Source organism: Chlamydotis macqueenii, chromosome 13, assembly GCF_036417535.1.
Source record: "Chlamydotis macqueenii isolate bChlMac1 chromosome 13, bChlMac1.mat, whole genome shotgun sequence".
In the NCBI taxonomy this organism is placed as follows: domain Eukaryota; kingdom Metazoa; phylum Chordata; class Aves; order Otidiformes; family Otididae; genus Chlamydotis; species Chlamydotis macqueenii.
This window is the reverse complement of record NC_141568.1, coordinates 14,964,859-15,082,101: the sequence shown is the minus strand read 5'-3', so window position 1 is coordinate 15,082,101 and position 117,243 is coordinate 14,964,859. Positions and strand designations below refer to the sequence as shown.

The window sequence follows — 117,243 nt, the reverse complement described above, 5'->3', positions numbered from 1 at the left end:
TCCAGGGGACCACAGAGCCAACTGTGCCAGTGGACTGTGGCTCACAGGGAATTCTCCATCTGTGACCCATTTCTAGGCAGTTTTTTCAGTTGCCTGTGTGTAAAGGAGTAGTTTCTTGCCTGATCGTACAGTTCCCTGGCGTTGTTTGGGAGGTCAGCAGCTGTGCTGAAACTGAGTGTTTTGAAGTTGGTGAGGTTTGTTTTTGGTTCTGGTGTTGCAACTCCAGTTTACTCTTCTTCCTGTACTGGGTTAGGATATGGAGAATTACTAGCAACCGGTTTTTCTTTGTCTAGTCCAGATGCTATGGGAATTTTTTTTCTGCCATTTAACTCTAGCAAACCATATGCAGAGCTTACTGACTTGTCCTAATGACTTAAAGCTCAAAGGTGTCTCTGGTTCTGTGCTAATGCTGCTGTACATGGCTAAGTTCCCTCTAGGCTTTAAGAACTGTTAGACTGGTGTAAAGATGGCGAAAGGTGGACAGGACTGAGCCAGGATCCCAGTAACACAAGCTGGGCTGACAGGATGGAGGCCATCACACTTCATATCCTCTCTTGGTACATAAGGAACCTGCAGCTGGTACTGTTGAAGTAAGTAGAGCTGGTGTCCGCTCCCCAGCAGAGGCCCTGGGTGGAACGCACTTCACATTTAAGAAGTGAAGACTTAACCTTTTGATCCACTGTGTGCCTAGTTTGAAATCTTCTGCTGTAGGAAGAGAAGAGCCAAGATGACAGACTGGACTGAAGACCCACTGCATTACAGCACTGTAAAAGGGAAATTTTAAAAAAGCTACCCTAGGTACTGTTAAACCACCCTGGCCCCCAGCAGTGCAGGCAGGGCTCTAGCTGACCTTTGTATACATGAGTACAGCCTGGGTTCTGCTTGTTTGCTGTTGCAAAGAGTACCCCCATCCCTCCCTTCTCGATGGGGGTTTGCACCCTGTTGAAGTAGACAGCGTTGGCTGGATAAGAAACAGTCTTTATTAAATACAGCTTGTCCTGCAGTCCTCCAGTGTTCTGTAATGGAAAATCTGCTGAGGGGGAGAATACTAATAGAGCTGAATGTGATGCAGGGCAGTGCCTGAGTTCAGGGAAGAACCGTATCGAATGCTTAGCCTACAGCAGCTGCAGAACTGTGACAGTGCTCCTTTATCGTGAGGTCTCAAGCCCACACAAATGCCTTTTAGAAAGGTAAAAGGAAATACCTTGCTGTACTGAGCCTACATGAAAACCAGACGGATGGGCTTGTACTCTTTAAAATGCTCAGTATTAACAAAGTCTAGGTGAAGAGTTTTTAGTTTGTCAGCTTCTCCACCTGCCAGATATTTACTCTCTGTAAGGTAAGAGCTGCCAGCTGGATTTCTGCACTCCTCATCTGGACAAGGAGCTGTTCTGCCTTAAGTTTCTGGTGCTAAATGAGGAAACCCTCTTGCTGTTCTGACGGAGTATGTCTGCCTTCCTAAAGCAGCCGTTAGGAGATCTGGGTATTCTTAAGTCATCTAGAAAAAGACAGTAGTTGCACTCCAGAGCTCTCTCTGTAAGGCCACCCAAACTCACTTCTGTGCTGTGGAAGGCATTTTGTTTATGCAGAGGTAGTTAAAAAGCCACATGCCATTTGAGGGACAAGTGGACCCATTTTTAATCTTGCCATCTGTTCTTGCTGCTGTAGCAGAGACGGCCAGAGGCTGACCTTCCCTTCCTGAGCACCCTTCCAGGCAGTTTGCTGCCAGGTTTCTAGTGCACCAGCTCCAGTAGCTGATGCAGGATCCTTTTCTGTCCATAGCGCACATGCAAAGCTTGCTGCTCCCTTCGACTCAGTTTCTCGTAAGCCTCCTTGTTATTTAGCAAGTCCTGTTCTGCTTTCAAGTCGGACCGGTAGGACTCCAGAGTCAGCAGCACACTGTCATAAAGGAGCTTCTTGCAAGGAGCTTTAAGTCTGGAGAGAGCTTCATTAGAAAGGACGGAGCTTTCCTCTTCTTCACTGTTGTCTTCCCAGCCATCTTGTTCCTTGTACTCCTTGAATTCTTCTTCTGACATGCACAGCACCTGTAATGGCCCAGGCACAGACAAGTCACTGGCAGTGTGGGTACATCAGGCTTGCTTCTCTACTGAAGTGTGGTTTTAGAGCTGCAGGTGAATTATTCCTCACTGCACTAATGGTGAAAGGGTAAAACTGGCTTAGATACCTAATACAAGTAACTTGTGGGTTAGAAGAACATTCAAACAGCAAACCTGGGTGTTGGGAATGGTCTTAAAGGACACCTCAGCTGCTACCTACGAAGATTCAAAGCTTTGCAGAACAGCCACTGCCATGAAGCCGTTTGAGACTGGTGTGCAAGTACGTGTGGGTGGCTAGTTTGGGAAAGGAAGATGACCAGCAGTACCTGAAGCCTGGAGAGTTGGGCAGCCATACCCTCTACTGCTTTTCACACAGGAGTACTAGTACCAAAATGCCTTTACGTGCTTGCTCCCCTTCACTGAACTGTTTTGCACACTGGACTGTGCAGCTGCAGTATGCTTTGCCCGCGCTCCTCCTTGTGTAGCTTTTCCACCCCTTGGCAGTGCTTACCTTCAGGGTCGTGGACAGCTCTTCCTCTGTCAGCACCTCATCCCAGCCAAGCACAAAGGCGCCTTCCTCCCCCACCATCTCCAGCTGGCACAAGAAGTCCCACTGCTCTGAGACCAGCTGCTGCTGTGCTTCGCTTTTGGCACCTGTTTTGAAGACAGCAGAGCTGCAAACCCAACTTGGGTTGCAGCGGAGGAGGTCGTGGTGAATGGAGAAGGGGAAACAGGAGGCAGAAAACCAAGGTGTTGCCCCAGCACCTGCAGTGCTGTGGGACAGGCTTACATTGCATGTCACCCTCAAACCCTGTTTCATTAAATCACTATTTCAGAGAGCTCCCTGCCCCATCCTTTCCCAAAGCGGCTGCAGGTGTCACTCACGCTGCAGTGCTGCCTTGCGTACTGTCACCATCTGGATGTCGGCCGTGTCGTTGGTGTTGCCGGGGTACGGCTCCGCGAAGCCGTACATGTGTAGGAGCTGCCAGTTGGCCATCTGCCCGTAGGTGTTGAAGATCTCTTGTCCTTTGTTGACGGGCTGTGTTGTAACCATGCGTAAACATTGCTGCAAGTGGGGAGAGAAGAGGCCCTCAGAGCTGCAGTGATCCTACCACTCCCAGAAACAAGCTCAGGTGACCCTGAGCTCTTCCTAGCTACAGCCAAGCATGCAGCAGGGGACTACGTTGAGCAAAATAGCTTCATGTTAATGAGATCCCGGCCGGACTCGCTGCCTTGGGTTCAGGGAGCCACCTTGCTGTGCCACCACTCCCAAAGGCCTTGCAGTGAAGAGGAACCAGACCGTGACGACACCTGGCACAGCGGCTTTGCACTCACGGGAGAGTATTCCAGGTTGGCATTGTGCTTGGCCACGTGATTCAAAATATCGGCTACAGGCACCATCACTGGAGGATTGGGCCCCTTCTCATCTTCATCTTCCTCCTCCAAGGGTTCCTGAAAGCTAAGGCAAGGGCGATGAAGACAAGCCAGTTTTACACCGTGCAGCACAGGGCAAGCTTCAGCTTATAGTTAACATTCTTGTGCAACTGCAACCTTCCATGTAACGCAGCCTACGATCATTGCCCTCCGATCCTCCTCCTTGTCGGAGCAAAGCCCTCCCTTCTCACCTGTAGGCCATGACAAAGGCCACCAGCTGCTTGTACAGCTCCAGCGTGTGCAGCTTGGGGTCAAAGACGCTGGGGTGGGACTCCATGAAAGGCAGAATGATGGAGCTGTACTCCACCTGGATGTTGGTCAGGTCCTTGTCCACAGCTTCAGGGATGCCTGTGCCCTGCAGGAGCCTTCTTCGCTCTTCTTCAGGCCTGTTGCAAGAAAACCAGCAGGTTTATCTCCATCTGCCCTGGGCAGAAGAGTCTATAAACTCCTTCCTTCTTCACAATCTCAGCTTCCTTGTGCTCTCCGGATTTAGCTCAGCGTAGAGCCATGCAGTAGGATCACATCCAGTCCTGCACCCAGCTGTCACTGCCTAGCCCTCCTCGGTTTCACCTTACCAGAACATGGGGTGATCCAGGCTCCTGAAGTCCTGCCAGAGGGAGAAGTAAGGCCGCCAGCGCGAGCTGCTGGCCGTGTACTCGTGTAGCAGGGCCAGCAGCAGCGGCACCCAGCCCGACTGGCTCTGCAGGGACTCCTGGGCTGGGGAAGCAGAGACAGTGTAAGTTGAGCTGAGGTTTAGGTCTCTTCCTTTGAGAACAGCTCTTCCACGGCCCAAAGCCTGACCCCGCCACCCTCCCTCTCCGTCTCCGGCCTGGGCCGTTCTGCTTTCACTCCCTTGGGCTGGGCCGGGGCTGAAGCAGAGCTGCGGCTGAGCCTGCACCCCTCTGCCTCGTTCTTTTTCCCTCGAGGGAAGCCCCGGGGCAGGGGTCGCGGTCGCTTAAAGCGGAGAGCTGCTCACCTTCCCGCAGGAGCCCCCGGATGGAGGCGGTGTGCTGGGACAGCAGCGCGCTGCGGGGCACGGTGCACAGCACCTCTCCCGCCTCCAGCTCCTCGGCCGCCAGCATGCCGTACCCTGCCACCGCGCCCTCCCGGCTCAGCCGCACCTGGGGCGAGAGGGGGGGGCCGTGACCGGGGGCGGGGAGCCGGGGAGCCCCGGCCCGCCCCGCCCCGCCTCACCTTGGGGCTGAGCTCCACCCCGGCCCGCCCGCACCACGCCAGGAAACCGGGCAGGGGATCGGCGCTGCTCCCCGCCACCGCCTGCGGAGGAAAACACGGGAGGGAGCCGAGCCCGGAGGGCCGCCTCCACCCAGGGCCGGGGTCAGCTCTCCCCACCTGCCCGGGGGCACCGAGCCCGGCTGGGGGCCGCCCCGTCCCGCTCCCCCGGTACCTTGGGCCGCTTGGGCGCCGAGGCCATGGCGCTGCCAGCACGTGGGGCTCCGCCGCTGCGGTCCCCGCCGGCCGCTTCCGGGTGGGGCGGAGCTGTGTCCCCCCCTCCCCGCCGCCCACCGCGCTGACGGCGGCCGCGCAGGGACAGAAAGGGTGGGGAGGGGGAGTGACGGCGGAAACGCGCCCCTCAGAGGGGCTGGGGGGGCTCGGTGTGCCTCTCTGCGGGGTTTGGAGGGATTGCAGCACCTCTCCGTGGTGCCCCCACCCCGGGTCCTGGGGCCTCCGTGGGTGCTGCCTCTTGGTGACACCAGCAGGGCCAAATGTGGGTAAAAAGCAGCCGGCTCTAATTAATCAGGATAATTAAGCTCAGGGCCTTGCTCAGTCGCTGTCCCCCCACCCCACCAACCGCGCCCACCAAGCTCTGGTTCCCCTTCGCAGGTTTCCTGTGGCCCATGGCCACCCTTCGGCTGATCCATCCGTCCCCAGGCCCCTCCAAAAGGAGCAGAGGGGCCCCCATTTGTGGCTCTTAATGAAGCCAATTAGCACACCGGGGGCTCTCACTGTGGCGCTCTCCCACCTCACGAGCGCTGGCAAAAGCGTTGCTGTGACTCGGATTCGAACCGAGGTTGCTGCGGCCACAACGCAGAGTACTGACCACTATACGATCACAGCCGCAAGTGGGGGGCCCTGCGCTGCCCACCCTCTCCTACAGCTGGGCCCCCCGGGCAGTGGCGGTTTTACAGCTGCCCCCCCGGCACCCTGCTCGCCCTCCTTGCCAGCGCATCTCTACGGCACCCGCACTTTCCCGATGCGCATCCCTGTGCCGGGATCGGAGCCATGCTGGGAGGCTGGCCCGGTCCATGGCCAGAAGCCGGGTGCTGAGCCCAGCATGTGCAGGCAGTGTGGCTGAGCCGGCTGAGGAGCCGGCGCTGGTCCCCAAAAAAGCGAGTTCAAAGCCAACGGCTGCTGGGTTATCATTTTCCCAGGCTGCTGGTTTTGGCCCCCACAGCCCTGGCTGGGCGCTCTTCCTCCTCCTCCTCCTCCGCCTGGTCCCTCTGGCTTTTGGCTGTCCCCAGGAGGAGACACCTGGTGTCTACGCCTCACCTTCCCCCAGTGAGCCCACCCTCGCCCAAGGAAGAGGTGCCAGGGCAGGGCAGAGGTCCTGCTGCTGCCCCTCCTCGTGGGAGGAGGCCCAATGCTGCGGCCAGCCTCCTTGGGCTGGTGCTGGGGCGGAAGAGGTCAAAGCAAGTCCCCAGGGTGTCCCACCAGTGCTGCAGTGAAGTGGGGTCCTTGCTGCCTTTCTTGAACATCCCCCAAAACCCCAAATGTGAGCCTGGATAGCTCAGTTGGGAGAGCATCAGACTTTTAATCTGAGGGTCCAGGGTTCAAGCCCCTGTTCAGGCGAAGACTATCCTTTACCAGCAAAGAAGGGACAGCCGATGGCCAGGAGCAGCACCTCCTCCTGCTGCCTGGGTCCCTCGGGGCCCCTCCTCTGCTTCTTTTCCCACCATCTCCTTTCCAGGGCCACCTCCATCCCATCTGACACCCACACGGCACTGTGCTCTTCTTCCAGCCACCCAGGACCCCAGAGACAGGGATCTCGTGTTGGATGACGGGGACAGGCAAGGGGGTGTTATGGGGACACGAAAGGAGGGAGAAATAGGATGGAGGGAGGAGGGAGAGACACAGCCAAGCTGGAGGGAAGGAAGCCAGGGCTGGAGAAGAACTGCAGGCTCAGGGGTGGCCTGCTTTTTTGCATGGACTCGTTGCCCCTTTGGACGTTCCCCAACCCTGTCCTTACGCCCTGCTCTGTGCCCCCCCGGAGCTCCACTTTGGACCCCATCCAGGTGCATGCTGATGCACCAGAAACTCCGCTCTGCCTGGTGGGACAGTTGCAGACCCACCACGCTCCCCCAAACCTCACCCATCTCCCAGAAGGGGCTGCAACGGCAGCTGCTTGTCCCCTTCTGCAGGGATGGGGAGGTGGCAGTGGCTGGGCCAGGCCAAAACAGCCCTGGGCAGGGAGAGCCCGCGCCTGCTGCACCCCGCACCCGCTGCACAGCCCCTGCTGCCCACCTCGTCTTGGGCAGATGCTCGTGGGCCACCAGCCCTGGTGCCCCGGCCTTTTTGGGGCTGAAGGATGGCGGTGGGGTTTTTATTTGCAACGAGTCACGGCACGCGCATCAACTCACGAGCTTATTTTATTGGCCCGATGAACTTTGCTTCCCAGTGGCTCCGATCCCTTCCACGCGTGTGCCGCACAGCTTGGGCCGAGCTCCGGCCCGCGCCTCGGTCGTCATTCATTTCTTGCCAGCAAGAAAACAAAGAGATAATAAATAGGAAGCTTATTTGCAGGAGAGGCTCGGGGGGAGGCCTGGGGTCACGCGCAGCTGCGGGCAGGGCTGCGCCTGGCCCCTGCCGGGGGGGACGGCGGGGGGGCTGCAGGCAGACAAGCGATTGCCCCACGGCCGCAGGACAGCCTGGTCCTGGGGCCGTGCGCGCTGCGGGGCTGAGGGGGAGCCGCCGGCCCCGAGAGGGGCGGGGGGGATATAGCAATCTCTATTTAATTACATTAAAATAGACTATTTAAAAAATTATTTCTAGTAGTTAAAAAAGAAGTTTTGTGGTCCATCCAACCCCGGCAGGGCCATGGAGCTGCGCCGGCAGCCCCGGGGGGTTTTGGGGACATGTTGTCCAGCACGGGGACAGACCCCAACTCGCCTCACCTCCCCAGCAGTCCCGTCCCGGGGCGTCTGTCCCAGCACAGCCCCGAGGCTCTGCAGCGGGTGCCTGGGTGGGGGTGCTCATGGTGTGGCCACCGTGGGTGACAAAGCAGGGGCACCTTGCCCCCCGCCAGCCCCACGGCCACTGCTCCCCAGGGCATGGGCAGGACCAAAGGCAGGGAAGCGGGCACCCTCCTGGCCCCCACAGCTGGGCCTGACCCTCACCCCCCCAGAGCTTAAATGACGTGGCAGCAGTTGAACTGCCCCAGGGAGAGGATGCTCTCCTTGGGGCCCGGCTGGATTTTGAAGGCCAGGGCTTTCTCGCAGAGCGGGAACTGCAGGAGCCTGTCCCGCAGGCTGCCCCCCTTGCTCTTGCCCGGGTCCAGCTTGATCACGTTCTCCGTGCCCCCCTCGGTGCCCCCCAGGGCCGGGCTGGCGGGTGAGCCGGGCCCTGGGGACTTGTTCGTGGGGCCTGGGAGGGCAGTGGGGGTCGTCTCTGCCCCCAGCGCCTGGGGGACTCCGGCAGAGCTGCTCCGGGACAATGGGATGGCTCCCCCTTCCCTGGCAGGCTCTGTGTCCTCCTCTTTCCTGGGGGGCTCAGCCCCATCCCCCCGCATCACTGGGACACCCCGGCCCCCACTCGCTCCCTTCCCAGCCCAGGCCGCCCCTGGGCGTCCACCCCGTCCCCCCAGCTCAGTCCCAGCCCCCCACACCTCCCCGCGGCCAGGTAGGCGGCAGGTGCGCAGGAAGGCTCGCATCTGCTCCTGGTTCAGCGAGCTGCTCTTCCTCTCCATGACGCTGGGCCTCCCCTCCTCTTCCTCCTCCTCCTCCTCTTCTTCCTCGCAGATCTGCTGCAGGGCCGGGGTGCTCTTAGTGATGGTGGTGTCAACGGCAGGGACCTTCAGCAGGGTCCCAGGGGGCTGCCAGCCACCGATGTCCCCTCCGGTGGGCAGGGGGGACAGCCGGGAGCCCACGGTGAGGCCGCCTGGCACCTCTGTGAAGGGCAAGAGGCCGCTGGCGCTGCCCACGGGGCCGAACGTGTCCGATAAGTTGGTCCTGAGAAGGGAGGGATGGAGGTGTCAGTACCCAGCCAGGCACCGCAAGGGCTGCGGCGAGGAAGGGGACAGGGAAGCGGCTGGGACCCTGCGCTGGGTGGGACACGGGACAGGGGCAGGAGGGAGGCTCACCTCCTCTGCACCTCCTTGGCCAGGTTGTAGACGAGGCTGAGGCCGTGGCCCTGCTTCTCCTGCTTCTCGCGCAGCATCCTCTCGGCCAGCAGGAAATACGTGGCCGTGATGTGGTTGTAGCGGTCGGCCTCCAGCGCCCTGTGCGGGACCGAGGGACCCACGTCAGCGCAGGAGGGACGCGCTCGGAGGGACCCCCAGAGCCCTTCGCAGGGGCTCCCGCCTCGGCGTCCTGCCCCGTCACTCACTCCTGGATGGTGTCCCGATCGGCAATGTTCCCGCACACCATGGCCTGGAGGATGATTTCGTGCTCCTCCTCGGACACGCGCTTGTGGGAGGTGAGGGGCAGGAGGCAGCGGCTGGCGGGGGACGGGTCGACGCCCTGCAGCCACGCGTGGCCCTCGATCTGCTCCAGGGAGGCTCGCTGCTTCGGGTCGCGCTGCAGCATCCTGGAGATGAGACTGACGGGGAAAGCGGTGACACTGCAATCCTGCAGCAGCATGCGAACCCCAAATTCGGTAGCTCTACCCACCCCCCCCTTTCCCACCCCAGCTCTCAGGCATCCCCCAAGGAGGGGGCACCCACCCCTGGGTAAACAAGTTGGGGTCCGGGGGGGTCCGGTCGAGGGAGAGGTGCTTACTCCGCGCACTGTGCCGAGACGTGCGGGGGGACGGTGTAGCGGCAGTCCATGATCATGGTGAGGGTCTCGCTGTCATTGGCCTCCTGGAAGGGGGGGTGGCCACACACCAGCATGTAGAGGATGACCCCCAGGCTCCAGATGTCTGCAAGAAGCAGCAGCAGTTCAGGCTGTGCCCACTATGGCCCAGGAGAACATCCTGACCCCGGGGGAGCACCCCACCAGCCCCCAGTGCCAATCCAGCAGAGACCAGTGCTCACTGGGATGCTCCTTGGAGGTAATGGCTCCCAGGTTCCCCCTCATGAATGGGGGGGCCACAGCCCCACCAAGGCGGGGAAGGACCTTCCCCATCCCCACATCCAAGCAGGTCTCAAGGGGCTTCACCAAAGAAGCTGAGGTCTCATTCCCCTTCCCATGCAGGGACAGGGAGGCCAGCCCCAAGCTCTGTCCCCCTTGGTCACCCACCCACAGCACCACTTCATGTCATCACTCAGCTTCCCAGTTCCCAAACAGACCCTACCACGACCATCCCAGAGGGGACAGCACAGCAACGGGACAGGGCACACAGAGATCCAGGCTCTCCAGTTGCCTACAGCCGCGCAAGCACCAGCTGCAGCAGGATTGCTGCCCTGCCCTGGGGACAGGGACAGAGCCAGCGGCATCTTCACCTGCTCCTCCTGAGGAGCACATAAACTCTCTGCGAAAGCGTGTTTTAGGATGCTAAGCACGCCCCAGGGCTCTCCGTTAATACCTTCAGCTTCTTAAGTCAAGTGCCTGCGTTTGAAAATTTCTCATCTGTGCCGCTTATCTCCCTCCATTTGCCTTCGCAGAGCCATCAGCTTATTTTCCACCACCTCCACAAGCCATCCCCATTTTCAGCTCCGGAGCCACCTTTTCCCTGAGCTGACGCTGGGCTTTTTCCTTTAAGGGCTCGTGTTTTGTTTTGTTAAATCCTCCTGCTCCAAATTCCAGCGGAGCTGGCTTGGGTCTCGCTTCCCTTCCATGTCCCCTCTGTCCCAGCAGAGCCTCTCGGTGCGCCCAGCCTGGCTCCCCACACCCTGGGACAGACTCCCCAGCCCCCCTGCACCCTGGCCAGGGGAGGAAGTGGTTTTCAGGGTGGGGTTAGAGTAAAAGAAACTTTCAGAGCTCCTCCACCCAAATGTCAGCATCCCGAGCAGGTTTCCTTCCGGCAGCACCAGCCCCCAAATAACCGCTAGGGCTGGCTTGCCGGCGGCTGCGCCCTCGCGCTGCTCCTCCTGCGCTCCGGCAGATGCCACACCAGGATCACAGCGTTTCCGCTCCCTAGCGTGAACCATCGCTGTGTGATCTCGGCGAGGAGAAGCTCAGTCTCCACAGGGAGAACCACGCTATGCCAGGGCAGGGCTGGGCAGCCGAGCACCCAAGGGACGGCACTGCTCCCTGCGGGGACAGCAGTGCCACCGAGGCATGGGTGCTTCCAGCCTAAGGGCCCAAAAACGAGGTGGTACCCAGCTGGCAGGACCATGCTCCAGGCAAGGGAGAGGCGGGAGGCACATCCCCAGGGTGAGCGCTAGCCGTGGCTGCGTCCCACCGCCCTTACCGACAGCCGGGGCGTCGTACTCATCCCCGAGCAGGATCTCGGGCGCCGAGTAGGCCAGCGAGCCACAGCTGGTGGTGAGCATCTTGCCGGGTTGGAAGCGGTTGCTGAAGCCGAAGTCAGTGAGCTTGACCACCCCCTGCTCCTGGAAGAAGACCACGTTCTCGGGCTTGAGGTCGCGGTGCACCACATGGAGCTTGTGGCAGTAGGAGATGGCGTGGACGATCTGGGCGAAGTAGTGCTTGGCCCGTGCCTCGGCCAGCCCGCCCTCATGTCGCATGATGTGGTCGAACATGTCCCCGCCGTCGCCCAGCTCCAGGATGAGGTAGAGCTTGGTGTGGGTGTCGATGACCTCGTAGAGGCGCACCACGTTGGGGTGCTGGACCAGCTTCATGCAGCGCACCTCTTGCAGGAGCTGCCCCGCCGCGTCCCCCGCCAGCTTGCTCTTGTCGATCACCTTAACGGCCACCCGCTGCCCGGTGAAGACATGCCGCGCCAGCTTCACCACCGCAAAGTGGCCCTTGCCCAGTGTGCGCTCCAGGTCGTACAGCCCCGCGATCTTCCCCTCGACGCAGCCCTGCGCCCCGGCCATGGTGGTGGCGTCAGGCGGGGGCAGGCATCAGGCGCTGTTGGAGGGGGAGCTGCTGAGAAATGCAGGGTAGGGGACAGGGCACCCTCAAACACCAAGGACCCCCAGCACCCTGGGCACCAGGATCCCCAGGACATCAGAGCCCCCAGTACCCTGGGCACCAGCAGCCTGGTCACCCCCAACACCCCACCTCCGCATCCCCAGCACCCCAATACCCTCACCTTCAATCCTCAGCACCCTGGACACCCCTGTACCGCAACCTACACTCCCCAGCACCCCAGGGCATCCTGATAACCCCACCTCCAAGTGTCCAGTACTGCAGCACCCTGGGCACCCCAATATCCCTACCTCTAGGTCTCCAGCACCCTGGGTACCCCAATACCCTCACTTCCACTCCCCATCGCCCTGGGCACCCCCACACCCCTACCTCCAGGTCTTCAGCACCCTGGTCACCCCCATACTCCCACCTCCAATCCCCAGCACCCCAGTCACCCCCATATTGCCAACCTCCAGATCTCCAGCACCCTGGGTACTCCAATACCCTCACCTTCACCCCCAGCACCCCAGTTACCCCCATACCCCACCTCCAGGTCCCTGGCTCCCTGGGTACCCCAATAGCCTCACCTCCCTGTCCCAGCATCTTGTGCACCCCAATACCCCACCTCAAATCCTCCATCATCCCGGGCATCCCATACCCCACCTCCAGGTCCCCATGACCCCAGCACCCTGGGTACCCCACCACCCTCACTTCCTCTCCCCATCGCCCTGGACACCCCCATACTCCAACCCCCAGCTTCCCAGCACCCTGGTCACCCCCATATTTCCCCCCGAGGACCCCCAAATCGCCGATCTCCAGGTCCTCAGCACCCTGGGTACCCCCGGACCCCCCTCCCGGGGCCCCAGCAGCCCGGTCACCCCCATGCCCCATCTCCGGTCCCCGCGCCCCGCAGCCGCACTCACCGGGGCGGCGGAGCTGGGGCCGCGGGGGCTGCGGCTGCCCGGGCGTGCCCGCCCCGCTGACGTCAGGGCGGCTCCGGGATCGCGCCTTAAAGGGCCCCGTCCGCCGCCCTGAGGGCTGAGGCCGGGGTGATGCTCATCGCACCTCCCGGAGCGGGGGGGCTCGGGCAGCTCTGCCCCCCCGCAGCCCCTGAGCGGGACCCTTAGCCCGGCTCGTTAGTGCCCGTTCGGGGCACTGGGTTGGCATTAGCGGTAATGAGGGCCGGTAATGAGCTAAATGAGCCGTCCGCTTGCCGGACTGCTTCCAGGAAGGGATGAAGAGCCCCCAGCGCGGGTTTGTCTCCCGAGTGTCCCACCATGGGATGGGCTCCCACCCTGCTGCCCGCCTGCCAGGGGCACCCCGTCACAGCCACCTCTGCCGTGTCCCCGCTCCGTCACCCGCTCTCACCCTCGCTCCGAGCCAGGAGCACGGAGCCGGGGCTGGGGAAGCAGCCATTCCCTCCCCATCTCCAAGTCCTCTTTTCCTGGAAGCGGCCCAGCGAGCAGCCGGCTGCCTCGTTTAGCTCGTTACTGGCCGTAGGGATGCTCACAAAGCAGACATCGCTCCCGCAGATTAAAAAAAGCTCTCAGCGCGGCCGCCCTCGCTACCGCTAATGCCTTCCCAGAAACCCTCCGCCGCGGCCCCGCAGGCTGCAAACAAGCCCTAATGAGCCAGGCCGAGGGCCCCCGCTCAGGGGCTGGCGTCAGCCGGGGGCCGGGGGCAGCGTGGAGCAGGGACCCGATCCCCCCGGGGCTGGGGATGGGGGAGCCGGGAGGATCAAGATGGCCAGCAGCTCCTGCCACAGGAATGGGGCTGGATGGGGCACTCGGCAGCCGCCCTGGGCTTTGGAAATGGGATGGGGAATGGGAACGGGGGGACTGCTGAACCTGCCTCTAAGCCAGGATGAGTATCCAAGCACACGGGGTGCAGGATGGGTGCTGTTCAGGGGACCCCTGGCTGGATGCTGTGCATGGGCATCCCATCCGGCTGCCAACTCTTTCCAGCGTTCAACTGGCAACTGAACCCCTCTCTTATCCCCCCCGTTTCCTTGCAGGGCTGAAGCCACCCGAGGACACGGGCATTTCCAAAAGGAGCCGGGCCAAAGTGCTAACGTGGGAGCAGGGGGAGGGAGGTGCTGGCGGGAAGCAGAGGAGTCAGCAGCCCCTGGGACGCTGGGCGCTCGGGCAGTTTGCCACCCTGGGTGTGCTTCCGGGGATTCGAATGGGAAGGCGATTCCTTTCTGGCTTCTGGCACTGAGATTTCCAGAAAACAGCTCTCAGATCTGCCGCTGTCAGCGCAGGAGGGGACCGTGGCGGCCCTGCGAGCAGCATCTCCCACCGCAGCCTCTTTCGGCTGACCCTCCAGCCATGGCTCCTCTTAGCGAAAGGCCCACACGTGTTGGGGATGGGTCCTTCTCCTGACGGGGTGCTGGGTGCTGCGCCCGAGCTGCAGCTCTGTACCCTTTTGGGCAGCTGCCTGTTGTCCATGTGCCAACGCTGCCTTGAAGGCCTCTGTTGAAACGGCATCAACATGGACATGCTGCGCTGGTATGCTGCACCCATAATGCACGTCCCCTGCAGCCCTGCCTCGTGAGAGCCTGCAGAGATGCTGCCTCCCTCAGGGCCCGGCCCCGTGACTGAGGCTGCCTTGGGCTGCCTACAGCTCCCTTTGGGTTTTGGAGCGGCCATCGAAGGTCTTGGCACTGAGAAGCTCAAGGAGCCACATGTGATGGCTGTGAAAGCCAGCAGCGGGGCTGGGGAAAGTGGGACAGCAGGTTCCTTCCTTCCCCAGGAAAGCTGAGCCTGGGATGCACAAGGGAGATCCTCAGAAATCTCCCAGCTCTGGGGAGCTGCAGGTTTTCCCAAGGAGAAATTAATGAGTTAGCACAGGTGGGAGCCTGAAGAATCTGCAGATGGCGAGTGGTCAGGAGTGGAGGACTTCTGGAGGCTCTGGACTATGGCTGGACACCCACAAGGAGCTATGGGTGGGCAATATTCCCTTCGAAAACGGGCAGAGAGCTCAGCCTGTCTTGGGAGACGAGCCTGCAGCCCCGCTATTTCTCTAGCTGGGAACTGGGAGATGTCCTCAGGCTGCCGCCTTGGCGCTGCTCAGGCACGGCTGGAAAACGAAGCGGCCTGGAAGGGCAGTGGCGATCGCTTCCAAGAAATTTGGGAGTTTGGGGCCAGTGGGGATCTGCTGTGCAGGGCGCAGAGAAGGAGTTCTCCCTCCCGCGCATCGCCCCGCTGCCTGCCTCTTTGTCCAGACGAAGCCCGGTTTCCAGAGAAGCCCACCTACCTGGTAGTTAGCAGAGTCATGTGGCTGCAGCACTTAATTAATAAAAAGCCAATATAAATCCCAGTAAGCATGTGGGGAGGACATCAAGGCAGAGAGCGGCAGCAGCACTCCCAGCGAGCGGCAAGACCCCTCTCCGCTCAGAGAGGTCAGTGCTTACAACGGGAAGGGTCTTGGGGGCGTTTGGGGTGCGATACCCACGGCCATGGGGCTCCCCGCGGAGCAGAGGGGTCTCTCCTAGCAAAGAGCCGGGTGGTTTTGCGGGGATGGGGAGGTGAGGAGCGGCCGGCACAGCTCCAGGCTGCTGGAGCCAGGGCTGGAGCCCCAGGGCTGCCAAAGCAGCAGGCGCTGGGTTTCATAGGACACAGCTGCCAGCAGCAACTGGGGGTCCCCTTCCCAGCCCCTTTTTTTTGGGTCCCTAAAAGCCCCCCTACTTTTTACGGCTTTCAGCCCACAGCATCTGCTCTCCCCCAGCTCAGCTCGCCCAGTCCTTCCCCCAGCTCTGCCCAGGGCGCTCCTCCTCCCCACCGAGCCCCTTTCATCCCAGCCTCACCTTCTCAGCATTACGGCTTCAGCATTCCTCCCTTCTGCTGGATTCCCCCACGAGCAGGGAGCAAGCGGCTGAGTGTCGGTGGGTTTTTCAGGTAACCGTGTGGCAGAGAGGGGCTGGAGCCCCCTGTGAAGGTCCTGGCCATGACATCCAGCCCATCACTGCAGCCCTTAAGCAAAACGGCCTCCGTGCCTGCTCTCTCTGCCAGCCTTCACAGTACGCTTTATCTTCTCAAAGCCCCACGTTTTACTGTGCCCAAACCCCATGGTTTTGTTGCAAAAGGAGTTGTAGCAAAGCAGTTTGTAATTTCCCAGGGACTCCTGGGGAGATTTCCGTTGCAGCTGCTCCAGGTGTCTTGTGTTGCAACCACGTAACGTTGCCCATTCCCTGGGCTCCTGCCCACCTTGTCGGAAACGAGCCTGTCAGGCTGCGCACGGAAATGCGGCGTAAGGGCTGGTGGCTGGAGAACAAGGGGAGAAAGTGGGACTGGGAGAGGGAGGCGTTACAGAGAAGCTGGGCAAGAAGCAAGGAGGTGCTGGGCCATGAGCTGGGCTGCCCTCGGCACCGTCACGGAAAAGGGCACGGGATGGAGCTGCCAGTGGGTATGTGGCTGCCTCTGGGGTGGTACTTGGGGACCTCATGAGATCCCAGTGCTGGGTGTTGTCTGCAAGGTCCTTCACGTGCCCAAGCCCAGATGCAGACCAGGCGGAAAATACCAGTTTCTGGTCTTTACAACTAGCAGCATTTCCACACTTTGTGAGCACAAGTGACTGGCAGGAGCCATGCTGGATGTTTTGGCCACAGCCCGTGCACATGCAGGCAGTCAATGCACGGCACTGTGATGGTCTGGCTGCTGCTGAAGACTGTGCATGGGGTAGGGAGACCCTGAGCTGCTGCAAAAAAGGTCAAGCCTCAGTCCATCCTCTGCTGCTGAGCCCCCTCTGTGGTGAGATCACGGGTGTGGGGTGACCCACAGCACATGTGTTAGCTCTGGAGGGTCCACGTGAAGCTCCTGGGTGCGTGGTGGCCTGAGAAAGGCTCTCAAGTTGAAGAGCAAACAGCCTGGCGTGGTGGCTGTGGTGGCACAGGCTGCCCCTCACCGCCGCGGCGCTGCTTGGGGGGTGATGGCAGTGGGATGGCGGTGGGAGCCAGGTCAGGCTGCCTGCGAGCGGGCTGACGCTGGCCGGGACCCCTCTGCGCAGGTTGTCCCCCAGGACCATGCTGAACGTGCTGCTGCTGTGCTGTGGGCTGCTGCAGGGGATCCAGGCCATCCTCACCGCCGACCTCGGCCACGGCCACCTGCAGAAGGCGAGCGGTGGGCTGGAGGGGGCGGACAGAGCCCGCTACTCCAGCGTGCTACGGAAAGTCAAGGAGGTGTCTGCAGAGCCAGCGGGTGAGTCCTGCTGCCCCTCACCAGCTGCTCGCTGGCATGCCTGGGCCTCCCAAAATTGCAGCGGCGTCTGGGTCAGATGCAGAGATTCCCCTTAAAGCAGCGTAGCTTCTCCTTTCGCTGTGAGAGCGGCCTCCTCCCCTCCGCCCTGGAGGCCCGTGGGGAGTGGGGAGCTTTTTTTGGGGGGACACACACGGCCATGGGGAGCAGAATCAGAGCAGACGCGCCAGCAGCCTCCTTGTCCAGCCTCTCTGTATCTCGCAGGAGCTCTCCCCAGGCTGGGGTTTGAGCCGATGGCCCTGGAGGTCCAAGAAGCTGATGGTGACCTCATGCAGAGAGGTGGCGTGCTGGAACCGCAGGTAACGCTCCCCGAGCTTTCCTACAGACACCCCAAAGAGCAGGGCGGCCTCGGGCCACGGCTGCCTCCTCCATGTCCCTGGGGCCAGGGGTGGCTTGGGACAAACGCTCAACATGGCGCTGCTTAGGAAGGGAGTATCGGCTCGTCGCCTGCTGGGGAGCAGCAGCCAGGGCTGGGACAAGCTGCCCAGAGCTGCAAGGGGCTCTCACACTCAAAGGAGGGTGGTCCAAGCCTGCACTCCTGTGTCTGGTTAATTAATGAACATGGAGTGCAACCCAGGAAGCCTCCGCAGAGCAGGAGCTCGCCACCATGTCTTGCCTGGCTCAGGCCCTGGTGTGTCCCTTCACTAAAGTTGAGGCTGTGCTTCAAAATAAATGTGGGCATAAAGGCCTTGAGACATGGTGGAAGAGGCAGTGATGCTCGCAGAGAGCCCACAGGCTCAGTGGTGATTTCCAGCCTCCATGATGGAGCTTTCCACTGCTGGCAGCGGCAGGTTTCAGCAGCTGCTCTTGGCTCTCCAACACAGTTCTTTATGGCTGGTGTGGTGGTGGTCCGCCACCAACCAACCCTTTTCCTCTTCCTCCTCTTCCTCTCTCCATCAGGCATCGTCCACAGAACTGCAAGCCGCGGGCCGAGAAGAGCGTTCCCCCCGCCGTTGCGTCCGCCTCCTGGAGTCCTGCCTCGGGCATCAGGTCCCTTGCTGTGACCCCTGCGCCACGTGCTACTGCCGCTTCTTCAACGCTTTTTGCTACTGCAGGAAAATCAGCACCAACGTCCCCTGCGGCAAGAACTAGCGTCCGTGCTCCGGAGGGTTGCTCGCTCCTTGCCCGCATCCGCCGTACTCCTCCTCCACGGCTCTAATAAACCAGTCATTAGCAAAACCCATCGCTGAGTGGGAATGGTTCCATGCGTCTGCTTGGGATTTTGGGGGAGAGGGGTAGCAGCAAGGCGATGGTACGTGCAGCCAGGTTGGTACTGTGTACACACAGCCAAGTGCACCTCCATGTAGAAAGAAAACAAGATTTTTTTTTTTTTTTTTCACCACAGCAGCTCCTGCAGGGCCCTTTCTTGCTAGATTAGCAGGAAGGATGCCCCAGGAGGTGACATTTAGGCTACACTGGGAGTTTTACTCGGGGTGTTCTACCAGTATGGCTCATGGTGTGCTTTACAACCAGGGACTGTGCGAGCTGTTAAGGTGGGGGTACTCAAGGTATGGATGAAGACAGAGCAGACCACCGCCTCTGCCGGGGACGGCGGTCTCGGGCCACGCAGGGGGAGTAGCGGCCGCGATGGCGGCCGCTACTCCCCCTGCGTGGCCCGAGACCGCCGTCCCCGGCCGCCACCAGCCGCCATCTTCCTGCCATCGCCTCCGGCGTTTTCCCGCCCACTGGGAGAAGAGGGCGGGAAGAGGCTCGCGCCGCGTCACGTGAGGGCGCGCGGGTGGTCACGTGAGGCGGCGGAGTTTCTCCCTTGTCGTCTCCGCCGGCCGCCATGTCGTCTTTCCCCGAGCTGTATTTTAACGTGGATAACGGTTACCTGGAAGGTTTAGTCCGCGGTTTTAAAGCCGGGGTGCTCCGGCAAGGTGATTACGTGAACTTGGTGCAGTGCGAGAGCCTGGAAGGTGAGTTGATCGGCGGGGTTCCTGAGGCGGGTGGGGATGTACTGAGAGGAAAGGCCTGGCCGGTGAGGTGAGGGGAAAACTCGGCTGGTGGGAGAGCGGGGGGGGGGGGTGGTGGTGGTGTCTGTGGGGAGGCGAGAGGCTGCGTTTCAGTGGGGAAAAGAGCCGGCAGCGGCGTTTTTGGATCTCTGTACCCTTTTCACCTCTTGATCCTCCTCCCCGCCACGGCTGCTCTCTCCCAGCTCAGCTGACTCGCTTTCCCGGTCAGCCCGGCCGTGTGATTGCAACAGCTGATACGGCGGTTTGAGGAGCCTTGAGCTGTCAGGGTTTTCTTGAGGTGGCTGTGTTGTCTGTCCTGCGGCTGATGGGAGCCTGGCGGGTTTGTTAGGTTTTGCTGATGCGTCTTGTTTTGTGCTTTCCCTTCCACGCAGCACAGACAACCTTTTTAAGGCTAGAAGTAAGATTATGGGGGTAATCTAACTTAATCCCTGATAACCATGATGACTTTTTGAGGAGATCAGGTTGTCTAGGAAAGTACCTACTATTGCTGAGGCGGAAAAAATCCGGTGCAGATCTTGGTAGATTCACTGGTGAGCTACTCTTTGCCTGTAATCACAGAATGGTTGGGCTGGAAGGGACCTTTCAAGGCCATCCAGTCCAACCCCCCTGCAAGGAGCAGGGACATCTCCAACCAGATCAGGTTGCTCAGAGCCTCATCCAACCTGGCCTTGAATGTTTCCAGGGATGGGGCATCTGCCACATCTCTGGGGAATCTGTGCCAGTGCTCCACCACCCTCAGTGTAATAACTTCTTCCTAATGTCCAGTCTGAATCTACTTCCCTCTATTTTGAAACCATTACTTGTCGTCCTGTCACTACAGGCCCTACTGAGGAGTTCCTCCTTGTCTGTCCTGTAGCCCCCTTGAGGTACTGAAGACCGCTATCAGGTCTCCCTGGAGCCTTCTCTTCTCCAGGCTGAACAGCCCCAACTCGCTCAGCCTGGCCTCACAGCAGAGGTGCTCCAGCCCTCTGACCATCTTTGTGGCCTCCTCTGGACTCTCTCCAATAAGTCCATGTCCTTCTTATGTTGGGGGCTCCAGAGCTGAGCATGGTATTCCAGATGGGGTCTCATGACTAATCTTGAGTTCTCTGTTGAGGCTAATTCTGACTTTCAGCCGTCATATTTTTTTCTAGATCAGTGTGTACAAACCTGAAGAGTTGTGAAGGTTTTGCTCTGTGATACTCATCGCCTGTGGCCAGCTCATCATCTTAATTAGTCAGTGCTAAACTGTTCCTCAGTATCAGTGACCTGCTTAACAGTTTTCGCTCGTTGGTGTCCGGAACCTGTATCACAGAGACTAAAACCAAGTCTCTATTGAAATAGGCTAGAAATGTGTATCCAGAGATGTCAGTTGTCTTGGTCAATGGGACTGTAATTATTGGATCATTCTTTCTTGTAAAAATACTAGTTAAGCGTCAGCTTTATCTTGGCGATCTTGGCTGAGCGATTGAAATCAACTTGGACTATTTAGAGGGATCCTTGTCCAGCTGAACTCTGGATGCAAGTTACCTGGAGCTGCTCACTCAAATGTTAAACAAAGAATGGGAACAGAGTGCTGTGATGTGCCCCAGTCTCCACCTTAAAAATACCTGGGATATTTTTACTTGGGACAGAAGCCACTTCTCAGCCAGACTTTTTTGCAGCTCTTGGCTTGCAGCAGTCTTTGTCGTTCCTGCTATGGAGCCCAGGGCCTGAAAGAAGGCAGTGGGACGTGTTCCTGCTGTCTTGTCAAAAGTCTCAGCATGCCCTGATTTATCGGCTTCCCTGCAGATAACTTCCTCTTTGGAGTCTTTCTGTACTTAGAGCTTCTCTTTTTTTTTCCTCCCTTCCTTGCCTTCTGAACCAAGTTGCGTAAACTTATCTCTCCCTTGGAGCAGTGATTTCTGCATTTGTAGTGAGTCAGTTTGAAGTTCCCTTATGTTTATCTTGGTATGGTTACTGTTCTGTCCCTGACGGCTCTCTGGTGGCAGCTGCTGCTGCTGTGCTCCTTGTCGTGCTTCATTCAGAGCCTGAAGGCTGTTCCAAGTTCACCGCAGATCTCATTCCTCCTCCACTCGGCTTTCTGTGCCCCTGTCTAGTGTACTCTTGTAGAGGGATTTTCCTTCCAAGGAGTGTTGCTCTTGGTCACTTACATGGGTCTGTGGTCGGACTATTTCTTTTGTCTATCCCTTTAGTTTTGATTTTCCCATTTCAGTACCTGTTTTCTGCATTTCACGGGCTTTTAACATGTGTTCTTTCTCTCTCAGATGCTTGTCTGCACTAAATCCAGTCGGTGGCTAGCGTATTAGCAGCCAAAATAAGTACTTGGGTGTAAAATACTCATACATTCTTCTGTAATGTTTCTGTTTTGTCTTCACTGCTGCCTCTTGCGTGCAAGTCTGGCTCTGCAGTTAGTCCCAGTCCTGGAGCCAATGATCACCACGGCCGTGGAGAAATCCTGAAGGACCAAGGCTGTTCTGGGGCTGGCCCTGGGAGTCAGATGTTTGGCTGCTCACTGGTATTGACACTGCTCGGGGGATGTTGTGCTTCCAGGTCTGAAATGCTGCTCCCTCCTCTGTGCTTGGATCGATCTGCAAGGGACTTGGACTGACAGCTCAGTGGTGCCGAAGGAGGAGATCATGCTTTTTTGCATGATCCTCTGTCATCTCTGCTTGTCTGATCACAAAGTAAGCCGATTTGAGCTCTTGCTTCTTGATGAGTCAAATAGAGAACCAAACAGGCTTTCTGTGATCAGGCAGGCTCCTGAGCTGGCTTTAAGAACAGGCAGGAAAACATGACCGGGGTTTGGGGGGGGGTGTGAGAGCTGTTTTGGCTTAAGCTTTGTCTCTAAACGCTTGGCAATATTATGTTTAATCCCTTCTTTCAGCTCCCAAAGTCCTGATGCTTTACTTGTCTCAGCCAGAGGTCCTTGTGTGCTGTACACCTGTACCGGATATCGCTTGGAACCTGCCTGGCCTTCTGTTGTAGGCAATTCCTGATTCTGACACGAGGTGTCAGTGAAGGACTTGGACCTACTTTCTTTTGCTTCAGTGGTGTGAGCGTGGATTTGTTCTCGAGTGCAGTCTGCCTTGGATAACCAAAGTTATGAGTCACACACATTTCTACTGTCAAAAGGATGGTGAGCCATCTCCAGCTCCTGAAAGCCGTGGTAGCCTGTTACAGGTCTGGTGTAATCTCTGGAGAATAAAAAGGTGTTGGTGCAGTTGAATAGCGATGCTGCTTTTAAGAAGCAGAGTTCAGTCAGGGACTGGAATGCAGCTTATCGGCAGGCTTTACTGTCGGTCTGCAGTGCTCCGTACTACAAAAAGTATATGGAGCCTGGGAAGTGCGGAAAAGCATCTTCTTTAGAAACAGGAATTTCTTTACCTTCAAGTCAGTGTTCACGAGCCACCTATTGCTAATGTTCCTCTTGCTTCCACAGCAATAGTGTAGGAAGCTGATATCTTTCTGACCTGCCAGTGTGATGAAGGTGATTGGTACGCTGAAATCCAGCAGCAGGACGTGTCACCTTCTAGCTGGATAATGAGGCTGTGAAATGGCCAGCGGAGAACTGGCAGGTAGTTAGCTCAGCCTTGGTATTGTGAGTCCGTGTTGGGAGAGGCTTTCCAGAGGCCGTGTGCTTCCACCACCTCTCTGTGGGTGCCTGTGCTTCTGTCCTTGCAGTCAACTCAGCTGGGGACTTGTGTGCCTTGTGGAAATAGTGGTGTGCACGTGGAGGGATGGGATCTGTCCTGTCTTTCACTTAAGCTGTGTGTGGAGCTAGTATCATGCCCCCGCAGGGGTCTGTCGTGTTTTATTTGTGCATCTCGGCCCTCAGTTTCAGTCTGCTGTGGACTTGTCCCGTGAACACTCCTGGGTCCTCATAACCCCAAGGTAGTGGTGTCCTGTCACATCAGCTTGGGGAAGGGCAGAGTAACCATCTGAGCCTCAAAGGTGTGTTTGGGAGGCGAAGGGTGGCTAGGGGAAGCAAATAAATATGATTTTTCTAGAAAGAAAGGATTTCCAAGGCAACGGTTCTCTCTCATGTCCTTGGTTTGGTCCACAGGCCTTCATTTCTAGGATGCGTGCAAATCAACAGGGAACTTGGAGAGCCTGAAGCAAGTAGGTCACACCTGTCCTAGACTGCCTGGCTCCAAGCCAGCTGGAGGGCACGGTGTTCTGCCTGAATGGTACCCTCATACACACGGGAGCCTTGTTTTCTGTCCATCTGTAGCGATACATAGTGAGCACCAAACTCTTGATACAGATCTGGATGGTGTGGAATAAACCAAGACTGGACGGGTTGGTTGGTTGTTTTTGAAGAGTATTTCCAGGGTTGCTCTGCGTGGGCTTTGCTGCCCAGAAGGGGAGCGCTGCTTTCTGTCAGCTCAGGAGCAGATTGCTAAAGGCTTGCTGTCCTACATGCCTCTCAGTGTAAAAACCATCCACTTCTCCCCTACTCTCTCCTCTTCCCTCTCTCCATGCAGAGGAGAGGTGATGAAATATTTTGAGGTGCACTGAGCACACGATTGAGCCGCTGTGGGCTGACATGTGTCTGTCTGCCCGTTGCCTAACTACAGGGCAGCTAGATGCACCGAAACAAAGGCCTGCCTGAGCAGATCTGTGGGCTCTTGCCTCCAACACATGGATTTTGGGAAATGCATCCTCTGTGTACCAGGCTTCCACTGAGTGCAGTGTGTGCTTTTATTTTCATAGTTCCAAGGATCATTTTTTCTCCTTCAGAGGCTGCCTTTACTCTATGGTGTTAGGTACTGAGTGCTCTCCATGTTTCCTTTTGCTGGAAGAAGAGTGGGAGAGGCTGTGCTACCCTTCTTTCTTCCATTTTATTACTGTGGTCCTGGAATTTGGGCCCGAAAGGCTGGAGCTGGGCTTCTTTTTCAGCTTAACTGTACAGCTAGTGTGTTATCTCTTGTGCAGAGAAGTTGCATTGCTGCCAGAGCTACAGACTACCTCTGACAGCGCACTTGGTCTGTGATGGAGTTCATGATGTTCTCCTGGGTGCGGGGAGAATGGGATAGATCCTTTCCTATGCAGCTCCTTTGCTGTAGATCCATCTTGAACTCTGAGAATGGTTCAGTCTGAACCCTGAACTCGGTGGGTGTAGGAGCCAAGCCATAATTTGTTAGGGACCTTTCGAAACACGGTGACTACGCTCTCTGTCTCCTGACATCGAGGAGCCCTTTGTGAAAAGCTGACCCTTGCTTGCTGGGACTGTGCAGGAGAAGCGACCCTGTCCCTAGAAGAGGCAGGGCATATGGGAATGGTGAGACCGGAGGGGGATATAGACCATTCCTATGCTGTGAATGCTGGCTGCTCGTGCAGGAGCTGTCCTGCTAATCTCAGGGCTTTGTCCTGTGTCCTCTTGTGCAACCAGCTGTCCTGTTAAAACAAGCTCAAGGAAAACATTATTTATTGGAAGAAAGATGGCACCTCTATGGCCTGCTAATCATGGTGGCAAACAAACACTGTGGTCTCTGGCTTCCTGCAGGGTTCAGCAGAGGCCTTTTGCTGTTTGTTCTGGCCTCCTTTACTGGGCAGAGACCTGCTTCATAACTTCTCCTAGCTAAACTTCAAGCAGCAGCTGAGGTCAGCTTCTCAGCACTGGTGCAGTTTCAGCCCTTGTTTGGGTCCTGCCCCTCGTTAGAAGATGATCGTGTCTGGGTTTCCTGGCAAGTATTACTGCTCAACGGCCTCTGGGTGCTTTCATCTTGTTGTTTGTCCTCTGCTGTCAGCTCCTGCAAGTGTGAGACTGCTTTCTGCCCTCTTTCTCTTAGCTTCTGGATGATTTGTTGCCTCTCCCTTAAACCGCTGCACTAGGTGCCGGGCCAATGTCCTGGACCTTTGAGATTACAGCCGTGACTTAGTCCAGTGTGCCTTTAGAAAGGAGGGGAAAAGGGTGAGTAGGGTTCAAGCTTTCTGGAATTGCAGGCAGATTAGGAGGGGCTGCATCGCCTTTTGGAAGGATCAGAAGAGGGCTACCTGGCTGAGGGGCTCTGAAGGAAACAAGACCTGGCCATGATGGGTTTGGAGCTCTGAGAGCAGTGAGTTCAACCCCAGGAAGGGCTAGAAAGACAGGCTTCTGTCTGGTGCTGAGGACATCTCAAACAGAGCTGAAGAGCTAGAGGTGAGATGCTGGTGGGGGAAAGGGCCAGAGAAGACACTTCTCTGTGTCCAACTGTGACCCAGAGGAATTTGCTGACTAACAGCAGGGGAGAGGTGGCATTTCACTGCTGGTGCTGTGCAAACACGGAAAAGGTCTTAAATTCTGTGGGGAATTAAGGGTCTCTGGGTGTTTCTCAGGTGAAGTTTCAGAGGAACAGCTTCAGGAGTGTCTGAGGTGGCTATAAACAGACCAGATAGACAGCAACAAGCCAAATGGTAAGGACTGTAGTCTTCTGGAAGGAGACATGGGCAGTGTAGCTGATCTGCTGACTGTGTAATCCCTCAGCTCCTGCCTCAGGCCCGGAAGATGGCAAATGATATTTTAATTTTTATCTGTGCAGTGATGGCTCCGGGTGCTTTGGAGTGAGATGTTGGGGTTACAGCAGATAATTGTGTGAGAACATCAGTTCAGCTTGGAAGTTGCGAAAGCTAATTCCACGCCTGTGTGTGAGAAGACATATCAGTCCTTGCCTGGAAGTGCTTGAGCCCTTAACTTCGCTCAGGGCCCTGCAATGCAGTTAAGGGAGGATGCTGAAGAAGGAGGGGGTGGAAGTATGAGCTGAGTAGGGCTTGCAGGACAGGTTTTGATGAACGACAGATGTCTGAAAGACTGAATAATGGCTTCATTCCTTGTTATGACAAAGCAAACTTGCAGGGGAGGATAGTAGTATTACTGTGGATCTGAAGCCTCTCAAGAAAATGTCACCTGAAGTGTTGATGTGTGGTGTTGGCACAGTGGTGTGTTGAATGAACCTTCAGTCGTGTTTATGCCTGATGTACAGCCAGCTGCATCGAAATCAGAGGGCCTGACTGAGGGCTGAAAGGAGGTGGCTGTAAGTACATGTCCTGGTAATCTCGAGCACTACTCTACTTGAGTACTCATCTAAAAAAGGCTGTTGTTCTGACAGGCTGTTGCGCTCTTGCACGAGACAGCTTTCTGGGAACTGTGACTGCGCCATAATTTACCAGCTTTTGCGGGGGAGGATAGAGGGCAGAAGTGCTGTGGTAGTTCAAGCGCTCCCTTGCCAAATCCTTGCTCAGTCTGTTTCTTAAAGTGCATGAACTGCTTGGGGAAAAGGCCGAAACAGGCAAACATACCTCTCAAAAGCAACTGCTGGGTGGAAGCTGTGTGCGCTGTTAGTCAGCATCTGGAGGAGCTCACCGGGAGCGGCTGGGCTCTAGGTGCAGGTCTCTCTCCCTTTCGGCAGGCAGCTGGGGAGGAGGCACGGCAGAAGGCTCGCAGCCAGCATCTTGTTGACATGCAGTGTGTGGGATCTCTGGCAGCTGCCCCTGCCGAGGTGCTGCTGTTGCTGCCAGAGGCAGACTCCAGCTCGGTCTGAACTTGTGTTAGGAAATAGGAACTTGAGCTTTTGGAGAGCTCGAGGCTTGCTCAGCAGTGGGTCCACTTACTAGTCACCATGCTACTGGGACAGCTCTTCTGGCAGGGGATTTGTAAAACCACGGGATTAGTCTACTCTTAACTGAGAAGCCTGACATGTGAATAGTCCTTCTAAAAACTCCCAGCCTCCCTGGTTGAGGCTCGGTGACTGGCCCAGTGGCTGGAGGAAGACAGGGTCGTGTGAGGCACTGGTATGCCGTGGGATGCGTTGAGTCAGGGTTTATAAATCCAGTCCAGTTTTTGGAAAATATGTTCTGTCTGCTTGGATGCTGGGAGATTGAGAAGAGTTTAGTTCCTGCAGTTTGTGGCTGGCCTTCCGTGTAAAAAGTAATTCCAAGTGTTATATAAACATGGCCCATATTCCAGTTGCAACATAGTGTTATGCTGGCTCTTGTGCTGTGGAGCTGGGGGGGCAATCCCCTCATCGAGCAGGACAAAACGCTCTGGCCAAGCAGCTCATGGGAGCTTGCTCAGAGCTGTTGAGAGAGAGTCTGCAAGGCACAATGCGCAGCTTGTGTGGCTCTGATCTAAATGTGATGCAGCTCTGACCTGGAAGTGGACGATACAGCAAACTCTGCTTCTTGTGTCACTGGTCTCTAGCATCAAGTGACCAGAGAGCAAGGCAACTTCTTGCAGGCTCAGAAATAAGAGTGGTGACACCAAAGGGAACTGATGATTTTGCTGTAGCGGAGTTGGAGTTGAGGAAACAAGCTGAAAGCTTGGGAAGTTTCCCTATGGAAGTAAGACATGGTAGGATATGCAATAGCTGCTTCCTCTCCAAGGTCCTGTATAGCTGCAAAACAACATCACATGCCTTTTTGGGCAGGCTTGGTTTTCATTAGAGCTCTGCACAGTTATAGAGAACTGAAAGTAGGAGGTATGTGAATGTAGCTACTGCAGTCCTTTGTGCCTTCCTTTGCAGCTTGATTTTATGGGTGCAGTGCTCTAACCAGGACCCTTTCTCTCAAATTCATTGAGCAACTGCTGAATTTTGCTCCATACTTTCTCTGGCCTCTACTAAAACCAAACTAGTAAAGCCTTGATCTGACAGAGGAACTGAATTCCACTTGGACTCCAAAGCTCATAATCCAAGAGCTTTCAAAAGAGGGACTGAAACTATTAAGACACAATTCTGGTAGATTTCCCCTCTGTAACTGTATCTTAGCTTTCACAAATCAAGCAATTCTGAAACAAATGGGTGAGAACTCTTTGCATGTAGGGTGCTGCCTGTGAGCTGGGCTTTTTGCAGGGTTTACGAAGTGATTATCGTCAATAACAATCCTATGCAGACTGCATGGAGGTGAGGGACATTCTGAGTTTTGGCATGATCCGCTCTTTGACTTTGACAAGGGTCATGTTGAAAACTCCACTGTCTTGAGTTATCTGGGCCATGTTTTCCCACCTTGAAAGTGTGAGCATAAGTTGATAATGTTCTCGTGGAATAAACCACAGCTGTTTAGCTGCACCATAGTCTGGGGAGCAAAGATCTAGGTTAAGTTTCTGCTTTGCTTCAGCCATTATGTGTCTTGTTGGCCAAATAGGGCTCTTTCCTGCATCCAGAATTCCTTCCTGAGAGTAAGAATATCACCAAACTCTCCTGTAAGCTGCTGAGAAACATGACAGCAACTGAGTGCTATTTAAGTGTCTGGCCTTTTTTTTTTTTTTTTTTTTTTTTTTTTTTTTTTTTCCCCTCCATCTGTAACCAACATCTCTTTCATTTGAGACTTAGCAGTGGTAATGTCTTTGTAACTAAAAAGTGCTGGATCACAAACATCTTTACTAGACCCCCTTGGAAATACCCGGAAGAGTTAAAGTCAACTTGAAAGCCCTTTGACCCTTCCACCCCTGGGCTGAGGACAGTGTCACACTCTGTAGTACAAGCTCAAGTTTGGAGCCCGTTGCAAGGATGCTCTCCAGCTCGTGCCTGTAGCTGGGTGTAATGCTGAAAGATCAAACTTCTCAAGCTAGGCTGAGTCCTGGCTCTGACCTCAGTGCCGTGGATACTTGTGCCATAATGCTGAGGACTCGTATAGTTCAGTGGAAGGAAAAGGCAATATCAGTCCTCCTGCTTCAGAGAAAGCAGAGAGAAATGTCGGGGTTTTTTTTGTGTTTGTTTTCTCTGGATGGTGTGTTCACATCTGGTTTGATTAAACTCTTCCAACTACTCTCCTTTCCCCATAAAGGTCTTGAATCCCTGGAAGGGTGCTTGCCTAACCGGCTCTCTAAGGTGAAGCTGAAGGGAGATGAACATTATGTACCAAGTGTAACTAGCAGAGCTTTGAGGAGTAGGATTATATGACGTTCCTCAGTTCTGGATTCAGTTTTTCCATAGAGACACTTAAATGTTTTTGGCTTAAATAGGGCTTTTATCTTGACAGAGCTCAGCATGTTGTGGTTGCTTGTTGGCCAGGACTGCAGCTTGGTTGGGCACCTGACCTGCAGCAGGGGTTACAGAGGAAACAAAGGTTTCCTCTGCTTGAAACTGGAGGAGAGGAAGGCTTCTGAGCATGTTCCTCCATCCTGGGCAGGGGTTGCCTACCATATGAGACAGATTTAAATGGCCTTTCTCTTCACTGGCCCCTCTCTACCTCTTAATGCCTGACTTCGCTTTACCAGTGCAATTAACTGGACTGACTTGATAATGTAATACCTAGCCACTTTATAATTTCAAGGTTGCTGTTTGTGTCTTTATGGCTTTGAAACCTTTTCAGATGCTTCCACATCACTAGTATCTGAGGAAACCTGCTTATGGGTGCAGGTAGGTTCTTGGTCATGGTTGCTTCAGAGAAGCCTGCAACCAGAGCCTTTTTGGCTAGAGAGGGTGCTTAAGTTGGTTGGGTTTTTTCCCTAGGTAAATACTTCCTAGAAAATCAGGAACCTTCCACCTTGATCAAGTACAGTGGACAGCTGGCACAGGTCTGTGCTCACTTACACAGACAGTGTCACAATTTTGTCTTTAAAATGAGGCGAGACTGGTATGGTGAAACACCAATCTCTTCCTCCATTTGGATTGTCCATGATAAAAGTGAGCACAAATACAGGTGTGTGACTTAACACATGGGTTTTGTCTGGGTGATCTTTCAGAGAAGAGAATGCCCAGAGAAGTGCTGAGCAACAGCTTTCTTGACCCACTCAAACTCAACACAAACTCTGTAGAGTGGATTTATTCTTTCTTTTTCAGACTTGAAACTGCACCTCCAGAGCACAGACTATGGGAACTTCCTGGCCAATGAAGCTTCCCCGCTCACCGTCTCCGTCATAGACGACAAGCTGAAGGAGAAGATGGTGGCAGAGTTCCGTCACATGAGGAACCACGCATATGAGCCCTTAGCAAGTTTTCTGGACTTCATTACGTGAGTACCAGCTGTTTGTGAACAGCATTTAAAATGCTGGTGTTCTTCCACACTTTGGGGCTCTTGGACCAGCTTTCCACATTCAGCCCTGTAGCTGTTTTCTGCAGCTTTTTGAATGGAACTGTTTTGGTTGTATCTGGAGGTCTCAAACCAGCAGCACAGTATCCCTATGTTGTTAAAAGCTTCTGCTCACAGGATGTGCGTGCTTCATTGGCATTCCGTTGGTTCAGTCTCTGCTAGAGCAGTCGTTTACCTTTGTCCCTTGTGTTAAATGTTCCTGGGATTTTTAAAATCTGATCCTGCTGCAAAACATGTGCATGCCATGCATGTGCATGACAGCAGTTGCCTCCTAGTTGTGACCTACCAAGGTCAATCAGCCTTCATCAGGGCTACTGGGATCCTGTCATCCCACCCCAGGGGCTGTAGGCCTTCCTCTGACTCTGCCACAAACTGATTCAGGGAGTTGAATTGGCTAAAAATTGAACAACTTTTTTCCCTTTTGGGGTTAATCTTGACTGATTTGTTTTTCTCAGCTAGCTCAATGGGATCTGACAAACGCCAGCACTAGGGGAAGGGAGGGTCTAGCATATGCAGCAGGGAAAGACGGGGCTGCAGCAGCCTGAGCATGTTTCTGTCAGCACGTGAAAAGACGTGAGGCGTGTGCAGTGCCCTAGCAGGTTCAGCTGATGTGAAAAGCTTGAAATAGCATAGTGTTTTCAGAAGTATCTTTTCCTAGTGCTTTTGCACAACCCTTTGCTTCCCTGTGTGCTGCTCTTATTTTAGCGGGTAATAAAATGAAATTGCTGGGCTCGGTGAGATACCAGTTGTGCTAGTTTGCATCTGAAACATGGAAGTGAAATTGCCTTTTTTACTTTCCTCAGTCTACGTTCCTGTAAGCTCTAGTTTAGCTTGCAAACTGCATGGCCAGTGGCCTTCTCTAACCAGTAAGGAGATACCTCATGGACAAAAGTGAATTTCTCATTCAGTAGAACATGACTTTAACTTGCATCTCTGAGAAGGAGATTGTACTCTGTTCTTGAGCAGGATAGTTAATACGTTAGCATTAATTTATTTGATACAGTGAGCTTGGACACATTGCAGGTACTCTAGCTAGTGATGTTTAATCTTGCATTTTTGGCAGTGGCGGGGGGTGTGTGCGCTATCTTGCTTACTACCTAGAGATTTTTGAATGGTGCAGGCTTATGTAGAAAGGCCTCTGTGGTCGATTCAAAAGATTTTGAATTTTGGTTTCTCTCTGGCATCTCCTGCATGTGCAAATATTGATTAAAGATCTGTCTCTCTGCCACATATCTTCCTGTTCTGTCCTTTCTGTGTCTGAACGGTACCACTATTTAATTTTTCTAACCCCATGGCTTGTATCTCTTATTTTCTGGGTCACTGTGCTAAAGCTACTTGTCTTCTAAGCCTTTCCTATTTTCTAAGTAGTAGTATTTTTATATGCCTGTCTCTAACACTCGTGGAGTTTTCGCATTTGGCTCCAAATACAGAGCAGGACGTGGCAAGTCAGCAGCAAGACATTACGAAGCTCCTATTTTGCGGCAGTGTTTGCAATGGGTGAAGCAGTTCCTAGCTCCTCATCTTAGTTTTATGGAGCAATCTCTTCTATTCTCTCAAACTTAAGTTAACTTTTGAAACATCTCCTTGCCTGTCTTGAATTTGCTGTGAAGACACCAATACTGTTTGAGCCTGGCAATATTAGGTGGTTTGTCCTCCACTGATGCTTTTCCTTAGCTGCCCTACAGGTTTATGGAAATGTCTAGTCTGTGTGGAGGTATCATAGTAATCACTAACAGTCTCTTCTTTTAGCTTCTGTCGTGTCTGTTTAAAGGCAATAGTTTGGGCAAGACACATAAGTATCTTGCAGACTTTAAAACTTTGCTATTCCCTAACAGTCTCACTCTGAAAATTGGTGTGTGAAAAACATGAACTGAAAGGTCTCAGACCATGCTTGCCCTCATTGAGCACCGCATGACTTGGTAGGAAGACTGCGAATGACTGTGGAAATCCAGTTTCCTTTTACACCAGTCCTGTTGACCTTTATCCAGCACCTACATCCAGCTCAAGTTGTGCAGATGACCTTAAACATCTCGTGTAATCTGATAGGCTGGTTCTTGACAGAATGGAATGACTTAATTTTAAAACTGGTGTTTTTCCCTCAACTTGATTTGCTTTGATCTTGTTCTACTTCTGTCTTTCTGATTTTGATGAGTTCTCTATAGCAAAACACAATTTCGTGCAGATTCCTTTATCTCTTGCCCTCTATGTAATCTCTTCTTGAATATATTGGTCCCATTCAGCACAGGGTGTTTCTTCTTTGAGTCGTCTTCACTCTCATCTCTTGTTTTCCTTTTTACCCACAAGGTTTGTTTTAATGCCACTGTCTGCAGTGCTGCCTTGAGGAAGGCAGAAGATGAAGCAGGAGAAAAGCTGATTTCCTACATGAAGCGTTTGTACTCTCTTGAGTGCCCTTTTGTGCATGGAGTCCAAGTGTTCAGTTCTGTTGTGGTGTGGTTCTGCTGCACCCCTGATGGAGGAGTCTCCTCTGGGTCTGTTCATCACACCAATGGAGTAGTGATGAAATAGAGAAGGTGTTACCAGCTTCAGCTGGCCCAAGGTGGGAGTCGCTATCAGCATATTAGAAGCTCTAATAACGTCTGATGACACCACAGACAAGTTAAAACAGAAGAATGAGGACAGTGAAATACAAAGAGTTTGGAGAGGCCCAGTGGGTCTTCATATGTTCTGTTGATAATCCTAATGTTTTTAGTGACTGGGCTAGTAGAAAAGAGGGCAGACTAGATGTGACTTCTTGGGCTGCCTTTCAGACTGTGTTTTGTTCCCTGAAACTGTCCCGTGGGTTGTAGTAGCTCTTGGTTTGGGCCAGCGGGCAGAAATTTCAGAGATTCTGTCTGCTGATGGTGTGAAGCTTCCCATACACGTCCCAAATAGTTGGAATGGAGAACGGCTCTGTTCGGAGGCTGGCAGTGCCAGCTGGCTACTTGTGCCAGTAGCCTTCGTTTACGCCAGGCTTGTACGCAGGCAGCATCATAGAAATGTTCGGCCAAAGGATGGGCCAGTGCTGGGCATGTGCCTGTGTACACAGAGGTACTGTCTCAGTCTGCCAACCAGGGTGACACTAGGACAAGCCTGTGCCACTTGATCTTCCACTCTGGCTAGACACGCAGGTAGGTGTAATGAGGTGATTTTTCTTTGCCTTTTGAACACGACTATTTCCCACTCCTTTGTTTTAGGATGGTTAATGAAACTTGAGCAGGAAATGGTAAAGACCGTTGCTGGTAGACAGCTCAGGGCAAGCGAGGCACCAGCTGGTCAGAAGAAGAAATTGTACGCAGCTGAATGTGTCTGTGTGCTAAAAATGTACAGGCTGAATTGAAATAGAAAATGGTAGAAAGATGTGGAAAGTTTGAGCAGGGCTGGCTTCTGTAGGAGGAAATTCACTGGGACTCTTGAGAGAGAGGCATTGGGTTGTAAACTGAGATTTATTTTATTTTTATTTTTTTTTTTTAAATCAAGTGGGATTGTAGGAGGTGTGTCTGGCTTAAAATGGAAGGAAATGTTTTGTAGCATGTCCAGTTCAGCTCTGAAACTCGCTGCTGCTGGATGCCTTTGTGTGTACTTACATTTTTGGCCTTCTTAGAAACACTGGATAACCTCGCACAAGATGGGCCCGTTGAGGCCTGTTAAACGCTTGGGTACCATCTCGCTGAGAGTGGCCAGGGTGTAGACGGCTGGTGCCAGGAGGTGGATCAAGCATTTGAAAAACAGTCAGGCTTTCTCCTTCATGAATGTCCTGCTGGAGCTCTGGGGTGGTTTTGAGTTGATCAACAGGTCACTGTCTTTGGAGGGTGCTCAGATTTTGACCCAGGGCACATTACTGAGAGGATCTGGGGAACTGTCTGATCTTAGGAGCGATTGTCGTCCTTGTCCCCTCCGATTGCTCCAGAGCCAGCCTGCCAAAAGCAGTGCCGCTCATCCCCGCATGGGATTATGCTGTGTCATTTCTCTTGCCTCTTCTAAGCTGCCTATGAACTAGGTGAGGACACGGGAAGGAGGAGCAGCAACGGGGAGGGCGTGGGAGCACGAAGGATGTGTGTTCCTGCTGTGCTCTTCTTGTCCAGCCCCAGGGAGGTGAGGCAGCGGTGCCTGTGACTTGCCGGAAGGTGGCACTCCAGCCCCACGGCTGCCTGTCCCCAGGTGCACACCGGGCCGTAGGTAAGGATGGTCACCTATGCAGGTGGGCAGGAGTTAACTTGTCACCTGAGCTTAGGGGAAAGGACAGTGTTTAAAGGCACACAAACAAAACTGACCCAAGAATGCAGCAAGGCAGCAACCCCAAAGCAAGGTCTTCATTCCCTAAGTCACTTGCTGACACTGTTTTTTATCCTGTTGTGCTTCTCTCCTGGCACCATGCTGACTCTTTCCTGGCTTCAGTCCTCTCCAGGAACTCTTCTGTGGCAAGTGTTGCACTGTTAGTACCAAAATATTGAGGAAGTTGGCTGATCTCCCTTTTGTTTTTTTTTCAAGTGGTGGCTGTAGCTGCATGTAGTGGCAAGGAAAAGCTTAACTTACTGAGCCTGCCATGATCTCTATAAAACACCTGCTAGCTCTGCGTTTTGCTAGGCAACTCCTTGCTAGAAGACTGCTGGTGCTTCCCTCTGTCTTTCAGCTGACCATCTTGGGTTCTGACTGATAGGCACAAGTTGGCTGTTAACATCTCTGCTCCAACACAAACAATTGACTGTTTGGCTGAGGGAATGCAGCGGCGTTCTGTAGGGCAGCGACAAACAGGTATTAAGTGTACTTGAAACAGCAAAACCCACTTCCTGAATTCAACAAGCACATATTGACTTGTGGGATGGAAGTGGGTTTTAGGTTCTTCTCAGTGATGTGCTGCCCTGCCTTTCTGTAAAGGCTTTGTTCTTTGTGTTAGCCTGACACAGCGCCACGTTCCATCTTTACTTCCTTCCAGTGTTCCTGTATACGGTTTAAATGGAATTCATGGTGTTGCTCCTGACTCTAGCCTGCTGTAGCCTGATTGGGTTGTCAGCTTTAGTATTTTTCCAGGAGGGTTGGCAGGGGGAAGGGTTTTGGGTTGGTGGGGTTTTTTGCACAGTCTCTTCCCTGCTCTGGAAAGTCTAGTTTCACAGCAGCCTGATATGCAGGGCTCTGGCAGCTGTTGGGCTCCTTTAAGCCCTTGCAGCGAGCTGATGGGCAGAGAAGGGTTCGATCCTGTGCTCAGGTGGGGGAGCTGATGGTGACTGTGCGGAAACTGAGTCTGCTGTAGGAGTGAGGTCTGCGAGGGAGCTGAGTCCAAACATGTTTTTCAAATGTGTAGTCAAGCCCGTTGTCAGAAGACAGACTAGGTCGTCTTTTGTCTTTACCTTACCCGTCTGCTGGGGCTGGGAACCGGATTCTTTGTTGCCCTGAGGATGCAGCTAGGAACTTGGCTTTTGGTATGTTTTTGTGGTCACAAGATGTGGTTTTGATGAGGTTGCATGTACCTTTTCCCCTCGCGCATGCCTTTTCTTAGCTGACACTTCCCTCTATTACCTTCTCCCTGACCCAGTCCTGCTCTGCCTCTCCCCTGTGCTGGGTAGATCTAGTTTCTACTGCACAACTTGGAGTTCAAACTTAATCTTGCAGCAGTGGTTTTTCTGGAGCCAAGTTATTTCAATTGCTACTTGAGCTGAAGAGCAATAATCCTCTTCTCTGGAGTAGGAAGTTCCCTGACTTTATTCTAAATATACTGGAGTGTGCATCCTGGAATAACTGCAGAGGTTACAGAATAGGACTACGTCCTTTTGAAGTCCTTTCTTGCAGAAGAAGATACTCCAAATGCTGTACGTTACAGACGTAACGTTTATTTAGGCAAATGCAACAATCTGAAGGGTATTTCCTAATGCTGCTGTGGTTAAAACTGCGCTATACTATTTTCAATTAGTTGTTGACTCCTTGGTGGCAGTGGGATAGAGAAACAAAAATTACTGTAGTGGCTGGGGATCCTGCAATAAAAGCTTTATGAGCCTTTTCTGGCAGAGACAGTTTTGGCAGAGAAGCACAGGTTTCTGACAAACAGCTTCCCTGTTTGCAGGGAGTGCAAAGTTGAACTGATAAGCCAAGTTCTTGGAGGGATTATGCAATATTCAAAATAAGAGGGCATGTAACTAATGGTCTGGAAATGATCACAGACTTGCGTCCTGTGAACGGTAGCATCAGAACTGCATCCTGTTTACCCAAAAGATACAGATCTTACACCAATTTCCCACAAACAAAGTCCATGAGAATGGACTGGATTGCATGCCAGAGGGGTGGCCGTGGAAGTCATCTTTCAAAGTGGTGTGACTGAGGTTGTCCTCATTGGAAAGGGACTCTTTGAAAGGTGGATTTCACTGTGTATTATGTTGAAGGGATGCTCCCCCTTCCTCCCCCCCCAAAACCAAACCAAAACAAAACCTCTAGTGCCTGGAGAACGCTTCATTTAGCCAGTGGATTTGAACTGGAACAGCATAACCCTCCTTCTACTAACCAGTGCTGTTCTGCTCTTGGAAGGTGTTAGCATGGTGCCTAGCAAGCGCAGCAAGCCTTGGTAATGATTGGAAAAGCTAGCAAAATGTTATTGGTGGCAGTAAAGATGCAGCAAAATACTACTGCTGGGCTCCAGACATAGGCCTGTGTTTCACTAAGAAAGAGAACTCTTTAAGGAAACTTGGCAGCATTGGGAAGGGGCTCTAGCATGCAAGCTGTGGGTGTTCAGATGAGAGTGCATCGTCCCTGCATAACACCCCTGTCCAGGCTGAAGCTGTTTCATCCAGAGGCAGGGTGTGGACTTAGCTATCTTTTTGACCTTTGTTTAGCTTTAAAACTGAATCCTTCTGATGATCCTGCATCAGAACAGTCCTTCCACTTCCCTTGTGTTCCTCCTTGCAATCTTTCCCTCTACAGGCTGAACAGTATGTCTGTTAGAGGCATAAAATAGGGAGGGAAGGAGTGTGTTAGGTTATCAGTGCTCCTCTGATCAATTTGTGTGTAGTTGCAACTTTTCCAGAGAACGACCTGTGTGCGGTACCTTCAGTTGGATCAACTTTCTCTGAGCACTTCTGTTCAAGTAACGTGCTTCGCTCCTTGATTGAAACCATTCTTAAGGTCTTCTGGTGCTGGACCTTAGCAGCCTTCATTTTAATTTTGTTTTTCCATTGATTTGTCTCACCCGGTGCTCTAGGCTCACAAGTTCAGCCCACAGAACACCTGAGAGTCAAGGGCAGTGCTTCTGAAGACGTCTTGAGGGCATCTTGGATCTTAGGCCCCTTTTCCAGATCCGTTCTGTATGCTAGTTTGATGTCTGGCAAACACTTATATAGAGATTTGCTTAAGTACTGCAAAGTACTGCAGTATTTAGAGGCAAAGCAAAATCTTGTGTCTACCCCACATAGTTTACTGCATGTCAAGTGGGATTATGATTTCTCTTGTCTTCTGCAGGCGATAGGTCTGTATGCACTGTAACGCTCTGCATGTTGTCTAAGCCCAGACCACACATTCATGGAAAATCTAGTAAGGGCACTTAGCCCGTTAAACTCTCTCAGCTTTGGGGACAATCTGAGTTTGCACGGTGCAGCCTTTAATCTTATTTTATGTCCTTGGAATATTTGGGTTTTTTAGTGCTTTATATATAAGGAAGGTAAGAAGGCAGTATATTCGCATTTGGCTTTTGCAGCTGGTCTGTGTGAAAGCAGCGTGATTAAATGTTTCTGGTCAATATTTAAAATGTAATTAGTGCTGAAGTCTGCTCAGCACAGTGCACAGTGCCAGGACTCAGCCTTGCATGCCAGCCTAGTGTTTCTCAAGCTTTGAGGCATCAAGTTTAAGCAACCAGAAACTCTTGCGTGAAGCTACAAGGTGTTCAAAACATTCCCTGGTGTTTCAGGGGGTTTGCATGCATCTAGAACACAACATCATAAAGCCTCAAAATTAAAAGTACTTCTTATTAGCCTGTAATATAGCTAACACTGTGTGACTGCTTCTAAGTTACCGGATGATACCACTGGAAAACTGAGGTCAGTATCCCAAGAGAGCTAGACTCACTAGAAGATGGTAAAAATCATGTGGAGATGCAGCTAAATATAGATTAATGCTGAGAACGTTCCTGGACACTGGGATTTGAAAGGCTGCCACAGCCTCTGTAGTGCTGTAAAGTGTGTCCTTGCTGTGAAATGGTCTCGCTGATCTAAGTTTAGCAGGGCACCCGCTTACTGCCAGAGTGCCCTTGGTTTGTGGTGGCAACCATGAAATCCTCAGCTTTCTCTCTGGCAGGTTCATGAACCTACCACTTAGGTGTGGGTTTTATTGGTGTGACTGTAGAAAAGACAGTGTGCAAAGATAGGAGGAGATCAGCACGCTTTGAGTGGAGACCATCACATGCTGCATGTACTCTCCCTGTTCCCTGGACTGCCTGAGCTTCAGCTGCAGAAGCGGGGTAAAGCTGCTCCTGGCTGCAAGGTGCTGCTCTGACTTGTTCTAATCTGAGCTGAAAAACTGATTTAAGGGTTTGACTCAGTTCATCCACTGTCTAGTACTTGAACAAGACTGAGGTCTTCCTGATGTGCAGCATCCCTGTCCTTTCCAGTTCAGAACAGCTGTACAGTTATTTTCTAGTGATCTTAAAATGACGCCCCAGATAGAAGCATCTCAGCTGTGGGAACTATTCTTAGTGTCAGCTACTGCTCTTTTGTGCTCTGAAGTCTCTGCGTTGCTTTCCCCCATGACTGCTTACATCTGGAGCTTGAGAGAGGTGTGACAAGTGACTCTACTACCAGCACCTTCACTCAGGTCTCCAACGCAGTGGGACAGAGAGATGGGTCTGTGTACTTGCGCACAAACCCAAGGAAGCTGCAGAACAACGAGCCCGAAACTTTTTCCTTGGGTTACTTCCCCCCACCCCCAGCCCCTGAGTACATGAACCAGATGAGCTGTGAGAGGGGAGCACTAGACGTTGAAGTGACTATAGTCAAAACAACTTCATCATTACTTAAAGTTGTCTCTAGAATTCATGCTAAGTTCAGAGCACTGCTCTGATCCCACTGGAGATTTCCCTTTTTCATCCCAAAATAAACACGTGCTTCTACAGTAAGCTGAGTAGCTGCCCAGTGCAGTCACATAGGGACTTTTGCCTTGCTAGCATTAGTCTGCATTAAAGCCTAATGCTGGTTTTGGAAAGCATTAAAGTTGCCTGAGCAATGCGATACCTTCACCCATCCCGGCATAACCCCCGAGCCGCAGCCCGGTTCTTCCCTGCTGTGCACTTCTGCATCAGCCTGCTGCGCTGTGCCTTTGCTGTTGACACAGAGGGCTGTCCTCATGACCCCTTGCAGAGCAGCTGTTAAGCTACAGTTTGGCAAGGCTTTCGGAGGATCCCTGAGAAACGCAGGTCGTGCAGTGTTCCGTCATTAGTCATGCTTTGTGACCACTTGCAGTATTGTTTATGGTTCCTTTAGTATCCTGGAGCAGAAACCAATAAAAATCCAGCCTATCTGCTGTAGGACAATGATTGTTTATTATTAGATTAGATTAGTAAGTGGAGGAGGGAGAAGCCCTAACTGTCTTGGGGTCGCTGCCTTGCAGGGCCATGCCCGAGTGCCTTCAGGCCGAGTTGTAAATGCCCCATGTTATGAGTTTTCATGCACTTTATGTGCTCCCTGCTAAAAAGCCTTTCCCTAGTCAGTGGGCCATTGCAGTCTTTCTTGCATGTCTCATTTTTCTGTGGCTGGACTTAGGTAAAAGGAGGAAGACATACATTGTCAAAGTCCCTGTACATGGCTTTTGCATGTGTGCTTTCCTCCTCCTGGATTCTACTTGGAAGTTATCCATAGATCACTATCCCAGAATTTAGCTTCTGGGGCCTGGCTCTCTGTTTTCTCAGAGAGGTCTCTTCTGTGCCTGTCTGAGACCGTACCTCTCAACCGGCAGTGAGAATGATCTCTCTGACCTGCTGCTGCTGGAAGGAACATTTTCCCCCGCTACCTTTTGGCTTTTCTAGGTGTATCCTAGCCTGTCTTTGTTCTTGTTATGTGAGTGTCACACAGTGCATATTGTGCTGAAGTGGGTGTTGCTGGAGGGGCGAAGATGCCGGCCCCAGTTGTCTCAGACTTCAGGAAGCCGTAAGCCAACATCTCTCTCCTGCTGTGGATGATGTTTCTGTGCTTGCTGACTCTTTCCTGTCCTTTAATAAGAAATTCTGCTCTTCTGTGAGATGTTACTGACACTTCTCAGTATTAAAAAAAATTGTATTTCTGTGAATGTGAATTTCTGGAATATACCACACCTCAATTCAGTGGGTGACAGGAAGAGCGAGGCAGGGCGTAACTGTGCTGAACGTACACTCTTCTTGTGTCCATCTCCCTGTGAGGGCAGATAGCAGCTCAAAGCAGGAGTGTGAAGCACGTTCTTGCCCAAGAGAGTTCTGCTGTGGTCTTTGTGGAGACAAAGTTGGGAGCTTGAGATAAGGTGCCATTAATCATGAAAGCTGAAACATTTGAAGCTAGTAAGAACCTAATAGATGGGGAGGATGATGACAAAAGCAGCTCTATTAAACAAATAGTTGGAGGTTTCTAGGAAAACTGCTGCCACCGTAATAAATCTAATCCTTTGGGCTTGGGAGGAAATGCCAGCGCAGCCAGGACCTCTGCCATGGTCTTAGTACAGCTGTGCTAATGGAGGCAGATGCGTTCTTGTTGGGACCTGGCGCAGGATAGCAAGTGTTGTCCCTTCCACAGATGAAAAGGGGCTTTTCCAGCTGCCCTGGCACTGGAAGACTTGCCTCGTAGTCATAACTGATGAAGCCATGACTATTTTTACTGGGGATGAAGCAGGGGCTGAATGTGAATAAGCGTGGTCTGAGCTTGCTTGAAAGAAACGGGAGCTATCAGGAAGGATTAGGTGGTGATGCTGATGCCTGCCTGGCCTCAGCAGGCACGAGAAGACCTTTGTCCTACTGCAGCTCTCTTGTTATTGTAAAGGTTTGAAATGCTGTTGCAGTGAAATTTGAATGAGAAATTTCCCCTCTGTTTCGCACATGGTAACTCCTCCTCCTGCAGGGATGGATCCTTCTCTACAGCAAGACTTAAGTAGTCTTGATAGGTAAAGTGCTCTCTCAGAAAGCTGCTGCTGGGCCTCCTTAGAGGCCTTGGTGTTTGATCTGTAGACTGTGGATTTCCCCAGACCTCCCTGAAGGATGAGGAAACAAGCAAGGTAAGGGGTATAAATGAAATGAGGAGAGCCATGCTTTGCACTCTGGCAGTGGAAGCCAGCTGGGTTGTCTTTCCTGGGACCATCAGTCTGAAAGCAGGAGCTTCTCACACATGACGAGAGTCAGACTTGGACTGCTCTCTCCCCAGACCTAGCTGTGGCTTTCGTACTGGGCTGGACTGGGTGTGCATGGATGAGCTCAGTGTGACTCCAGTAAGCCAGGAGCTAAGCTGCTCTGGACCTGCGAACAGAAAGGGCTCCAGGCATTTTTCCCTCAGTTCCTCTTGTATGGTTGTCTTTGGCCAGGCTCCTTGCAAGTTGCAGATACCTTGCAGAGAGGAAGATCAGTGGTAAGCTGGGGCTAGGACAGAGGTGTGCTAGCATACTGTGCAATGACCATTGCTTGTTCCTTCACTGTAGGCTCAACTGAAGATACAAGTTTGGTCTGGTCGTATGTTGTTGCCTTGCTTTAGTGAGGGTAATCCTGCTTATGGTCTTTCCTGAGAGCTATTGTGTTGCACTAAATAAACTTGCATGTTTGAAGGCAGATGGTGGAGCTGGGAAATGATCCGCTGTATCCTTGGTCTGGTACACCTCATGGAGGTGCATCTATGTGAGGGTGCAGATGCTTGTATTTACCAGGAACCAGCCGCTTAGCCCAAGAGACTTACCCTCCGTTCTCGTAAACAGGCCCTTCTTGCTATCCTGGAGATTGCAATGATCTCCATGGTGAGAGTTGCACAAACAGAAGGCAGGATAACGACCCTGCGGATTAAAGGGCAAAAGGAGGTTTCCTAGTACATGAAGTTTGTGTCAATTGCCCTTGTTCTAGATCCAACATCCCTGGAAAGGTAGGCTGCAAACACAGAAAGGCCCTCTGCAAAAATAGTGGGGCCAGGAGGTGCGTTGCTCAGCCCTGCAGTGCGGAGGAAAAGGCAGCACCTGTTTGAGGAACTAAGGTGTGGATTTGTTCATGGACGTGCCCTTTGAGCATATTTGAGAGGCAGTAAGCCCATCTAGTAAAAACTGCCGAAATCTGCCTTTAACTGGTTTTGCTTACCTGCCTTTGATGTGGCTCAAAAGGAAACAGAGCTGCACTATGTCCTCTTTGTTAGCTCGGAAATGTAAAGACCAGCAGCATCCTAACGCCTGTCTGATAAACATGTGCAGAGCCTTGCCCTTGCCCCAGTCCCAATGTGCTGGCCTTAAGTTCCCTTTCTTTGGTACCCGAGTATATGAGGAAAGCCTCAACCTCAGCAGAGCTCTAGCTCCATATGGCACGGCTCCTTCTGCTCTTCTAGTTCAGGCCTGATCCCATTTACAGCAGCTCCTGCCAACGAGCTTCCTCAGATCTTTTCCATCATCTAGCTTTTTAGAGTTAGAGCTCTACCAGTGAGAGCAAGAGAGTGCAAAATCCCAAATATCCTGCTCTTCCAGCATCTCTCCCCCTTACCTGTGCTCCTGAGAGACATTTGCAAGGCATCTTACACTGACTAAAAAAAACCAATGCCTTTTCTCACTTGATGTTTTTCAAATTCTCAGCTTGGTTGGCTTATGGCTCAGCTTGTGGAGAAGATGTCCTCTAGACATCTGTTCTTGCTGGGGGTCCTGGGGATGCTTTTCTTCTCGGCTCCTTCTATTCACATAACTCCTTGATCCCTTGCATGGATCTTCTACTTGGACAAGGTTGCCAGCCTTTCTTGTATTCCCAGTCTTCAGGCCAGCTGTGTCTCCCTTCTCTGGCATAACTGGGAGGTGATCTTTCCTCTCGGCACTGGTGAAGGCCTCACCTGGAGTGCTGTGCCCAGTTCTGGGCTCCTCTGTGCAAGAGAGATACGGACATACTGGAGAGAAGGGCCGTGAAGGGCTTGTGCTGGTGGAACTTGTGCTGAATGCTGGTTCCAGACTGAACATCCCATTATTGCGGTTCCAAAAACTGAATCTGCTAATCCTGTGTGGTGTAAGCGGAGAACTTGGTTAGAGACATTGTAATGTGGGCTAATGTGAAAAAGCATGTAGCTTTTGATGGTAGAGGTGTGAAAAAGCTCGTGTGTAGTTCTGTGAGGGTGTGAATGAAGGTCATGCCGAAGCTGCCAACCCTGTTGTTTTTGGAGTGAGCAGGAGTGCAGAAACATGACCCTTTCTCCATAGTCTTGGCAAGATGGAGCAGTGCTGCTGGCAATGAAGATGAGCTCGAGTCAGGCTGTCTGCAGGTTCCCTTTAGCTGGTGTCCTACCACGTACGCTTTTGCACATGCTCTCTACAGAGCATGGCAATGTGAGGAGAGCCGTGGGAATGCTGAAAGGACAGTGTTCCCAGCGACCTTGTGGGAGGGTGTGGGGAAGCTGGAGTCAGGCTCCTCTTGGAGGTGCATGGGGTTTGGATGAGAGACTTTTAGGAAAAGACTTTTCATTGTGAATGTGGTCAGACACTGAAGCAGAGCTCCAAAGAGGTTGTGAGAAATACGTCCTTGCAAATAATTCAAAGTTCAGCTGGACAAAGCCCTGAGTGGCCTGAGCTGGCCATGCTTGGAGCAGGATATTGGGCTAGAGACCTCCAGAAGTCCCTTCCAGTCTAATACTCTTCAGTGGTAAGTAGGAGACACCCACGTGGTGTGACTGAGCTGTAACACAAGTCACAGCCTGGGACTATGCTTGACTCCCTTTTCTAGGCTGGTGTCGTAAGGAGACATTAAGGAGGCACCTTACTAGTTCTTCGTGGGAGAGATGTGTCTTTCTGGAGATGTTCCCAGGGACTGAAGATGTGTGCCCATCTGGTGCCAGGTGCTGGTTTTTATATTATTTGTATTTGTATTGTGACAGGCTTCCTGTTGCATTCCTCCAGGTACAGCTACATGATTGACAACGTCATTCTGCTGATCACTGGGACCCTGCACCAGCGTTCGATCTCTGAACTGGTGCCCAAGTGTCATCCTCTGGGAAGTTTTGAACAGATGGAAGCCGTGAACATTGCTCAGACGCCTGCGGAACTCTACAATGCAATCCTGGTGGACACTCCCTTGGGTGAGTGGAGCCTTTCAAAATACCTCTCAGCTGTGTGTGAAGCAGATTCCCCTCTCTCCTTCAGTCTTATGAGGTCCAACTAAGTCTAAGTTGTGCTTCAGGAAGACAAAGAGGTGGGTAGTGCGCAACTGTGGCCGTCCTTCCTGTGGTGGCTGGGCTGAAGTCCAGGTTTATGCCTGTCCTTTGCCAGCTTTTCCTTTGCAGGACAAGGTAGCGCTCCGTATGCTTCAACAACCGTCCAAACCAGCACACTGGTAGTACAGACTGCTGAGGAATTTCGTGTGTGTGAGCCAGGCCTTGAGCTGTCATGGCAGTCCAGGTGTAGTTAGATCTGATCTGCTAGATATTTACCAGCTCTTCTGGGAATTATGACCTGAAACTAGGGTGGAAGGAGAAAGCTTGAGAGTTCTTTGACAATGTGATTTTTTTTTTTTTTTTTTTTTTTTTTTTTTAAATAATTGGCATGGATCATGTGGCACATGTGCTTCCTTAGTGAAGGACTATCAGGTCTGTTGCTGGAATGAGGCACTGAATTTCCAGCACTTTTAGTTGGACCATTAAGCAATTTTTAAAGATAATATAGAGATCTGCACATTCGTAATCTTTTTCTGAGACTGATAAAATTAGCTCTAGAGCAAGGAAAGCTCTTTACATACAAAACACCCTCAAGCAACAACAGAAAAAAAAAAAAAAAAACACAAACCCAAACTGAATCTCCAGAAGCCTTTTGAAACTGATTTTATATCAGGATCCTGCAGTGGGTTGTACTGTCTCAAGGCTACAGGCCTTGACCAGGAGACACGTAACACTACACCCAAGTGTCTTATGAACAGCTAGTCAGACAGATACATTCTTTAAAGAAAAAAAAGGTGTAATAAGTGGTTCTGGAGAAAATATGGAAGACTTTTCCAGTAGTAGGAGAGGTAGTCACAGGGAACTTTTCCTTTGTGGGCAAAAATGTAATGAGGTACACCTGAGTCAGTGATTAATCATTCTTTTGGGGTTGCTAGAAAGAACAAAACACTCTAAGTCATCATATTGTCTTTGATAGAAATAGTTGGTTTTGGAACTGAAAGTGCTTTTGCAAATGCTCTGTGTAATAATGGGGCAAATGAAGTAGCTGTCATGGAAAAATGACTTGCCAGATAGATCCCAGCAAAGGAGGGAAAACATGTCTCAAGAGATCTGGGCTGCTAGGTAGGGCAACAACGCAGCGGGAGAACCGAGGCTCTACATACAGCTCAGTTGAGCCCGCTCTAGGGATGATGTGAGAGATGAAAATCTTCTTCACAAGTAAGCAGGAACCTTCCCATTTGGGGAATAAGATAGAACCAAGTATTTCAAAGACATTAGTTCTCAGAGAGCTTAAAACTTCCAGCTGTGTGTGACGTGAAAACGCCCTGTTACACTGGTGAGGTGGTTCTGGACAAGGCTGCCACTTGAGGGTCTTTGTCTCTTGCATTCCTGCACTTGTATGTGAGTGAGCTTAGCCTGCTTCTGCCCTGGCTAGGCTGAGATCTTCAGACCCTTGCCCTGGCCGTGCCCTTGAGGCTGTATACCATCTAGTGTGGCACTGCTTCAGCAGAACAACGTGGGGAGTAGCTGTGTTGCCTAAACAAGCAGGCGTGCAGGCTGCAGTTGTTTAACTTGCACTCTTTCCAGTGACCACACGCAAAGAAACAGCAGCTCTATCTCCTAAAAGTACTTGAGTAGCTACGTGGCTTGGTAGGAATGCTTAACCCCAAATGGCTCTCATAGGTTAGCAGGGCAAAATAAGACTTGCTGTTAGCCTAATTGGGGATATTGGAGGGCCAAAAACTGAAATAGCTGTGTTCTCATTCCTCTGCTACTCTGAAGTAGCCACTGCTTAGCTATCTAGGCTAGCCAGTGAGTCCTGCAGTGAAAACCAGTCCTGGCGCACTCTGTTTTCATTTTTGCCAACTGTAGGGAGCAGTGCTCCTCCAGCTACGTGGCATTAGTCTCTGATGCTGTTGCAAAGAAACCTCCGGGGGGCTTAAGCCCTGTTCAGGACTTCCTAGACCCACAGTGTGGCTGCTCTCCGTGCCAGAGAGCTCTTGCTATAAAAGTGATGCACGCCAGAGGTGTGAACCTGCATTGTACATGGTTTGTCACGCAAAGCAGAGCACTGGTCAGTTCTCGGCATGAGTGCAGTGTCCTTTACCCACAGCTCGACTGCGTAAGCTGGGAGAGATCATATTTCTCTTTGTAGCAAATTCAGCAAAGTTGGTTGCTGAATGAGAGTTGTAGAAATCATAAAAGTCCTCTCAATGGGTTTTATTGTGCTCTTGCTAACAAGTGAGCGATACTAAGAGCCTTATATTACTCTAGATGTACAAGACTCATCTTTATCTGCAGCTTGCAGTACCCTGTGTAAGGTCTGAAATCTCTGCTCTTTCAGTGGCAACAACTTCTCAAACTCCCTCTCAGAGATACTCTGGCAGAGCACGTAGGGCTGAGCTTTCTACCAGAGTACACTAGTTCATCCTGCCTCCTGTTGCTTACCTCCAGCTGGAGAAATAAAAGGCCTGGGAAGAAGTGGAGAACGGGAGTGATAGACCTGACCAGGGGAAACAGCTCCTGACTCCAAACATGAGTATCGTGGGCTGCAGGAGCTGTGGCATCCCCATGCTCCCTTAATCCAGCTAAGATACTGGAGAAGGAGGAAGAAGCACCAGCTTCCTCAGGGCTAGCTGCTGTTTTGCAAGCCCTGAGCCCTGCTGCCATGCAGTAGCAGGTAATTCAGAAGCTGTCTTGTCACCTCTGAGTGCCTGGTGCTGGGAACAGTTTGGGGTTTGCTTATTTTTAAATGCAGGCTGCTCTGGCACTGATGCTGGGGGCTAGAGCTGAGAATTTCTGCTGAGAATAGGCTGGTAACCAAATCATAGAACTAAGGGGTGAAGAAAGACTTTCATGTGAGAGCCCCCAAAATGATTGTGGCCTGGGGAGCCATGGTGGAGCCTGAGGTTTTGAGTCATGGCAATTTGGTGGCTGCTGAAGATAAGGGCCAGACCTAGGAGGGACAAGCTCAACATAGGGTGTGCTTCTGCCTGGTGTTGTTGAGGACTCTGGAAAATGCTGGGCATCTGCTAACTCTGTCTGTGGCTCTTTTTCAGCTGCTTTCTTCCAAGACTGCATATCTGAACAGGACCTGGATGAAATGAACATTGAAATAATTCGAAACACGCTGTATAAGGTAAATGGGAAGGGAAGGGGAAGAGATGTTAATTTCCTTGTTTATTCCTGGTGTGACTACAGCTCTGTCTTGGGTCAGGAGCTCCAACCTAGCCTGGCTTTCTTCAACCAAAGACTAGGGAGTATTTTCCTCTTGGAGTAGACTTAAAGATAATTTTGCTTTCTCTCTCTTTTTCTTCCCTGGAGTGGTGATAGAGTAAACGTGACCAAGAGCTAGTTGCATCCATTGGAAAGTAAAGATAGTGCTCTTGGAAGAGCCTGACATCTGACCACCCAGCTCTGCAGAGTCAGGGCACCAGAGCTAGGCAGAGTCGGGGGTTCTTTTTGAGCTATCAGGCTGTCAAAAGTCTGTGCAAGAGATTTTGCACAGGTTATGCCTGTGAATAAATTTCCTCAGGCCCCAGGCAGGCAGGAGAAGGCTGCTCCTTAACCGCACGAGTTTAGATGTGTAGTTAACTGCATTCAAAGGGCTAAAGTGGCTTGATCTTAAACTTGGCTGAAGGACTTCCATGGGCTTGGCTCTCTTTCTGGAGCTGTTTCAGAAGAGCCTGCAGCAGACTGCTCAAGCCTTCAGTGGCCGTGATTGGGATTAGATGCTCTTGGTAGAGCAGTGTGAAGGGTACAGCGGGGGTGGAGGAGTCCTGCAGGCACAGGGATGTGGAGGGGCTAAGGATCTCCTTGACCTGAGCCTGCACAGGGAGCTGTTGCCTCCTCTGCAGGCCCTGTCTGGTTTTAGCTGACAAAAGCATGTGTTTATGTGCAGGCTGTGGCTATCGCTCCATCTCCACTCTCTGGATGAAGGGTGGGATGCAGATCGTATCTGCCAACCTTGTTTCGGCTGGTCGCAGCCAGCCTACAGTCAGTGTGACCTCCACTTCCCAAGGAAGCCGGGGCCTGTTTGGAGAGGCAGAGAACAGATCAGGCGTGAAGGGAAGAAGGCAAAGGGAGGGGAGAAGGAGCTGCGTGTCGGCAGTCATGCCCAGCTGCGTGTGGCCTCTGGCATGTACTGGTCTTTTGCTGTAATGGGGGGAGGTATGCCTGTACGCATAAATACCTGCACTTTTGCAGGGTGCAGATCTCTGTGTTGAGATGAAGCAGATGGGGGAAGGCAGGGAGTGGAGTGAGCATAGGGCAAACAGGTTGTGGGAGGGGTTTCTCCTTGGGTCCCAGCTGCCATGTCCTTTTCAGCCTCCTTTTTGAGGCCTGATACTTCTTTGCATTCTGCTCTTCCTACCCCCAAATTGAAGCGTAGATGCCTGATATACCTTGGTGTGTGCTGGGACTGGTTCTTGCTAAAGAGCATCCCCCAGGGAGCATAGGGGCTCTGTCAGTAAGAAATCACGGTGATGCAAGGATGAAAGAGGTAATTGCTGCTCACAGACTCCCACTTGAAGCTACCTCTCTCCCCAAGGACTGGAAAATGTATAATACAATGCAAAAGGTCTTCCTAGGCACATGAGGGAAATCAAATTGGTCTGAAATCTGAACAGAGCTGCTCTGAGGAACAGAGCAGACAGATGCCTGGGATGGCTGCCTGCGTCTCAGAACTACTTGAGGTTTTTTGAAGGAGTCTGCGAGCATATAGATAGAAGGTTTGAGCAGGATTCATAGGTGGAAAGCAGTTACAAGGCTTCTTGTTGGCAATGACAAGTGAGAAGGTTCTCAAGTGGAAATATGGTTAAAATTGGGAGCAGAGGTTAAGAGTAAGTGGTCAGCTCTTAGCGTAGGGGACAGTCAGCAGTGGAGTCCTGCAATGGAGATGTGCTGGCATTTTTATCTTCATTGCTTACTCTTTTTTCCACCTCTTTAGTGGATGTGTTGAAGTGAAGCCGATTGACTGCTGGCCTTTGCTGGCAACCTTCTTGTAGGAGCCAGCTGAAGGAGCTTTGTGGCTGGGCAATAAAATGTAGCAGGCAGATAAATGTGGAGTGGTGTATGGGAGAGGCAAGGAGGTAATCCTAGCTCTGCTTGTACAGCGAGAGTCTCCTTGTTCCTTTCTGCTACTAAATGGAGTCTTGGGTTATGTTTGACCTAAGCAAGCATGTCTCTACAAGGCAATCTGTTTCCAACAGCAGGAAAGCAGAGAACTGCACAAATATTACTGTGCTGCTGTGTACATCTGTAGTGCATTTGTCCTGAACACTATCTCTTTCCTCTCCTCGTTCATCTCGGAATATGAACAGGAAAAACTGCTAAGGAGGAGACATTTAAAGGCTTGGGTTCAATGACTTCTGTATGGGAAATGACAAAAACGGTTGGGACTCCTCACCTGGAAGAGGAGTGAATCCAAGCTGTGGCAGTAACCACAAATAGTGTTGGAGAAGTCAACATGGATGGACAGGCCACAGGTCTCCCTTTAGGCTGGATGTGACAGACAAATGAGACTAGCAGGAGGCAGAGGGTAAATGTGTGGGTTTGTGGAAGTAAAAGTCCATTAAGGATTATTAAATGTGAAGAGACTACTATTTCTGGGATAAGCGTTTCGGGATGCTGGAGAGTTTCTGTAAATTGCTGTCATCTGCAGAGGGGTCCATAGGGTACGGCACCCAGTGCAGGTGCTTTACAGTCTCTGTTTCCATGGTGTTTGTGACACTGGATCCTCATTCCGTCCTGGATATTTGAGTTTGCCTATTTTTACTTCTAAAGCTTTCGATTTGTGTGTGTTATCTGCGTCCTTGTTCCTGCGGTGACTCTACAGACAGATGCTCTGCGCTCTCCTGCACTTGAGCAGTGGTGAGTGCTGGAGATGATGTTTCTTTGAAGTGTGATGCTCACCCAGCAGCGTCCTCTTGAGCTGTGCAGTAACAAATATTTACAGAACGCAGTAATCCAGGTGCTTCCCTAGTGCAGAGGCTGAGGATGTCCAACACCTGCATTCTTGGTCCATCTTCAGTCCTGGAGTAGTTGTGACAAAGCAGAGATTTGTGGTATCTTGGCATCGTTTTATTCCATCCCTTTTAAGTGGTCCTGGTTGCAGCTCTCTGTCCAGGGAGGTATTTTATCACATGATGGCTTCTGCTAAGAAAGTTTTTGCTGAACAGCACTTTTAGCCATGCGCTGCCTTCATGGGCTTCCCCTGGGAGATACAGTCATCTTCCAGCTGGATTACGGTACATCTCCACAAAGGATTACGTTTCCTGGAGGCAGCGTAGCTGTGCCTAGCCTTATGTGTTTTCTGCAGTGCTCCAGTTGGGATGGAGACCAAGCGTCTGCAGTGTGAAAAAGAGAATTACAGAGAATGGCTAGTTTCCTTCACAGATGTCCTGTCTCATCTCTTGACTCTGCTTACACAGCAGTACTTTCTGAGCGTAGGTCTTGCAGCTACAGTTGTGTGGCTTGGCATGTTTATGGGGGCCAGAGTGAGGTCAGGAAGACCATGTGAGACTTCAGCAAATGCTTTGGAGTTAGACAACTCAAAGAAGCAAAATAGGCTTTAACCTTGCTGCCTGGGGATCTTGCCTGCAGTAGGCTCATGCAGTCACTTCCACAAACTCAACCACAACACTTCGTGTCTCCAGCCCCTGGGGGAAGCCCTGACCCTCGTCTGGGCTTGGCATCCGAGTTCACGTGGGGTGAGAGTGCCCGTGCTGTGTTATAAAGCATGTGGTAGCATCGCTGTGTGCTGTTTGCCCCTGCTGAATGGCCCCATGGGGCAGTAGGTGAAACTGTGTAGAAGAGTGCTCATCTACCCTCTCTCTTCCAGGCTTACCTGGAGTCCTTCTACAAGTTCTGCAAGGTGTTGGGAGGTACTACAGCAGATGCCATGTGCCCGATCCTGGAGGTAGGTCTGGAAACCCCTGTGGCTGGACGGTATTGCCATTTGTTGCTCTGTGCTCAGACCCAGCTTGCCTGCCAGCATTAAGGATGCTAAAGATGTTCTTCAGCATCCCCATGCACATTCTGCTGGTATACTGGGAGACCTAGGAAAACACTGCCTGCACATGACTCTGGAGAGGTTTGGTTCCCCAGTCCTGATCTTGACCTCTCCCATGGCTAACAAGCAGGAGAACAACCAGAGCTGTTCAGTGCGTGGCCTGTCTCTGTGCCAAGGCTCGCTGTGGGATGTGCAGGGCTCAGGAGCAGTAGGTGAGAGAGACTCCTTGACCTGGGCAGGGTTCTGCTCAGTGGTTTGACTTGTGCTTGGAGTGGGGATTTCCTCACCTAACTACTCCCCAGGCATCAGCTACTGGGCATACTGGGAGCCTGCACATGTAGCCTGCCCTGGCTGGACACCAGATAGCTCTGTGTGTCCCAGGCAACTTGCTTACGCTGCCCGCTGATGTGGCTCTGTTCAGAGCAGCGTCGGTATCTGCTGGCCTCTGACAAAGGTGCTGCATCCCAAAGTTAATCACTCTTCTCCCACAGTTTGAAGCTGACCGGAGGGCCTTCATTATCACCATTAACTCATTTGGTACCGAGCTGTCCAAGGAGGACCGAGCAAAGCTGTTCCCACACTGCGGCAAGCTCTACCCTGAGGGCCTGGCTCAGCTGGCCAGAGCAGATGACTACGAACAAGTCAAAAATGTTGCTGACTACTACCCTGTGAGTGCTGTAGGGTGAGGGCTGTGGGGACTGGTGCAAGGACTTGCTCTGGAGCAGAGCTTCTTGGGGATGGGAGGAACTTGTGGATTGGCAGCCTGGGGTGGGGGGCCGTGTTTTCTGCTGCTATAGTTGGCCCTGTGTTCTTCTTGGCCAAGGTGGAGTTGACTTTTGGAGCTCTTGCGCCAAGGATGCTGTTGGCTTGTTAGTGGTGGCTGTCGCTGCAGTGGTGATAGGGAAACCAGGCGTGCCGTGAGCGCCTGTTCTGGTTGTGAGAAGTGGTCTGCCACATCTCCAGCCCTAGTGGGTCACACTGAGCTCTGGTTCAGTCGCAGAGGAGATGGCTGTCCTGGGAGGACAGACTGGGATCCTTAAGCTGCTCTTGTGCATGGCTGGGGGCCTCTTTAGAGTCGGAGAGCTCGGTGTCCCCTTGCAGAAGCAGCTGGGGCGTGAGCCAGTGTTTGTGGGCGCAGGGACCTTACCAAGACACTCTGGTCTGTACGTGGAGGGGTCTGTACTTGGTGCATCCTCCCTGCACACTCCAAGCGATGATGCAGCTTTGAGAATTGCACATTTCAGAGAGTGGGTAGGGTATCTGGCCGGACAAGCTCACAGATGAAATAAAAGCTTTCTTTGCCTTTCAGCCAGGGTGTGTGCAGTGCAGCCTCAGCAGCATCCCCTTGCCAATGCTCCTGTGTGCACGGGGCAGACTGTTGGCCTCTGTGTCCTCTGCTGACCTGGCATGGCAGCTGCGGTGTCTGTGTGGTGTATGGGGCCCAGGAACGCTGCGGAGCTTGGAGGGCTTTGGGGTTTGGGTATATCCTCTTGTGATGTCTTCCTGCAGGAGTACAAGCTGCTGTTTGAAGGGGCTGGCAGCAACCCTGGAGACAAGACCCTTGAAGACAGGTTCTTTGAGCATGAGGTGAGTCAGCCCTGAGACACTTGCCTCCCTGTGCCATTCGCAAAGCTTAAGGTAGCCGCGAGCTTGTCTGCTGCCGTGTCAGCAGTGATGTGGATGAACAGATTTTGGGGAGGAGGATTTTCACAGTACATGAGGGTATAAATATTTCCCCCTTCAACTGTCAGAGCCTGTCCTGAGCCACGTGCTGTAGGTTAGAGCCACCCTGAGGACCTAGAGAGGTGCAGAGCAGGACACCTGTGCTGAGACCCCGGCCTGCTGGGAAAGTCGTGGGACCTCCCAAGCTGCTGCACACTTGCCTTGACCAGCCTCTCACATCTGAGGTGGGCAAGTGACGTGTCCTCCTCTGGGCTTTCCCCAGGTGAAGCTAAACAAGCTGGCCTTCCTCAACCAGTTCCACTTTGGAGTCTTCTACGCCTTCGTGAAGCTGAAGGAGCAGGAGTGCCGCAACATTGTGTGGATCGCAGAGTGCATCGCTCAGCGGCACAGGACCAAGATCGACAACTACATTCCCATCTTCTAACCCTGCTCTGCTCCTGTCCAACCCTCCTGCCCCTGGAGTCTGGAGGGATCCCTGTCTAACTCCCTGAGTTATCCCTTGCCCAGACTCCAGGGATGTCCCATCTGTGGAACTGGCTCAGATGAGGAAACTGTATAGTCGCTAGTTAAATTATTCACAAGCTGAAGTTTGAGTTGTGTGTGTCGTGAGGGGTCCGCAGGGACCAGTGGCACAGGCTTGGCCCTGTGTAGCAGGAGGGACGCCTCCTGTTGTGTATCTCAGTCCCCGTGTTGCTGTACTAATCTGCTGTATGCGCTTGTGCTCGTGGAGCAAGCACCAGCCGGGGAGTTGCTGCCTCCAAGGGGTTCCCACTGCTGCAGAGGAGCACGTCAGGTCTGCGATGGCTGGAGGTGCTCTCTGTCAGCGCTCTGCACGCCTCCTAGTCAGTGTTGTTCCCATGAGATTTAGTTTGAGCGTCATTTGTAGCGTAGCTGATGCTGCTGTGCAATCCCTGCATCCCCCTGTAGCTAACCCTGACCTGGGAGAGACTGGGCAGCCCTGGCCAGGACTGGGAGGGAGCCTGTGGAAATGTGAGGGCAGAACCAGAGCGCTTGCAGAGCACGCTCCAGCAGCTTTTGCACTAGTGCAGCCTCACTGTGTCCTTGGCCTGCAGCTCCCTCCATGGCTGAGCTCCTTCCTCCCGTGGAGCCCCTCAGCTTGGCGCTGACTCTCACCACCATGCAAGAGTCGAGGCTCCTTTGGCTCTGCAGCTGGTGCTGACCCCTGCGCTGCCTCAGGGTGTAAATCCAGGCAGGCACAGCTTCCTCCCTGGTGCGGGGCATCCAGACTGGCACTGCCGTGGAGCCGTGTGGGCAGAGCAGCCCTTGGTTACTGGCTCCACTGGGTGTCCCCCAACTGCAGAGAGCAGCTGTTGGCAGAGATGTCCTACACTCTGCCAGGTTATGGCCAGGGGGTGGGAGCCAAGCCCTAGGTGTGGCGCGGCAGCCGCGCTCCTTGCTGCTCTGTGTCCCAGCTAGCTCTTGCTTGTGCTCACGGTCTGGGAGAGGCCCTGTGGTGGTGTGACAGCAGAGAAGCCTCGCTGGTGGGAAATGGCGCTCGGTGCTGCTGCTGGGAGGAATTGATGGAGAGCGGCTCTCCCCCAGCTTGTGCTGTGGTCACCTCTGAGGTGTTTTTGTTATCCTGTGACCCCCTCCTGTCTACACCAATAAATATCTGCCTACTGCACTGCACTTTCCTGATTACTTGGGTGCCTGCTCCCACAGCCCCAAGAGGAGTCTGTGTCAGCCACGGGACCTCTTACCCGGGGAATTTGATATTGCACCATGGAAGAAGACTGCCAGAGCCCAGTGGCATATCAAGAACAGATTTATTTAAAAAGTGACAATCACGTAGTTCATCTTGTGAAGAGCTGTGCAGCCCAGCCTCAGCCCCTGCGCTTGCCGGGAGCGTGTGGAGTGTGTAAGGAATGGCGGGAAGGCAGGGGCCGGCACGGCAGTGGCCACAGGATCCTGGGCCTGACCCTGCCAGGAGGTGACGGACGCAAATGCTTGCAGTTCCGAGAGCAGTGAGGAAGATGTCAGATAGCTGAGAAACACCCAAGGTACATCCCAGCCCGTGGTGCAGAGCCGCAGAGGCAGGCAGGGGCGGCCCCTTTGGAGGATGCATGGTTAGAAAAAATACAAAACCAAGGTCTCTAGAAAACGTTGATTCGCACACAATAGAAAATAGATCTGCGTTTGCCTGATTTTGGAAAGCAATTTGGTTTTTAACGTCTAGTGCTGATTGGTCCCCCGCAGTGCAGGAGGGCGGCGCCCATGGCTGCGCGCACGCTTGGGGGCTGGTGTGCTTGGAAATCCTGGGAGAAGGCTCGCTCCTGCCCTGTGACCCCATGCAGGCTGAGATCAGGCCTTCTTCGTATCGTTGTGCTCTTGCCGCAGCGCTCGGGGCAGCTTGGGGTTGATGAAGAATCCTTTCAAGAACAAATCTCGGACGAAATAGGGCAGGTAGCGGTGTATGAAATACATCAGCCCAAGGCCCTGCCCTGGGTAGTAGCGCACGGCTGGGTTGGGAGCCAGGAGCCCGTCCGTGATGCTGTTCACCACCGCGCTGAGGTCCTCCACTGCCACCTTCATGAACTGGATGAACTGGCGGTTGATCTCCTCCACGTAGTCCTCTCCGTAGGCCTGCAGCAGCTCCTGGGGCAGGCTGGCCACCAGCCGCTGCTTCTGCAGGTTCCAGAAGGCAGGGTTGCACGTCCCTGCGAGGACGCGGCCCCCCTGTAAGCTGCGTGGCTGCCCCCCTCCTCCAACCCCCCTGGCTTGTGTGCCAGCAGCTCCCAGTCCCCTCCCAGCTTCCCGATAAGGAGGATCCTGAGCCTGTCTCTCACCAGCTGGAACCCAAAGGCCACAGGATGGCCACTGTCCCCAGGGAGGTGACTGGGGATGCTCAGAAGCTGCATCCTGACTGCTGGCTCCTGCCATTGCTCCGTCCCCACCTCTCCTGCCTCCCTAGGGTTACCTGCCCCTTACCCGCGGGTGCAGGCAGGAAGCAGGTGCTGACTCTCTTACCTGTTTTGTAGTAGCCGGGCAGGATGAGGCTGACTTTGATGCCCCAGGGCTGGAGCTCACTGCGGAAGGTGTCCATGAGCAGGCTGAGGGCTGCCTTTGAGGCCCCATAGGCTGCCAGGCAGGGGAAGGGCAGGTCACCTTACGGGAGGGAAAGGATGAGTGAGCGGGGTCTTAGGCAGCTGCCTGTGCGGTAGGGCCCAGGCAGGGACCAGGAGGGCTTGTTCAGGGCTGCGCTCCTGGCCCTTGCACGAGGAAAGGGTTTAGGGTGGCAGCTTGACGTGGCTGGCGTGGGAAGCAGAGGAGCGCAGGGGAAACAGGTGCCGCATCGCACCGTGGGGACGCTTGCCCCCCCACCCAAGCTCGGGATGCCAGGAGTCCGACGGGCCGTGCTGAAGGCAGGCTGCTCACCCGCGGGGCTGCTCACGGTGACGATGCGGCCGCTGGTGGAGCGGAGCAGGGGCAGGAGCCCCTTGGTGAGTTCCAGCGAGCCGAAGAAGTTCACTTCCATGCAGGTGCGGAACTTGCCCAGCGGCGAGAGCTCGGCGTCGGCGATGGTGTCGTTGAAGCCAGCGTTGTTCACCAGGCCCCAGAGCCCTGCGGGGATGGGATGCTTGAAGAGGTGACCTGAATGGGGGACCCCCACCCGGGGGATCCCACCTGCTCCCCAGCTCATACATGGGAATTGCAAGATGCCCTGGAACAAGCCGTTAGCAGAGGCTGTCGGCACAGGTGCCCACAGGGATTCAGCTCACGGTGAGGGGCACGTGGAGGCTTGGCACTGCCACGCTGGCCGCAAGCTGGGCTCCTGGGGAGCTGAGTGGGGTCCCGGGAGGTGCCAAGGACTCCTACCTGTGCTGTTGGTGTGAGCCTGGATGTGCTGCAGGACGTGCTGGATGTCCTCCGGCTTGGTCAGGTCCATCTGCAGCAGCGTTAGCCTCGACGAGCAGCTCTTGCGCAGCTCCTGGGCTCCGGGACTCTGCAGGTCCAGCACGCTGGCGAACACCCGGAAGCCCATGGCGTCCAAGTGCTGCGCTGTCGCCTGCCCGAAGCCCGAATCGCAGCCTGCAAGAGATGAGAGGAGCCTTGCAGTGGCCAATGACAGCTGCCAGCTGGCTGTCCCCAGCCCCCAGAGACCCCCCCCCCACCTCTGCCTCTCCATCCCCAGGGACCAAACCCCCCCGGCACTGATCCCCTGCTCAGGACTCACCGCCCTACTCCAGCTCCCCGGCACACCAGGGATGTGACCATGCCCTGGGGCACTCGCAGGTCAAGGAGCTGCTGTTTTCTCTCTATCACACGCACATGGGAGGAAGAAAACACTCCCTTATCTGCAACTCCATCATCCCGAGCGCCTCTGATGCAAGGTGCAGGTAAAACCGCAGGCACAGCGAGGCACCGGGCCAGCTCATCCAGCCCAGAGCCCAGCAGTGATAAGGGCCAGGAGGCATCACCCCCACAAATATTCTCCAAGAGCTCCATCAGGCACCAGCCGGAGCTGGCACAAGGCTCCGTGGGAGATGCTCCCTTTTCCCGAATACTTTTTACTTCTCCAAAACGGTGACCAAGAGGCACAGCACCCCCTCCCCTTTCCTGGGGTGCCAAGGGAATTAAAAAAGGGGAGGACAAAAGAGGGATCTTGGTCTGCTCTTACCACCCTGCATCCTTTAGGGGAGCATCTGACAGGGATGTCCCATGCTGGGGAGCTGCCATGCCCATTCCAACCTCATCTCCTCCACCTCAGGTGGAGCAGGGCCACCGCAGGTGACACTGTCACCCACAAAGCCACCGTTGGGGTGGCTGGGGGACAGCCCAGGCGGGAGCAGGGTGTCACGGGGCGCAGCAGCGGGGCCCGTGGCTGGGGTGGAGCTGCCAGGATGCAAACAAACAGCAGCAGCAAGGTACAGCCTGTTCCCGGGGCCGATGGCAGCGCTGATAGCTCGGGGAGCTCGAGCCACCGCCGCTGCCCGGACACATTAACCATTAACAGGGGAGCGCGGCAGGGGCAGCACCAGGGCTCCTGCGCCCTCCTGCCTGGCACCCTTGGGTGCTCCTTGGGACACCGTTGGGAAAGGGCCCGATCAGGTGCCTGGAGCCACCCCAGGATGGACACAACAGTGGCCCCAGACACCGCCGCCCGCTCTACGGGCCCCCACAAGACCCCAGAGCCCTCCCAGCAGGGTCTGGCCAGCCCTGGGGTGGACATGGGGACCGGCTGCCCTGCGCGGCTCCCTGCTCCCGCACCCCCAGGCTGGAATGGGGGTACTGCGGGCTCCAGCTCTCGGGGCGCCAGCTAAGCCACCCTCGGCTCAGCATCCACGGGCCAGTTCCCAGCTGGGCTTTGCTTTATTGCTGCATCAGAAACCCGCAATAAAGCCTGTGGCCAGCAGCCAGAGCGGTAGCACACCCCGGAGGTGCTCGGCTGGCGGGAAGGGGCTGCAGGAACCCCCCTTTCTCATGCAACACCCAGCATGGTGGCTCGGCATCACCCCGGCATCGCTCCCGGTGCCGCAGGGGATGCAGAAGGTGCCGTGGGCTGCCGACGCGGCACATCCGCCTCTCCCCTCTCCGGGAACAGGCCGTGCTGTCAGCAGCCGGCCAGATAAGGGGCATTTCGCCTTCCCCAGCAGGGCAGGAGAAAACTGCAATAAAGATAAGGCGTAAAAAGAAAAGTGCTCGTGGCCACGGACTCAGCCAGCACGCTGCCCGCCACCGGGACACGGTTACCTGCGCTGCTCCCGCCCCAGCCGGCAAGAAAAGCTTCCAGTCCAAACACGAAGCTCCCCATCACCTCCCAAGCCTCAAAACACCGGGAAACATCCCAAAAACCCGAGCGAGCCAGGCTCGCCGGCTTGTTTCGGGCAAGCCTGGCGAAAGGAGAGCAAACACGGCCGCGTGCCGTCTGAGGCAGGCAGGGTTTGTTTTGCCTTAGAGGAGCAGGATGGTGGGAGGGTTTGTTTCGGAAGTTTGAATTTATTCACACACACATACCAAAAAAAAAAAAAAAAAAGCCTGAGATGCTGGCAGGAGGCCCAGGGCCAGGAGGGCGAGGATGCTCTGGTGTTATTTAAGGTCTCCATTGCTGCTCGGCTTCCTGGCTGCCACGCTCAAACACAGCCAAGAGCACAGGGAGGGACAATTAAACCCCCTGGGACCATAACACGTGGCCACAAAGCGCGGCAGCTCTCCCAGGGCCATGCTCGCTCCCCGTGGCTACCAGCGCACAAACCACTGGCCACACCGGGGCTGGCGTGGGAGCCACTGGGGCTGGCTCAGCTTGGGGAGCGCTGGAGCCGGCCAGTCTGCATGGCCCCGACGAGGCTGGCGCTGGGTGTGCTACATCACGAGGAGATGCCGGCGCCAGCTCCCTCCCGCCCCGGCTCCCAGCTTGCCAACTGGTTTTGCATCCGTGCTGGCGGGAGGAATCATGGTCAGACCAAGCACAGGAGAAACCCGGCACAGGGAGCACGGTGGAAGACGTCAGGCGGCTGGAAGCCCCCCATCGCATCCCCCCACGGGCCCTGGGCCAGCAGCCGGAGAGCAGAGCCTGAGCCTGGGTTGCAAAATCCAGCAGAGCTCCACAGGCAACTGGGGGCAAACGCCTGCTCCGGGGGCCGGCTGGCCTTCTGCCGGAGCAGGGTGTCGGCAGCCATTCCCAGGAACTCCACAGTAGCTCCAGCCACCGCAGCGGCTCCCCCAGGAGCAGAGCATACCAGCCTCCGCTGGGATTTTGGCACGAGCCCTGGCTTTACCCATCTTGAACAAGGAAAAAAAAAAAAACAAACAAACCTCAGCCTCCAGCATCTCCATTGTGGTGCCCACCACCCAGAGATTCCCGTCACCAGCGAAAGCAGAGACACCGGAGGAGCTGAGCTGTGCCGTCCCGGCAACTCCCGGCCAGCCGGCCCGCAGCTTCCGCAGCCACGTGCCGGGAGCTGGGCCGGGTTCCCGTGCCGCCAGCTGAGGCTGCAGTCCAGGTTTGGTGCGGACACATTTCTTTTGGGTGAGTCAGGCACAGCACGGCGCTGGCTTTTTGCTGTCTCAGGTATTCGCCCTGCTCCTGCAGCCGGCACCAAGGCCACCGTGCACAGATACGCGCTCAAAATCAACGTCGCTGTTTGCTGAGCAGAGCTGAGACAGGTGATACCACAGCTACCGCCCAGGAGCTGCCAAACCAAAACCACCTCCCCCTGCTCCCCTGCCCACCACTGGCACTCGTGGAGGGTTGCTGCTACAGATCCGTGGTGCTCACGATGATGCACAGAAGCAGCTTCTCCACTGGAGCTGTGAATCCTCATCCCTGAGTCACAAGCCCTGTATCCTCACCCTGAACCGTGAGCATCCTCATGCCCAAACTGCGTGCTCATCCCCACGCTGCAAGCCATGCATCCTCATCCCTGAGCCAAGCACAATGGGAGAGGACCAGCACAAACCTCAGCAGGGAGAAGCACAGCTTGGCTCAAGAAGCCCCATGCAGCTGCAAAGCCCCCCAGAGCCCGGTGGGTGCCTGGGTGCAGCGGCAGCTCCCCAAGAGCCAGGTCAACGCCTGGGACCCTGGCACGGAAGCTGGAGAGAGGTTGCCCCCGGAGCAGCTCCCCTGGGCCACCCAGGTACCCGGTGAGGATGGGCAGTGGCCGTGGGGCATCCTCTGGGGACACTCCATCTCTTGCCAAGCCCAGAGGCAGGCGGGTGCCTGTCAGCTGGGTTGGACACCCAGAACAGCATCGTCCTCTCCCCAGCTCTGCAGACCTTCGCCTGGATGCAGCCCCTACCAGTGCTGCTACCACTCCCCAAATCCCAGGACATCAATCCCACCTCCTGCACCGAGCTTTTGGGCTGTGCATCCCATCACCCTGTCCAAGCCGCCTCACCAAGACGGGGCTGTCACCACGATCGCCAGCCTCCCAGCCCCGGGACGGCACAGGGCTCAAGGACGCCGTCAGCCAGAGGAAAGCTGGGGCGCCGAGGCCGAGCGGATTGACACGCTGAGCTGCTTGTTTCCATAGGCTCGAGCTCAAATCCTGCCCAGGATGCCAAGCTAAACACGGCTGACATTTTGCTCAGAGGTGTTGCCTTCTGGCCCCGGCAGGATTCACCACCGCCGCCTCAGATCTAGCTCCTTCGGACGCGGGATGGGGTTGATCCCGGCCGCGCCGTGGGGAGGCTCCGCCGGGCACCCGAGTGGGGACTGATCCTGGCTCAGCTCCTTGGGGACAGTCACCTCATCTCCATCCTGGGAACACCACGGGAACCTTGTGGAGGAGAATTCCCAGGGCAAGCTTGCATCAGAGGGGATGGGGCACCCCAAAAGCTACTTGGGGAGAGCATCCCCTGCATGGGGCAGGTCTGGGTGGGAGGAATCACCAGCAAAGGGCCGTGCGGGCAGGGCAGGGCCCTGCGGCCAGCGTCTCCCGGATGCCGCGCACGTTTGGAGTGAGGAGCGATAAAGGGGTGATGTCAGTCCCGGGCGAGAGGGAACAAATTCTTGGCAGGGTGCTGGGGAGGGAGGGGATGGCAGGAGCACCTGCGCCCATGGCAGCTGAGCCGCCCCGGCTGCTCGCCAGCTCTGGCCTCCCCAGCCAGCCATCACCCACCGCCTGCCCACACCCGAGGCCTGGCCGGGGCAGTGGGGCCGGACAGGGGTACCGGTAGCCCCCACCCCACCTCACTGCAGCTGGCGGCACCGCCATCAACATCACCATCAACAGGAAACCGCACCCCAACCAGCGGCTCCTGCGGCAGCATGCTGTGCTGGCAGTGGGGTGTCCCCGCTCCCCACAGAGTCCCCTGGGAGCAGGCAGATGGGCTCAGGGTGGCAGGAGGTGACAGCAGCCCCAGTGCTGGTCCTCAGCGCCCCGTTTTGGGAAGCCATGAGCCTAATTAAATCACATTAAACCCAGGGAGATGCCTTCAGGGGTGACCTAAATCCTACCCCCAAATCCCCAGCAAGGGGACAATGCAGGAGTCCCCCAGCACAGCAGTCTGGGTGGGCACCCCTGCAAAGCCTCAGCCCCCTTCCCCTGAACCAAGGGGGGCACATGCAGCTCCCCGGGGACCCCCCCACAGCAGGGGAGGGAGGTGACCGACCGGGGTGCTGACAGCTCCCACAGCCCAGGGTGAAGTGCCACATCCAGTGGGTCCTACGGGGTGGGGCAGGGGCCAGGCAGCCCCTCAACCCCCCGGAGGACCCATGGACCATGGCAGAAGGCAGAATCAGGGATGTCCATCACTGCAGGGGGGTACACGGGTGACCTGGCCCCCTCCCTGTGCCGGGGACAAGGGCCAGATGGTGTGAATTACAGGGGATTAGCCGGGTGTTTCTGAAGCCTCACACGCCATCACCTCCATACGTTTCACTTAACGAACCAAAGAGAAGGGGAAAATCTGATTTTCTGCCTAGACAACCGGGAGCAGCCGGGCAGAGATGACAAGGAGCCCCGAGGCTGGCACGGAAGCGCTCACGGCTCCTGAATTAAAGCCCATTTCTCAGGAGCAGGCACCGGCTCTGGTGCATCTGTACCAGGGACCCAACGGTGCAAGAGCAGCTGCAAGATAAATCGGTGTCGGGAGCCACAGCCTTCCCCGTCACTGAAAGCACCCAGATGCCTTCGCCCGCCCCCGCCAAAGCTGGGCAGCAGATGCTAACGAAGCAGGGAGCTCATTAGGTTGCATGCGGCCCTGGTGCAGCCAGGACAGAAATGAGCCCGGCCACCTTCCCCCGCACAAGGCCAGTGCCTGGTGAGATCCTGGAGGAGGTCAGGATCCCCTCACAAGCCTGCAGTCACCCTCAGCACAGGCTTTCAGCTCTCGGGAAGGCAGCTTGGCACCCAGACTCGTTAAGCTCAGCCTAAGGCTTGCACCAGTAAGGTCAGCAGATGCAAAAGCACCCGACTCTTCCTCCGTCGCAGGAGGAATGGGCCCAGGACAGCCCGGAACAGCAGTGATGCCGCTGCCAGCGGGGACCGGCCCAGGGCTCGCAAACAAGCGGGGCGGAGGAAGCTCCTCTCCTCCCAGCAGCACTGCGACACATCAGGGTTTTGCAGAGAAAGGGCGCAGGGAATTTCCTAGAAGCGGCCACTCACTGTATCCTGGGTCCAGGCAGGATTTTCCAGCAGATGCCATCTCCACCAAGGGGAGACTGAGTCCCCAAAAGGAGCAGCCAGACGCCAGCAGTCAAGGATTTGAGCTTCTCACAGCAAGGATGAGAAGGAAAAGACAGCAGCAAGGACACTGCCTGGGAAAGGGCACAGCCTGTACATCAGAGCTAATCTAGGATGAATGGATGGATGGATGTTCCCCTGCGAAGAGGAAGCTGTGAAGAACTGCGGCAATAACCCGGTTAATGATCACCTTCAGAGGGAACACGGCGAACCGGGAACATGATGCCGGCAAGACGCGAAACCAATCCATCAGTAAGAGCTGTTGCTGGGAAGGACACCTACAACCCAGGGACAGCTCGATGGGATCGGTGCTGATGCCAAGCTGGTGCTGGTAACACACCCGCCTGGGCTCTTGGAGAGGGAGAAGCCGGGTGGGAGCCAGGCTGGGAAGCTGGAAAGCTCCATCAGCCACCACTGGCATGTGGCACTGAAGATGCTCCTGGGGAATGAGGTGGTGGCAGCAAAGCCATGGCTGGGGCAGCTGCTGGGAGCACCCCTGGGCTGCAGAAGGGCTGCCCAGGGACTCCCAGAAAGCCAGACAAACACCAAGCCGCATATCCATCTCGCATGATGACACACCAGGCCCCAGCAGCCAGTAAGGAGAGGCAGAAGGTCAAACCTAAGGTCTGCTACGAGCAGGGTCTACAAGCAGAAGGGAAGACTAGCTCTTCTACATGGACCACCATGAGCCATCACCACCCAGGACATCTCAGAGAAGGTATTTCTAGCCAGGACAGCAAAGCACCACAGCCACCGCAGGACTAGGAGAACCTCTGGCCACGTGGTGGGTCAAGTCAGCCGTGGAAGAGCCCCGAACTGCCACCCAGGAGGAGGTGCCACCCCACCCTCCACACCATGGAGGCGGACAAGGCACAGGGGAGTGGGACAGGCAGTGCCAGCAGGGACAAAGCCAGGCTGAGGCAGTGCCAACCAAAGCTCCAGAGCAAGCCCAGGGGATCACCACATCAAGCAGCTCAGAGCTCACAGCACCGCAACAAAGCTACGGCAGTTTTAATGGAGTTGTAGAAGTCCAGGGGTACTGTGGTGATCAAATTCTACTTTGCTCATCGCTCCCCTTGTCACGAGAACAGATTCCCACCACATGCCACAAGCCCAGGCAGGCAGGAAAATGGGTGCAAGCCTTGCCCATCCCCACATCACGATGGGCTCCGCAGTTGCACCAACTGTATTTTCTCTTGCAGCTTCCAGATCCATGTGGACCTTGGGTTTGTTTTTTTTTTTTTTTTTCTTTAAAAACCAAGCAAAACACTTGAATGAGCACCAACTGAGCCCCAGCCAAGAGAGTTTCTGGAATACATTGAGCTGTTTAGGCTCCCGTGGCCACATCAGCCCCCTCTGCACCTGATTTAAGTTGTCCCCTCCTCACTCTCCACCTGCAGCTCAGTTTGCATATCACAAGACTATTTTGGTGCATTTTCCCAAATCTCATGAAGATGGCCCTCCAGGCTGATGTGCTTGGACATAGCCCAAACAGAACACACAGGGCAGCACCCACACAGGCTCTTCGGCTGGGGACAGTGCAGGTAGAGCCCAGCACAGCTGCTGAAGGAGGCACAGATGTCACCACAGGTTATACACCTCGTCCCCATCTGGTAACTGAGACCCTGGAGAGGGGCAAGCATTGGTCACAGTGTCATTGGGCAGGGTCATGAGAAGCAGATGTGCACGGCGTGATGTTTATGCCAAACTAGAGTATGACTATCAGAGTGGAGAAACAGAGCAGGGAGGGATCACAAATCTGCTGAAGAGCAGGTCGGGTGGAAGCCGAAAGACCCAGCACAAGATCACCACCATCAGAAGAAACAGAGGCTTGAAAGAAGAGGCCAGACATTTAAAGCATCAGCAGAAGAGATCAGGGCAGGAATCTCCTGCAGGACCTCAGCTCACCAGCCCATCCCTCCTCTCCACCCCCAGCCTGCCTGGGGAGCACCCACCACCTGGCTCCCCAGGGCCAACCACCCAGCAAGAGTCCACGCTGCCGCAAAGCTGAAAACTGCTGTTTGAGATTACAGCCTCAGAGGCAGCAAATCCCAGGACAGCACCACGTGTGACAGGGAAGCCAGCTCCCAACAGGGAAGGCGATAAAGCTCAGGGGCTGGCAGCTCTCCAGGGCAGAAGGAAGCAGAAGTGATGCGCTGCGTGTGGAAGCACGCACAGGCTGGGACAGGAGAACGGGGATGGAGACAGTGGATGTACCAGAGAAGCCAGGCGGAACTGGAGAAGGAGGCAACAGGCATATCCTGGGCAAGGTTAAAAAAGTCCCAAACTATACTGGTAGCAACACACAGCATGAGGGTGACGGCCTTGGCGGCATTTTCCACCTTGCAGGCTGCACAGCAGCATCTCAGATCTGAGATCCAGGCCGGGGGTGGACATTGGGAGGTGAAGAGGCACGAAAGCCCTGCAGCCTTTCCTCCTGCACAGGTCAGCTGGGGCTTTGGACCAGCACCCAGAGAAGGCAACCACACCCCTGCTCGAGCAAAACCCGGGCTGGGCACGTCCACCACCCCTGTGCTACCAGCAGCAAAAGGAGCAGAGCTCCGCCGTAAGCGGATCTTGGCTCCAGGGCAGCGAGGCAGCGGGTAACACAATCCCAGACCTCATTAAAGAGGTGCTGCTCATTGGACTAGAGGGCAGCAACTGCCTACACTTCTCTCCTTCCGAAGCATCCGTTCCCATCTGACAATCTCATTTCTGCAGGGAAGTCTCTGCTTTGTTGCTCTCATGTCCCCGCATAACCCCGAGCGCTAATCAAGCCAGCTTGGGTTTCTCTACCAACTCTGTGCTCCCACAGCGTGCAACTTCCAGGCGCTTACCCTCCTAATTAGCTGTGCTCATCATTTTTGGGTAACGGTGCTAAGAAAACCACCCCAGCAGGTCTGTGTCATTAGCAGGCTTCCAAAGCGCTTATTTAACAGGTAAGTGAGGAAAAGCTGAGTGTATGTATCCAAACATCTGCGGTGAGCAGGGGTAGGTGCCTGCTTCTGAAGGAACATAGCAGGAGAAGGTGAATCCTAAAACCATGGAGGGCTGCTGAGAGAGTGGGGGGAGAGCTTCAGCCCTGCAAAGAGGCAGAAAAAGCAGGTTTTCTGCTCTGCTCCCAGAAACCAGCAGCAAAACCTGTAACTCCAGAGTTAATGTTGCACTTTTTTTTTCTTTAAATATGCCAGGGATTGCTTGTACACCGGGGCTGGAGTTCGGGTGTTTGGTTTTGGTCCTGTCCCCTCACCACCTCAGCTTGCAGGAGTAGTTGCCTCTGCTGTTAATTTTTAATAGATCCTGGAAAAACCAGAGCAGTTCCAGGGAACTAACTGATTTTCAGGCTGCACTTTGCCTGGGGAAGACCCCGGGTGCCTCCCAGCTGGTTCACCGGCTCCAGAGGCAGAGCGGGAGCTGCCGGTGCCGAGCTGCAGTGTCACTGCGTGGAGCATCGCAAGGCTGCTGGCAAGCTCAGCGGCAAACACAGGCTGTGAGCACGCCGTGCTGCTGCTCCAGCTGTGCCCATCCTGGAGCCAGCATGCATTACTCAACAGCCGCAAAGTCTGGACCCCTGACATCTCCCAGTCACCCAATTTAGCCGGAAAACAGGTCTAAGAGACAGCATCAAAGTCCAGACGGGAGCGATGCTGCTCTTTTGCCAAGGAAAGCGATCTACCTTCACAGCAGAACAGCGAGAATCCCAACATCTGGATTGAATCACTCCATCCTGCTGCAGTCACCAGATGCTTCAACATCTGTTGAGTCCATGGGAAACGTTGAAGCTCCGCTTGACTGCGATCAAGTTGCAAAACCTCTGTTAACCTTGAACACGATCTGAAGCACTGACCCATTTCAGATTGTTAATGGGGCATGCGATTGTAACAAGAGAGCCTCACCAGAAAACACAGTTTCCCCGCGGTGCGGAAGGAGAAGAGAGGAGAACATGGCAGGTTTGGGGCTGGAGCAGCCTGACCTGCCAACAGGTTTTGTTTAAACAAAGATGATTTGTTGGAGGGCAGATTGGTCCAGCTGCACAGCTGAGCCCCGTGATGCTCTGCCACCCTAAAACCCCCTCCAGACCCTAAAACCAGTTGTGTTAGGTGGTGTCCATGGAACTGACGAATCTCACAGGCATCCAGTAAGACCGCAGGCACCAAAGGATGATCTAGGCTCACGTCTAAATTGAGCCAAGTCAAAAACCTAACCTCGCATGAAGTGCTGTCAGCCGGGATCTGGAGAGGCCAGGCAACAGCAGCTCATCACCCAGGCTGCTCTCGCAGAGCCCCGCCTTGCACAGCTACAGAGGCCGGAGCGCTTTTATACCGATTCCCAATAGGAAGGGGATGGGGGAGACAAGCAACACATCATGGGCTCGTTCTCGAGGCAGTTTTGGACTGGCTTGGGACAACACATCAAGGGCAGCGTGGGGATGGCTGCTGTCTCCCTCCCAGCTGCCGATCTCTGCTCCTCTCCTCATCCTAGCGATCCTCCCAGGGCTGACCTCTCCCAGCCCACACCACACAGGAGGGCATCCTCCTCCTCACCGCAAACAGCTGTGACCTCCCCAGGAAGGCAGGATTAACACTTTCCTTGCCCCCTGCCAGGCTGCATAAGCCAGAGCCGCGCTCCCAGAAAAGCCGGACAGTTGGGATGCAGAGCAAGAGCCCCAAAGTCGCAGCTGTAGATAAACACAGCACCGCAGGGACTAGTGGCCACCTACTTTGCTAGCCCAGGGGATGCACTATGGGAGACCGCAGCATTTCTCACTCCCCTCTGGCAGAAGCAGCTGCCCATCCCTGCTCCATGTGCAACACCAGAAACGCAAACCCGCAACAGATGGGAAACACCACAACTTCCCAGTCCCTGCTGCTACAGCAGCTCCCCATCTGCCCTGCTACCTTCCCAGCGAGCTGCACGGTTACTTTTCCTTCAGCCCCTTCCATAAACGAGGTTTTGACTAGCCAGTGATGTCCCAGCCAGCACGTGGGGCTGGAGCATCACGCACAGAGCGTGACTTGGGGCTGGTCCCCAGGGGTCTGGGAGAGCATGCAGCTGGAAGGGCTGGGACCCCTTGACAACAGCACCACAGCCACATTGCCTGGCTCCAGGTGAGCGTCACTGAACCTGTGCCACTCCCTGACACAGGACTAAACCACTGGCTGAGAAGTATACACAAGAGGAAACGATGCCCAAAGTGTTTTGAGCTGGGACCTGCGCTGCTCCATGCATCACGAAGGGACTTCATTGCATTTCTTGGTTGATTTGCAAGACCCAGCACGACACCAGTGTGGCAGAAGCCCTGTCCCTGACCTCGCAGACCTTCACCAATGCCCAGCATCCCCAGACACCCAACTCTGTTCTTCTCCCTCTGCTGTGTTGTGCTTCCCACGGGCAAGAGGAGGAAGGCCAGACTGCCTTTCTCTACAAGAAGGCTGCTCCCATGGGAGATGCTCAACACCCAGTTGCCAGGAGGTGTCCAGAGTTAATAGGCTAATTACCACACAAATACTCAATTGAGGGATGCTGTCGTGGGCAGAGCAGCCCTCACATCTGCCCCTCGGCAGGCACCTGCCGGAGCAGCCGCAAGGAAATGCTGATCCCGCACCACGGGCTGCGCCTCGAACCTGTAAAACCACAAGGTATTTACAGCTGAGAGCAAACACACCGGAGCTGCAGAGGTGTCACCTCAACGCACCGGGGCAAGAACACCTTGTTCCAGCCGCTGACTCACTAATTATACAGGCAGTGCCACAGAGCCAGGGCTGGCCTGACCCAGCGTGCCACAGGGCACCTGCGAGTGCACGGCTCTGGGGCACGGCCTCCCCAGGCAGCCCTGCCCCGCTGCTGCTTTGACCTTCACTCGGTTGAATCACTCATTCATCCGCTGTCTTGCTCCTCTGAGCTGCTTCCTCCTCCGCAGAGATCTCCCTCAGCTTCCCATTGGCGCCACGGAGCCCCTCAAGCTGGACAGGGGACACCTCTCCCCCTCAGAGACTCCCCATCTCAAGACCAAGTTTTCTAGGAAACACACAAATCCCTGTTCTCTGACTTGGGAGTCTCCAAGCCCAGCCCAGACATTCCCACCAGGATGCGAGTTCCCATCCTCAGGAGCACCGCCGAGGTCCTGTCCACGGGTTTCCCTCCCCTCCACATCCGTGCTGAGCCGGCAGCACCCTCCCAGCACACTTGGGGCAACAACCACCCTGGCTCCAGCGCTTCCTCCTCACTCCGTGTCTGCTGCCATCGTCTCCCAGCAAAGCACCTGCTGCCTCCAGCTACCTTCATCATCCTCCACTCCCACTGCCAGGAGGACGGAGAGGAGGGAAAAAAAGCACTTGGATGCTGAGATATCCTAAAGAAACACAGCCACCAAGCCAGAGCTGCGCAAAGCCTGGGCTGGGAGCCCAGCACATCCCCACGGGGCAGCATTTTGCCCTTGCAAAGATGTGGAAACAGCCTCGTTTGCCCCCAGCAGCTCCCAGGACAGAGCTCTGGATGCAGTGGCAGCGGGTAGCTGGCTCCGTCGTAGCCTCTAGAGATGCCAGGAGAAGCTTTCTAAGAACAAGCACGGCTCCAGAGGGGAGGAGAGGAGAGCCGAGGTGCTCCCAAACCAGTGGCGCGGCTCTGCGCCAGCCCCACCACGTGTCCCATTCCATCTCCCGGCATCGCGCCGGTGGTCGACGCTCAGAGCCGAGGTGTCCTCGCTTCGGGGCGAGGGCAGGGAGAGCCCGGCCAGTTCTGCTTGGACGTGGAGGAGAAGATGAGCTGGTGGCCGTGCCCAGGGGAGGGGACACCCCGCTCGCAGCACCGGCCCCGGTGCCCGCGGGACGCCCCGCTGCCCCGCCAACCCCGCACCGTCGGGGGAGGGGGCGTCGAGGCCGCGTCCCCGCACTCACCTGTGACGAGGACGGCTCTGCCCGCCACCGGCAGCAGCCGGCGGGGCCCTGCCCGCCACAGCAGCAGCAGGCCGGCGGCGGCGGCCAGGGCCAGCCCCAGGGGCAGCGGCAGGCAGGCGCGGCACAGGCTCTGCAGCCCGGCCACCAGCGCCAGGGCCAGCACCAGCCCCCGGCCCGGCCCCAGGGCCCGCCGAGCCGCCCGCAGCCCCAGGCTACCGGCCAGCGCCGCCCACAGCGCGCCGTACGCCCAGCGCTCCAGCCCCGGCTCCATCCCGGGCCCCGCCGCCACCGCCACCGCCGCGCCCGGCCCCGCCGCGCCCGTTTATAACCGCACGGCGGTGGGAGAGGGGCGGGGCCGCAGCCCACCCCGCCAATGGGAGGCGAGCGGGACCGCGGACGGGGCACCGGGCACCGCCGGCACCCGGCCCGCACCTCTGCCGGGCGGCGGGGAGGGGGCGGGCGGCGCGGGGCACGGCGGGGGAGCGGGCTGTCCTCGGCCCGGCGCGGCCCGGGACATGGCCACCCGGGCGGGCACGGCTCGGGTCGGCTTGGGACATTGCGCCACCCGGGCAGGCACAGCTCAACTCAGTACGGCTCAGCTCAGCTCAGCCCAGCTCGGAACACTGTGCCACCTCGGTAGGCATGGCTCAGCTTGGCATGGCTCAGCTCGGCTCAGCTCAGGACAGCTCAGCTCAGCGTGGCTTGACTCAGCTCAGCCCAGCTCGGGACACTGTGCCACCTGGGCAGGTATGGCTCAGCTCAGTATGGCTCAGCTTGGCACAGGTCAGCTTGGCTCAGCTCAGCCTGGCTTGGGACATTGTGCCAGCTAGGTAGGCTCAGCTCGACATGGCTCAGCTCAGCCTGACTCAGCTCGGCACAGCTCAGGACATTGTGCCACCTAAGTAGGCACAGCTCAGTTCAGCTCGGTTCAGGATGGCTCAGGACATCATGCCATCTACAGCCTGGCTCAGCTCAGCACGGCTTGGAACATTGTGCCACTGAGGTAGGCATGGCTTGGATGGCACAGCTCAGGGCGCTGTGCCACTTAGGTAGGCACAGCTCAGCCTGGCTCAGTTCAGCACAGCTTGGGACATTGTGCAACCTACATAGGCACAGCTTAACTTGGCTGGGCTCGGCTTGGCTCAGCTCAACCCAGCCCAGGTCAGGATGTTGTGCTGCCTAGGCAGGCGCAGCACAGCTTGGCACGGCTCAGCTCAGCTCACTTCAGCGCGGGTCAGGATATCATGCTGCCTAGGTAGGCATGGCTCAGCTCAGCTCGGTTCAATTCAGCTCAGCTCCGTTTGGCACGGCTCGGCACAGCTCCGCTTGGCTCGGTTGGGCCAGGCGCAGCTTGGCTCAGCTCCCGTGCCGGGCAGAGCTTCCCGGCAGGAAGCAGCAGCGTGAGCCGTGCTGCAAGCTCAGCTGCTGGCTTGCCCAGGCTGGTGCCGCGCGGCTCGAGGGCAGCCCTGCCGCGCAGCGCCGTGTGCCAGGTCCCTGCCACCTCCGCCGAGCGCTGGCAGGAGCTCCCTGCACCGCCCCAGCCAGGGGGACAAAGTCCTCTCCTTTCCAGGTTTATTACACAGGGTAATTGCTGCCGCTGGGCTCGCTTTATTAAGCGCCTGCTTTAATATTTCACTGAGTCTCCATACTTGGTGATCCTTCGTGCGTCCCTGTTGCGTAGTGCCACCGGCTCTTGCCGCAGGGCTGACCCTCGGTGCCCTCCGCCTGCAGGGTGAGATGCTTTTCCATGTCAGGATCAACATTTGTCTCCCATCCCAGCGGAGCCAGGCTGTGCCAGCTGGGCTGCCGTCGTTGCCAGCGAGCCCTGGCCATCCTTCTTGGAAACAACCCCGGTGGTACTGGCGGAAAAACGCATTTCATCAGTGTCGACGGTGGCAGCTCTGCAAAACTGCAGCGTCAAACAGGCCGGGGTGGTTTTGCCGGGGTGTGGTGGTGGGACCCGGTTGGGTTCGCAGCCCTGCTCATCCAGGCAGGGGAATGCCAGGAATGCCGGTGAGGTAGAGGAGGAGGAGGAGGGATGTTTCCAGCAGCATGGCTGTGGGCTCTCCTGCAGGAGTCTGCTCACTTGTGGCACTAGGCTACTGAACTCAGTGGAGGTGGCCACCAGGCAGAGCCTCAGGGGACTTGGGCTCTGAAGAGCACCCTGTTAAACTTCCTCATCCCATCCCTTCACCAGGGCTTGGAAAATCCCCTTGGAGAGAGGTTTTTTTTTTCAAAGATGCGGTCTCCAGAGAGAGCATCCCTCACCACACTGGCCGAGCCAGAGATGCCGGGATGTGCGAGGGAGCAGCGTGAGGGATTCGGTGTTTTACAGAGACAGCCAGAACGTAGGGTCCTTACCAATGATGGTGCATCACCAGGGGCTGATGTAGCCGTTGCCAGACTGCAACCTGAATTCATGCATCTCCTCGAGAGCTGGGTTGGCTATCTGTTCATCCATCCCTTCCAGAACTCCTCACACATGGTATCGGGGTGCCCTTCTCATGGGACACCTCGAGATGAGTTGTAAGTAGCCATGGTGTGCCATGTTGGCTGCAGTCAGGACTTTCCCTGGATGCTCTCACCAAGAGGTCCGCTGGACCACCAGCACACTTTGCCAGCTTTGGCTGTTCCCCAGCTCTCCCCAAAAAGGCCAGTGTGCCGTTAGGGTGACCTAGGTGGCTCTCCCCTTGAAGCCAATCCTTGGCCTTCGTCATCTTCCCATTGCTCAACAGTGGAGGGTGCCTCCCAGCCATGCTGTGCTGTTAGGAAACACTTAGAGATAACTCCATTACCTTTTGACCTACTAGAGCTCTTCCGTACCCGTTCTGCTAATTACAGCTCACCCTTCTCAGGGGAAGCGGGGCTGGTTTGACCGCAGCCGCCTCCCACACCCTTCCTAGGGCTGCTCGCCCAGGTCCCCAGGCGGGGAGACGGACACTGCATCTTCTTCCTAGTGCTCCCCTTGCCCTAGGCTGTTCCTCCAGCTCGCTAGAGCCTCCCATGACTAACAGGTTTTGAGATAATTGTTCCACTCCCTAATCTCATCTGCAGAAGATTCATGACATTGTTTTCAAGGTGCCATAAGCCATTTCCAAGGGCTCTAAGCCCATGAGGGATGTGATTCATCCAGGCTGCTCCCATAGGTACTTAATCTTCTCCAAAACAGCAAGTCCTTCTTCCACAGCTATTATCTCCTTAGGAAACTCCACCCAGGCAAGTGCCTAACAGGGCACTTTTGTCTGTTTGGCATTGATGGAGACTTGTTCCAGCACTTGCTTCCTTGCACAGACCACAAGGTACGGTTCTTCCCCGGAAGGAATTGTCTCAGGAGAGGGAACCATGGGGCTGAGACCTCCTTGGCCGTCACTTGTGGGCTACCGTGCACCACCAAGCCTACAGGAAAGGAGATGCTGCAAGTGTCCCTTGCTAATTAAAGCAGATGGAGCTCCTATTCTCCCACACCATGTCCTCAGAGTCCTTAGGATGGATGTGGGTCCATTCTTCTTCATGGGGAAGATGTGGGACACTGGAGCCCGTTGGCGTCTGGGGCCAGAGACAGTTCAGGATTGACAAAGGCCATTGCACTACCTGGAATTAACTCTCGTTTTGACCCAAAGCATCTCGCAGAGGACAGTGATTCATCACCCCCAGCACCAAATATTTGTGTCCTACCACTGAACTTGCACTGTTTTACTGGTTCTGGTTGGATTTTGCTGCCGGAGTGGGAGCTGTCTGTTGTGGCTTTCTTCTCCGGGGAGGGCAGATCCTCGGATGCCTGTGATTCAGCTAAACCAGGCTCAGCTCCAAAGCTTTTTGCACCCTTTCCTGCACCCTGCGCTTTAATGTCCCCATGGTCCTTTCTGAAGCCCAGGGCATGGAAAGTGGGTCTATCAAAGCCCAGCCTTGGAGGCATTTCCCATGGCATGGCCAACCTGAGCCACAGCCGCCCAAGGAGTCACCTTAACTCCCTGTGCTGGGACCTTCTCCCCCTTCTCCCGCAGGATTTTCCATCGCTTGTTTCCGACTTCAGGCCATGACTGAGGAGTTTTTGGGGCATTTTCCTTATGTTTTGCTGCTGTAAAGCACAGGCAACTGTTCATGCCCATCATCCCATGCATCAGATGCCGTGTTGGTGGGATCAGCCTGAGTCCCAGGCTTTGATCCTCCATTTGTGGGGGCTTTCCACGCACCTCGGCTGGACGGTGGGCAGAGCCCAAACCCCTCTCCAACCCCTGGCAGGACCTCTCTGCTCCCAGGGTGCTGCGGCTGGAGCAGCTCCTTTGAGGAATACCAGGGCTGCTCCCCAGGACAGCATTGCTCCAGCATGGAGCATCCAGCCATGTGCTGACCCTGGAGCCAGCTCTTTGCAAATCCCTTGGTCTTCAGAAAATTCCTGCCTCTGACTTGTTTTTTTCAGGTTGCACAGGATCCCCAGGTATTTACAAAACACAGCTCCGCTTCCAGCTGCATTCATGGCTTCGGGAGAGGTTTCACCTTCTGGGAAGCCGCTCCCCAGCCTGACCTCTGGCTATTCTGGCCCAATGAGGACCCCATGTCGCCGTGCCCCGCTTGCCCACGTCACCCTGGCAGCCCCTTTGCCAGCTGGGCTTTCTGCACCACGGTTCTCCGAACAAGAGCTGCTTTTGGGCTGCAGGGACCTTGCTCCTGCAGCGTGGCTGGGAAGCGTAGCTGACATTCGGCAGTGCTCCCAGTTTTGCTAATGCCTGGTACTCCACATCCCACATCCCCCAGAGCACATGTGGTACCCGTGCCAGGCTTGCTTTGCATCACCCTCCCATCTCCTGCCTCTTCCGTGCTCATCACAGGGCTTCTACCTTGATATTGGGGCAATGGGGACAGGGGAACCATGGCTCCCCCTTGGCCGCGAGAAGGATCCCAAGGGAATCTGGTTGGGCCGTGCTCTGGGTGACATCCTGCCGCCTCTGCCCCCAGGGCAGTAGGTCATGGCAGCTGTGACCTGCTTCCCATCCCACTCCTCCGTCCAGCGGTTGAGGAGTGGAGCGTGTCACCAGCCTGGGGTTTCTCAAGATAGTTGGGGCCAGGAGGTAGAGGAGCTGAGACAGCAGGAGAAATTTGGATCATGGCAGGGGAGGAAGGTTGGCAGATGATCATGATGCTCCTGGAAGGTGGCTGGGGCACTCCGGCGCTTGCAAGAAGCCCTCTGGATGGCTCCAACCCATGAACAGAAGCCAGGTTGTGCTGTCTCTGGTGGGAACGGTGCTCCTCACGCAAGGTAGTGGGGCTTCATGGCAACCGCCAGCCCAGGACCGCAGGGGTCCCCCTCTGAGCTCAGGGACAGTGGTGGGGATGTGCCCACATGGCACGAGGCGGGACCCTGTGCTGGGACAGTCCTGCGGAAAGAGCTGTCAGGGTGGGATGGAGGAGGCAGGGGACATCTTTCAGCACTGTCTCTGTAAGGGGTGGGAGCAGGTCTCTGCCACCAAACCACTGCAGAAGCAGGCGAATGTGATTGCAAGTGGAGCTGGGCTGGTCCCCGCTGTCCCCTGCTCGTCCCCCCCAGCCTGGAAGGGGGCCAGGGCGAGGTGGGGGCCAGGGCCAAGCGCTGTCGAGACGTCTGAGCGCAGCAGGACAACAGCCTGTCCCCGCCAGCCAGACGGATGGCCGAGCCCAAGGACGCAGCTGTCATCCCACCGGGGACATGGAAGCAGCAGGACATCTCGCTGGGGTGGGGTGGGGGTTGGGGAGCGGGGTGCAGCCCCTCTGGGTGCCGGGGAGAGGGGGAGCCGAAGGCCAGCGGGCGAGTGCTCGAAAGGTGGCGGGACGCGAGGCATCGCTTTTGGGTGGCCTCGCCGTGCCCCCTCGTGGCAGCAGGACACAGATGGTGGCCCCGGGCTGGCGCGGGCGAGGGCCCACGCAGGGCTGAGCCCGGGTGCAAGCAGGGATGGAGGCAGGGATGGGATGGAGGGGCCGGGTACCACGAGGTGCCCCAGCAGGGCCACCTCGTCCCCCCGGAGCATCCTCCTAGGGATGCAGCAACCCAAACCCGGCACTGCCGATGCTGCCGTGCATGCCCTGGGGTCCCCACCAAGCCTCATGCGTGGCAGCCCCCCAACCTGCCTCGGCTCGAAGAGGAGCCCCCAGCATCCCTCTCCCTCCCGGGGCGGGGAAGCTGCCCCTGCACCCGGTGTATTTTTGGCATAAACCGCTTGCGCCACGGCCAAGCCAGGAACTTCAGGCGCCGCTCAAGGGCAGCACGCATGTACCCGGGGCCAGGAATCCTGAAAATATCACCAAGGCTGAAAAAAAAAAACCAACAACAACAAAACAAAACAAAACAAAAAAACCCAGCTGGAAAAAAATAAGCAGGGGTTGGAGGAGGCCTTCGCTGAGGACACAGCTGCCCCAAGTGCCGCCAAACTGCTCAGGAGTGGGCATTCCCTGGCACCCTGCCTCAGTTTCCCCCAGTGAGCCCTCGGGAGCAACAGTCCGGGGGTTGTCACTTGTATGATGTCACTTTGGGTACCTGGGGCAGGTGCAGTGGAGCGGGCAGATGCTTTTCTACTCCTGCTGTGTACCTGAGCTGCTCACTATCGCCTGTTGTGACCTCTCCGTCCTCTCTTTTCCCAAATCAAGCACCCAGAGAGGAAGAGAGCCAGATCATGTCCTGGGGCACCTCTGGGACACCTGTGGCTCTTGGCAAGCCATCCCACTGTCCCCAAAGCCACCTGGGAACACTGCAGGCACCACGAGAGCTGGGTGGGCTGGCACAGGTTGCTCCTCCAAGGCTGCCGGTGCATCCAGCCTCGCGGGAGAGGGACAACCCTGGGCAGAGGTTAGCCGGGAGGAAGCTGCTGCCCTGCCCAGTGGAGTTTTTCTTCATTCCTTGAAAGCCGCAGAGACCTGCTGCGCGGGATTCAGGGCTGGAGGCAGCGCCGAGGTGGAGCTGCCGTGATGGATGAGGCGACATCGTTCCCAAATGCCTCTGCCAGGGGTGACGGTGCCCAAAGTGCTGCAGCTGGCAGAGGGGGACGCTCGGGAATGGTACTCACGCACCCGCTAGCACCCGCGGGCAGCATCACCACCATCACCCAGCTTGGGTTTTAATCCATGCCGGAGCGGTGCTGGAGGTGACATGTTCCTGCCTGGACATCTCCCAGGCCCCATGGGGACGGGCAGACGCTATCCTGGCTGCATTGACATCACAAGGCAGCCCATCTCTGCCAAGCACGGGGAGACGTTTCCAAGGCTTCCAGCTTGGCCAGGTTTGCTGGGGACAAGGTGGCCGCTATGCCCCAGACCTGCTCCAGGAGGGGACCAACCCCACCTCAGAGCCAGGTCCTGGTCTGGCTAAAATCCCCCAGGAAAGGTTTGTAAGGGAGAAGTGAGGTTTGAGATGAGGCCCACAGCCTTGATTTTACAGTGCCGTGGCCTTGTGCTCGAGCCGCCGCTCCTGCCCTTGAGCGTGCAGCTTTGAAGCTGGCAGCCGTCCTCGCTCCTTCTGGTGGGGTCCCCTCGGGTGTCCCGGGACAGGGGGGATCACGCTGTCCCTGGGGGAGATGACGGTGCCCGCAAGCCACAGGGCTGGCTGCTGTGGGCTGAGTGCTTGTCCCAGGCAGCAGCGCCAGGGATGCAGTGGGAGGGATGCTGGCTCAGCCCAAAGGGGAGTACAACATCACCTCGGCCCCTCGGGGCTCTGGAAGGGGATGGGGACACTGGGGTCCCCAGGCAGGGCCAACCCTGGGGCATCTCCAGCAGCACTTGGGTCCTGTTCAGGACCATGGCATCGAGAGTCTCCAGCACGCCAGCCCAGCGGCGGGGTGACCCAGGCGCAGGCACAAGGGACGCTGGCAGCACGTTAGATCACTTTATTGCCACAGCAGCCACGGGCCAGACCCAGTTCCCAGAGGAGGGTCTGGGCCCAGCCCCTCGACCCCTCTAATACTGTTGAGAAGACAAACCCCGAGGCTCCACGCCCACACCCGGGCACCGAGCATCCTCCATCCCGGCCTCCACGGAGCAGCTCCAGGGCATCACTCCCATCCTGCTGCCTGCACCTCCGGCAGCTGGAAGGTGGCAGGGAAAAGCAAGGCGAGACCAAGGGTGCAGAGTGTGCCAGTTCTGGAGCAGCAGGGGCTGCCACCGCGTCCTGCCCCGGGGGCTGCTGGTGGTGGGGAGCACCACGAACCCCCTCAAACCTCCATGCCGGGTGCCCGCCCCAGGCCCAGCGCCTGCACCATGTCGTCACTGAGCCCGCTCTTCAGCGTCCGTCTCACTGTGGGAAGAGGAGAGCGTGGCACTGGCAGCGTGAGCAGCGATGGCTGCCAGGGTCACCAGACACAGTGGCCTGGGCGTGCTGGGGAGGGGTGGCAATGGGGCACAGTGGCATAGTCTGGTCTGTAGGCCAGTGGGCTCAGGGGTGGCCTGTGGGGAAGGAGTGAGGCAGAGGATGGGGACAAGGACACAGAGGTGGGACAGGACATGGGGGACAGGGACACCGAGATGGGAAAGAGCAGCATCTGGGCAGGGACAGAGAGATGGGAGAGGACAGAGGCAGGGGCAGAGCATGGGGACAGAGACAGGACAGGGCATGAGGACAGGGATGGGACTTACAGGACTTCCTGTTGCCACGGGACCTCCTGCGCTCCTTGTTGGCGCAGGGCCGGGGGTTGGGGTTGTGCGTCACTGATTTCACCAGTCGGTCCATGATTTCATCCGAAGCATCGTCGGGGGAGCTGGGAACGTCCTCCTGGGCTGGAGAGCCCTGGGTCGGGGTGGTGTGCCCCGTCCCTGCATGGGGACAATGAGGATGCTGGCATCAGTGGTGCCCAGCCAGCTGGACATGCCTTGAGTGCCTCTGCCACCTTGCTCCTACCCCGGCTGGCCCGGCTGCGGCGGGCAGGAGCATCTGTGGTGGAGGTCAGCAGGCTCTTCATGCTCTCGTGACCTGCTTCCATCTGCTCCTCAGGGCCACTGGACACCACGGCGGGTGGCGAAGGGGCCTCAGTGATGCTGGAGAACTTCTCGGTCTGCAGCAGGAGGAGAGGTAGGCATTGGGGACCTGAGGGGATCACCTGGTGGTGGTGGCTCGCAGATTGTCTCCGTACCTCGGTGATGAGCCGTCCTCGGGTCTTGTTGCGTTCGCGGTGGGCAGCCCGTTTCTTCTGCTGCTGCAGGACGCGCTCCCGGCAGGTGCGGTACTCCAGGGCGAACTCCCGCAGCAGCTTGCAGATGGGCGTCACCTTCACGTCCCGTGCCGCGCTGGCTGAGTACCCCAGGTAGAGCAGGAAGGAGTGAAACCTGCAGGGACGCTGGTCATGGCAGGCGACCAACAGGACCGCAGGGCTCCCGCCACGACCCCAGGACCTCGAGCCACTGACCTGTTGAGGACGCGCCTGTGCACCACCTTCAAGATGACAATGCGCTGGGTGCTGTCCTTGAGGAAGTCCGTCAGCTTGCTCTTCAGCACTGGCTTGGTCTCGTGCTTGGCAATCACCTTCAGGTTGTCCCAGGAGGCCCTGCACCTCCGTTCCAGCTGCACCAGGCTGTTGGCCAGCTCGTCAAAGTCAACCTGGAAGAGCGAGACATCAGCCCTTGGCCGTGCTGGTGGAGCTGGGCAGCCATGGGACCCACACTCTTGTCTTGCGCGAGTGTCATCTGCCTTGCCTCACCTTGGCGGAGCGGGTGATGGAGGCAATCTCTGAGTAGAGGTCAGTGGTTTCCGGGAACTTCTCTACCACCATCTGGCAGAGATGGTGCAGCAGGGACTGCCGGTGCACTGTGTCCTTCACTTCTGAGACCTTCTCCAGGTAGCCCAGCTCAAAGCCTCTGCTCTGAAAACCCGATGGACTCAGCAGGGCCTCTCCATCTCTCCTCCAGCAGACCTGCAGTCTGCAGTTCCACTGGGCCCCCACCAGCACCACCCAGCCTCAGGCACTGTCCCAGGCTTCCCATGGTCCCTCTTGGGTACCCACACACCACAGCTGGTCCTGTTCTTGCAGCACTCAAGACAGGCCACGTCCCTCCTCACCTGGGAGCCGTTCAAGAAGTTGCCCATGGCCAGTAGTGTGGCCAGGATGCACTTGAAGGTGTGATTTCTGGCCAGCTGCTCCATGCCCACCTTCAGATCAAACAGCGGCTCTGCAATCTCCTGGGGGAGGAGAGAGACAAGTGAGACCCCCTGGCCGCCCTTTCCTTTGGGAGCTTCCACATTCGTCCTTGCCCACAAGGGCAACCACCCCATGGTAAACCCAAGCCCACGCTTGCCTTGGAGACCTGCAGCCCATCCCCAGCCAAGAAAGCACCTCCCATACTGGACATGGCTGGTCCCCACCAGGAACACGTTTGGCTCAGCGCTGCTGGGGCTGGCAACAGTGGGAGGGCAGAGGTGCGATGGGGTACATGACTCTCTACCTGCTCCAGGCTCTCGTAGTCCAGCTTGAAGGCCCAGAGCTGGAGCCTGGCTGTAAGGTCACTGATGGAAGACAGGGCAAGCAGGAACTGCTCTGCAGAGCCCAAGGGTACATCAGGGTTGGCCAACTGGGCCTCCTGGATCTTCTGCTTTTCCTCCTCGGTCGGGACCATGGTCAGGATTTTCTAGAGCAGGCAAAGAGGGATAGATAAGACTCCAGACATGCCACCATGGGACGTGTCACCCCTGACAGTGCAGAAATCATGGCACGGAGGCCTCCTGGCCAGGGGAAACGACCCACATGAGGTCCTCAGAGAAGCTGAGCTTCTCTCATGCTCACCTCTATCCCTTCTTTATTGACTGCAAACTCATCAAAGTTGAGCACAGCTGTCTTGATGATGTGCATGGGTGGCAGCACCGTGAGGCCAATGTTGATAGCGTTGCTCCTCTTGGGGTCCAGCACCACCACCACCTTCTTCCCATCGATGGCCTTCTGCAAAGAGAACAGGAAGGATGTGGACAGCCAGGCAAAGGGCTGACCTTCACGAAAACACCATGGACACAGGAATCAGGGACGTGATGGTGAGCCAAACTCGTGCACCGCCCATCCCCACCGAGTGTCCCGGCTGCAGGTACCCATCCTCAGCATAGAGCAGGGGTGACAGCACGTGCCTAGGGTCCCCACAGGAGCTAACAGCCTTCTTCCCACCCCTCAAGCTCCCTTGGCTGATGGGTGCCAATCCGCTGGTACCTTTGAAGTTGGCACTTCCTTTGATCGCGACTCAAAGAGATGCTCCAGTTTGGCAGCATTGACCTCAACACTCTGCAGGGATGCCCACAGCGTTGCCTGGCCAAACCTGCCTGGCCCCACAGTGCCATCCAGCTGCTTCAGCTCCTTCCAGAAGAGCTTCACTGTCCTCTTCTTCTTGGCCTGGGAAGGGCAATCTGTTGCTGAGGGGCCTGGCAGCCCTGGGGGAGGTGGGCAGCCAGGGACCGGTGGAGGTGGAGGGGAGCCAGGGAATGCAGGAGGTGGAGGGGGAGGTGGTGGGTAGCCAGGGATCGTAGGTGGTGGAGGAGGAGGTGGTGGGCAGCCAGGGATGGCAGGAGGTGGAGGGGGAACCATGAGAGCTCCAGTGCTTGTTGCTTCTATACTGGGAGGGAGGATGGAGCCATTGGCTATGGGCCCCGAGTCCAGGACATCAAAGTCTTCTTCCTCCCCCAAATCAGTGAAGTCCAAGTCCTTGATCTTCAGCTGCACGGGGCTGGACTCCAGGTGCTCCCACGTCAGCTCTGCATCCTTCTTGATGGGCATCATCCCGGTGTTCTCCAGCTTCTGTGTGTGGGTCTCAGCATCCACGCTGGACATGGCCCGTGCCAGCTTGGCATGGGCACTGGCCACCGGCCCATCCGGAGCCCTGCCATGGAGCCAGGTGCTCTCCTGCTCCCGGTTGCCACCTCCCTCGGTGTCCATTTCCATCGTGCCCTGGACCAGGGGGGACGATGGTCCCTCGGGGAAGACCTTCTCTCTCCCTGGCTCCGAGGAGCCCTTGGCGTAGAGCATGTCCAGCATAAACTTGGTGTCGGAGGAGATGGCACTGCAGGAGTCGGTGGCATCTGCCCGAGCCAGGCGGGGCCCTGCAGAGAGAGGGGAAGATGCTGGGACTACGTGCTTGGAGGGGCAGGTGCTGCTGGGCGGCATGTGGACTTAGGATGTTGGGCATGTTCGGACGCCGGTGTTCCGAGCGGGATGGGGAGGTACCACCCAGCTCCTCCATGGCTCTGGGTATCACAGGCGTGGGCTGGGGGCAGAGGGGCCACTAATGCCCACCCCAGGGACTCCGCTGAGCCCAGGGCTGAGGACACACACCCCAGCAGCACCTACTTATGCCGAGTGGCTCCGTCCCAGGCTCCGGGGTGCCGCTGTCCCTGTCCCACGCGAGAGCCGTGGGATGCTCCAGCGCAGCATCACTGAGGACATCGAGCCGTCCCTTGGCCATGGAAGAGATTTTCTCCTTCTGGGCAGCAGCCAGGTTCTCCAAGAAGCGAGCTCTGTGAGACAGGGGGGGATGCTGGCTGGGAGCAAGGCAGGGACGGAGACGATGGGGACAACAGCAAACCACGCCATGCCGCACTGCACCGCAGCCAGCCCCGCTGCACAGACAGCCCCTGCACTGGGCACATTGTGTCAGGGACCTGGAGGATGCAACCTCCTGTGAGCTCTGCAGAGAGACAGGTGATGCCACCACGGCTCGGGGACAGGGACGCCACAGCCCTGTGCCATCAGGGTGCCGCCGTCACCCATTGGTCCTGATGGACCCAGTGCTCACCGCAACCCTCATCCAAAAGCTGCAAAACCCAGGAGGGCACCCGGGTAGAGACTCGTGGGGACCCTTCTGCTCCTCCTGCCCTGCGTGGCCGGAGCCCAGACACCACTGGCCGGGCACCGGCCCAAGGAAGCGCACGCCTGGAGACACACGCATGCCTCTACTTACTCAAACTTCCTCAAAATAGGCTTGTCCCCATGCGAGGAGGGGGCATCCTCCCGCCTGAGGGAAAACAGGGGTTAGCCCCCGCTGCTGGCAGTCCCCCCGGGGCTCGTGCCTCCTGCACGCACCTGCCTGGAAGCCCTCCAGCGTGGGACCCTCGCCCTCCTGTCACCCCACAGCCCTGGGGTTCATGGGGAGCCAGGAGAGCCCCAGCGAGTCCCCTCCTGCCCGGGCACCGCGTGGCACTGGGTGCTGGTGAGACGGGGCAGTGTCCCCCCGCACCAGAGCCACCCGGTTTGCCACCAGGATGGCGATGCCAGCCCCAGGGTGGGCTGTGCCAGCCCCAGCAGGGACCCCTCACCCCAGAAGCAGGGACCAGAGGGTGCCATCACCCCGTGGGGGATGCTGGTGATGGGGGGAGCGGGCTGGGGTCCCACGGGCAGGGCTCAGAGGGGAGAGACGATGGATGGGGAGAGCGAGGCGGGCGCGGGGGGCAGCGAGCCGGGCAGGGCAGTGCCCGCTCCCACGGGAGCATCGTGCCGGGAGGGAGCGGACGCGTGCAGAGCCCGGGCACTTACCAGACAGGGGCAGTTTGGTGCAGCCTGCAAAAGGAAAGATAGAAAAAGAGTGGGCAGAGGAGAGGGCAAGCGTGGGCAGAGAAGAGCAGCGAGGAGGAGCTGGAGCAGAGCTGTGTGCGCCCGAAGGATGCCCCGGAGCCCCTGGCCGGACCCTCTTGGATGCCCGCTCCCCCATCACGCTTCTCTCCAGCCCCAGTGCCTGCCCAGACCCCGTTTCCCCCCGTGAGCCCTCCGGCAGCTCCAGGAGGACCCACCCTGCACCCAGCCCCTCCCAGCTGCTTACTTGTAGACGCTGCGCTCGCCCGGGCCCGGGGGCTGCTCCTTCTCGGCCAGGGGGGAGGCCAGGGCCAGCCGCACGCTGGATGCACTGTTGTAGATGCTGCCAAGACAGGGTCTGGAGGAAGAGGTGACGGGGACTGAGAGCAGGTCCCGCAGAGCTGCCCTCTGCCCTGGCACCAGGAGCAGACCCAAGCGCTGCTCAGGCTGCATCCCAGCATCTTCGCCATCCCGGGAGCATCCCCACCACGGGCCACTTACTCTTTTGGGCTACTCAGTGCGGGGGCAGCCGGGGTGTCCTCAATGGGGGACTCCTTCGGGGTGCCAGGGGACCCCAGGGGCGGCTGGGCATCGGGGCTGGGCTCTGAGCAGCTGCCCTGGGATCGCCATCCACGCCGGCCCTCCTCCGTCCTCCTCCGCTCCTTGCGTGCCCCCGGGGACGGCTCCTCCACCCCGTCCTCCAGCTTGAGAGCGCTCTGTGGAGGGACCAGGGGGACATGGCACCAGGCATGACACCCCGGCCGCCCCATGCACCCGCTCTCCCCGCTACCACGAAACGCCGCGCATGGCCGTGGGAGCCCTGCTCACTTCGTAGAGCGTGAACTGCTGCTTCAAGTCGAGGTCGGTGCCCTTGCTGCCCAGGTACCGCTGCACCACCTGCTCCATGCCCTGCTGCTCCAGGCAGTCTGTCACGTCATAGAAGGTGTCCTGGTCCGGGAGGGCTGCCAGTGTCTGAGCATGGCAAGAGGGACGCTGCTGGGACCGGTGTGATCCACACCGAGCCCCGCCAGCATGGCGGCATGGCGGAGATGCCCTGCCGTCCCTCCAGACCTTGTTGATCAGTGTCATGGCAAACACCAGCAGCTCTGTGTCAGCCCCGTTGCGTTGCTCCAGGATGGCCATCAGGTTGGACCACGGGCACGTGCCTGGGAAAAGTGGCCTGTGCAGGTGACATGTGGGCCATGGCGGGGACACTATCCCCCGGTGGGGACCTTGTGCGCAGCTGGGGCTGCACCCACCTCTCGCCTGGTCCACGGCGTTGACGGCACGGATGAGGAGCAGGGCGTTGGGCTCCGTGTACTCCACGAACACCAGCAGCAGCTTCAGTGCCATCTTCACCACCAGGCGAAACTGGGACAAGGGATGGTGGCTGGGACAGTGGCAGGTGGCTGTGTTCATGCCCCAGGGCTGGGGGGCTTTGCCATGGGGCCAGGGACTCGCCTATGGCTGTGATGCTGGTGGCCGAGGGGCACCAGGAAGGGACCCGGAGTGGGGCCCTCTCACTAAAGCTCTGTGCCTGGGAGCACAGTCACACCAGGATGGGGACCTCTGGGGACCCTGGGTGACTTCCAGATGGGTGGGAGCAGGACCAAACACATCCAAAGGCGCCAGGGCACTGAGCCCTGCTAAGTCCCCTGAGGGAGAGTGCGAGGAGACAGCCACAGGCACGGAGAGGCAGGGGTGTGCACCGGCAGCCCCCCAAAGGCAGCAGGTCTTACCGGGCTTCCCGACAGCGTGTACAGCCACTGGACTGTCTCGTTGTGGTTGATGACGCCCTGCATCCCGTCCACGAAGAGCATGACCTGGCTCAAGGCTGCAAGGCAGAGAGCAGGCGTGGTCACGGCGCGGCGGGCAGGCACCCCAAGGGCGAGGTCTGGCAGCCGCCCGCAAGGTAGCCCAGCCAAACTCGCTTGCTTGCCCTGCCGCGTGCCAGCCTTCCTCCCCAGAGGTGACAGGTGCCCTGCACCCAAATACGGACCCCGGAGGATGTAATTCTGGTAGTTCTGGTCAGCCTCTGCTCCCACTTTGATTAGGCACGTCAACCCATCCAGGTTCACGAACTCTGGCACCAGGTCCTTGTCCTCCTGCCAGGCGAAGCGCAGGCATTGCTGCAGCGTGGGGAGGCGGGGGGGACGGCCAGCCCCCGGAGAGCTCCCCCAAGCCCCGCACCGTGCCGGCACCACCATACCTGAAAAAGCTGCTTGAGGGAGAAGAGGGATCGCCGCAGCTCTGGTCCCTGCGAGTTGTACAGCTTCTCTGGAAGGAAAGGAGAGATGCGGCATGGCGGCGGGAGCTCGCTGCTGAACCGGGACTCCAAAATGCTCCCGGCTAACCTGGGAAAGCCCCGCATCCTGGCAGCCCCGTGCCGTCACCACAGGATGCCAGCGCTGTCGGACACGGGGGGTGGAAGCAGCTGCAGCTCCACAACTGCTTATTTCAGCCCTGCCACCTTCCTATTTCCTTTTTTTGCTTTTTATTTTTTTTTCTGCCCAGTAATGACATAAATATCCCCTCTGGTTTCCTGTGCAGAACCGAAACAGGAACACGGGCAAGAGGCTGAGCCACTTTTAGCCGCTCCTCCCCAGGCACAGCTCTGGAGCCCCCGGCAGCCCCGTGGCTTGGGAAGAGCCACAGGACAGGGACAGGAAGGATGACAGCGCGACACCGGCTGCTTGGTCACTGGGCTGGAGGCTGGACGGAGACTACAAGCTTATGGAGACAGTGCCTGCAGGCAGCAGCCAGCACGGAGCAGCCGGAGCAATGGGAAGCTGGAAAATCTCGCTTAAACTAGTGGAGACCAGAGCCATGGAGAGCCAGCGCCTCCCTCATCCAAAAATCCAAAAATCAAGTTATCCGAGCATCGAGCATCCCAAATTATTTGGGTCGGGGTTAGAGCTGTAACCAGCCAAAAGCAAGCTGTCCAAGGAGCCCTCCAGACACGCCGATGAGGGCTCTGTAAAACGCGAGGTCCCAGCAGCCTCCTCCGCTCGCTTATCGGCTTGTCAGAGCAGCCGAGAGGGAAAGCAGAGCAGCTCGGGACTCAGCCGGAGCCTGGGAACCGCCGGCAAAGAGCACGACCCCGACCCCGGCCTTCCTGCCCCTTCCCGCATCACTCGGCTGCAGCCCTGCATGGCCAGCTGATGCCCAGTCGGCATCGTCCTGCTCAGCGCTTGTTTCCCGCCACTGCTAAAGGGAAAAAAAGGCTTGAGACTCCCAAATATTTTGCAGAACCTCTGAGCGGGCTGCCTGGAGCTGCGGCAGCACTTTCTGCAGCACGAGACGTATTTGTTTGTAGCCTGCAAAGCTATATTTAGAGCTCGCCTGAATGACCCAGAATATCTGCAGCGGGAGGTGGGCTCCCAGATGAAGAGGCAAAAGTCCTGATCTCTGAGGAGGGAGGGGATTAACCCAGTGGGTCCCCACCAGCATCACGGGGACCGTGTCCCCTGCTCCTCTGGGAGGGTTACGGGGCAGGAGCAGCCCTGGGCTGCCTTGCTCCCCATCTCCATCACAAAAAGGCCAGCCAAAACTCACCACCAAGGGCAAACCCCCCACCATCCGGTGGAGGCCGAGCCGCTGGACCCGCACCAGCCTGAAGGAGGGAGCAGCCCTGACTCACCAATGATGGCGTGGACTCGGACGGAGAGCTGCGTGCGCAGGATCAGGGTTGGTCGTCTCCCCTTCCTAGGGCGGGGGGAAACAACACGTGAGCACCTGCAGCGGGACCACCATGGCCCCCAGCCCCTTGCCCATGGTGCCCGGCACTCACACGCATGTGAGGTCCCCGTGTCCCATCCCCAGAGGGCTCGGGCACCCCACATGCCTCACCTGACCTCCTCGTAGAAACTCTCCAGATCATCCTTCTGTTCCAGCAAGGACAAGTCGAGGTCCAGGTAGTGTCCGGAGGGCGAGACCTGCAGCGTGCAGTCCTCCAGCTGGGGACACAGACAGCCCGGCTGAGCCCCCCGTGCCCACCGCATCCTTCCCGGCTCTCGGAGGACACAGCACCTTGGGGTCACGCTCCCTCCCGTACCAAATCCACTAAGCAGCTGCATCCCAGAGTGAGGTGGCAGGTCCCACCCTGTCCCCAAGCCCCTGCGGGATGATGCCCTGGCACCCTCTGCCCCAGCCCGGTGGAAGATTGAGGGAGAAATGTGGAGCCCCAGGCTGGGAAAAGGTAAAAGCGAGGGCGGCCCCGCTGCCGCCGGGCTCCTTGGCAATTCCTTGGGCGGGAGCCGCTGCAAGAGGCTGATCCGCTCCCTCGGGCTCTCTTTAGTCAGCTGGGTGCGACCTGGGCAGGATCTGTCTCCTCCCAGGGCTGGTGCCTTCACCTGGGCAGATAAATCATCTCTGGTGGAAGGACTGTGTCTGCGGGAACTGCCAAGGCACCCAGCCCAGCCAGGGACACCCCAAACCAGGGCAAATCCCACAGGGACGTCCTGTGGCTGATGCAGCCTCTGGCTCAGCCCGCAGCACCTTCCAGCGGGATGGGGAAAAGCACAGCCTGAGGCAAGGCTGGGGTGAGGGCATCTCCCTCGAAAATCCACGTACAGCACCCACGGTGCACCCCAGCCAGCGGGCACGGCACCCACAAAACCCCCGAGCCACCTGGGGCCCGGCAGCACCCAGGCAGGACTCCCGGGCCAGCTCCACGTGGGACGGGGCAGTTTGCTCTCCAGGAATGAGTGAAGGCAGAGCACCCCTTGCACCCCAGCACATCTGGTCCCCTTCCTAAAGTATCTGCAGCCCCCTGCCCTGTCCAAGTTCACCCCACCTCTGAGGAACCGATGCTCCTTTCCAAATCTGCACAGTAACCTCCTCCAGCTACAAGCTCATGGAATCAGAGAGCGGTTTGGGTTGGAAGGGACCTTTAAAGCCCATCCCGTCCAACCCCCCTGCAAGGAGCAGGGACATCTCCAACCAGATCAGGTTGCTCAGAGCCCAGTCCAACCTGGCCTGGAATGTTTCCAGGCATCCACCACCTCTCTGGGTAACCTCTTCCACTGTTCCACCACCCTCATTGTAAAAAATTTCTTCCTTATATCTAGTTTAAATCTACTTCCTTCCAGTTTAAAACCATTACCCCTTGTCCTATCACAACAGGACCTGCTAAAAAGTTTCTCCCCATCTTTCTTGAATGACTTCACTGTGAGCATGACGTTAAAACCAGAGGGCAAAGAAAAAAACGCCATGTGCGTGAAAATAATTAATGGCTGTGACTAAGCCTTGGGATAACAGGCAATTTGGCAGGGCACTGCCGTTGGGGTGGACGCAGTTGTTACGTTTGTGTCCCGCTCCACCTCCCCTGGTTGCTGGCCGTGCCAGCCGGCCATGGCAACGTGTACCAAACACAGGCTGCTGGCACTGGGCAAGTGCTCCTGCCGCCAGCTCTGCCTCCACAGCGAGTCTTGCTAGCGCTGACCCCACGCAGGGTTTGCTTGCTGGGGAAAGCTTCAATTCCTGCGCGGGGAAAGGGTTCTCCTGGGCATCCCTGCATCCTCTCAGGAACAAGAGACCCCTTCTCCATCCTCTCAGGCATCCCTGCATCCTCCTGGGCACCCAAACACCGTGAAGAGCAACTCACGGCTCCAGCCCAAAAGCTTTGCCTTCTCTGGGCTGCCAGAGCCCCGGCAAGCCGGAGTCAACATCCCCAGCTCCTACTGGGGCCAGTGACAGGTCCCAGCTGGTGGGGGAGGCCAAGCCCCGGGGACCCGACCCCGCATGTTTCCCATGCGAGCTTGGCAGCGCTCCTCACGAGGGATGCTCCCAGCGCTGGGCCCGGGTTTGGCTGCGACCTTCCTGGCGAGCACCAGCCTCCAGGGACGGAGATGGGCTGTCCCAGGCTGACACTGCCCTTCCAAAAATCCCAGGGCGGCACTTCCGCGGCAGGGAGCACCGATTGCCCTAGAGCCGGGGTTACTCCCGCGCCCTCAGATGAGGTTTTGAACCACGCTGGGGCCTCAGGGATGTACGCTGCCAGGGACATCACGTTGGGGTCACGGGGTACCGAGAGCTCCCAGCGCAGGGCGGCTGTGATCCATCCGCCTCCTTCCTGTAAAAGCATTTTTAAAGTGCGCTGGGCTTTGAGAGTCACAGGGAGACGCAGGCAAAGCGGAGGTGGAAGAGAACATCCCACGCTCACACCTCCAGCCCATGGCTCCTGGGAGCCCCAGCCCCCCAGCAGTGGCACTGATGTCCTCCATCCACCCTGCCGCCTCAAACCCGAGACGTGGGGAAGGCGGAAACGCGCGGATCTCCCTGATCCTACCAGCACCCAGCAGCTGTGGCCAGCTTCGAAGCTCAGCAAGGACACAGGCGCCAGGCGAGCGAGTTCCCAGGGAAAACCGGCTCCATCCAGAGTGGGACCCAACCACAGGGATGTGATGGAGACCTCTAAGATGGAGACATCCTCCACCCACAGCTGCATTTCTGCCACCACCACAGCACTGCATCTTCCCGCTTACCCCTATCACGGCATCCCCACGCAGGAGGATGCTCCAGAGCCGGGCAGGGAATATCCTCTTTATCTGCCAGCAGAGGAAACACTTTTTCACCCCCCTCTCTAACACTTTCTTTTTGCAGCAACCACAATTTCCCAACATCATTGCGGCTCTTCTAGGAAGGCTATGGGGAAATTACAGAAAAAAAAAGATATAATTTGCTCCAGCTGAGGCACGGCTTGAGGCAGCAGTTAAAAGAAAAGCTGGGCCTTTCTGACCTTCTGGTGCATCACAAGCCCCTGCTCACCCTCCCAAAACATGTGGGGAGCTATGTCTCAGGAGCAAGCCCAGCCGGCAACCGAGCGTCTTCGCCGCGATTCGGTTTCAGGGCTGAGGGGTGTTTATTGCCAGGGCGCTCGGCCGCTGCATCCTGCCCGCTCCTGCCTGACAGATGGCAGCAAGTGGATGGGAGCGCTGCCACTGCCTTATCATGGAGGCGAAAAAAAAAATACCTGGGCCAGGGGGGATTTCTGGAGGTCACCCAGAGTCAGCCCAGAACTGCGCGCGAGCTCTCGAAGCTCCTCCAGCCAGGCTCATTGCTTATTAACAGATCTTTCGTTTCTCATCAACAGCGGGAGGACACCAGTCTTGGCGAGTGGCCAGTGTCCTGCTAAAGCCATGGCACGAAGGCCTGGCCCTTTCAAGCTGGTTAGGAAACAGGGCAAGAAGGGGCTTGTGCACCTCACGAGCACACCGAGGCTGCCCCAGCAGCTCTCCTCCATCGTGTCCGAGAGCCTGCAGCGAGCTCACGGCACCGAGGCCGGCAAGCTGTTTGCTCTTCCCCAGGTTTCCGGAGGAGGAAGGAGAAAGCAAAACTCCAGCCTGTTGGGTTTTGCAATTGTTTGGAAAAAATCCCTAGATTGAGAGGTGAGATAGTGCCGGGGGCAAGGGAGTGCAGTGGCCTTTGGGGACCAAAGGGACAGCCAAAAAAATCTGCCCTACCAAAACCTGCCTGTGGAGGTTCAGAAACCGCTCCCCCCCCCAGCACGAGCATCACCCAAGGGTACTAGAAAAATGCTGGAAAGCCGGAGAAGATAGTATCAGCCTGGAGCCAAACAATGCTGCGGCAGCAAACAAAGCGGGAAGGTATTTTCAAGCACAAACATGCTTTCCGGAGAGCATGAAAAAGTCATCAGCGGCGAGTTGTGCTCGGGGAGAGGAAGCACGGAGGGTGTCACAGGGCAGGACAGGCTGTTCGAGGCAGCGACACTGGCACGAGAAACCTCCTGTTCGTCATCTCTAGGGATGGTCCTAGCTCAGGGAGCGGCGCTGCTTGCCCAGGGAGGGCAGGATCCGGCTGGTCCCCCATGGCAGCTCATCCCCAGGGTGCCTGTGGTTCTCTGTCAGACGACGATACGGGGACCCCTGGCCCAGCTGCCTCCCAGCAGCTGCATCCTCCTCCCGGTGCTTTGCGGTGCCGGGCATGCTGCCCAGCACGCGTCACCTCGGGACAAACCTGGCACCGGGCATCCCCAGCTGAATTTTTTTTACAGCCAGTTCCTTGGGAAAAATCCGACTGTTCATTTACTAATTTTAGAGTGGCGAGTAATGGAGCTGAGCGCTACCTGGCACAAAGGGCACCAAGGGAGGTTTTGGCTGGTTGTGCCAGGGTAACGACATCTGCGCGGCTCCGGGGTGCCAGTTCCAAATTTGGGCTGAACTGGGTGATTTGGGTGACCGACCTCACTCCACAGGGAGAAAATCCCGCAGCAGGAGGCTCCCGATGGAGACACTGGCTCGTGCAGAGCCCGGTGAGCATCTCAGCTTGTCAGGTTGGGACGTAACGAAGGCAAAATGGTTTACAACCTATATAATCTATATCAACCAGGAATTTGGCTCATAAGCCCAGAGCAGGGTCCTAGGTGCTTGCCCGTGATTTTGCCATGGAGTGAGGCAGGGAAACTACAGAAAACACCACCCAGAGCTCGGCTTAAGCCAGGAACAGAGCCTGAAATCCCAGGATCGGCACACCTCTGCTGGGCACGGGATCTCCTAGCGGTGCCCCTGCCCTCGGGAACGCCGCGTCCAGCCCCCCCATGCCACCACAGCAGCACCCCGGGCTGGCGATCCCGTTACAGCCAGCTCCTGCCCAGGGACGAGAGCACACGCCTGAAATTTGAGTTTGCTCCATTCGTCATGTCTCGGGGCTGTTTGTTCCCAAACAAACTCCGTTTAGTCACCACCTAAAAATCCCATGACGGGCAACGACATGAGACACGGCTGCTTTGCTCCAAGAAAAATGAAAAGGGGGATGAAAGGGAGGGGTTTTTTGGTGCAGGCAAAAGTCTCACAGCGATCCCCTCTCCCCTGGCAGGCCAGCAAGCTCCGTGCCAGGCACATCGAGCCCATTCCATGCTCCCGTTGCCCTCATCTCTCCTGTCCGGCTCCAGGCAGGACCCACTCCCGGTGCCCGCCTGCGTTCCTGTCTCCCCTGCCCGCGTTCCTGCGGTGCTGCAAGACAGAGATCTCAAAGCTCTGCTGGGTCCCGCGTTCACAAAGAGGAAAACAAGCCGGTCCGCATCCTGTAAAGGATGCTCTGACAGCACCACGCCAACAGAAGACACCCAGGAGGGAGGGTCTCCTGCGCTGTGGCGGGCGGGGACGCCGGCCGGGTCCCCGGTGCTGAGGAGACAGAAGGCTGCCGTCCAGGCTCAGCTCCGCTGCCGGTAACCGGCGGGGATGGGGGATGCTGGGGAGGGGAGACGCTGCCTGGCTCAGCCCCGACGACACGGGGACGGCCGCCTGCCCTCGCCCTGCTTCCCCCTGCCCGGGTTCCTGCCCGCGCTGAGCGAGCACATCCTCTTCCTCCCCGTCGATTCATCCGGGGCCGGACGAGGACCGGCGTCTCCCGCGGGGGCTACACGGGTTCCGCCGTGACTCACACCGGGAGCGCCGCCCGGGCTCCGGCGGGGACCCACCGCCCCGTCCCTCGCCTCCCCGCTCCCTCCAGCCGATAAACTCCCCCCCGCATCCCGCCCGGTGCCTTCCCCGGCTCCCCCTCACCGGCAGCGGGGCCCCGAGCAGGTGGTGCAGGGCGGGTAGCTGAGCCCCCAGGGCCAGCGCCTCCACCACGGCGTAAACCGGAGCTCGCCTGGGTTCCGGGAAGCTGCCGCAACCGAAGGGATCCGCATCCTCCAGGTACTGCAGCCGGCACGGAACCACCGCCTCCGCCATGGCAGCGCCCCGCCGCTCCGCTCCGCCGGGGGGTGGGGCCGGCGAGGCCACGCCCCTAGACACAGGCACCGCCCACCGCTACACGGCCACGCCCATCTCCGGCTAAGCATCATACTTGGTCACGCCCTCTCTGTCATGACCACGCCCCCTCCGGCCGCGCCGTTCGCCGGTACCGGCCGCTCGGTGCCCGGCGCGCCCTCCCGCGGCCGCCTCCCGCCCCGCAGAGACGCTCCGCCGGGATGCTCCGGTGTCGGGGATGCTCCAAGGCCCCGGGAGGGCTCAGGGGTGCCCCGCGGTGCTGGTGGGGCTGCTTGCCACCCGGGTGAACTGGAACAGGGGTGGGCGGCTGGGCTGAAACTCCCCGTTTTTGGGCAGGGGGGAAAGCAGCCCTGGGCAGTTCGGGGCCAGGGGGGCAGTGGTACCATCCCGACCTCCAAGGCCGGCGTGGACACTAACAAGGGCGTCCCAGATGGACCACGACGTGTTCATCGCCACAGCTATGGCGGGTGTGGGAAGGAGCACCCAAAGGAGAGCCGGGACCCCCGGGAGGAGCCAGGGGGACCACGGCTGCACTGGGTACAGGACCGGGGACACGGGAAGGTCTCATCGCTCTTGGACTCAGCGTGGAGCATTGCTGGGCACGCCGGGCACAATCCAGCAAGGCGAAGCTTTTGCAAAGGCGATTTTACTTTCTTTTTGACTGATTACCCAGGCAGTGACAATGGCCTGATGTGACAGAGTCACAGGCCAGGTCCAAGAGGCTGGGGCAGCGGGGCACAACCGGCCCGAGGGAGGCAGAGCAGATTTAATTACACCCCTGACAACGTAAAAGGGGAGCAGGAGGCAGCCTCTGCTCAGTGAGGCCGTTCCTGCGTTGCCGTCCCTGGAAGAGCCGGCTGGCGCAGGGCAGCAGCAGCCATTTTCTTCTGCTGGCAAATGTTTGCTGCATGTTTGCACCGGGTCAGAGAGACGGGAAGAGGCGAAATCGTCGAGGCTGCTGAGGAGGAGTCCTGCAGCTCCTTCCCCCCGTAGCCTGGCACTTGGTGTCCGATGGTGGCCGTGTGTGAGGCAGCACTGGCCAGAGCGCTCTGCCCCGCCACAATGTCCTTCTGTCCTGGCTCTGGGGACACAGGGACACAGCTCAGAGCTGGCTCTCCATGAAGGACTCCGCCAGCGTCCCTTCCTGACCCCTGCCATCCCCGGGCTGCCTGGGCTGGGGGACTGTCCGACCAGGATGGGGCACCATGGATCTGGGAGCCACAGGGATGGGATGTGGGAAACCGGGCACCTCCCGGTGCAGCGGGGCTGGCCCAGGGTTGGTGGGCAAGTGGGAGATTTTAGAGGGGCTAGGGAGGTGAAGGGGGTCCCCCTGGGTTGCTCCCAGATAGGTGCTTGGGAAGTGGCTGGGGCAGGGGGATTGGATAGGAAGACCAGGAGTTTGGTGGGTGACTGAGCCAGGGCGAGGGGGACCTGGGCAGAGCAGGGGGCACCAGAGGAGGGCAGAGGGGAGCAGGATGATGCAGGGGGCACTGGGCAGGAGCCAGGGGACTGGCACGGGGCAGGGGCCACGAGGGTAGGGGCAGGGGGGCCGCTGTGGGGCAGGAGGCACTGGGACGGGTACAGGGGGGGACTGGCACGGGTCAGGGAGCACTGGGGCAGGTGCAAGGGCACCAGGGTGATGCGGGGGGGTCCGGGCCAAGTGCAGGGGGACTGGCATGGGGCAGAGGGCACCAGGGTGATGTGGGAGGGGGACCGAGGTAGGCGCAGGGGGACCCGGGAGGGGCTGGGCTGGAGGGGGATGCATTGGGTGGGCAGGACGGTGCCGGGCACCGGGGCGGGACCGGCCCGGGAGGGGCGGGGAGCGGCGGGCGGAGCCCGTGGCGTGAAAGGGGGAGTGGGAGCGGGGAGGGGGAAGCCGGTCCCACGTGCGCGTGACGCGGGCGGGGGCCAGGAGCGCGGCGGGGAGCTGCGGGGAGCGGCGCGGGGCCATGCAGCCCCCGGCGGCCTCCCCCGGTCCCCCCGCCCCGGCGGGGGCCGAGCTGCTGCGGTGGCAGTGGCGGGAGGTGCAGGCGCCCTGCTTGGTGGCCGCCTGGATCCTGGTGGCCAGCCTGGCCAAAATCGGTGAGTGTCACCCCCCATCATCCCTTCTCCCTCCCCCCCGCCTTTCCCCGGTCCGCCCCGGGGCGGGATGCAGCATCTCCGGTGGGCGCGGGGGCATCGGGCGCGGTGGGGTACCACGGACACAGGTCATGGGGGACAAATGGGCAGAGCGTGGGTGGTGGCCGTCCTCAGCTGGGCTGCCGTGGCCTGGGACGACCCCGCGCCGCGTCCTCCATCCCCTTGCCCGGGCTGGGAGGTGAAGGTACGGCCCAAGGGACAACGTGGGGGCCCGCTCCCCTTTTCCCAGCGAGGGATGGACGGGTGGGCACGGAGGAGGGATGGAGATGAGCAGAGATGTCCACCAAGGATGTCCCATGCCCTGGATGGCACAGCACGTGCCACTGGCAGGGCTGGCAGTTTGATCCCCCCAGCCCCAGAAAGGGGTCGACGGTGCTGGTTTTGGGCAAGACGTGTCCCCAGAAGCCTAGGGACTGGTCCCCGCCTGTGGTCCCCTCCAGTGGGGAACTCGGACACTCGTGCTGCCCAGCACAGGACCAGGCAGCTGCAGAGCGGGGGGCTCTGCCCGAGAGGCTGCGTGGGAAGGTGTGAGGCGGATGCGTGGGAGCTGCCGCAGGGCTGCGCCCCCCCCACCAGCACCCTGAGTGCTGGGGAGGGGACGCCCGCGTGTGGGCGCCGAGCAGAGTCCCCAGAAGGCTGGCCCCTTGCTGTGTCCCTGCCTGCTGCGCTGGGCCCAGGGGATGAGATTGTGACCTTGAGGCAGGTTTCCTCCTTGGGGGGCCCTGCTGTGGGCACAGTCCCCGGGGTAGGGGCGCAGGCACCCTCTTAGTTTGGAGCCGGCTCCAGAAATGCAGGTTCGGAGCTGGGCTGGGGACCAGCAGCAGCTCCCAGTACGCAGGGCACAGCTACAGCTGTGACCACCAGCTGGCCTCTGCCTGTCCTGGGCATCATCAAAACCACAGCCATGGACCTCACGCTGCTCTCCCTCCTTGGCCTTCTCGCAAGGGAGACCTAAAGCATCGCGAGGAGTGAATTAATGGGCCTTGTGAGCTTAAAAATACAACCCTCTGTCTGCAGCTGTGCCACCTCCAGCTGCCGAGCGCGTCCCTCCTACCTGCAGAAGATCAGAGAGAAGATCCCTTTCCCTGTTTTTTTTTTTGTCTCTCAAACGTCTTCCCGGAGCTGCTCCCTGTGTGGGTTTCCCTCGATGCGCTCCCCTTTGCCCCGGCAGTGCTGGTGGGTGCAGAGGGGGCCTCAGCCAGGGTCATTCCCAGGCCCCCAGCCCTGCCACGCTCTTCAAGGCCTGAGGCGAGCTGATGGCCAGCCTCCCTCTCCATCTGGGAAACACAACCCCGGTGGTGGGTAGCTCCGGGCTGCCTGGCTCCGTGCATCTGATGGGTCCCATGGATGCCGGCAGCTTGGAGCAAGGAGCGACACCCTTACCTGGAGGCAGGACTGTGGGCAGCATCCTAACAGGGGCGTCCCCGGAGGTGGCACACGACCCCACGCACATGTGATCCCCAGGGTGCACGGGAGCTCACAGGGGAGATGGAGCTGGGGGTGTAGGATGTTGGGGAGCGGAGGGAGCAGCGGCGGCCGTGGCAGCTGTGGATGCTGGGCGTAGGCTGGCGCAGAGGAGCCGTTGCGGTTGCAGCGCTGGGCTGCCAGCTCACAGCCCTGTAACTGCAGGGGAGGAAGCGGCCCCACGCCTGGGTGATGGGGACATGACACTGCGGGCTCTGTTCTCCCCAGCAGTCACGATGCCCGGGTGCCCCGAGCCAGCAAACACCCGGGGCGGGGGAAAACTGGCTTGGGTGTTGCCTTCCTGCTCAGCAAGGCACCATCCGGGCTGTACTGCCTTTTCCGTACTTGGTCAGAGCATGGTTCTGCTTGAACGGGACGTGGGGAAGAGGGACGTGGTGAGCATTGCCCTAAACGTGCTCCTCACCCACAGCTGCCCCGTGGACAGGGGTTTGCCAGCAGACAGATATCTTTCCACCCAGCAGCATCCCTGTGGGTTACAACCCTCTCTCCACCATCACCCCTGTCCCCGGCTGCTTGTGCCTTGGTTTAGGTGCTTCCCCATTTCCCAAGCGCCGGAGGAGCGGAGCGGGTTTTGGCCCCGAGCCCTCCCAACGGCAAATCCTGTATTACGGATGCCTGAGTGCGGATTATGGCTCTGAAGTTAATTCACATGTGGCTAAGTTACTGTTGCTGTGGGAACCTTTAATGCTGAAATCCTTGACTAGCGCGTGTAAAATTAGAGCTCATTCCACCCGTCCCCACTGGCTGCTCCTCGCAGCGTGGAGGAGCTCGCGTGCTGCCATTTGCTCGGGGGGATGGCAGCATCCCCCTTCAGCCAGGGGGTTTTTGGACAAGCAGGGTCTTTCCCATCGATGCTGCTCCCTTCTTTGCCCAAGTTCTTGGCTCTGGGGAAAGAACGACTGCTGACAGCCAGGAGGCACGGCCCCACATCCCTGTAGCATCTCGGTGGGCTCTCCTGGGTCTCTGCATCCAGCCAGGGCGTATCTCCACAGCACGGGGAGCGCAGATGGGTTGCCGGATCTTGGCAACGCTCCCGAGCGTGTGGAAAGGGGCTGGACGCCTCGTTCCCTTCTTGAAAACTTCAGAGCTTTGTTCCCGTGGGCGGGAAGTGGTTTCGCAGCCTGCCGCAGGCGCTGAGCGAGCACCATTCGCCCACCGGTGCTGCCTTGGCCGGGCTCGCGTGGGGTGAACGGGGCTCTGCTGCGGCTGGTGCGGTCATTTAGCAGGAATTCGGCTGGGCTGGAGCTCAGCCAGCCCTTCTCCAGGTTCTGGGTTTGCTCAGGGGGCTGTAGCGTCTGCATCACCACTGCCTCCATGGCCGAATCGCTGCCCCCAGCACCGAGCGGAGGCGGCTGGGGGCGAGGGTGGATGCCGCAGGCTCTGTCACCGGCGCACTTGGCTGCAGAGCTATGGCAGAGGTTTGGCCCCGGGCGCTCTGTGGCTCTGACCCCTTTAGGTGGTCGGTGATGGAGCTGCAGACCACACTGTCCTGGGCTCGCTGCTCTGCCTGGGCCAGCTGCGGCGGTGTTCCCGGGGCGTTATGGCAGGGGAGCAGAGCTGGGGCTTGCCAGGATGGCACGGACAGGGCTTACCATGCCAAGGAGCAGCACAGGTCACCGCAAAGCCCTCAACAGGAGGAAAAGCAGCTGTTAGCCTGCGCATGTGGTGGTGGGTTCACAGATGTTGTCTCTGCTTAGGAACCAGATCTTTGACATTGAGTTATCTCCTCTAATTCAGTGCTCAGCTGCAGTGAAGGAAGGCAGATTGACTAAGAGATGTTAGGAAAGGAGAAAGGAAGAACATCAGAAGGCCATGACCTCAAGTGCCCAGGGTGTTCACATCTCAGGGATGTTGGGACCTGTCCCAGAAAGGACAAAGCAGGACTGGGACAAGTTCAGAAAAGAATGACAAGGACATGAAGGCATGGAAACTTACAGGCATGGATGAAGCACTGCCTTTCCTGGGCTCCTCTCCAGGTCCATGCCCCTGGAGACAGGACTCCGGGCTGGGCAGACCTTATGGTCTGTCTGTGAGGGTTCCCAAGGAGGGAGGAAGCCTAGGGTCTGCGTGTGACCGCAGCAGAGCTTTCCTTCCAGTGGGATGACTTGGCACAAGCAATGGGCACCTTTAATCTAGCTAAAGAGCTTTAGGGACTGGGTTTGGGGTTGGCAGCAGGGCTGGGCTTGCAGCTCAGAAGCTGTCCTGATGTCCCTCGTACCTGCTGGGTGCTCAGGGACAGGGGTGGCTCTGGAAGTGCCTGGAGGAACCCACTCCCCAGGAGAAGGTTTATTCATCTGATGGCCAAATTGTTCTAGAGAGCTGGGCGGGATGTCACAGGCGATGGCAGAACTCAGTGCTGGGGGGGGGGCGTGAAACCGCTGTGACCCTCCGCAGCCTTCCCCTAGGCACTGCCCTTTGGGGGACAGCAAAAATACAGCGCCCTGCGCTAGGGAGGAGAAATCCATAGGGATGGGGGGTTGCCTACCTGGAAGCTAGAAATATTTGGGATTACGTAGGATGCCCTGACCTCGGGGACAAGGCTGCCTGGAGGAGCGAGTCCCCTGTGCTGGCAGGCGTGACGTCCCGCTGGCTTGTGCCTGAGCTGCAGGCTCGCTGCCACAGAGCTGATGGATGAATACCAGGACAGACTCCGCTTGCTTAAAAAATACACCCTGTTCCACGGCAGTTTAAGATTTGCTGCAAACCTCGCCTGGAATAAACTGATTATTCAAAGCATCTCTAAGCCTGCAGCTCCAGTGCGCCTGGTTTTTGCATGCAGGTAGGTCAGCGGGTGCTGAGGACGGCTGTGCTCTGGCACGGAGACCGGCCGGCTGGCTTGCGCTGCAGTGGTTTTGTGCGCTGCTCCGTCTGCTGGCTCAGACGGCTGCAAACAAGGTCACCTCGGCATCAGGGCTGAGCATCCTTGTCTCTGGGTGGGGTAACGCGTCCTGGTGAACCCGGATGCCTTCGCTTGAACAGCAGCCGGTGTTGCTTCTGACACTGTGAACGTGCTCGCTGGCTGCTTTTATCCTTTAAGTGCAGATACCAGAGGCCCAGAAAAGCAAAATGCTTGGCTGCTTGCCTTTTTAGACAGCGGCTGAGGAGGAGAGGGAGATCCCAAAGAGTCAGAGAGCTGAAATCCTGGGAGCTAGCTGGAAGGTCTTCTGCGCACACATGGCCACAAAGCAGCCTTAGGTGCTCCCTTTGTCTGCCCTGGGTTCTATCATGTATCTTCCAACCCTTCCGTGGAGCTTGGATGCTCTGTCCATGTGTCTATTTGGCTGATGCTCTCGTTCTTCCTTTCCTTCTAGTTTTCCACCTGTCAAGGAAGGTGACGTCCATCGTCCCAGAGAGCTGCCTCCTCATCCTGCTGGGGCTGGGCCTGGGGGGCATCGTGTTGGCCGTGGCAAAGAAAGCCGAGTACCAGCTGGAGCCCAACATGTTCTTCCTCTTCCTTCTGCCCCCCATCGTCCTAGACTCAGGCTACTTCATGCCCAGCCGGCTGTTCTTCGACAACATTGGCGCCATCCTCACCTACGCGGTGGTGGGCACGCTCTGGAACTCCTTCACCACCGGTGCTGCGCTCTGGGGACTGCACCGGGCCGGGCTCATGGGTGGGTGCACAGGGCTGCCCAGCTTGGGTCACATCCCCAAAAGATGGGTCAGAGGGTGCAAAGCGCCCCCATGTTCAGAGGCCACTGCCAGGCAGGAGTTGGGTCCTGGCATCCTGGGAACAGTGCTCTGGCAGGACCGTCAGGCGTGCAGGACAAACGGGCCCTGCTCAGCACTGAGCTGACTCATGTCTTTGCTATTTTTGTCGCCGACCTTGGCTAGCTTTGCTGGCTGGCTGCCGTGTTCCCTGCCCTCAGCTGTAGCCACTGGCCCTGGCTGGCCTGGGCTGTGTTTGGAGCTCTCCTGAGCCCTGAGGAACAGCTTGATGCCTGGACCTGAGGTGGGGGTGCTGAGCCTCCTTTGGTGCATACTTGCTGGAGGAGCAGCCGTGCACCTGGGTGCCAAGGAGGATGTCCAAGCCCTGCTCCCCTCACGTTGCAGCAAGGATGCGCTGAGCCCAGCTCTGCCTGGGGGACCCCAGAGGTCTGAGAGCACTGCCAGGCTCAGCCCACCGCACTCCAAGTTGGGATGCTGCAGCCAAGTCATCAGCAGCAGATGAGGGACAGGCTTATTTTAGCCTAGTGAGAGGGGCTCTGGGGCGGATGGTCCGCCTGAGCTTGGGCCTTCTGTCCTAGCAGATCCAGGTGTTGAAGCTGGGCTGATGGATTTCCTGCTCTTCGGCAGCCTCATCTCGGCTGTGGACCCTGTGGCAGTGCTGGCTGTCTTTGAAGAGGTCCATGTAAACGAGACCCTCTTCATCATTGTGTTTGGCGAGTCTCTCCTGAACGACGCTGTCACTGTGGTGAGTTGGAGCTTGGGGGACCCTAATGGAGTGGAGCTCAACATTGGCCAGGGCTCTGGAGTCCCCCAGGATGGGCAGAGGATGCAGGTGACATCCCCAAGCCAAAGGCAGACCCATGCCGTGCTCTCTGGGTCTCTCCTCGCTCCTGGCCCTTGGGGACTTTGCCTGTTGAGATGAGCTGGGTCACCTGGCAGATCTGGGGCAGGTGATGCCTCTTGCGCAAGGTCCAACCTGCCCTCAGGCGCTGCCCCTCCTGAGGCAGGGCAAGACCCTGCCTCCCCCAAGGGATTTGCCTTGCCTGCAGGTGCTGTACAAGGTCTTCAACTCTTTCGTGGAGCTGGGCCCAGCACACATCCATGCCACGGACTATGTGAAGGGGGTAGGTGAGTATGTGCCCCACCAGCACCTCTGTCTCTTCCTCTGGGGTGGAAGTGAGGGGGGTGAGCATGGGTGCTGTCATACTTTGGGGTGGGCACTGAGCACCACAGCTCTGTCACCTCCATCCTAGTGGTCACACGCCAGCCATCATCATAGGATGCTTTGGTGGGGACTCAGGTGGGAGCATGGGGCTTGGCCAGCCCAGTGTGGCATGGCTGCAGGGCACAGGAGCTGGGCTCACTTGCTTATGGTGCAAATGAGTCTTCTCCCCCACTAGCCTCCTTCTTCCTGGTGAGCCTGGGGGGCACGGCTGTGGGGCTGCTCTTCGCCTTCCTCCTAGCCCTGATCACGCGGTTCACCAAGCGTGTGCGCATCATCGAACCGCTCTTTGTCTTCCTCCTGGCCTACGTCGCATACCTTGCTGCTGAGATGGTTTCGCTCTCCTCGATCCTGGCGTGAGTACTGAGGTGTCCCCTGGGGAGGGATGTCCATAAAATCAAGGGTGCAATGCTGAGCAGTAAGAGGCAGCGAGCAGACCCACGCCTCATCCTGCAGTCATGCTGGCTCCTTCTGCCCCTCTGCAGAGTCACCTTCTGTGGGATCTGCTGCAAGAAGTACGTGGAAGCCAACATCTCCCAGAAATCCCGCACCACGGTCAAGTATACCATGAAAACACTGGCCAGCAGCTCGGAGACCATCATCTTCATGTTTCTGGGCATCTCAGCTGTGGACACCTCCAAGTGGGCATGGGACACAGCGCTGGTGCTGGGCACCCTGTTCTTTATCCTGCTTTTCCGAGCTGTGGGTCAGTCTGCCTTGCTGTGCTTCTGGCCAGTAGCACCCAGCCCTTGTCATGCCGAAAAGTGGCACTTCTCAAGAAAGGCTGGGGTGTGGGACCAGCCACGGCTCCTGATCTGGGCTTTGCCCCATCTCCAGGAGCAGGCATCTCTGCCAGCATCCCAGGCTCTCCTTCTCCTTCTTCCCTAGGCGTTGTCCTCCAGACCTGCGTGCTCAATCGCTTCCGCCTCATCCCCTTGGACAGGATCGACCAGGTGGTCATGTCATATGGTGGCCTCCGCGGAGCCGTGGCCTTTGCCCTGGTCATCCTGCTGGACAGGGCAAAGGTGAAAGCCAAGGACTACTTTGTGGCAACGACCATCGTGGTGGTGTTCTTCACTGTCATTGTGCAGGTGAGGATGGGCACCCTGCCCTCCTCCAGTGCTGCCTTCTTGCTCCAGACCTGGTCTGGGGGGCCAGGTGGGGACTTGGGGACACATGCTTGGGGCAAGTACCTCTTTTCACGTGATCTTTGGTCCTCAGTGCCTCCTGGCAGCCTGTCCATCATGGCTGGTGTGCAAGGCTGCTCTGGCGACTGTCACGATGGTGGGGCCGTGGCTCACGTTGTTTCCCTGTTGGCCTCTTGTTCTGGGATTCCCTCCAAAAGCAGCAACGGCGCGTGCCTGGCCAGGCTGTTCTGTTTGGAAAGCTGCTGAGTTTGGGGTTCCTGCGCCCCAGGACTGGGTGTGAGCCTAGTGGAAGGGGACTGGAGGGGTACGACATAGTCGCTGCCTGTTGGGACATATGACCCTCGGGTCCCAGGTGCAGGGGATCAGGTTGGCAGGGGCACACGCAGCCAGCACAGCTGCTGTCCCAGGTCACTTCATGCTGCTTCTGCTCCCCGTGCCCCAGCCACGCACCCTCTCGCCCTCCCAGTCTTTCCCTTGCCTTCTCCTGCCGTTCCAGGGCCTCACCATCAAACCCCTGGTGACGTGGCTGAAGGTGAAGCGCAGTGACCACCACAAGCCCACGCTGAATGAGGAGCTGCATGAGCATGTAGGTGCTGGCATGGGAGGCTGCCCGGGTCCCCGCGCTGCCGAGGCTGGGTGAGGGCGATGCACAGCCTCGGCAGCCCCGGGGCACCTGCAGCCTCACCACCGCTCTCACCCTCTTCTCCTTGCTCAAGGCCTTTGACCACATCCTGGCAGCGGTGGAGGACATTGTGGGACACCACGGCTACCATTACTGGCGGGACAAGTGAGTGTCTTAGCCAGGATCCTCCGCTGGCCATCAAGGGGATGGTGGATGCACGCCAGCCGTGGGCATGTCACAGGGTCCCCGCTGGAGGACAGCAGGACCAGGAAGGCTGTGTCTGTCTGTCAGTCCATCTGGAAGGGGATCATCTGGCTGCCGTTGTGCAGCAGATTGAGATCCCAAAAGCATCCCAGACAGAGGTCAGGCAGGAGCAGCTGGGGATGCTGCGAGAGCTGGCGTTGCTTGCCCGCACCAGAGCCGCTGAGTGGCCATGGGGTGTCCGCGGTGCCATGGCCTTCTGCCTCCCCATGGATGGAGCTGCGCTGGGCGCTGAGGAGGTGACAGCCCCCTTAAAGGCTGGGCAGTGTTTATCTACAGCACAGTGACAGGAAAAGGATGTGAAAAGCCTGTTTCCTGGAGGGGAGGCGCTCCAGCGGGGCAGCCATGCCGGCCCCACTCCCGCTCGCATTGCCTCCCGCAGGCCCTCGGGCAGGGACAAAGGGTCAGCGTGTCCCCTCCCCTCTCCTCCTGCCCTCCCTGGCAGCCAGGTTCTGCGTGCCAGGCCACTTTCCCATGCTTTGGACGCTCTCAACCTTTTCGTGGGCAGGGGGTCCACAGCCGTGGTACCCCGTGGGAGCTAAACCGCCTGTGTCTTCATCTCGTGGCAGGTGGGAACAGTTCGACAAGAAGTACCTGAGCCAGCTCCTGATGCGGAAATCTGCCTACAGGCTGCGGGACGAGATCTGGGACGTGTACTACAAGCTGAACATCCGTGATGCCATCAGCTTCGTCGACCAGGTTGGGGCACGTGGTGGGGGCCGGGCGGTGGGATGGCCCTGACAGGAGCCAGCTGGCCCGAGGTGGTGGTCCGCCCCGCGCATGGCCATGCGTGTCCCCTCTGGGATCCCCTCAGCCTGGCTGGGTCCCTGCTGCCCTGATGCCAGCCTTGCCCTCCCACCTCCCAGGGTGGCCATGTGCTCTCGGCTGCCAAGCTGGCGCTGCCCTCCATGCCCAGCCGCACGTCCATGTCGGAGTCGTCGGTCACAAACCTCCTGTGAGTACGAGCGTCCCTCCAAGCCCCTGGGCAGACCTCGCTGGACCCCCGCAGCTGCCCCCTTCCCCGGGGCTGTGTTGTGCCAGGGCTGGCAGGATGTGGGCATGGAGCCCAGCATCTCCATCTCCCTCTATCACTTTCTGCCCCCAAGGAGGGAGAGCGGGAGTGGCGCATGCCTGGACCTGCAGGTGATCGACACAGTGCGGAGCCGCCGGGACAAGGAGGACGCCGCCATGCACCACGTGCTGCGAGGGAGCCTCTACAAGCCCCGCCGGCGGGTGAGCGCTCCCCGGCCACCCCAAGGGTAGCAGCACCCGCAAGAGGAGCAGGGATGGAGGATGCTCCGTGGGGCCAGCTGCTCACCCTGTGTCTCTCTGCCTCTCCCTCGGCCAGTACAAGGCCAGCTACAGCCGTCACTTCATCTCTCCAGATAAACAAGAGCGCCAAGATAAAGAAATCTTCCGGCAGAACATGAAGAGGCGGCTGGAGACCTTCAAGTCCACAAAGCACAATGTCTGCTCCTCCAAGAGCAAGGCCAGGCTGAAGGAAAAGGGCAGGAAAAAGGCAAGCGCTCCCCAAACACCTGTTCCCTTCCTAGCTCTGAGATTTGGCCTCCCTCAGGCTGCAGACACCGAGGTCCTTTGGGGTGTGGGTGAGGTGCTGCAGGGCATTGGCAGCTCCAGAGCCAGCGGGGAAAGTGGCTCATCTCATCTCAGTTCTGTGTGTGAGCACACGGCTGTCACATGTCCACGTGTCCCCACCATGCCAGCACTGCCCTGGGGTGGCTCTTCCCTGGGCAAAGTGTTCCCAAGACCTGGAGGAGCCCCATGTTTTTTTTTCCCCAAGAGCACTCACCATGAAGTAGCGTGAAGGTTGGTGCAGATCCAGGCTCAGAAGTGTGGCACTGTGCCTTAAATTGAGCCTTAGGTGTCTTCTCCCATTTGGAGGCTTTTAAAACCATTGCAGCTGAGCTGTTTATTGTAGGGCCATGAAGATGCAGCGTCTAAGGACTAGGAACCGTTGATGGCCAGCTGCCATCTAGCTGGGGTGGGAATCTGTGTCCCTGTGGTTACCCTGGCTCGCAGGGCCACATGGGTCAGGATTAGGGGGTTGCACGGGGCAGGTCCCAGCCAATCCCTCTTCCTTCGCAGAAGAACGTCTCTCTGACCAGCGATGCACCCAATGGAAAGACGCACAGAAATGTCCCCTGGCAGGAGGCAGGTAAGGCCGGTGGCAGGCAGGGTTTGCAGGTCCTGGCAAAGGGAACTGGTGGGGTGGGATGGGAGCAGCCCGCTGTGCCTGCCCACTGCCAGCTTGGTAGCACGACAGCACCCGGGGTGGTGCCAGCACCAAGTCCTCCCATAGGTGCAATCCTTCCCCCACCGAGTGCCCCATCTGCCAAACCAACTCTCTCCATCTGGCTGCAGCTCCTGTCCTGGTGATGGTCAGCTCAGAGGAGGAGGAGAGCGACAGCTCGGAGACAGAGAGAGAGGATGATGAAGGGATTGTGTTCATCGCTCGAGCCACCGATGAGGTCCTGCAGGGAAAGACAACTCCTGGTAGGCACCGATGCTCCCATGCCAGGAAGCTGCCGTTGGGTAGCTTGTCCTTCCTCTACCTGGGGAGCAAAGTTGCCTTGGCCTGGGCAAAACCAAAGTCAGCAGAGCGTGAAGGGGAGAATCGCTGTTCTCTGTGGCTCTGGAGCCTCCATGGTGGCTCCTGCATCCCGGGGCCAGCTGGCCATTTGGTAGTGGCTGGTTCTGCAATGTTTGCAGGGCCCAGGGGGAGAGCAAGAACCGTGCGAGATCCCTCTCACTGTCCCTGCTTCTGCACCCCCAGGCAGCCTGGATGTCTGCCCCAGCCCCTGCATCATCCCACCGTCACCCACCTTGGCAGAGAAGGAGCTGCCGTGGAAAGGCGACCAGGCTGATCTGGCTGTTTACGTCTCCTCGGAGACCACCAAAATCGTGCCAGTGGATATGCAGAAAGCATGGAACCAAAGCATCTCCTCCCTGGAGAGCATCGCTTCCCCCCCAGGCATTGAGAGCGGACCTCAGCACAGGAGATTCGCCTGCCCTGTGCTGGAGGAGCAACCTCAGTCTGCGAGCCACGCGATGCTGGAGCAGAGCTCCTGCTTCCAGTTCCCCAGCCACGTCTCGAAGAGCAGCAGGTCACAAAGTGACAGCAGCCCGGATGGCGCTGAGCAGCAGGAGCTGCAGCCTCTGATGGCCACGGAGGAGCAGGGCAGGGTGCTGCCCGCTGTGGAGCCCAGATGGTTGACGTTCAACAGAGCGAGCCACCTCTGAGGCAGACTGCGGATGGGGAAGGGGCTGGGGGCAGGCTGCGATCCACTGACCGCTCTGCTGTCTTGCGTTGTAAAGCTTGTGTGTGTCTCCATAAACTCCAGGAGTGGCAGGAGAGCCCCGTACTCCTCCCAGAGCTGCACTCCAGGGTGGGCTTTGCCCATGCACCTACTGATGCAAAACTGGTCGATAACTGGGCTTCATGCTGCAATAGCTGGTACCAGCCCCTGTCCACCCAGGGAGGCACGGACCCCAAACTCTTTCTTCCTCTCTGGTCCCTACGCATCTTCACAGTGCTGGGAGGCCAGAGATGTTCCTCCCAGGGCTGGGATCCCAGCCGGACTCCATCCCGTCGTGGCTGTGCCACCTCGAGGTATGCGGGTGCTGGCTAACGGGCTGTGGCTGTGTAGGAGTGTGAGCTGATCTCCAGCCTGGCTGTGAGTAGGAGACCTCCATGGAGAGAGCTGGGAGCGGTGGCCAGTGCGTGAGAGCCCACCCACACCCAGCGACTGAGCCGTTGACTTCAAGGTGGCCACAGTGCTGGTTCCTCACAGTGTGCACGGAGCTCAGCCAGGAGGCCAGCGACGGGCTCCTTGCCACGGCAGCTCTGTGTTCCCTTGGTTATGGAGGTACCACAGAGGCAAGGCCATGAACTTCTCAGGACTGGGAGCAGTGCTCCTGGGGTTTGGCTCCACCAGGAGCTGGACTAGTGAACTTGTACGCACAGGGACTCCTCTAGTAGCCAGCCAACCTGCTGTGCCAGCCTCATGCCTGTTGTCTGGATGTTTTCCCAATAGCTGCTTTCTGGCTTTGCTAGGAGGTGGCTGCCCTGCACAGCATCCTTAGCATTCATCCTGCCCACATCCCAGTCCCTCCAGTTGCCTAGGGCCCATCAGCTGGGAGGGCTGGTCATGGTGCAAGGAACAGAGTGAGCAGCAGGTATGAATGTACATCAGGGACAGGGGTGATGGGCGAGAGCTGAGTGCATCTTCAAAGGTCTGTCCCCACCACCTGCCTCCCAGCCACTCCTTGTTCTTCCTGAGAAAGCGGTGGGACCTGGTGGCAATGGCCCACAGAGTGAATTATTCCTGGTGTGACCCCAAGGGCCAAGAGCTGGTCACCAGGAACTGCTCAGCATGGGAAAGCTCAGCATGGCAGGTGGGCACCAGCAACGCGGGAGGGTTGGGGATGCTCCTCTTAGGGAAGAAGGGAGACATGGGCTGTTAAAGCCCAAAGCAACTAAATAACTGCCTGTTCCAGCTACCTGGGCGTGCTGAGACAGCGGGTGTCAAGGGGACGTGTAGATGCACTGGGTGAGTGAGCCCAACACGGGGCTCTGCAAAGGCCGTCCTGCTCTGTACCCATCCCGCCAGATGAGCATGAGGTTTTTAAAAGATTTTTATATAGTTTTGCATTTCTGGTATGCCTTATTCTGGTTTTGATTTCTGATACTGGGCCATACTAAATCTCTAGCTGGGTCAGTGTTTTCTGTAGCCATGGGCACCATAAATGACTCAAGACTTAATATCTTATTTGCAAGAATATTGTTTTAATGTGAAAATATATGCAGAGTATTTTGTAATGTTCAATAAATGGGAGCTGGAGCAGGCGTGGCGGTCTGGTCTCTGCTGTCTGGGAACCTCTGCTCATCCCAGTTCTTGCAGCTCCTGGTTCGGTTCTCCCTCGCGGGCACTGCATCCCTGTGCCTCTCTGCTCTTCTCCACCTGAGGCCGCAGCCCCCTTCTCAGACTCGATGTGCCTAACTGGATTTCCCAGTTTCGATAATGTTTTGTGGAAAATGTGAAATTCTTTCCAAAGAGAAGCTTGCCTGCGGCCGTCGTCAGGCGATGCCTCGAGGAGCAGCCAGCAAGAGGCCAGCAGGCAGCCAAGCCCTTGCTGCCCGGCGTCGTGGCTGCCTGCACAGCAGCAGAGTGCTGGGAGCCCAGATCATCCCATCTCCATGCTTCCTCTCTCTTTGCCAAAAACATCATTCAAATGGGTCTGTTTCAGGGTATTCTGGATCACAGGAACCTCCCTGCATCCATATGTGCTGGCTTTGCTCTTCCCTCGATCTGCTGGCTCCACTTCTCCTAAAGGAGGGTGATTGTGGTTTACTTGATTTAGAAGATGGATGTTTGGCTTCTACTCAGCCTGGCATCTACCGTCACCCCCAGGTCCTTTTTGGCAGGGTCTCTATACAGCCTCTAGCCCTCAGAGCTTTGCATTGGTCCCTGTGGAAGCTCTTGCTCCTCCTGATGTTTCCCATCTGCCTCACATCCCACCGACCAGCGATGCTAGCTGAGCTGTGCGCTCTGCGTGCTGGACCTCGGTACCAGCTTTTCCTGCAGACACGATCGCCTTGGCAGGGCACCAGGCTGTGCAGGCCAGGTTGTTCTCCTGGAAGCAGTGGATCTGCGGCATTCAGGTCCTCAGAGGAGGAAAAGCAGATGTCGAGGCTTTGGGAAACGCCGGGGCTAGTTGCTGCTGTCTCACGCGGTTATCTGAGCCTAGCAGCTAATCCGTGTGCAGGCTCTCCACGCGACCAGCCAGCAGCTGGTGAGCTTGGAGCTCCCTCTTCCCAACCTCGACTCCAGCCGTGTTATGACCAGGGATGGTGGCTCCTACCACCAGTTTTTATTTTCATACTCTAATCTCTGTATTTCACTTTACAGGCTGAGATAGCGGGCAGTGTCCTTCCTGCACAGGACTGCTCCGATCCTTCCAGCATAGCACAGAGCCGTCTCTTTCAGCCTAAAAATACTTAAGTGCTTCAGTGGAAAAACACAAGAACCGGGCCAAACCACGAACACATGTGCCCAAACCTCCGCTTCTCCAGGACAGAGTAAGGCATAACCAAAGCATCTGCTTGTCTGACTGTAACCCAGAACACACAACCCTCTGACTGTTATTATAAGCAACCCCATCCCGGAGCTGCCCGACTATCGCAGACCCGGCATTTTGCAGGCAGGCTTCTCCTTCGAGCCTGCCATTAGATCTGCACATTTTTTCCACTGTGATGTACTTTCTCCGATGCTCAGCTCCTCCAGTTTCTCTGTGGTAGCAGAACTTGTGAAGTCAGCAGAGGATGTGAGGCAGCTCCGGTAACAGGGGCACCGGCTGGATGGAAGAGCCAAGCTGTGGGTGATGGATTGGTTTTGGCCATCTCCCAAGTCAGCTAGGCAGCAGCACAGCATTGTGCAGTCGTCTTCAAATCACCACTTTGCCATCGCACAATCCATGTTGGAGCATCAGGTACATTTTAGGCTGGAAGGGGCTCCAGAGGTCTGCAGTCCAACACTGCCTCTGCCCAGGGCTGGTGGCAAAGCTGGAGCAGGTAGCTCACAGACCTGTCCCATTGGGTTTGCAAAGTCCCTGAGGATGGAGGTGTCACCACCTTCCTGTCCCAGAGCTGCACCATGGCTGCACATTCTCTTGCACAGAATGATTTTCTCCTTATGCCCAGCAGGAATTTCCCCTGGTGCAGCTTGTCCTGTTGCCTCTTGCCCTTCCAAGGGTGTCTCTGAGATGACTTGGGCTCTGGTTTCTCTGTACCTCCCTGTAGTTAGCTCTTCTCTTTGGTTTGTCTTCCTAAAGCTGGTTCTCTTGTTCTGGGGAGCCTCAGATTGGACCTAGTACCCAGCTCTGTCTCACAGGTACCAAGTCAAGAGGAATAATCATTCCCTTGGACCTACCAGCTTCATGTTCTCTGTTGCAGCAAGGGTGCTGTTGACTCACAGGCAACCTTGCATGATTTTTCATTCCGCTCTATTTCTGGAGCACTTTCTGACACCCTCATGTGATGTTTTCACAATGGCCTATACAGGCACAAGCAGTGGGAAGCTAGTGAATGGGAGCCCAGCTTCTCACCTCCCACTTGGTCCCAGCAAGAACAAAGTGCGGCAGAGGCTTTGACCATGCTTGTGTTTTCACAGAGAACAGTGGGAAGGCAAATGCAGGAGAATTCAGGAGTGCAGTCCAATCGTATCTGGAAACACATTTTGGAGACACATCCGTCTGTTCTTTGCTCCTTCCTGCTCCTGTCTCCTGAGTTCTCCTCCGTTTGCCTTCCTGCTTTTTTTCACACATGAAGCAGCCATCCCTGCTCCCTGCTTTCACTGGAAGCCGTCTCTGCCTGCTGGTGGAGGGAACGATTCCTTTTCACTCCAGGATTACCTCCAGAGGGGTGGATGCCAGTCCTGGTCTCAGTCTGCCCCACTGCGCTGGCTGGTGAAGTCGTGCAGAAGTTGCTTGGCAGACGGGACGGGAGCCGGCCGGGGCCGCGTGGCGAGTGGCTGGTGATGGAGCTGGGATCAGTCGGCAGCCGGGGCGGATAATGAGGAACAGATTTGCACTGGGCAGCGGTTCCCATGCCGCGTTCCAGGGCAGAGCGGCCAAGATGGGAGAGCCTTTGTGCTTCATGCTGCACCCCTCCAGCGCGTGTCAAGCCAGCCCCTCGGCTCGCCTGTGTCTCCTTGCCGGCAGCCGGTGGTGAACATCCCCGGGGTTCCACGCAGAGCTGGGGACCCTCTCCAGTGGCTGTGTCACCCACTAGGCTGCAGGGCTGGCCAGGAGGCTTGCTCAGCGTCCCAGCTGTGCAGGAGAACAAGCTGCAGTGTGGACAGGCTGAGGACAGACAAGATCAGTGGGACCTTTAGGTCTGCAGGAGCTGGGTGGGGTGATCCACACCTCCCTTCGTGGTTCAGATTTCTCTGCTTTTGCCTGGAGGAACAAACGCGGCTGTGGGACTTCCTATCCTGGAGGACTGCCTGGCCAGGCTGCTGCTCCCGGGGACTCTTGCAGGACAGCCAGGATGGATGCTGACATGGCGGGGGCTTTGGTTTTACGAGTACCCCAGATCCTAGAGTGGTGATCTTCCCTGCAGCCAGACAGAGCTGTTCCTTGCAGCCGTGGGGAAGGCAAAAATCCTTGAAGAAGCCACCGGAGGTCCTCTCACCTCGCCTTCTCCTGACATCCAGTGCCACGCAGCCAGGCTGCCTCAAAGGTAAGTGAAACCTGTGGCGGGTTAATTGGAGAGGGAGGGTGCTGAGAACACTCTGAGGAGGTGGCCACCAGCCCAGCTGGTCTGGTCTACATCAGACCAAAGGTTGACCCAAGCTTGTGGGCAGCCCATGAAGAAGGGCTTGGAAAGGCCACGGGGTACTGCTAGAGACCAGACTCTGCGGGCAGTCTGCTGTGTTTGTGCTTTCTCCTCTCACAGTGATGTGGGGCAATCCCTGCCCGTGCACAAGCTTTGCCCCTCAGAGCCCAGCTAAGCTCAGGCTGTCGAAGTCAGAGAGCCAGTTAAAGCTTTGCTTTGGCTCCTCGACTGGCTGGGGAGAGGCTGTGCGCACACCCGGGGCCTTGCCATGTGTGGGTCCCCAGCAGTTTTGGGGCTCTGAGGCTCTCGCAGGCAGCCGGACGAGCTGTGAGCTCAGAGCTCCCCTGAGAGCTCTCCTCTCAGCACGGCTGGTGCTGGAACACACCCAAGCATCACTCGTGCAGGGGTCACCCCCTCCAGATTTCTGCTGGACACTTAGGGTCCTGCCTGCTTTCTCAGAAAGCCTCACCTCCCAGGGCAAGGATATTCTCTTGTCTACCACATACACGTGTGCCGATCCACATATTTCCAGTAGGCATCCCTACCCTCGCCTGTTTAGGGAGAAAGCTGGCAAAAGCTTTGCAAAGGTATCCCAGAAAAATGAAAAAAAAGAAAGAAAGAAAGAAAGAAAACAACTATGAAGGCCAAGAACGATTACGTTTTCACATGCCATGGTGCGGGGCGGGCTGATGGGAGCCGGCCAGTGAAGGGGCCGGGACTGGAGGGCTCTTGAGGGAGCAGGTTACCCAGGCTGCTGCCGGACAGTTAATCAGTGACCCCTGCTAGGCTCGCTCCCATCTTTGTTTTCTCCTGCTAGGGAACAGATAGAATTGTTATAAATGCTTGGTCCCCCCTCCCATGCTTCAGCAAAAATAGCTTTTGAAGCACGCAGGAAATTAGAGTCTGAAGAGTGCAACAAGGAGGGAAAAATCTCTAGCGGCTCCCTCGCCGTGCTCGGATTTGTCCGTAAACCCAGCTCCGCGCGAGGTGTCGCTTGACCAAAGGCAACCAAACTGCCCCGAAACTGTTAGAAGCGGGGGGACCCGTGCCCCACTCGGCCCCGGGGAGCCGAGGGCCGGTTAACTCGGGAGGCAGGGGTGCGAGGGGAGCATCTGCCCCCCCCCGATGAGGGCGACGCACCGAGGTTTACGGTGCGGAAAAAGGGCGGGCGGTGGCTGAGCCCCTGTGCGGCTGGAAGCCGGCTGTGCTGGAGGCGGCCCTCCCCGCCCCCCTTCCAGGGAGCCCGTTACCCCCGACCGGGCCGGGCCGCGCCCCGCAGGGACCGGTAGCGGGGGGGCGCGGGGACCCCGCAGCCGCGCTGCCCAGCGCGGCCGGCAGGTGTCGCCCCGCGCCGAGGCCGCGCCCCGCCCGCGCTCCCCTCGGGGGCCTCCCGCGCCGCTACCGGCCCCTGCGGCGGGGCTGCGCTCAGCGGGAAGGGGAAAGGCCCCGCGCTTCCACGAAAGGGTACTCTTAAAGGGGAAAAAAAAAAAAAAAAAAGAGCTAATATGTGGTCGTTTTAGATCCGTTTCGGTGTGGCGGGGGAGCGGCCGTGTGCGGGGTGAGAGCCTCCCCGCAGCATCCCGCCGCCCTCCCGACGGGCGGTTGTGATGGGCCGGCAGCTGCCCGCGGTGGGAGACCCCGCCGGGCAGTCGCGGGTGGTCAGTGCTCTCGGTGAGCCTCCCGCTCACGCTCTTCCTCAGACACCTTCATCCCACCCAGCGGCAAACGCAGGCAGGGGCTGCCTCCTCAGGGGCAAGGTATGACACAAATCCAAAGCCATTTGTAAAGGGGAAAAAAAAAAAAAAGGCAGCAAAGAACCCACCCTTGGACCTGTGTGGGCTCAGAGGCGGTGAGGAGGTTGCTGTCTGGACTCAGAGGGCCAAGGACTGCTGGCTCGGGCTGGGCTGCTGAACTCCCCATCCTTCCAGGAATATCTGGAGCAGGGTACCCGGGGAGGATATTCCAGGAACAGCCGGAATGTCAATCCCACAGCTCTTGACCCGCTCATCCCACTTAACTGACGAGCTCCTCTGGAGGCACGTAGCCCCAGACTAACAATGGGGCCAGCACGGGTCCTGCATGAATGCTAGAAGAGTCCAAGCCTCCAGGTCCCTTCCCATGGTTGCTCCGTAGCTGGCCTTGCTGTGTCTTGGTCTGGGAGCAGAGATTCCTCTGCAAGGAGGAAGAGAATGGCAGTGGTGATGGGAGAAGGGCGAGTGAGAGGAAAGCAGGAGGGACTGATGACAGGAGGCACGAGCCCTCTGCCCTGGCCTGTCTCAAGACGAAGCTGCTCGTCTCCTTTAGGAGACACATTGTTATTGCTGCTGATGGGATTAAATCACACTATTTCGTGATGATGCTCTCCAGCCCTAGTGCCATGGAGAGGAGGTACCCACCCCAGCTGGCACCACACAGTGTGCCTGTCATGTACTCCTGCCTGGTGCAGAGTCCTCTCCCTCCAGACTGCAATGAAGGGTCCCTGGTGTAGGACCCACGATCCACATCATGGTTCCTCCTCCAGGAACCCACTGTGCCCCGCGTCCCACCCACTTTGTGTTCCTGCCTGGCATCTTTGCTGTAGGCATTTCCTGAGGTTCACTCCTCTAATTGCCAGCTATGGATGTCCCACGGCACATTGCCCTGTCAAACCAGCCCTTCCCAGTGGCATCTGAGGAGCCTTCCCACCATCTCCTGCGCTCTGGATCTGCAGTCAGAAGAGCTGGCTCCAGACTCCCCTGGGGAGGAGACCCTGACCCCAAACTGCTATTTGCCCAGTGCGGGGTGACTCGAACCTCAGCCGGGAGCCTTGTGGAGCTGCTCTGTTGAGACTGAGATGGAGGAACCAGATCTTTCCCCTTTGCTACCAGCTGGGCAAGGCTGGAGGGGGGCAAAGCAGGTCTCTCCTGTACCAGGGGAGACCACCACTCAGCTCTGAGCAGCTGGAAACAGCGGCAGGATTAAGAATACTTTGAGAAGCACCCGGAGGACCTACAGTGGGACTGTCCAAGTTCAGTGGGCAACACAGCCCAGCTGCTACAGGCAACATGAGAGCTGGTCCCAGGGACCGCCCATGTGGCTGTATAAAGCACTGACTGCATGCCCACAGCTGGAGCTGCACCTCGGGGCTATTGCTCTGCCCCAGTGAGTGCTGAGCCAACCCAGCTGCTGCTCCTGATCTGTGGGAGCAAACTGCAGGCAGGTGAGAGCTTTCCTTTTCTCTGGAGAGGCTCTGCCATGGGAGAACGGTTTACAGGATCTGCTGGGATCTGCTGGGTGCAGGCTCTGCAAGTGCTGGCTGTAAGTTTGGGGTTTGCAAGAGTCTGGGGGGGTGGGGGTTTGGCAGAGCGTGTACCCAGGGGGAATAGCAATCCTAGGGGTCAGAGCTGCTGGAGCAGGGTGAAGGAAGTGCTGTGGTCCCTGGTGGCTGCCCCAGGTAGGACCTGGGTGCTGGCCCTGGCTCTGTAACCTGTAGCCAGTGGTGGTCAGAGAGGGGTCCCTGCTCCCCAGGAGTGGGGTGGTTAGGCTGGCAGCCCCCTCTTCTAGCAGGGCATAGTTGGATTTAGGTTGCTTTTGGGAAGAGAAGGGATGAGTCTCCATCCTAGAAGTGTGTCCCAGCCCTTGTCTGGTAACAGTTGGTGCCTAGTACCTACTTGAGGTGTCCACTGAGGTCTGTATTTCCTTCTTGGCTGTGGACTGGGAAGGTATCTCATGGGTGTTAGTTGCTCAGGTGTGAGCTGGGCACAAAGCAGGGACACAAATGGGGGGCTCCTGGTGGTCCAGAGATGTGGAGGGAGGGGTGTCTGTTTGTCCTTGCAACTGCTCCTCTGCCAAGCAGACCTGGAAAGAGGTGCTGGCCCTGGCAGCTCTGACTGAGGATGGCATTTGTGGTAGCTGTGAGACCCTGTGCTCCACATCTCCCGTGTCTGTGGGAGAGGGGCTGGGGAGGTGGCTGCCGGGCTGCGGTAGGAAGGGCGTAGGTGCCTGCTGGCGTGTCTAGCTTGGAGGTGAGTGTGCTGCCTCAGAGAGTACAGTAAACGTGTGCTGCGGGGACTAAATGGCATGCAACATCACTGCCAGCAGGGAAGGTAAACAGATGACTGTCTAATGCCATTAAATATGTGGGTTTTGCAGAAAGATGGATCAGGTTTAGGCTGCTCTTCAAAGAAAGCCAATCTGTCCTCTAACCAGAGACAGTGGTGAGTTTTGAAGCAGCAGTCCTGAAACCATGAGTAGATTTCTAAGCCAAGAGCACTCTGTCCTCAGGAAAGGGAGGCAGTGCCTGAACTCCAGGGAACAAACAAGCAGCTCCTCTTAACGGATTTAAGCTCTCCTAACCAGATCTGTGTCCACAGAGGTGTGACTGTGTCAGGCTCTGTGTCCTACAGGTCTCAGTTCTAGGCTCTAGACAGGGTTTGGGGTCTCTGCAGAAGAAGAGTCTGGTCTCTGAGGGATTGAGAAGTCTCTGGAGGATGCTGTTGTAGAGGTGTTAACCCAAGAGTGGTGTGCAGCATGGCCACTTCACAAGGCCTGGGGGGCACCTGTGTCCCCCAACAAGAACAGCTCAAAGTTAAAGGAGCACAAAGCTGCTCAGCTTGAGACAGGTGTCTTGGGTGTATGCAGAAAGAGGACTTTGTCCCGTGGGCTCTGGCAGTGATCAATGCTAATGCTGGGCTGTTGCTAAGCTGAGACCCTGGGCACTTGGGATGTCTGGAGCAAGCATTAGACTAGCAAATGCTCTGCATGTATTGAGCCCAACTGGCTTGTCTGGGAAGGCACTGTGTGTCACCAAGGTGTGCCACCTCATCTGTGCAGAGAGGCTTTAAGGCTGGCATTCCCCTGCTTGGGTCGCTTCCCTGCGGGACTGCACGCTGTGAGCTTGCACACGTGCTGCAGCAGCTCTGATGTGTGACTTTAATTTCCCCCCACCCTGTGTCACTTGTGGGTATTTGAGAGCCCTAAGTGGGACCTTCCTGACTTCTGTACCTATAAAACATCTCCTGTAAAGCCTCCTGATGGTTAACTGCAGACCAGGCTTGCACGTGGCACTGAACAACATCTTGAAGCGTAGCTGGAGACCTCCTAATTGAGTTGCTCCTGTTCCTTCAAATGGTGAGCGTGACCAGCTGTTGTTATGTAGTCTCTCCTCCGTCCCTTCTGGGAAATCACACCATGATTATATTTCTGGCTTAAGAAATTTTTTCCCTAATCAGACTGGGC

The 117,243-nt window shown here is 57.0% G+C and overlaps 7 protein-coding genes and 2 non-coding genes across 13 annotated transcripts; 4 read left to right on the top strand and 5 right to left on the bottom strand.

Moving 5' to 3' along the window:
* Positions 1-1,290: 1,290 nt before the first annotated feature.
* On the bottom strand, positions 1,291-4,923 carry SETD6 (SET domain containing 6, protein lysine methyltransferase). The gene is made up of 9 exons (XM_086758427.1): positions 4,897-4,923; positions 4,686-4,766; positions 4,468-4,612; positions 4,067-4,208; positions 3,683-3,877; positions 3,393-3,516; positions 2,943-3,123; positions 2,569-2,711; positions 1,291-2,045 (listed from the first exon to the last, which is right to left on the bottom strand). The coding sequence occupies exons 1-9, from the start codon at positions 4,921-4,923 to the stop codon at positions 1,734-1,736; spliced, it is 1,350 nt and encodes a 449-aa protein (XP_086614553.1). The 3' UTR covers positions 1,291-1,733.
* Positions 4,924-5,495: 572 nt separating this feature from the next.
* On the bottom strand, positions 5,496-5,567 carry TRNAH-GUG (transfer RNA histidin (anticodon GUG)). The gene has a single exon. It is a non-coding gene; the product is annotated as a tRNA-His (tRNA).
* A 659-nt stretch (positions 5,568-6,226) lies between these two features.
* On the top strand, positions 6,227-6,299 carry TRNAK-UUU (transfer RNA lysine (anticodon UUU)). Its single transcript has one exon. It is a non-coding gene; the product is annotated as a tRNA-Lys (tRNA).
* Positions 6,300-7,078: 779 nt separating this feature from the next.
* Positions 7,079-12,610, bottom strand: LOC147599120 (SNF-related serine/threonine-protein kinase-like). Of its 3 annotated transcripts, none has more exons than XM_086758390.1 (6): positions 12,565-12,610; positions 11,019-11,641; positions 9,443-9,584; positions 9,051-9,263; positions 8,806-8,943; positions 7,079-8,674 (listed from the first exon to the last, which is right to left on the bottom strand). In XM_086758390.1, the coding sequence occupies exons 2-6, from the start codon at positions 11,605-11,607 to the stop codon at positions 7,855-7,857; spliced, it is 1,902 nt and encodes a 633-aa protein (XP_086614516.1). In that variant the 5' UTR covers positions 11,608-11,641; positions 12,565-12,610; the 3' UTR covers positions 7,079-7,854. The 3 variants fall into 3 exon arrangements, with proteins under 3 accessions (XP_086614516.1, XP_086614512.1, XP_086614515.1); XM_086758386.1 differs by having other exon boundaries at positions 11,019-11,656; positions 12,565-12,595; XM_086758389.1 differs by having other exon boundaries at positions 11,019-11,659; positions 12,565-12,582.
* Positions 12,611-16,661: 4,051 nt separating this feature from the next.
* AGRP (agouti related neuropeptide) lies at positions 16,662-17,985 on the top strand. Its single transcript, XM_086758258.1, has 3 exons — positions 16,662-16,836; positions 17,098-17,192; positions 17,794-17,985. Exons 1-3 carry the CDS (start codon positions 16,662-16,664, stop codon positions 17,983-17,985), a joined length of 462 nt encoding a protein of 153 aa, XP_086614384.1.
* Positions 17,986-18,653: 668 nt separating this feature from the next.
* Positions 18,654-54,501, top strand: ATP6V0D1 (ATPase H+ transporting V0 subunit d1). The gene is made up of 8 exons (XM_086757935.1): positions 18,654-18,812; positions 29,612-29,783; positions 43,908-44,086; positions 47,221-47,300; positions 51,003-51,080; positions 51,665-51,841; positions 52,683-52,760; positions 53,119-54,501. Exons 1-8 carry the CDS (start codon positions 18,683-18,685, stop codon positions 53,278-53,280), a joined length of 1,056 nt encoding a protein of 351 aa, XP_086614061.1. The 5' UTR covers positions 18,654-18,682; the 3' UTR covers positions 53,281-54,501.
* A 528-nt stretch (positions 54,502-55,029) lies between these two features.
* HSD11B2 (hydroxysteroid 11-beta dehydrogenase 2) lies at positions 55,030-70,168 on the bottom strand. Its single transcript, XM_086758462.1, has 5 exons — positions 69,898-70,168; positions 56,694-56,906; positions 56,253-56,438; positions 55,845-55,982; positions 55,030-55,534 (listed from the first exon to the last, which is right to left on the bottom strand). The coding sequence occupies exons 1-5, from the start codon at positions 70,166-70,168 to the stop codon at positions 55,179-55,181; spliced, it is 1,164 nt and encodes a 387-aa protein (XP_086614588.1). The 3' UTR covers positions 55,030-55,178.
* Positions 70,169-77,732: 7,564 nt separating this feature from the next.
* Positions 77,733-93,116, bottom strand: FHOD1 (formin homology 2 domain containing 1). Of its 2 annotated transcripts, XM_086758143.1 has the most exons (24): positions 92,915-93,116; positions 87,240-87,346; positions 87,031-87,095; positions 85,600-85,667; positions 85,390-85,495; positions 85,130-85,224; positions 84,650-84,761; positions 84,462-84,556; positions 84,219-84,362; positions 83,892-84,106; positions 83,638-83,748; positions 83,355-83,378; positions 82,783-82,836; positions 82,173-82,339; positions 81,042-81,925; positions 80,631-80,783; positions 80,293-80,475; positions 79,910-80,029; positions 79,551-79,712; positions 79,260-79,450; positions 78,987-79,179; positions 78,755-78,908; positions 78,493-78,669; positions 77,733-78,154 (listed from the first exon to the last, which is right to left on the bottom strand). In XM_086758143.1, the coding sequence occupies exons 1-24, from the start codon at positions 93,083-93,085 to the stop codon at positions 78,072-78,074; spliced, it is 3,834 nt and encodes a 1,277-aa protein (XP_086614269.1). In that variant the 5' UTR covers positions 93,086-93,116; the 3' UTR covers positions 77,733-78,071. The 2 variants fall into 2 exon arrangements, with proteins under 2 accessions (XP_086614269.1, XP_086614270.1); XM_086758144.1 differs by lacking the exons at positions 82,783-82,836; positions 83,355-83,378.
* A 1,941-nt stretch (positions 93,117-95,057) lies between these two features.
* Positions 95,058-108,537, top strand: SLC9A5 (solute carrier family 9 member A5). 2 transcript variants are annotated; one of them, XM_086758213.1, is made up of 16 exons: positions 95,058-95,206; positions 100,060-100,362; positions 100,999-101,162; positions 101,467-101,545; positions 101,818-101,995; positions 102,125-102,345; positions 102,528-102,730; positions 103,284-103,373; positions 103,504-103,574; positions 104,240-104,369; positions 104,537-104,625; positions 104,777-104,903; positions 105,019-105,189; positions 105,777-105,846; positions 106,053-106,184; positions 106,465-108,537. In XM_086758213.1, exons 1-16 carry the CDS (start codon positions 95,074-95,076, stop codon positions 106,929-106,931), a joined length of 2,628 nt encoding a protein of 875 aa, XP_086614339.1. In that variant the 5' UTR covers positions 95,058-95,073; the 3' UTR covers positions 106,932-108,537. The 2 variants fall into 2 exon arrangements, with proteins under 2 accessions (XP_086614339.1, XP_086614338.1); XM_086758212.1 differs by having other exon boundaries at positions 100,996-101,162.
* The last annotated feature ends 8,706 nt before the right edge of the window (positions 108,538-117,243 follow it).

Excerpts from the sequence above, each read along its gene's own strand:
- SETD6 (XM_086758427.1), bottom strand. The coding sequence starts at position 4,923 with ATGGCCTCGGCGCCCAAGCGGCCCAAG. Across the intron at positions 3,878-4,066 it reads CTGGATCACCCCATGTTCTG|GCCTGAAGAAGAGCGAAGAA; the intron begins GTAAGGTGAAAC and ends TTCTTGCAACAG. Across the intron at positions 3,517-3,682 it reads GCCTTTGTCATGGCCTACAG|CTTTCAGGAACCCTTGGAGG; the intron begins GTGAGAAGGGAG and ends CCCTTGCCTTAG.
- AGRP (XM_086758258.1), top strand. The coding sequence starts at position 16,662 with ATGCTGAACGTGCTGCTGCTGTGCTGTGGGCTGCTGCAGGGGATCCAG. Across the intron at positions 16,837-17,097 it reads GGTGTCTGCAGAGCCAGCGG|GAGCTCTCCCCAGGCTGGGG; the intron begins GTGAGTCCTGCT and ends TGTATCTCGCAG. Across the intron at positions 17,193-17,793 it reads GTGGCGTGCTGGAACCGCAG|GCATCGTCCACAGAACTGCA; the intron begins GTAACGCTCCCC and ends TCTCTCCATCAG.
- SLC9A5 (XM_086758212.1), top strand. The coding sequence starts at position 95,074 with ATGCAGCCCCCGGCGGCCTCCCCCGGTCCCCCCGCCCCGGCGGGGGCC. Across the intron at positions 105,190-105,776 it reads AGGAAAAGGGCAGGAAAAAG|AAGAACGTCTCTCTGACCAG; the intron begins GCAAGCGCTCCC and ends CTTCCTTCGCAG. Across the intron at positions 105,847-106,052 it reads TGTCCCCTGGCAGGAGGCAG|CTCCTGTCCTGGTGATGGTC; the intron begins GTAAGGCCGGTG and ends ATCTGGCTGCAG.
- ATP6V0D1 (XM_086757935.1), top strand. The coding sequence starts at position 18,683 with ATGTCGTCTTTCCCCGAGCTGTATTTTAACGTGGATAACGGTTACCTG. Across the intron at positions 44,087-47,220 it reads CCTGGTGGACACTCCCTTGG|CTGCTTTCTTCCAAGACTGC; the intron begins GTGAGTGGAGCC and ends GCTCTTTTTCAG. Across the intron at positions 52,761-53,118 it reads ACAGGTTCTTTGAGCATGAG|GTGAAGCTAAACAAGCTGGC; the intron begins GTGAGTCAGCCC and ends GGCTTTCCCCAG.
- FHOD1 (XM_086758143.1), bottom strand. The coding sequence starts at position 93,085 with ATGGCGGAGGCGGTGGTTCCGTGCCGGCTGCAGTACCTGGAGGATGCG. Across the intron at positions 85,496-85,599 it reads CCCTCAAGCAGCTTTTTCAG|GAGGACAAGGACCTGGTGCC; the intron begins GTATGGTGGTGC and ends TTCGCCTGGCAG. Across the intron at positions 84,107-84,218 it reads AGCAGTTCACGCTCTACGAA|AGCGCTCTCAAGCTGGAGGA; the intron begins GTGAGCAGGGCT and ends GTCCCTCCACAG.
- LOC147599120 (XM_086758390.1), bottom strand. The coding sequence starts at position 11,607 with ATGGCCGGGGCGCAGGGCTGCGTCGAGGGGAAGATCGCGGGGCTGTAC. Across the intron at positions 8,944-9,050 it reads GATCGGGACACCATCCAGGA|GGCGCTGGAGGCCGACCGCT; the intron begins GTGAGTGACGGG and ends GGTCCCGCACAG. Across the intron at positions 8,675-8,805 it reads GCCAAGGAGGTGCAGAGGAG|GACCAACTTATCGGACACGT; the intron begins GTGAGCCTCCCT and ends CTCCCTTCTCAG.
- HSD11B2 (XM_086758462.1), bottom strand. The coding sequence starts at position 70,168 with ATGGAGCCGGGGCTGGAGCGCTGGGCGTACGGCGCGCTGTGGGCGGCG. Across the intron at positions 56,907-69,897 it reads CAGAGCCGTCCTCGTCACAG|GCTGCGATTCGGGCTTCGGG; the intron begins GTGAGTGCGGGG and ends CATCTCTTGCAG. Across the intron at positions 55,983-56,252 it reads CACCGTGAGCAGCCCCGCGG|GTGACCTGCCCTTCCCCTGC; the intron begins GTGAGCAGCCTG and ends CCCTCCCGTAAG.